This window comes from Artemia sp. Qi Xiang Cuo, chromosome 21 (genome assembly GCF_049724085.1).
Source record: "Artemia sp. Qi Xiang Cuo chromosome 21, ASM4972408v1, whole genome shotgun sequence".
Classification (NCBI taxonomy): Eukaryota; Metazoa; Arthropoda; class Branchiopoda; order Anostraca; family Artemiidae; genus Artemia; species Artemia sp. Qi Xiang Cuo.
The window spans coordinates 16,225,425-16,369,603 of NC_142814.1; the positions used below are offsets into that span (position 1 = coordinate 16,225,425).

At 36.0% G+C, this 144,179-nt stretch overlaps 1 protein-coding gene across 1 annotated transcript; it reads left to right on the forward strand.

Annotated features, from left to right (window-relative positions):
* Positions 1-22,070: 22,070 nt before the first annotated feature.
* LOC148939279 (ubiquitin carboxyl-terminal hydrolase 51-like) lies at positions 22,071-107,047 on the forward strand. The gene is made up of 9 exons (XM_089106971.1): positions 22,071-22,274; positions 47,939-48,379; positions 52,106-52,294; positions 69,835-69,965; positions 73,544-73,676; positions 87,801-88,040; positions 97,705-97,869; positions 100,208-100,353; positions 105,064-107,047. The coding sequence occupies exons 1-9, from the start codon at positions 22,159-22,161 to the stop codon at positions 105,237-105,239; spliced, it is 1,737 nt and encodes a 578-aa protein (XP_088963097.1). The 5' UTR covers positions 22,071-22,158; the 3' UTR covers positions 105,240-107,047.
* Positions 107,048-144,179: the final 37,132 nt, after the last annotated feature.

Here is a 144,179-nt window from a genome sequence, read left to right on the forward strand (position 1 = left end):
TTTACAATGCAGTTATCAAGCCTCACATTCAATATTGTTCTATGGTTTGGCAATCTAATTTCAAGACACATCTACAGAGACTAAACTTAGTTCACAATAAAGCACTTCAAATTTTAGGCCCAGCACCGAACAAACTATCAATGGCATCACTTTACAGACTATCTTGCACCGTTTTTTGTTTTAAATATTTTTAAGGAACACTCCCATCACCATTTAGAGGCTTATTCACATTAGCATCACAAATCCATAGTTTAAATACACGATCTTCATCAGACATTTACATACCCCCGACACCGACAGCTAGGTCGAAATTTTCTCCTAGAAGTGCGTGTGCTAGAGAGTGGAATGCACTTCCGCAAGAGCTGAGGTCATATAGGTCTCTCGGCTCCTTTAAAAGGAATGTGAAAAAATATCTAAAAGATTAAATATTTTTTTACTAGATTTATTTTATTATTATTATGTTTAGAATTTTTCGATATTATTATTAATTATCATATTTTAGTTTGATACTTCAAGGGGTGTGAGCGGAGGAGAAGTTATTTTAAATTTATTGTTATTTGATGGCGGTTCGGGGTGGAAATTGAAGAGGACAGGAGGCCACGCTGTATTTAGAGTGTGCAATTATTACGGGCCCAAACGTGCATCAATGCACAAGGAACTAAGTTAAGTGTATTTTTATATATATTTTTTTGAATTAAAACCCATATTGAACTGAACTGAACTGAACTGAAACTAAGTGGTATTGATTTGTTCTATTTTATTTAGAGTGTAAGCATTTTTTCCCCTATAAGGCGTTAGATTTCAAGGTTATTATATTCTTCTATTTTTCAGGTCTATTAACTGCCACATCGGGATTTGAGTTATAGATGATACTTATTAAACACAATCACTGGTATGGCAGTATAGACTGCTTGGAATTTCAATCTGCAGCTTTTCAATTAAACAGGAATTACCAAAAAACATCAAGCCTAATGTTCGCTTCATAAGACCACAATCAGTACCGTCTACTGTTTTAGAGATTTTATAAATTAAATCTGTTGTGTGTGAGTCTATGAAACTTTAATAACTATACAGAAGTTATTTTTTTAAGCATGAATATTCGGCAAGTCCACCTAATTTGAATGAGGTCGACTAAAGAATGCCAAGCAATACAATGATAAATTTGCCAACATTATTATCGTACAATGAATGGCTTCACCCCTCCGAGTGGCTTCCACTTTATAAACTTTGAATCAACAGCTTTTTCACATTAACTACGAAATTCTTATTTTACAACACGAATTTACATTTACACGGTTGAGAATTCTCATTGTTTTTGAATAGGGTACAGGCCTGAATTTATTGCATAGTCTGATAAAAGTACTCTGAGACAGAATATATTTGGATGTTCAATATTCTTGTGGTGCGACACAGCCCCACCAAAAGGAGTTTCAGAGGAAGTTTTGGTCTCCCAGCCTGGTCTCCAAGTTCTGGTGCCTCCTTACTAGGCCATTTGCTTTTCAAAAATAGGCTTGCCGTGAGAAAAGCAGATTGGTCTTAGAAAAATTGTAAGACCCATGAATTAAATGACCTTAGGGGGGCCTCTGTACGACAAATTTGGGGGTGGGGTTAAGGGTGGATCCAGGATTTTTTTTTCGGGGGGGGGGGGGGTACTAATTTTTGACTTTTTCGGGGGGTTTTACTAATTTTTGACTCAATTTTCGACTTGGTCAAAAATTTCGGGGGAGGGGGTTCAAACCGGGTACCCCCCCCCCCCCGGATACGGCCTTGGGTGGGGTACATTTTTCTAATGAAGATGCTAAACAGTCATTTTTCAAATATAGTGTAGGGGCATTTTTGTATTTCTTTCAATAAAAATACCAAAAGTTAGGAGCTTAATTGCCCTCTCCTTTAATCAGAACCCCTGAATGTACTAAAGGCATATTTTCACCGTATTTTTTTTTTTTTTTTTTTTTTTTACAAAGAATTGTCTATTAGCTCATAGAAGCGAAACTGTAAACTAACTAAAATTTGCTACAGTTTTTTGTGGAAACGTATTCCACGTGGAAACATGGAAACTTTTTTTCGTGGAAACGTGGAATTGGGTGGAAATTCTAAGAATCAGATCTTCAAATGTAATCAACGATTTAAAACAGTTTTTCAAACTTGAAATAAGCATATAAACGCAATATTAAACTTTAATTTGTAAATATCATCTACGTCGATTTCTTAAATAAAGGAAGTTGCCAGTTTTGTCGGGATTCTTTTTTCTTTTTTTCTTTTTTTTTACCGTGCTGAAGTTCTCTGCATAATTTCCCCCAAAAACGTAACAAACTGTTGGAGACTTTTACTAGTAGTAATTATTAGATGGTGGAAACAATTGCCAACTAACCAATCTGTTGCTATTTATTCATGAAAATAACATCTTTGGGTGGATATTTTAAAATAGGACCTTACAACGTAATCAACCATTTAAAAAAAAAAACGTTTCAAACTTAACAATAAGCACACAAATGCAACTGGACTCTTTAACATGAAAGCGCCATATACGTATATTTCCTAAAAAAAAGTCTACTAGTTTATTATTTGCATTTTTTTTATTTTGCGCATAAATTTGCCGACATTGTTCTCCAAAAAAGTTTTGCATTCTTTTGGAATTTCACTCATAATTGCTAGTAACAACTGTATGTTAACCCGAGGGACTACTATTATCACTATTTTCATTCTAACTTTTTTTGTTGGAACCACGGAAGCAGGCTTTATTTAAAGAATCTTTTATAATATTTTTGGATAAAGAATAATAATAGTTGGTAAATCCATCTTTGTTGTTCGGTGACTGTCTTGTTTCAAATTTTGATGTATTTCTTATTTGACGATGGTCTGGTCAAGGCCGGTGGCATCAATTCATAAAAAGATAGGGGAAGGGGGCTAGGATTTGTGTTTGTAAAGAGAGCCATCTAAGAAATAGTATTTTTCAAAACTTATGGGCAATTGTTTTTTTTCTGATTAAATAAAAATAAAATATCAAAGAAGGTATCCTTTCTCATATTTTACCTGAAGACATAGAGACAGACTTTCGCTAGCCACCCATAATGATGTAATTCACTTAAAGTTTGAGAAAATTTCGATACAACATTAAGAATGCTTTATTTGGAAGAAAAATTGACAGGGTTCTGACGGAGGTGAAGTAATATTATGCATATATGGTTTCTAAATAACGATTGAAGACTTTAATCTGACAATCAAAATGGATATTACCTTCGTAAACAACAATAAGGAAATCAATCATCGTTATTTAAGGTTCAAGGTAATTTTTTGTCTCATCGGAACAATATGGTCAGTACGCTCTTTGGTTGCCAAGATTCATTTGTAACGGAACTCCTTACTTTCATTTATCTTCTGTTTTACTCATTGGATTCTTATGAAAGTTGTTGCAAAAATATCAATCGCATGGCACTGCAATCTAAAAAAGAAAATTTAAGGAACATTTTTCCCTGGACAAAAACTCCCCCTCCTCGAATAGTTTTCTCATGGATCATTCTCTCCTGTGAAAAATCCCCCCCCCCCGCTGCGTATTAATAGCGAGGACATTTTCAAATTTAAAGTATTTGAAAATTTCCTTTCGTGTCCCCCCCCCCCTAAAAAATATTTGTAGCAGAAAACCTTATCCGTGCCTGAAACGTGCAAGGTCACGCAGGGTAATTAAAAGAGCAGATGTAGGCTTGCTACGGTCATCTAGTCCCTTTAACGCTTTTGTTTCCTCTGCCTCTTCAGTAGCCTTTTCAACTCTTAATTTTAGTTGCAAGTAATTCATTTATACATCTTTTTGTATTTTAAGGTTTTCATTCTTTTCTGTTTTCTTTTCAGACATTATGAGCCGTTGGTCTGTTGACTGTTTATGTGATTTGAGTTATAGATAGCGCTGTTAAACACAATCACAGGACATATCTGTATAGACTGCTTAGAACGTAAATCATGATATTTTTCACAGATGTGTAAATTCAATCACACAATCACAGTTAAACACAATCACAGGACATATCTGTATAGACTGCTTGGAACGTAAATCATGATATTTTTCACAGATGTGTAAATTCAATCACACAATCACAGTTAAACACAATCACAGGACATATCTGTATAGACTGCTTTGAACGTAAATCTTGATATTTTTCACAGATGTGTAAACTCAATCACACAATCACAGTTAAACACAATCACAGGACATATCTGTATAGACTGCTTCGAACTTAAATCATGATATTTTTAAAAGATGTGTAAACTCAATCACACAATCACAGGAGATATCTGTAGAGACTGCTTAGAACGTAAATCTTGATATATTTAACAGATGTATAAATTCAATCACACAATCACAGTTAAACACAATCACAGGAGATATCTGTAGAGACTGCTTAGAACGTAAATCATGATATTTTTCACAGATGTGTAAATTCAATCACACAATCACAGTTCAACACAATCACAGGACATATCTGTATAGACTGCTTTGAACGTAAATCATGATATTTTTCACAGATGTGTAAATTCAATCACACAATCACAGTTAAACTCAATAACAGGACATATCTGTATAGACTGCTTTGAACGTAAATCTTGATATTTTTCACAGATGTTTAAATTCAATCACACAATCACAGTTAAACACAATCACAGGACATATCTTTATAGACTGCTTTGAACGTAAATCATGATATTTTTCACAGATGTTTAAATTCAATCACAAAATCACAGTTAAACACAATCACAGGACATATCTGTATAGACTGCTTTGAACTTAAATCTTTATATTTTTCAAAGATTTTTAAACTAAATCACACTTTCTCTGTTAAACACAATCACAGGAGATATCTGTAGAGACTGCAAGTAAAGTTAATCTTGATATAATTAAAACATTTGTCAATAAAAAATCACACAAACTGGAGATCTATTTATAGACTGATTTGATCTTAAATAATTATATTTTTCACAGATGTGTAAATTCAATCACACAATCACAGTTAAACACAATCACAGGACATATCTGTATAGACTGCTTAGAACGTAAATCTTGATATTTTTCACAGATGTGTAAATTCAATCACACACTCACATTTAAACACAATCACAGGACATATCTGTATAGACTGCTTAGAACGTAAATCATGATATTTTTCACAGATGTTTAAATTCAATCACACAATCACAGTTCAACACAATCACAGGACATATTTGTATAGACTGCTTGGAACGTAAATCATGATATTTTTCACAGATGTGTAAATTCAATCACACAATCACAGTTAAACACAATCACAGGAGATATCTGTATAGACTGCTTTGAACGTAAATCTTGATATTTTTCACAGATGTGTAAATTCAATCACACAATCACAGTTAAACACAATCACAGGAGATAACTGTATAGACTGCTTTGAACGTAAATCATGATATTTTTCACAGATGTATAAATTCAATCACACAATCACAGTTAAACACAATCACAGGACATATCTGTATAGACTGCTTGGAACGTAAATCATGATATTTTTCACAGATGTGTAAATTCAATCACACAATCACAGTTAAACACAATCACAGGACATATCTGTATAGACTGCTTTGAACGTAAATCATGATATTTTTCACAGATGTGTAAATTCAATCACACAATCACAGTTAAACACAATCACAGGACATATCTGTATAGACTGCTTGGAACGTAAATCATGATATTTTATCATGATGTGTAAATTTAATCACACAATCACAGTTAAACACACTCACATGACATATCTGTATAGACTGCTTCGAACGTAAATCATGATATTTTTCACAGATGTGTAAATTCAATCACACAATCACAGTTAAACACAATCACAGGACATAGCTGTATAGACTGCTTGTAACGTAAATCATGATATTTTTCACAGATGTGTAAATCCCGAATTAATGCTTGCTTCACAAGAACAAACATCCGTATCTATTTTTTTTTTTTTTGACAACTTTATAATCAAATATTTTATTAATCTTGTTTTAAATCTTCTGATTTAAAACAAGAGTCATTAGCTGCGTTTTTGATCACCGTTCAGTGAAGCAGAAATATTCTCAGAAATCGATATTGATTAAATATCCATTGGATATTTTTGATGCGTTTTTAAAGTTTTGGTTATGCCCCCTCTCCCTTCCGCAAAAAAAATCCCCAAGAAAATGTCCTGAATATGGCCCTATTTAATCTCTTTCTTTATGGGAATATTTCTGGTCTACGCTGTTATTATGAAAGTGAAGAGTAGCATTAATTTCCAAAATTATTAGAATTTATTCTACTATAGCAGGGAGACTACCCCTTCCACATCTTCACCTTATGGTCTCAGAAACTTCAGAGGGTGCTCACTACACAAGAAAATGAGATGTGGTTCTTTTTCTTATAAGTCGATAGTGATCAAATGCCTACCAGTCACTGAGGGGGAGGGGGTATTTTCTGAGGGTAACGGCAAGTTCATGATTAATTGTGATAGAAATATCAATAAAGTTCCATCAGGCTTTGTATTACCTAAAAGAAACATACAAAGCACATACAAATAAATAAAGTAATCAATAACAAAACTAAGAATAATTCTTACATCATGCAGAGAATGTATATGTTGGAAAACAACTGGCAAATCCCTACTCTGAGGAAATTAAAAACTGCTAACTTAAACTTTGGGAGTTAAATTCTAGCTATAATTTAAACTAAGAGTAGCATAACCATGGCTCTTAAATTCTGGTATAACTGAAACAGGTATAATTCAATTAAAACAGTGGAACAAAACCAAAGAAAACAACCACATGCTTTAAATAATTTTAAAAATAAAAATTAATTATCTCAACGTACGTCCGAGAGCCTTTATCAACGAGAAAAAAAATATAAACCTTAATCAAATAAAATTAAAGACAACATCTAAAAAAAAAACAAAAAAAAGATCCAAAATTCAAATCTTAATAACCTCCAAAATACTGCAATTACTATAAAAGCCTAAAAGAGCACACTGACTTGTCTCTGGAAAATTGTCTCTTGATAACAAAGTCTCTGGAAAACAAAGAATTTTCTCTGGAACACAAAATTGTATCTAGTATAATTTTAAAATAAGACTTGAAAAAACTACAAGTTTTATCAACTGAAAGTAACAAATGACACTAAGGCTCAAAACAAACAGGAATTATTACGTATACGAAGGAGGTCTTCCCTCTCTGAACCCCTGGCTGTCTATGCTAAAGTTTTATAGCGGTTAGAAGTTATTCTCATTGTAATTCAACAGCCTTTGTGTTAGGTCCCTTTACAGTTCAGATTGAATGGGTATTACAACATTTTGGTACAAAATTTTGGTACTTTCAGATTCTTCATTTAGTTTTGATAGAAAACAATAATACATCAGCAGCGTCCCAGCCTTTGAACGTTGGATTAAAGAGTTCAGTTCATAGTAATACGGTTAAAGATTGAAAATACAATTTTGCGACTAGCAAATGATTAATCGCAAAAACGCCACCTAAGGCAGTTATGCTAATTTTATGTTTCAACTTTGACATTTAATTTCATCGTAAACAAGTTTTGTTTATTGGACTGATATCTTAGTCTCGTACTACATTATCTAAATACTGCATTAAGATCTGAACTTAATGCAAATACATTTGGGAAAACAAGTGAAAATTGTCAGGAGGCATGGGTTAGAAATGCCCCATTCCCTCCCAAAAAAGAAGTTTTAAGCTTAAATTTCTTAAGAATTTTTTGCTGATCTTAAAAATTGGTTTAGGGAGGTGTTGTAAAGCCTCTCTTTTGGACAAAAAATTTTTCCTTAAAATTGTATAGCTTAAATGCGTACTTTTATTCTAATTAATTAAAAAAACTTTTTCCACAAAATAAGTTTTGCAAAGAATAGTAAAGAACTCCATTAAACAAAAATGAGTAAAAATACAATCAAATAATCTACCAAGCGTGAAACTACCAAACATCGGCATCGATAAATAACTAAAACCCAAAACGAACAGAAATTATTACAAATAACCGAGTCAAACTCAAATTGAGCAGAAATTAACATAATTTGGGCTCAAAACCCCTATACCTTCCCAAGGACAGAACATAATTTGTACTTTACTGAAAAAAATATAAATGTTTTTACTTTATAACTTTAAAGTGGCCTCTGGGAAAAAAACAATAATAAAACATTGGAGCCGTATGGCCTTTACTATAGGCAACGCTATAGCGTTGCCTCTGATTTATTATATTTTTTTTCCCAGAGGCACTTCGTATGGAAGGGGCCGTCGTAAAAACTTCAAAAGGGGCTCATTCGAATGGAAATCGAGAGTTCTACTGCCCTTTTTCATGGTTCATAAGTGATTGGAAGACAACGAACATCCCTTCCACGCCCACCATTTCGCCAAACACATTCAATCTAAATTTTGAGATAGCCATTTTGTTCTACGTAGTTGATTTCCAGAAGGCAATCATGTTTTTGAAAAATGAACTCCCCCCACAGACGTCAAGGAATTAACAGTAAGTTGTATTCTGAGGGTATATAAGCTTTTTATTAACGGTGTCGTCGAAAAGACTAGAAAGCGGACTTGTTTGTCCGAGCATTTTATGAGCGCGTGTCCTTTTTAACAGTCGGAATGGAGTGGAGGTCCACTAACCCACTTTTCACGATCATCTTTTCCCCAAACACATCCAATCAAAAATTTTGAGATTGCCATTTTGTATGGAGACCAAGATAAACTGTATGGGAGACCAAGATAAACTGAATTTTCCCTTTGATTTGTGTTTTCTGTGGAACTATCTGATAATCTTTTAATGCGTTTTGCAATTCAGAATTTATTAAACTAATTGGATACCCATTCCCAAAAATTAAATCTCTAAGGTGGTTGAGCTCTAAATCCAAGAAGTGTGTTGAACAAACTTTCAATGCTCTATCAACTAGAGAAGTGACAACTCCTCTTTTCACATCAGGAGAATGATTAGAGGAATAATTTAAGTAACGGTCATTATGTGTGGGTTTTTTATTGACACAAAACTCGAAACATGCATCATTTCGGTGCACCAGAACATCTAGAAAGGAAGACGCCTCTCTATCTCTGATTTCTGAGTAAATTTAAGTTTTGGATCCAAGGAGTTGAGCAAGTGAAGAAAAGAACCCACAGACTCGTCACCGTGCTCCCACAAATCAAAAAATATCATCTTTAAAACGAACCCAAAATTCAGGTTTACAAAAACTTTGCAAAATAGCCCTTTCTTCAAGGTCTTCCATGACGATATCAGCCTGTATTGGAGAAAGGGGGGCACCCATTGAAAGCCCATATTTCTGTCTATAAAATATGCCTCTATAATGGAAGTAAAAAGAAGTTCTGTTACAAAATGCTGTCAGTGAAAGAAGTGTCTGATTCGAAAGAGTAGATTTTTCTGATATAGATGGGTTAGAATTAACTTTATGCTCCAAAATCATTTCGGCCTTTTGAGGATCACAATTGGTATACATTGAATCTGCATCAAAACTGCCAATTCTTATATTTGGTTTAACCGAAACTTGCTTTACCTTGGAAACAAAATCAGCGGAATTTTTAATATAGCATTTTGAGCCTGAATTAGTGGGAGAAATACAACCGATAAGAATTTCCCTATTTTTGCTGTAGGAGAATTAAAAGAAGAAACAATGGGTCGAAGTGGATTACTGGGCTTATGAACTTTAGGAAGACCATAAAAGCGAGGGGACGTGCATCCGCGTAGGTAAAACCTTTTGCACAATTGATCTGTAATTTCACCTTTTCCTTTTAGATAAGAAAGCTCTTTTCGGATTTCCTGTACAAATTTTTCTGTGTGATCGGTAGCTAATTGTTCATATGTGTTAGAATCATGTAAAATTTCACTGACTTTTTTGTCGTAATCATCTGAATCTAATAAAACAACAGTGTTGCCTTTATCGGCTTTCATAATAATCCTTGAATGATCTTTATGTAGTGCGTGTAAGACCAATTGTTCATTTTTGCTAAAAATTGTTAAATTTGGATTATTAACAAAAGGCGAATCCAACAAAGTTTCAACAAATTGTGATCTAACCTCAGCAATTTCTCCAATATCAGCACGAGAGTCATGAAATGCCCTCTCTGTGTTCGCGATAATTTCACTATAAGGTATTTTTGAAGGGGCTATCGAAAATTTCAATCCTTTCGACACAACCTGATTTTGCTCTGTTGTAAGGGGCGTGGAGCTGAGTGCAAATTATGTTCTGGCCTTGGGAAGGCATAGGGGTTATGAGCCCAATATATGTTAATTTCGGCTCGTTTTGAGTTTGATTCGGTTATTTATTGTAATTTCTGTTCGTTTTGGGTTTTATTTATTTATCAATGCTGATTTTTGGTAGTTTCACGCTTGGTAGATTATTTGATCTTTGCTCATTTTTTGTTTATTTGAGTTCTTTACTTTTTTTTGAAAAACTTATTTTGTGGAAAAGATTTTTTTTAATTAATTTCTGTTCGTTTTATATTGACATAGTCTTTTCAGGGGAAAATAAAAAAAAATACTTTAAATCTTTTCGTTTTCTTTTAAGACTTTATAGTTTGGCCTGCTACTTGTTTTCTGGAGATACATTTTCAGCAATTTTCAACAACATACAATTTTTCAAAAATTTAGACACAAATAGTAATATTTAATTTAGTTTCATACCTCTTCTAGTTGACCTGAAATGGAAAACTTGACACCATTCGCAAAATAAATCTGTTTACTTTCTTTGATAGCTTGGATACACATACGCTATTTTGATTTGGTTAAATTTTAAAAGAAGAAGTAGCCCCGAAAGTTTGAGCCTAATACCCTCAGTCGTTCTTGGGATACTGCTAAGATGCCCTATTGGGAATTAACATTAACACAGTGCATTTTGATTTAATCTTAAGGCAATTCTTTGTTTTTAAACATAATGGGCAAATGGAAGGGTGAGCGTGGGAGGGGGATTAGTTGCCCTCCAATCACTTTCGACTATTAAAAAGGAAATCAGCCCTTTCTATCTTCAATTGAATGAGCCCTTTTCGAAGTTTCTACGATAACTCCTTCGATACCAAGGGCCCTGGTCTAAACAACAACAACAACAAAAAATAATATATTATACCCACATCGATCTTTACTATAAAAATGTCAAGCCTTCCAATCACTTTCGACTATTGAAAAGGGCACTAGGCCTTTCGATTTTGAATTGAATGAACCCTTTTTGAGTTTCTGCGACAACGCTTTCTATAAACACCTTATATGCCCCCAGGGCATATATTACAACCCTTGCCCTAAGGGATGTTTGGGTGCTTGCTTTCCTATAAGTTCCAATTTCTAATAGTTTTGAGTACGTTGAATAATATGATCATACTAAAATTTTGATGCGATGTGTTTGGGGAAGAGATGGGGGCGAGATTAATGTTAGTCATTCTCCTACTATTTTCTGCTATTAAAAAAGATCCTAATTCTTATGTTTGCTAACCGTGTGAACTCTTTCCAGATTTCTACGGCAATACTTTCAACAAGAACATTTTATGCTGCCAGAGCATGATTTATCGCCCTTGTCCCGAGTGCTGGGGGGGGGCTGTCTTCCTAAAAGACCTAATTTCCGGAACTTTTACTACGTTGAACAAATGGCTATCTGAGAATTTTGATTGGATGTGTTTGGGGGAATGGTGGGCGTGAGAGGAGGGTTAGTTACCCTTCAATCACTTTCGACTATTGAAAATGGGACTATCCCTCTCAATTTCCAATTGCATGAGCCCCTTTTGGATTTTTTATGACAACTCTATCTATAAAAACCTTGTATGCCCCCAGGGTATAACTTACAACCTTTGCCCTGAGGGATCTGGTGGGTTTGTTATCCTTAAATACATAATTTCCAGATATTTCAACTACGTTGAACAAAATGGCTATCTGTAAACTTTAATTGAATGTTTTTGGGGAAATGGTGGGCTGTGAGAGGGGGGTTAATTACTCTCCACTCACTTTTGACTATTAAAATGAGCAATTTCAATTTCCAATCAAATGAGTTCTTTTTGAAATTTCTACAACAACTTTCTATATAAACCTTATATGCCCCCAGGGCATAACTTACCACTCTTGCACTGAGGGCTCTGAGGGGGTTATCGTCCTAAAAGACTTAATTTCCAGAACTTTCAACTACGTTGAACAAAATGGCTATCTGTAAACTTTGATTGAATGTTTTTGGGGAAATGGTGGGTGTGAGAGGGGGGTTAATTACTCTCCACTCACTTTTGACTATTAAAATGAGCAATTTCAATTTTCAATCAAATGAGTTCTTTTTTAAATTTCTACAACAACTTTCTATATGAACCTTATATGCCCCCAGGGCATAATTTACCACTCTTGCAATGAGGGCTCTGAGGGGTAATTTCCAGAACTTTTAACTACGTTGAACAAAATAGATATCTCAAAATTTTTATTGGATGTGTTTGGAAAAATGATGGGCGTGAAAAGGGGTTAGTTGCCCTTCAATCACTTTTGACTATTGAAAGGGCATTAGCTTTTTCAATTTCCAATTGAATGAGCCCTTTTTGAAGTTTCTACAACATCGCTTTCTGTAAAAACCTTATATGCCCCAGGGCATAACTTAGAACCCTTTCCCTGAGGGCTGTGGGGGGGGGGGCTTTCATCCAATTGAAAATGGCTATCTCAAAATTTAGATTGGATGTGTTTGGGGAAATGGTAGGCGTGGAAGGGGTGTTAATTGCCTTCCAATCACTTTCGACCATTAAAAAGTACACTAGCCCTTTCAATTTCCAATCGAATGAGCCCTTTTTCAAGTTTTTAAGACAAGGCTTTCAATAAAAACCTTAAGTGCCCCAGGGCATAATTTACAACCCTTGCCCTGAGGGCTAGGGGGGGTTGTCATCCTCAAAGACCTAATTTCCAAAACTTTCAACTACGTTGAACAAAATGGCTATCTAAAAATTTTTATTGGATGTGTTTGGGGAAATGGTGGGTATGAGAGGGGTGTTAGTTGCCCTCCAATCACTTTCTACTATTAAAAAGGGCACTAACCGTTTCAATTTCCAATCCAATTACCTATTTTTGAAGTTTCTATAACAACCCTTTCTATAAAAACCTTATTTGCCCCCAGGGCATAACTTACAACCCTTGCCCTGAGGGCTGTGGGGGAGTGTTCTCCTCAAAAACAGAATTTCTATCCGGAATTGAACTACGCTGAACAAAATGGCTATCTAAAAATTTTTATTGGATGTGCTTCGGGAAATGGTGGGCGTGGAAGGGGTGTTAGTTGTCTTCCAATCACTGTCGACTATTAAAATGGGCACAAGCCACTCCAATTTGCAATTGAATGAGCCCTTTTCGAAGTTTCTACGACAACTTCTTCGATCCGAAGTGCCCTGGTCTAAAGGGAAAAAAAAAAAAAAAATAATAGATTGTGCCAGCATCGTTCTTATACTCCCCCAGGGCATAGCTTAAAATCCTTGCCCTGGGGGTTGTGGGGGAGTGTTCTATTCAAAATCATATATTCTATTTAGAAATCAACTACGCTGAACAAAATGGCTATCTCAAAATTTTGATTGGATGTGTTTGGGGAATCGGTGGGCGTGGAAAGGGTGTTAGTTGCCTTCCGATCACTCTCGACTATTAAAAAGGGTACAAGCCACTCCAATTACCAATCGAATGAGCCCTTTTCGAAGTTTCTACGACAACTCCTTCGATACGAAGTGCATGCACGTTTATTTGTTTTGTTGTTGTTTTTTTCCCAGGAGTGATCGTATCGATCCAGTGGGCTTAGAACCTCAAGATAGGGCTCATTCCAATAAAAATGAAATGTTCTTGTGCCCTTTTTAAGTGACCAAAAAAATTGAAGGCCAACTAAGTCTCCTCCAACGCCACTTTTTTCCCAAAATCGTCCGATCAAAATTTTGAGATAGCTTGTCTCTGCAGCATAATTGAAAAGCGGAATAACTATGTCTTTGGAGATAAAATGACCCCCTACAGCTCCTGGGGAAAGGTTTTTAAGTTATAAAAATCGCCCTTTGTTTTATTTGTTATTGGGGAGTATGAGTACATGTTTTGGATGGGGAAGGGAGGACGAATTTTCTGTTGGGAGAATTTCCAATGGAGAGGACAGTTTCCAGGGGGTGAAACTTTCAGAAGAAATGTTATGCTGGATGAATTTGAACGAATTCATATACAAAATTTCTGTATATGTCTTGCTTTCTCTTTACCGATTTAATTTTACGTTTGGAGATGTTAAGGGTAACTATCTGGGGTAATTTTTTGCCAGGATTGAATTGTCCAGAGGGTATTTCTATTGGTAGGGGGATTTTTCCATGGAGGGTAGAGCCAGGTATCCTGGCGTTATTTAAAAAATGATCTGAAATAAAAAAAAACAAGTTTTTTCAGCTGAAAGTAAGGAGCAACATTAAAACTTAAAATGAACAGAAATTACTACGCATAAGAGGGAGGTTGCCCCCTTTTCAACATCTTGCTCTTTGCACTCAAGCTTAGATTTTGTCCTAATTCTTTAAAAGACGATTCCTAAAGCACAAGGGCTTCTTAATTAGAACATTAAGTAAATTTTTTTAAAGTGCCTAAAAACCGCAGCTTGAAGAGCGAGGTGTTGAGGAGGGGGACAACCGCCCTTATATATGCAATAATTTCTGTTCGTTTTAAGTTTCAATGTTGCTAACAACAAAAGCACGAAGAACAATAGGGAAATCTTTTTGCAAGACAGTGGAGACAATTTGAATGAATATTTCGGCCCTATGTCCAAGGGCCGTCCTCAGCAAGACAAAAATATATAAAAGAAAAAAGACTCATAACAACGCGCGACCAATAAAACCGAAAATTAAAAAATTTTCAAAGCAGTCCTAGCATCCTTACTTAAGCGAAGTTCAACCAGGACTTATAAAAAGTAAGGTAAAACAAGGCGATTCAATGAGATGAAAGATAAAATAATTTAAGAACACGTTTTTATTACTAATCCAGCTTTTTGGCAGCTAACCTCAAAGGTCTTTTTGTGACCGGTTCTGTGTTAATGTCAATTGGTTTTTTTAAATATTTTGTAAGATCATTTTTAATTAAATTTGTGTATAGAGCATTTAGTGTATATTCCCCCAAGTTCCTATTTAAGGAAATATTATTATTAGTCTTAAGTCTGATTTCAATTGATTCTGGGACTACCTGCTTTATGCCAAAGTCATTGTTAATAAGGGCGGATTCATCAAAAAGTATATTGTGGCTAGGATTTTCAAAAATATGGCTGCCTAATGCGGAATCAAATGAAACAGTAGAAATATTAGAATTTAGAGCTTTGACTATATCATCTTTATGCTGTTGTATACGGTTTTCTAAATTCTGGTGTTTTCTACCTACATAGTATTTGCCACAATCGCATGGTATTTGATAGACCCCTCTTTGGCGAGTAACTTTCTAAATTCTGGTAAAGATAAAACCCCAGTTACTCACCAAAGAGGGGTCTATCAAATATCATGCGATATTTCTGTTGAGCAATGCCAAAGCGTTGGAGGGTATTTTTTAACAATATCGACAGTTTTGAACTTGGTTATCAAACACCAAAATATTTAATGCCTTTAGACTCAGTGTTTATAAGAAGTAACGCACTATCAAAGTAGTTTATTCAAAGTAAAATATTAAAACTAAAATTAAGAAAATCAAATAAAAATTTTTAAGTCAATATTTTTAATTTAATTATGAATGCCAAAAGCCAGTTTATTAGACACCTTTATACTTCATATTTGTAAAAAAAAAAAAAAAAAAAAAAACTTTTTCAAAGTTACTAATAGATAGATACAATCACTCCTAGAAAAAAAAATGATATTTAAACACACAAAACGTATCCGTTCCGACGGAAAATACAGAAATTCTTAGCATTCCGTTCAGGGGAAACATTTCTGATTATAGTGGCTTCCTATATCAGCTCATTGGTACTCTTGCAAGGCAAGCAAAACGTTGACGGCATATTCTTACTGTTGTCCCTTATTATGTTGTTTTCCTTATGTTTTGTATAATTATACGAACTTTCTTGTGTTCTAATAACTGCACTAATTACTAATAAACAATTCAAATTTAAGATCACCATGAAAGTAATACTTTCGTTATTGACAAAGATCATTATTTAGCCTACTTACCATTCATTATTACGAAGATTTTTTTTTTTTTTTTTTTTTTTTTTTTTTTTTTTTTGCTCCAACCAAATCATATGGAAAAAATGTTTGTGGAAACCTGGTTAGGGTTTACTCAGTCCCAAATTAGAACTTATATTTTCCTTATTGTGGGTCAAAATCTATTGGCAGGCAGCCAACAATAGAGCAACAGACATTTTTTCCATGGTTTTTCCCTATTCTGCTCTCTTTCCTTTGGTTTCCTAATAATTACATTATAGTCCCAAATTTCCCAGGGGGCCAAGCCCCCTTGCTCCCCCCCCCTTGCCGGTGCTCATTATGGGAACAGTAGCTTCCCAGAGGTGGGGAGGGGTCTGTAACCCCTAACTTTTTGACCATTTAGTTAAATTTTCGTCAGATTGTTATGTATTTGTTATTTATTTTCGTCTGATTCCAAATTTGGTGATTTAGCATGTTGATTTGGTTCATGTTAATAGCCAAATTTGGTAGTTATCTTGTAGTTCCATCAAATTTGGTTGTGATTTAACATGTTTATTTGGCTATTCATTTTGTAATGCCACGTTAATTTAAGCTTTTTTAATCACAAGGAAAGTATGAAAATGAAAAATCCAAGGGAAAAAGATACTTCACAGTGCTAAATTAAAAAGTTCTGCTGCTTCGTGGCATACCATGAGTGGTGAATCCAGAGGGGAAAGGGTGTGCCTCCCCCTAGCGTAGTCTAAAGTAGTGTAATTTACTTAATTAACGCAAGTTTGCGTTAAATAAACTTGTGGTGTGATGTGTTATTCTATGGTATTTGGGTGTTTTAGTTGTAGATGCCTTTATTCTCCCTTAATAGGGGAGATAAACTCTGGCCCTAAGGTAATTAAACTTTGGTAGCGTGCCTTAGGCTATGACCGAACTAATGAGGCGTACCGACTGGGTATGTTCAAGGGGCTAAAAGTAGATCGTAGAGAGTTTGTCGAAAATATAATAATTTTATTCATTTAACATATGATATAATCGGATACATTCTGTCTACTGGGACTGGCTGTCCCAAGTAGACCACAAGTCTCAAAAAAACAATAATTAGATATAAATAGATACTTAGACACTTACAATGATAAGACAAAGTCCCAAAGTATTTCTAAAGCAACGCACCAGAGGTCAGTCCAGCATTAAGTTAGTATAAGATTTTGCCTTCCGATAAAATGTATCTTTTATACATTTTTATCAACCACACCTTCCCACGTAATTGCTAGGAAGTGGTAATTTCTCAATTTCCCGTTAAACAGAACTTAGCAGGATACGTTCCTTATCTTAATAAAAAGTAGTATTACAAAACTTCATATTTGCGTCATATATATTTTTACTAAATTAATAATTAACTAAATTAGAAAGCTTTACCACACTTGCTCCTAACGCAAGTTTATCGGATTAACTTAGTTTGCACCCCCCCCCTAAAAAAATTCCTGGATCTTCCCCTGCATACCTTGCCATCCTTAATATTTTGGTTCGTTTGCGGGACAATGTCATTTCAATCACTGAACTTGCAAATAGACTCCCACCGTCTCTAGTGAATACAATTGCGTTTTTGCACTGTTTCACCGGTTGTGATACTGTGAGCTTCATTTTCTCCAAAGGAAAGAAGACGATCCTTAGATCAGTTGTGCCGTGGTTACCTCGAATATCTGCTCTTACTGAACAGATTTTGGAGCAAATCGACCGAGCAATTGAATTTGAGGAAGATGTTATGAAGCTGTGTAGCGAGATTTTGATCGCCTCATATAGAAAATCAGAGGAATCTTCGTGTTTGAGTGACCTCCGCGTTCACTTGTTCCCTCACTGGAAAACGCTGAAGAGCCTGCAACCAACAGAAAAATCCTTTGCCTTACATGTGAAAAGGGGCATTTACCTGTGGTCCATTATGCTGCAGGCCCTTATGCCTCGCCCCTCATACCTTTCTCCGCTTGCTTTTGGATAAGAGATGAAGGACAGATTGCATAGTACCCATTAAATCAACCCTTCCTGCTTGGCCATCCACTATTAAGAAAACTTCACCATATTGCAAGTATAAACCTAGTGGACAAAAATGTCCATGTGCAGATAGGGGTTGCGATATTTTGTGCTCTTGTTGTGGAAAGTGCTGCGAGGCCGAGGCTGATTCAGACGAGGAATAATTGTGCGTGACTTGAAATGGAATAATACTAGGAACAAAACCGTAATGAATTTGGGAATGTGAGCATTAAATAAATAGTGTTAATTCTGACTTTGTTTAGTTTTTTTACCTGCGTCAATGCTACCATTTTTTCTAACTAATCGTGTCAGTTTGTTACGAAAACATTCTATGGCCTCTAGGCATTTCTGTCTCGTATTTGTGCGGAAAACTGTACCTCAAACTTTTTGGAAGATGCATTTTCTTGCATGTAACACCAAATTATAATAAAAGGTCAAGATTCGGAGCGTTCCACCCCTCGCAGGCAAGTGCCATTGGTATTTTACGAATCAGCATGGTCGATTTAGGGGGAGGGGTAGGCTAATTCTCGTTCCTGCTCCATTTCGTTGTGGTATGTTTCACATTTTCAACACCTGGCGCCCGGACTATAACCGTTGGCATAGTTTTTTGTGTCTTGCAAAATTTTTCCGAACAGATTCACTAGGTTAAGAGAGATCCGATAATTTAAAAAATGTGCGAAACATTCTTCAACAGCCTCATTGGGGTCTAAAAGGTATTTTTGTCCATATGAATATGATTCAAAATCACTTTCAGTGGTTTGTCGTGGATGTGCCGTTAAATTGATTTTTTGACAAAATTGTTCAGCTACTATAAAGCTAAAAAACATTACGACTATTGATGGTTCGATCATCGCTTACGTTGAATGAAGCTAAGGCAAAACATGAGTTCAAGTCTTGGATTCGTTTGTGGAAATCCCTAGAGAGCAAATGATGTCCTAAAAAAGGCAAGCCAATTTATTTTTTATACTTCTATATTTCATAGGTATATATTTCAAACATATATTTGACATGTTTAAAAATATACTCGTTTAAATTACAAAATATTCGATTCTCTGCCAAATTTGTTTTTATGCCTCAAACTTTTGGTTTTCTTTTTAAGGTTTTTGAATTTTTGTAACACATTATTAAAATATATATAAATACTTTGGCATTTACCGTTTTTTGCTCTATGAGCCTTTTAAAGAGTTGTAAACAATTGTAAATTTTAGTTATTTTATGCGTTTCCAAATACTATTTTCTCCTAAGGAAAATATAGGGCTCCAGTGTGAATACATACAACGTTCAATAGTCTCAATGACTTTTAACTAACATTTGCGTAATTTATTGCATCTTTGTAGGTTTGTACTGGGTTTTATATCGCAGTTTGCAGGCGTCAAAAACCTGACCCGTGCTGAAGAGTCCCAATAAGGCGTAACAAACACTTGCATAGTTTACGGCAGCTTTTGTAAAATTATACTGTGTTTTGTTCTACAGTTTGTTGGCGTCAAAAACTATAACGGCATTATTTTTCTAACGCATTATTTTTTCTCCTTCACTTTCATTTTTGATTCGTTCTGATTCTCGCTTTTCTTTGTCTTCCAGCTGCGCACATTTTTGGTTTTTCGCGCTAATTATTGACACGTTCTATCTAATCTCAAAATTAATTGTTCTTTAATTTCGTTTTTGATTCGTTCTGATCCGTTTTGCCGCACGCAGTATTGTCATGGGTGGTGCAGTTGCACCAAATTCAGTACATTTTCCTCCGAGCTGTACATCCTTACAACATATTCTTTAAGTCGAAAACTCAGTACAATTATGTCAAACTGGTACAAGGTCAGTACATTTTTGACAAAATTCAGCAATTTTTTTCGATAAAAATTTAAGGATTCAAGAAATTAAGAATACAAGAACACAAAGTCGGTATCTGCGGAAAAGGTTCTGAAAATGATGGAAAATGTATATACGAAACTTTACTTTCAGTTTCTGGGCTATATTTTGCCACAAGTCAAGAAGTTGACTGTTTTATTTTAAGCGGAGTGGGTTAGACTTCACTGCCATTGCAAAAATGTCTCCGCATTATTTTAGACCATCCTCAGGAATTCCCTGCGTCCAGAAAGAGTCGAAAAAAAACCGATAGGTGCGTATGACTCATCCAAGCCTAAATACCTTTTACCTCTCGAAAGAATATATGCTGAAGCGAATGTGGAAGCTGATGTCATGAAAAGAAAGTATTCCTCTCCAAACGGTGCGTGCCTTTAAAACCGTTTATCTCAACTTGTACGTGAGTTTAGCAAAAGAGTTTTGTGATTGCTGCTACTGCAATTCAACCTTTAAGATTTGCAGAAAATGAAAGTCATTGACCCAATTGTGGCTGCCTCTGGCATTGAAGACTTGGTACTAATACTATTCATGTACCTTAACCTAGTCGGTCGACAATCTTTAGAAGAATTAAACTCGCAGTGACGATCAATCCCTCCTGAGTCTAAGCGTTTGCCCCTCAGTACTTTAAGAGTCCTGAAATTATTTGGGGAAACTCAATGAGCATCAAAATGGTCTTGAATTGGCAAGAAGTTCAAAGTTTGCCCATTGATGTTCTCTATCATGTCCCTTCCAAACTCATCCACTTGTGTCGAGCGTGTTTTTAGTGCAATGCCAATTGTCAAAACGATGTCTCAGAACCGCCTTGCAGTTGAAACCGTTTTCTCCTTGATTCGTACTAGGGAGCAGATCTGCGTCGATACTTGTGTCTCCTGGAATCCTCAGTAAAAAAAAAGGGAAGAAGAATGAAGACTTCACAAAATACAAGATGAACCAGAAGATGATGATGAAGAAAAAGAAAATGGGTCTTTGCTAAGAGACCTTGATAATGCGGTGCTCTGGAATCTTTTCTTGCAATTTAAGCTTCTTAAGAACTAATTTATTTTTGTCTCTAAGAAAATACTTATCTTTTATCCAGTAACACCAAGCTTATTAGCTCAGATTTTTAAGCTCCAGGTTATGTAGGGTCTCGTTCTAGGTTGGCCAAAAAATATAAAAAGAGCCTATGGCTGCCTTTTTGCTGTAGGAATCGAAAGCAACTGCTATACTAATTTGACGTTAGCTTTTTTTAAGCCTTTGATTGATAAATTATAATATTCATGATATAAAAACATTTTTTTAGATGTTTTCAAAAACTTAAGGTCTATTCTAATCAATAGTTACTTCTAGTCGGTTCAACTAAAACGCAGCAGTAGTTACTTTTTATATGCTTTTTGCTAACCTAGAACAAAGTGTGAGGCTTGTGAAAAATATATTAGCCTAATTAATGTGTTTTTTGGGCCGTAACGGAGTCGCACGAGCCAATAAAGAAGGAGTTAAGCTAGGGTCTGACTTCCCAGAATTTCCAGAATCTCGGATTCCAGATTCTGGGCTTAAGTTTTCTTTGCATGCGATGTGGAATGTTAAGCCAGACTAAAGTACCCCAAACCTATTTAAAAAAAGGGTTATTTGAGCTTCCAGATTTCTGGATTCTGGGTGCTTTGGTACTGAAAAAACATTTTTAATGGTGGAAGGAAACAGAATAAAAAATTAAAAATGGACTTTGATTAAACATGAAAACAAAATGATTGTTGAAGCTCTGAAAACTACTGGAAAGTGGGAGTGAAAAAACCGTCTGGGGGCTCTTTTATTCAATTTTTTTCCGACAGCAATAAGGTTTACAAAGTTATCTAAGGAAAAAGGGTTTTAGCTTTGTAGAAAGCTTTATTAACTTTATTGACAGCCTTGGGAGCCCCGCATAAGAACGATGGATGGTGAAAACATGCGCAGCTAGATTTTGAAGCTCAAATCGGCGGTGTTTTCTTTGCAAATCGGCGCCGATTTAGTAAATCGGCGCCAAAAAAGCTATGATCGTTCTTGGCCTCACTAACTCACTTGATGATTTCATTTAAAGTGAACAATCCAGCAATAAATTTGAAAAAGCCGCCACAAAATATTTCGGATTTAAAGTTCACGTGTTTAAAACAACGTAATCTTATGTGATTCTAGCTGAAACACATTGTATTAGTACAAATTCTCATGTCTTCACATAGAAAAACCTCTTCAAGGTCATCTATACTTGTTGAAAATGCATTAAAAGAAGCTGCTAAGAGAGAGGGCAAACTCCCAAATGAAAATGTTACAGTATCTCCACAGTAAGTACAGTTAAAGGAAATAATAACAGTCTAGAGTTACAAGTATTGAAAACATATTCTTAATACAACAAAATTAATACCACTAGATTCCTTACTTTATGCCCTTTTTAATAGGCTAGGGTCTATCCTGGTCACTTTTCTGATAATGTGCCCAGCTTTCCTGATGGTCACAGATATTAGCCTAGCCATAGAGTATATAAAACAATATAAGAAACACCAGAACAATGTTTTTCCTAATTTATAATAGGCTATACAGCTTGTCAGCTGATTAGGCTAGCCTAATCAGAGCATTTGCTAGTGAAGTGATTGTTATATTAAGAAAGAGCCTTAAAAAGGCAGTAAATTTTTTGTTATTCATTATTATTCACCTACAAATAAAGTAAACATGAAACAAACCACTTGATGCCTTTTTCCAAATATAGGCTAGCCTAATAATCAGTTTTGTTGGAAATGAATTTTAGGCCTACCCCCACCCCTATATATACCACTTCAGGGTATATATTTGCAGATTAGGGAGGGGGGGGGAAAGTTTAAACTTACCTCTCATTTACATCAGAAATAAAATTTACCCCCCACCCTCCTAATGTGCAAATATGTACCCTGAATTGTTATGTATAGGGGTAGGGGTGAAATTCATTTGCAGCAAAAATGATTATTATTATATTTAAAAAGAGCATAAAAATGGCATCAAGTGGTATATTTACTTGATTAGTAAGTCAATAGTATGAATAACAAAACATTTACCAAAAAGGCATTGAGTAGGCTTAGTGTACTCACCATGTCCCTGTAGGCTATATTTATGATAACATGAAATAAGGAATCTAGTAGGGATCTACAGGGATGTACTCACCATGTCCCTGTTGGCTATATTTATGATAACATGAAATAAGGAATCTAGTAGGGCACTTTTATTTTATTAAGTTGCTTCCTTCAGATGAACTTTGACTCCAGGACATTAGCCCACCAAGGAAATCATATTAGGCTAGGTTAAATGGTAAATTTGCAGTGGGTCATGTAATTTAGCTAAGCAAAAAGTGAAAATGTAATTTGATGCCTATTTTTAAGTTATTTTGTAATGCAATAATTGCTTCTGGGGCTAATTGCATCTTGAGCCCATAAAGGAGCCCTGAAGACATTTCATTTTTGTAACCACACAAAGAAGCTATCAACACAAGTTATGTTATTGAAAAGTGGTTAAAACATATCACTAGTTTATAAATAAGTTGTTCAACAGTAATATATTCCAAAAATGCTTATTTATGAACATTCAAACCTCATTTATTAGGCAACTCAAATATAAACTGTTTTCTTACCATTTCAATGACTTAACAACTTATTTATAAACTAGTGATATGTTTTTAATCACTTTTCAATAACTTAACTAGTGTTGATAACTTCCTTGTGTGGTTACAAAAATGACCTTTAATGTTCAATCTTTGGGGCCCCTTTAAGGGCTCAAGATGCAATTAGCCCCAGAAGTAATTATTGAATTATGAAGTAGCATAAAAAGGCATCAAATGATGTTTTCACTTTCATCTTAGCCAAATTATATGACCCACGACAAATTTACCAGTTAAGTATATGTAGCCTAGCCCACCAAAAAAGTCAGAAGGTTCATAGTCCCGTTGTAAGGGTAGTGTTAGGATAACCTAGGGTAAAAAGCCTTTTTGAGAAATACTGCTTTTCTTTGCCATTTGAGCTGCCCCTATTTTACTACAGCATGATACAATGTGAGTGTAGTGCCAAGATCCCTACCTTCTTGGTGAAAGTTTCACCAATAGTTTGCCATCATAAATTCAAAATGTTCTGTTTTCAAAATTTTTCAAAATTTTCTGTTCAAATGACAAGCAATTGAAAAGAAAAAAAAATGTTTAATAGAATGTGATTTATAGAATAAATATCAAGCAATAGAAGTTACATTTTTAGAATGATAAGACAATCAGCTTCCTGTTAACATGTGAATAAAACTAAAACACAGAAAGAATATATACATAAAAATAGGATAATTGGTAATTCCAAAAACAAGTCAAGTGTAAAAATTTCAAGTGTTTGAAGTTTCAAGTTTTAATAATAACCATGTTGATGCATAGCATAGATCTTTAGCTATTCATTGGTATATACAATTCTTCTCAATTTGTATTTGGTAAAAAGATGTGCAGGCTTGAGCTTTACATAATTTTGTTTAATTGCATACTGTTTTTTTTTACCTTAGGTTAGGTTACTAAGTAAATCTTTTTCAGATGTGAAATCATGAGCCTAGCTCTCTTATAGAATAATATACTAAAGCCATTCTATAATCTTGTTAGCCTGGTTGGACTAAACAAGCTTGTCATATCCCTATAGTTATTTTGCAGGCCTATTAGATGCTAAATCTTTGATACAAGCTTAAAAAATCTGAAATCTTTGTTTAAAGCCTGCAGTTCTAAACAGAAGCCCAATGAAACAGTCTAATAGCAAAGGCAAATTTTACTGAGATCCCTTCTCAGTAGGGGCTTTCACCAGGCCACTCAGCACATCCCCTGGTGCCCAATAGAGGATTATCCTATGGGTATGTAGGGGACTTCCATGTGGAAGGGAGGTGTAGATCAAGGGGGATCCTGTCCCTGGGGGCCCATAGTAATAACCATGGTATCCTTGCCCAGGGGCCATAAATACAGGTAAAGGAAGGTGAAGGCCCCTTTGATGCACACTGTTTAGTGCCCACTGGTCTCTAAATATGTCCATCAGTGGCAAAACACAAAGAAGCTGCAAGTTCCCTGTTGCCATCAATGTGAACACTAGTATTTCTTCTCTTTACATGCCAGCCCTCACTGGAACAGTCTCTCCAAAGCCACCACCCAATCCCAAACCATAGATGCATTCAAGAATGGAGTTGATCATGACTGGGCCAATGCTGAATACAAGCTAACCTGGGACATCAAACCATAGTTATGTCACAACAGTAGTGAGATGCTCTACAGGAGGCTTATCACCATCTTATCTCTCTGGACATGTAATTTAAGGTAAAACCTTCCCCCCAGCAATGGGTTAAATTGTGTGGTACTGAAGGGTACCATTGTGGAAGTATCCTCTATTGGAGAACAACTAGAAAAGGGTGGAAGATTGAGCTCTGGACACCAACCTCTGCAAGTTGATGGAGAGGAGTGGCTCATTACCTTAAAAAAAATCAGCCAAGAAACCTACTCCTTTCAAATATGAGTATAACCCCAAAATCAAAAGATCAAAGTGCTACTGTGTCTGGGGTAACCAACAACCCTTGTTGGAATGATACTGAATCTGTTGCTGCATACAAGAAAGCCATTAACCATCATAGAGCTAAGGCACCCATCAGATGGAATGATACTTTAATATCAAGGATTCTTTTTAAGCATTGGTACACTTAGCAGCTGAATTCTAGCAAAATCTGGGAAAATTAATCCTCTATTGAAAGAAATAAATAGATACAGAAGGGATGTAGTTTGCCTGGCTGAGAGACACCTCCCCTAACCCCAAGAAGAAAATATCCTTGGAACTACTTTTCTACTGTCAGAACATACTGACAGTGTTCACTGGCTGGGTGTTGTTTTCATTCTATCTTCAGCAACCAAAAGGTCACTGATCAACTTCACTCTTGTTCAGAAAGAATTGTGACTGTTCATCTGAAAGGACCCATAAAAAATCTCAGTCATCCATGTATATGTTCTGGAATTTGCCTAAAGTGAAGGTCAATTCTACTTTCAATTGTAGTGTAATGACCTGATGTCCAAAAACAATATACTGATTGTCATTCAATACAAGTGAATTCAATACAGTGGTGGGAAATAGCCATGTCAATCAGAAAGATGTAATAAACCCGCATGGATATGGTTATCTTAAGGGGAGAATGGCTAATTGACTTCTGCAGAGAGAATGAGCCATATATCATCAACACAGCTTTCAAGCATATACATCAACAAAAGGTTACATAGAGACAACCCAATGGAGTGACTAAAAACATGATCAACTAAATTCTGATATCCAGATGCTGGAAGTCACCATTAACAGACATGTACCATATACTGCTAATGTCTAAACTCAATCTGAGGTTAAAAACACTCCCCAGGACAAGGAATATTCCCAGATTCCTAACAGATTTTTGCTAAAACCCTATAAAAAGATGTTTATAACACTAGCCTGTCTACAAAACTATGGGGCATACTGAGTATCAGCAAGAGAAGTATCCACCAGGAGAGATCCTACAACATGTTAATAACCCATTTGTTGAATATTTGGGTAGCAATAGCTTATATCAGGTAATAGACCAACCAACCTGGTATAAAAATAACCAAATGCCATCCCTTCTAGATTTGACAATCACTAACAATCTGGGATTGTAGTGAACACTGAGTTCCTCCCCCCTATTGGTGCCAGCAACCACGTCTGTATATGCCATGACTTGCTGTTTAGTCAACAGAAAAATAATTGCACTAAACAAACTTACACTGACTACAACAATATCAGGGAGATAATATGGGCAGCAAAATGGGACCTAGTGATTGTCAAGGGAGACATTGAGCTAGCCTGGCAAAATTTAAAAAATACTCTGCTCCAAGCTGAGAGGTACTTCATTTTCATTTGTGAAGGCACCAAAAACACTGCCACACTGACTATTAAAAGGGCTGTGAACCATAAGAAGAAGGCTTTTTCAAAATATAAGAAATGCAAGTGTACACACCACTGGGATTGTTTTGCAGGAACAAGGAATAAACTGAGGCAACTGACTAGACACTTCATAGCTGACTATGAAGATAACTTGGCATTAAATATCAAAGACAACCAAAAGAGGTTCTGGAGATACGTATCTGCTAAAGATAAGAGTAGACAAACTATGCCATTCCTGCTCAACCTTGAAGGAAAAAAGCTGGAAGATCCAGAGGACATTGCAAATTTGCTGAACAACACATTTGCATCCAATTTCTCAGTGGGCCCCAATGACAAGCCACTGTCCCCTGCCCCCAGGATGGTCAAGTGCCTTATGCCTAAAATTATGTCACAATGGACGAGATTAAGAAAAGGCCGAGTAAACTAGACCCCAACAACGCTAAAGGTCCAGATGGTATACATCCCAGGCTCCTTTAAGACCTTGCAGGTATAGTAGCAGAGCCACTCTGTTTGCTTGTCTCTTCTGACTAGTAGCCTACCTGCAGATTTGTGGACAGCCATAATTACTCCCATATTCAAGAATGGATCTACAACCCAGTCTGAAAAATATTGACCTATTAGCCTGACCTCAGTTGTGGCCAAACTTAATGAAGGGAAAGTCAATGATGCAATTATAGTGCATATGACCAAGAATGGCTTTCTTTTGGGTGTTCAGCACAGTTTTAGGAAAGGGATGTCTATCAAAGCAAATCTTACGCTAGCTTACAAATCTGTAACTGATCTGCTGGAGGAGGGTTTCCCAGTCGATATGTTACTACTAGATCCAGCTAAGGCCTTTGGTAAATTGTCTCACTGCTACCTGATGATCAAGCTGTCAGTATATCAGATAGATAATGATGTTGCCCAGTGGATTCAAAGCTTCTTATCCAAGATAACCCAGATTTTTGCTGTATATGATGAAAGAGGTAACCTCCTCTATTCCACACCAGTTCACATTAAGAGTTGTGTCCCCCAAGGGACCAAACTAGGCCCAACATTGTTTAGCCTTTACATAAATGACGTTCCTGAGGTGGTCAAGAATGGCTTGGTACTTTATGCAGACAATTCCAAACTTTTTAGTCCAGCAGCCTCTATAGAAAATTGCTTTTCTTTGCAAGAAGATTTTAACAACCTCTGTATGTGGGCAACACCCTGGATGCTTGAGTTCAACTCACACAAATGCTAAGTCCTTCATCTTGGTCCAAACAATCCCTGCCATAGTTATCACATGATTGACTCTGTAGGTCACAATATGCCCATTCAGAGTGCCAAGGAAGAGCATGATCTTGGGGTATTAATTGACAATAAGGTCCAAGCAGCTATGGCAAACAAGGTCCTTGGTTTGATCAAGCAATCAGTAACAAGTTGCCAACCAAGAGTTATCAAAAAGCTTTACACAGCTCTTTTTTGTCCCCATCTTGAGTTTGGTATGTTGGTTGCCAAACTCCCTTTTGCAAAAAAACAAATCTCCTACAAGCAACAACTAGAAAAGCTTGACCTACCTACCCTAATGTACTTTTTAGAGAGAGGAGATGTCATCCTTGCATTTAAGATGATGACCAGTGGCACCATCAAGCCCATTTTTGATCACAATTAATATACCAGAACACAAGGAAATCCCATAAAACTGTGTCAAACATTTAGCAGAAAGCACAAAAATTTCAACTTCTTCACTAATTGCATTGTCCCACTGAGAAAACCACTTAGCTAATCTACTGTGTTGGCAAGATCAGTTGATAGCTTCAAGGTTGGTGTTGACCATGATTGGAGTGGCAATTCATTGAAGACACAGTGGGACAAACCAGGATCGTGGAGTAGGATCTATTAGATACCACCTGCCCCCTTTAACCCCCACATATGCCGAGCCAGTAATACATGTAGAGAACCCAACAACAAAACCAAACTGTCCTATAAATATGAAAATTGTGTTAATTGTCCTGTCATTATGAATTGTGTTATGAACTGTAGCCCTGTAGCCATGTAAATAGTGATAATCCAACTGTGACATGAAGATTGTCAAGTCAATGTTACCTGGCAACATGTACAGGTTCTTCAACCTTAATTGCTAGAAGATGAAATTTAAGGTAACATGTGATCCAGGACAAACAAGGGAACAGCAATGATGTAAAAATAAAACTTGCCCAAAGGAAGGATTATTTTGAAGAGAAATTAAACAAATGTAATGACATAACTAAACATCCTAAGCTACATTTTAATTACAGAATGTGACATCCCACCACCTCCAAAAAGATCCAAGACCAAAGCAGCCAGGGAATCCCTGAAGCAACACAAAGCTCCAGGGTCATATGGTGTCACTGCAGAACTAATGAATATCAACTCAGAAGCTGTTGTTGACCTATACCATAGTATTATAGTAGTACCTGGTTAAGTGGGTACATCCCTTGACAGTGGTAAGGCAGGAATAGTCACAATCCGCGAAAAAGGCTAAAAAAGAGTGTTGAAACTATTGGTCTATCAGCCTGACAAGCCACCAAACCAGTATTCTGACTAAGATCCTCCTGCATAGAATACAAGCAATCCCCACTCATTTTATTGACAAGTATCAAGCTGGGTTTTGACCAGGACAATCAACTATAGACCAAATCTTTACTGTGCATTAAAAAAGAAGTTTTTTCAACTGAAAGTAAGGAGCAACATTAAGACTTAAAATGAACAGAAACTATTCCATATATGAAGGGGGTTGTCTCCTCCTCAGCACCTCGCTTTTTACGCTAAAGTGTTCTATAGCACTTTTGAAAAAAGCTTCTTATTGTTCCAATTAAACAAACATAGTGCTTCAGAAGTTGTTCTTAAAGAATTGGGAGACAATTTAAACTTAAGTGTTAAAAGCAAGGTGTTGAGGAGGAGGCACCCCCTACATATATGGAATAATTTCTGTTTGTTGTAAGTTTTAATGTTGCTCCTTACTTTCAGTTGAAAAAACTTGTTTTTTATTTATTTTCTGATTTTTTTCTAAATAATGCCAAGAAATCTGGCCCCTCCTCCTCAGAAAAATCCCCCCTCCCCACGAAAATATCCTCTAGACAATTCAATCCCTGTGAAAATTTACCCCAGAGAATTACTCTTAACCATTCTGCACTTTAAATTGAGATGGAAAAGAGAAAGCAAGACATATGAAAATAGTTCTGTATAAAAATTCTGGCAAATTCCCCCAGTGTATAATTTTCCCTGGCAAGTTCACTCCCTGGAAACTTCCCTCCCCATGGAAAAACCCCAGCAGAAAATTTGCCCCCCCCTACCCAAAAATGCATGCCTGCATCCCAATAACAAATACTATGTGCAAACAATGGTCACTTAAAAAGGGTGCTATAAGTTTTAATTTCTGTTCAAATGAGCCCTCTCCCAATATTCTAGGGTCACTTGGTCAATATGATCACCCCTGGGGACAAAAACAAACAAATAAACACGCATCCATGATCTTTCTTCTGGCAAAAACTACAAAATTCCACATTTTTGCACACAGGAGTTAGAAACCTATACAGTAGGGTTCTCTGATATGCTGAATCTGATGGTATGATTTTCATTGAGATCACTAGACTTTTAGGGGCCGTTTTCCACTTTTTTCGAAAATCAGGAAAATTTTCTGAGGTTCATAATCTTTGAAGGGTAAGATTAAACTTAATGAAGTTTTCATATTGGAAATCAGCATAAAAAGTCAATTCTTTTGATATATCTATTGGTATCAAAATTCTGTTTTTTAGAGTTCGGGTTACTATTGAGCTGGGTTTTTCCTTACTTACAGTTTGTTACCATGAACTGTTTGATCAACTGATAAAACAACACATTGAGTTTAATAGAGAGCGCTATCAACTAATAATTGGTTTTTGACAGGCCTTTGGGCTCATATAGAGGAAAGGTCTGTGGCATATTCTAAAACATCATAGTGCCCCAAATGAAATTGTCAAAATTGCCAAGGACATGTACAATCAGTTTTGTAAAAATAGACAGATCCTTCCTTGGTATATTGTACAAATGCTAAAAGAAAAAGGTAATAGGTGGTGTGAAAACATAAAAATTAAAACTTCTGATTCATGGTGAAAATATAAAAGAGCTAAAAATAGAGTAACTAAGTTGCTTTGTCTAAATCGTCAGGAGGTTGAGTCAAATGTTACTGCATCAGTTCAAAAGCACCATTTTAAAAATTGCAGACTGGTTTCAAATCCACCTATCTTTTCCTGTATAATGGAGAAAGTTCTGGTGAGCAGAATCCAGGCACGTTTGACAAAAATAACTCATGCCATTCAGCTCAGCATGGGTTCTGTAAGCAGTGATTTTCAATTGATGGCAAATAATGGTATTTATTTTGATTACATTTATATTGACTTTTCCAAAGCATTTGACAAAATTTCTGTCCCACTTTTGATAAAGAAATGTCAACTATATGGTATCAGCCCATGAACTGCAGAGCATGGATAACAGATTATCTTACAAATAGAACCCAAGAGGTTACAGTAGGAGATGCTTTGTCATCTCCTATGTCTGTTATAAGTGGAGTTCTGGAAGGCAGTTGTCTTGTGTTGGTACTCTTCTGCCTTTTTATCAATGATTTGCTGCATGTTGTTAAGACTTTGACCTTAAAAATGTTTGCAGGTGATGTGAAAGTTTACAGGTCAGACATGAATGAACATGAGATTTCTTTACTTCAAGAGGATATGGATGCTCTGTGCCAATGGTTAATGGAAAACTCTATGTTCATTAATGAAACCAAGTGCAATGCTGTGCACTATTTGCAGAGACTCCCTCAACATTACCATTACTTTGTTGATTGTAAATCAATTTCAAGCATGGAGTATGTTCAAGACCTTGGGGTTTGCTTTGATTCGAGTCTCAAATTTGATAACTCACTTCCCACTTTTACAGAATACAGTAGCATCCATCAACACCAACACAAAATATACCCACCATGTTTCTGCCTGGGGAATTTCGGGTTTAAAGCTGTTAACTTGCACCTTATAAGTTTTCCGATTGCGCCACTTGTAACGCCATTGGTTGTGCCGCTTGTAACACTAACGATTACGCCACTTCTACCAGGGGAATTTTTATTTGCGCCACTTATACCATTAAGTTTGATTGCGCCGTTAATATTTTAAGCGTGTGCCATTTATGATACTTGTGCCGTTAAGATTATTAACTTGTCGCTGAATTGAAATAAACTTGTACCGCTACGATTACCTTGTGCTACTAAGATTACCTTGTGCTGCTAAAGATTGCACCATATATAACGGAGGGTAAGGTAAATGGGTGACAGCGCCACTCTCTATGAAAGAGACTTAAACATGTGACTAAAGTAGTTTACAAGTTCTCCAGCCATCAATCCAGATGTCTAACCTCATTTCCTCGAGTTATCTCCTTGTCAATTACCTCTAATGTTATATAGAAATCAGATTCCTTAGGCAACGCTACCAATGGAGTACAACCAAACTAGTTATCTACTTTGCATAAGATACAGGCATACAAGTAAAATAAACACAAATAGAAAAGTAATAGATTTATTGGACTTGCATATTTAGGTGTACAGCAACATGCGCATATAAGACAAACTTCAGTAAAAATTATAATTACTCGCAGAATGATAGAAGCATAATGTCTGTAATCATAATGCCTGGGTTCTGAATACTTAATGCATAATAATCCGAAAAACACTTTTACAACACTATATAACATTAGTCTTGATTCTGCGCGCTAAGAACTATTTCACGATTGGCTCAATTCCTGTTGAGGGGCCCGCCACCTTTTCATAATGTTGAAAAACTAAGTTTTTTGTACTAATTATACGTCCAATTATTTTACTTTTAATAATTTAGTCATTAAACTTTTGACAATCCTGTATTAACTTGAAACTTTCTATGTTACTTGAATCTACTTTGTATAAAACCTTGTCTCGTGATTTTTTGTCAAGTATTTTTGCGAGATTCAAACTATCTTCTTTAATTAATACCGTCATCTGGTCGGTAGCTTTTCCATATTTCACATCTGTTGGTCTGTAAGACAAAAAGTGTGGAATGCACGCAAAGCATTAAAAAGTACTCTAGAATTCATCAAGTATCAAGTTCTTTACGAATATAATCATCCATTTTTTATACTTTAAAGAGATGTTTTGGCTGAGCATAAAATTTAGTTTCTCTTTTGTGGATTGAGAATTTGGACTCAGGTTTGAAGCGGGATTTAAACTTAATTAGGGGGGAGTTTAATTTACATCGGAAGTATATTTAAAACGAAATAATTTTATTTTATTTTGAAGGATTTGGAAACAATTTTGTATTTTAAATATATCACATATTACTTCCAGTACATGTTCACAGAAAAGATTAGGCCAAAACTCTTTTATCTAGCCAAGTGTAGAAGACTTGAAATGCACTTCCATCAGAAACAGCTGCAACTATCATCGTCCAGTTTTTCAAAAGTAGTTTAGCCTCTACAGGTTTCTACACTAGGTCTTATTGCAATCCGTTTTGAGAATATTTTATATATATATATATTTTTTTGTATTAGTTTTTTTTGTGACCTGTATGTTTTCATAGTGTGTTAGTTTCATAGATTTGTATGTGTGTATTATGTTGTCAGCACTGTCATAAATTTTTATAATGTTTAGTACAACAAGCTGGGTAAAGCTTACTGCATTTTGGAATTAATAAATGAATAAAAATATGATTTTGTTTTGGGTATAGCTGTGTTCCCCAGTTTAAAAGGCCGTCTGTCTGACTTTGGTCTCTTGTTGTCAGAACAATAAAGTGTATTATAGTAGCCTACAAGTAATTATAATTTTAAAATGGTAAAATTTTAGTTGAAATAAAATTAAATTAGCTATGTGAACTATTAAAGACAGAAAGAGCTACAATCAGAATTGAAATAGAACAAATAAAAAAAAAATAATAAAATTATTTAGCCCAGAAAAATAAGGGTAATGTCAGCCAGCAGACAAAAAAGAAGCAAAAATGACCGAGGCAGAAATTTCGTCAGGGACTTCCGCCCAGCCATCTTCAATGTTCAAAAAAAGAAGAAGAAAAAAATAAACTACCCTTTTGAATTAACTTTAACAGAGCAGAAGAAAGCCTGCATCAAGCAAACTAAAAAACCAAGACAGAATAAATGAGAGACTATTCACCAATTAGATTGTGCCAGATTCTCTGCTTAGTGATTGACTTAGCTTGTCTACTGACCTAATTTTCATTAAAAGTTTGGTCAGATGATATTAGTTTAAACTGAAGAAAAATGTTATTTGAATCCTTTGATTTGAAGTTATTGTAAATTGGATTTGTAAGAATATCTCCAGTATCTCTATTTAAAACAAGGTTTCTGAAATACAAGGGCAATTAAGCTAGAATAAGGATTTCTTTTAGATACTGTATTATCTTAGAAAGGGCACTAGAACTTTCGATTTCCAATTGATGCATTTGATGGATTGATGAATTATTTAAAATTTCAATTACCTTCCTAAAAGAATGGGGGAAGCCATTTGCTTCAGATAGTAAAGTTGCCTCATCAAAAAGAACCACATTATCTGGATTTTCAACAATGTGGAGAGTCAAAGTAGAATCATTATCTTCACTTTTATCTTAAATTTCATATCTCAGAAAAATCTTGTATTCTTGCTGGCTTCTCCCTGGGAGCCAGCGTTTAGACCCCCCTATTTTCCCCTTGGATAATTCCAGATCTTCATTAGAAGGGAAATGAAGTTTCTACTCTCCTGTTTAAGTCAGGGGTAATCCTTTTGCATTGCCTATAGTAAAGACCCATAAGGGTTCAATTAATTAATGTTTGTTCATTTATTTATTTTTATTCTAGTTTAATGGCCCATATATTTCAGCAGTTGCTAAATTGCTTATATAACAGCAGATAATTGCCATGATGCCAATGTTAAATGGTACACAGTCCTTATCAGCTCTAGTTTCAGAAGACTCAAATTTATAGAAGTCTAGCCACCTTTCATACCATCTGAAAGCTCACCTTCTTAAGAGCCTGATTATACCCATTGCACTTGATGGGTGTGAAACATTGACAATAAAAGCCAAAAATGAGGACACCCTTCTTGCATTCAAAATGAGATGCCTATGCTGTATAGCACAGATTAAGTACAGTGACCATGTCACAAATGAAGAACTCTGAAGAAGACTAAAATCACCCAACACAATCCTCAACAAAGGTAGAAGATACACTGATTCAGGCATCTCAAGTGAATTGACCCTATTTGACTAACCAAGATCTCACTCAAAAGTGCTGTTGAAAGGCATCAACCATGGGGAAGACCTCATAAGAGGTGGATTGACAACTTTGATTGGTAGTGTATCACCCAACTATCCAGAACTGCACCTGACAGAACAGTATATTAAGCACTAGTGCATAAAATTTTGAAAGGAGCAGCCCCAAAACATCCCATGAGGATGGGTGGGACTTGAGTAAGTAAGGGTGGCAATAAAAATTTGACCCCCCTGTTGGTATTTTTGCAATTCAAACCCTGTAAAAATTGCAATTTTTGAGCTTGTGAAGGGGGGGGGGGGCACATGCTCCTAGAACCAATCCCTGGATCCAACCTATAATTAAATGTATAGTGGATGGCCACTCCTGAAGGAAACGTGCTAAACAAATTAAAATAGTTCCATTAGGTAATATAATATTTAATATTTAATATACATTTAATTTTCTTGTGCTTGGGAGTATTGAATCAAATAATAGCCTTTGACAGGTGCTCAATAGACTATAAAAAAGTGTTTGCTCCCTTTGTGACTCCCTGTGAGGTAACTGACTCTCCTAATGCTGGTTCTAAGAAGTTTGCCCACAAAAATTTTTTATAGTTGAAATGCCAGTTAGTAATAATAGGGCTACAGAACATGTGCTGTATCCCATATTGTGAGCTATGGTTTGGTCACCCAATTGGCGTTAAAGCTGTCAACTGCTGATGAACTCACAGTTGTCTTGCTTAGAATGTTCCACAGGCTTATGATACAATTGTTGGAAAAATGGTTTGTTTTTCTTGTGTTGGCATTCTTGTGGAACAGCTTTGCTGGATGACCTCCGGTTCATGATGACTGCTGGCTGGAACAGGTTTTGCCATCAGACTTTAGCAGCTTCTAGGCAGTGACTTCCATTGGGGAGGGGCATGTGTCCCCCTCCTAGATGTTTCCCCACCCTGGATTTCTGAAAGTACCTTTTTGTGGTATTTTCATTGGTGGTTTTTGGTATTTTTATTGAAAAAAAAATGAAAAAAGGAACAAATTTGCCCCCCCCCCTAGATTTTGAGAAATATATTTTGTCCCCTTCCCCATAAATCATCATGAATTGACACCGCTGCTTGTAGGTCATTATCATGTCACCTCTTTATTGATGAGATGTTAAAGTTAGTAGCTGGAGGCTCTATAATTAGCATGCATGCTCAGTATCTTTGAACCCTTTTACACATTTTGTTGTCCACATTCAAAAGCTAACTTGTATGTTATTTTAAGTGGTGTCTTGTCATACTTTTCAAATTCTAATCTAGGTCTATAGAGGCTCTTGTAAAGTTTACTTCTAATTGCAGGAGATTGGCTTAAAATCATGTATTTGATAATACCAAGAGTTTGGTTGGCCTTTGCTGCTGCAGCTTGGGTGTTGTGGTTGAATTTAAGGTTTTATTTGATTTTGAAAGAAAATATTTTGGCAATGGAGCAAGATAACCATTATAGATTTTAGTTTAAATCAAGTTTGAAACTGGTCCTTACATGCTTGTCAGATTGAGCCTTCCAGTTCAATGCAAAATTATGGTTTGAAGAAATCAAAGCTTGGCAGAAAACATCTGTAAAATCATCATCTCTGTAATATTGTTTGTAATACTCTGCTGCAGATCCTACAATGTATGGTTTGATTCAAGGTCAAGGAAAAAACCTTTTGTTTGGCCTGAGGCAAACATCAAATGCAACTTTCCAATGTAATGTTATATTCATCAATCTAGTCTAAGGTCCATACTTTTCAGAAAATCTTCAGATAATCCTCACTGAAATCAACTATAAAACTCTGCTTCAGCTCCAACACTATATTCTGAACCAAGGTCAAGCAAAATAACTGTTTTTGGCCTTAGGGAATCATCAAATGCAACTTTCCAATGTAATGATATAATCATCAATCTAGTCTAAGGTCCATACTTTTCAGAAAATCTTCAGATAATCCTCTCTGAAATCAACTATAAAACTCTGCTTCAGCTCCAACATTATATTCTTAACCAAGGTCAAGCAAAATAACTGTTTTTTGGCCTTAGGGAATCATCAAATGCAGCTTTCCAGTGTAATGTTATATTCATCAATCTAGTCTAAGGTCCATACATTCTATCATAACAACAGAGGCCAGACCCTTATAATTCTCTCACAATAAACTTAAGTTTGTGGCATCAGAGAGAAAAAAAAAACGAAAGAAAAAAAGTATTGCTCCGGTAATGCAACTAACCCATTGTTTCCAAAAATAATGCATTATCTCAAATGCAATTCTCCTTCATATAATAGCTCAAGAGCTTGAAATTACTGAGTAGTTCATTTTACTGATTGTGTTCCATATTTTCAACAAACTCCACCATACTTCAGTTTAAGGGTTCAGAAACTCTTTGATAAGGACTTAAAAAAATTTGTTTCTGTAGGCTGCAGCAGATTGGTCCCAACAGTCTTGCAATACAACTGTCAACTTTGAAAAGTATCAAAATTATGGAACTTGAGCAGGAACTGTGGACTTAAAACTGAACACTTTAAGCCTATAGTTATTTTGCAGGCCTATTAGATGCTAAATCTTTGATACAAACTTGTTTAAAGCCTGCAGTTCTTAACAGAAGCCCAATGAAACAGTCTAATAGCAAAGGCAAATTTTACTGAGATCCCTTCTCAGTAGGGGCTTTCACCAGGCCACTCAGCACATCCCCTGGTGCCCAATAGAGGATTATCCTATGGGTATGTAGGGGACTTCCATGTGGAAGGGAGGTGTAGATCAAGGGGGATCCTGTCCCTGGGGGCCCATAGTAATAACCATGGTATCCTTGCCCAGGGGCCATAAATACAGGCAAAGGAAGAGGAAGGCCCCTTTGATGCACACTGTTTAGTGCCCACTGGTGTCTGAACATGTCCATCAGTGGCAAAACACAAAGAAGCTGCAAGTTCCCTGTTGCCATCAATGTGAACACCAGTATTTCTTCTCTTTACATGCCAGCCCTCACTGGAACAGTCTCTCCAAAGCCACCACCCAATCCCAAACCATAGATGCATTCAAGAATGGAGTTGATCATGACTGGGCCAATGCTGAATACAAGCTAACCTGGGACACCAAACCATAGTCATGTCACAACAGTAATGAGATGCTCTACAGGAGGCTTATCACCATCTTATCTCTCTGGACATGTAATTTAAGGTAAAACCTTCCCCCCAGCAATGGGTTAAATTGTGTGGTACTGAAGGGTACCATTGTGGAAGTATCCTCTATTGGAGAACAACTAGAAAAGGGTGGAAGATTGAGCTCTGGACACCAACCTGAATCTGTTGCTGCATACAAGAAAGCCATTAACCATCATAGACCTAAGGCACCCATCAGATGGGATGATACTTTAATATCAAGGATTTTTTTAAGCATTGGTACACTTAGCAGCTGAATTCTAGCAAAATCTGGGAAAATTAATCCTCTATTGAAAGAAATAAATAGATACAGAAGGGATGTAGTTTGCCTGGCTGAGAGACACCTCCCCTAACCCCAAGAAGAAAATATCCTTGGAACTACTTTTCTACTGTCAGAACATACTGACAGTGTTCACTGGCTGGGTGTTGTTTTCATTCTATCTTCAGCTACCAAAAGGTCACTGATCAACTTCACTCTTGTACAGAAAGAATTGTGACTGTTCATCTGAAAGGACCCATAAAAAATCTCAGTCATCCATGTATATGTTCTGGAATTTGCCTAAAGTGAAGGTCAATTCTACTTTCAATTGTAGAGTGTAATGACCTGATATCCAAAAACAATATACTGATTGTCATGAGTGAATTCAATACAGTGGTGGGAAATAGCCATGTCAACCAGAAAGATGTAATAAACCCACATGGATATGGTTATCTTAAGGGGAGAATGGCTAATTGACTTCTGCAGAGAGAATGAGCCATATATCATCAACACAGCTTTCAAGCATATACATCAACAAAAGGTTACATAGAGACAACCCAATGGAGTGACTAAAAACATGATCAACTAAATTCTGATATCCAGATGCTGGAAGTCACCATTAACAGACATGTACCATATACTGCTAATGTCTAAACTCAATCTGAGGTTAAAAACACTCCCCAGGACAAGGAATATTCCCAGATTCCTAACAGATTTTTGCTAAAACCCTATAAAAAGATGTTTATAACACTTGACTTACTTTGACTTATGTCTCCTGCCGGGCGCTGCTCGGCGTAGAGAGTGACGTCTGCCTCCTCCATCCACTTCGGTCCATGGCACGCGTTTGCACATCGCTCAACCTGATATTTGCCATCACCAGGAACTCGGACAGGCTGTCAGACCATCGTTTCTTCGGTCGGCCGCGAGGTTGCTCCCAACCGGCTTTGACAGGGTCGAAGTCATGGATTGTTTTTGCAGGTATGTGTGGAGGCACTCGAAGTAGGTGTGTGACCCATCGTAGTGTTCGCTCTGCTGCTTGGGTCGAAAACCGAGACTACTTGGTGAGCTACAGCAGCTTCTCATTGCTGACGAAGTCAAACCATCGTAGACCTTCTATCCTCCTCAGGCTCTTCGACTGAAACACATCAATTGTCTTGAGGGTTGCGGCTGAAGCTTGCCACGTCTCAGCTCCATAGAGCATCACAGAACTGACGAGGACGTTGAAAAACCGCAGCTTCGTTGTGCGACTGATGTTCGGTTTTCGCCAGAGGTGACGGTTCAGTCTGCCCATGGCAAAAGACGCTTTTGATATTCTCGCTTGTAGTTCAGAAAGATGCGAGCCATCTGAAGAAATTATGGAGCCCAGGTGGGTGAGCCTTTGGACAACTTCGATTCTAGTGGGGCTATCCAGGCTAACTGAAAGATTGGCAGCAGGAGAGGAGGGGTCTATGGCCATAATTTTCGTTTTAGTCCAGTTTATCTGCAGTCCTACTTTTGCAGCCTCTTCTCGTAGGATTCGAAGCGCTTCCAGCAACTGCTCCATGGAGTCCGCCAGAATGGCCAAGCCATCGGCAAAATCAGCATCTGTAATGACACGATCTCCAAACTTGAGTCCAAAGCTGAGACGTGAAGTAGTCCTTGTCATAACGTAGTCTATGATGACATTGAAGAGCTCTGGGGCAGCTGCACATCCTTGGCACACTCCTGTCGTGATTTGGAAGAACGGGCTGCGGCGGCCGTTCACTTGAACACAGCTCTCTGTCCCATGGTGTAGAGCTTTGAAGGGCCTGAAGTATTTCTTAGGGAAGCCTGTCGATTCTAGAATCCGCCAAAGAGCTTCTCGGTCCACTGAGTCGAACGCAGCACGGACGTCGACGAAGGTAAAAAAATATTTTTGTCGGAACTCCGTTGCTTTTTCGATGATTTGTCGGATCGTAAAACTCTGCTCAAGGGTGGAACGGTTCGACATGAAACCAGCATGCTCCGGTCGCTGGATTTTACGAATGATATTTCGACATCAATCTAACAGGACCATTGAGAAAAGTTCTCCCGGGACAGACAGTAGGGTTATTCCACGGTAGTTCAAGCAGTCGCTTCTAGAGCCTTTACTCTTCCATAAAGGGATAATGACACCCTTCCGCCAATCTTCGGGAATTATCTCGGTTTGCCAGATTGTAGAGAACAGGGTGTGGAGAAACAGGAGCATAACAGGACCTGCATATTTTAGCAGCTCCGCACTCAGGCCACAGATACTGGCAGCTTTATTGTTCTTGAGCCTTTTTACTGCATTTCCAATTTCTGAGGGGCTGTTATAACACTAGCCTGTCTACAAAACTATGGGGCATACTGAGTATCAGCAAGAGAAGTATCCACCAGGAGAGATCCTACAACATGTTAATAACCCATTTGTTGAATATTTGGGTAGCAATAGCTTATATCAGGTAATAGACCAACCAACCTGGTATAAAAATAACCAAATGCCATCCCTTCTAGATTTGACAATCACTAACAATCTGGGATTGTTAGTGAACACTGAGTTCCTCCCCCCTATTTGTGTCAGCAAACACGTTTGTATATGCCATGACTTGCTGTTTAGTCAACAGAAAAATAATTGCGCTAAACAAACTTACACTGACTACAACAATATGAGAGAGATAATACGGGCAGTAAAATGGGACCTAGTGATTGTCAAGGGAGACATTGAGCTAGCCTGGTAAAATTTTAAGAATACTCTGCTACAAGCTGAGAGGACATGTACTTCGTTTTCATTCGTGAAGGCCCCAAAAACACTGCCACACTGCCTATTAAAAGGGCTGTGAACCATAAGAAGGCTTTTTCAAAATATAAGAAATGCAAATGTACACACCACTGGGATTGTTTTGCAGGAACAAGGAATAAACTGAGGCAACTGACTAGACACTTCATAGCTGACTATGAAGATAACTTGGCATTAAACATAAAAGACAACCAAAAGAGGTTCTGGAGATACGTATCTGCTAAAGATAAGAGTAGACAAACTATGCCATTCATGCTCAACCTTGAAGGAAAAAACCTGGAAGATCCAGAGGACATTGCAAATTTGCTGAACAACAAATTTGCATGCAATTTCTCAGTGGGCCCCAATGACAAGCCACTGTCCCCTGCCCCCAGGATGGTCAAGTGCCCTATGCCTAAAATTTTGTCACAGTGGACGAGATTAAGAAAAGGTTGAGTAAACTAGACCCCAACAAAGCTAAAGGTCCAGATGGTATACATCCCAGGCTCCTTAAAGACCTTGCAGGTATAGTAGCAGAGCCACTCTGTTTGCTTGTCTCTTCAGACTAGTAGCCTACCTGCAGATTTGTGGACAGCCATAATTACTCCCACATTCAAGAATGGATCTAGAACCCAGCCTGAAAAATATTGACCTATTAGCCTCACCTCAGTTGTGGCCAAACTTAATGAAGGGAAAGTAAATGATGCAATTATCGTGCATATGACCAAGAATGGCTTTCTTTTGGGTGGTCAGCATGGTTTCAGGAAAGGCATGTCTATCAAAACAAATCTTACACTAGCTTACAAATCTGTAACTGATCTGCCGGAGGAGGGTTTCCCAGTCGATATGTTCCTACTAGATCAAGCTAAGGCCTTTGGTAAATTGTCTCACTGCTACCTGATGATCAAGCTGTCAGTATATCAGATAGACAATGATGTTGCCCAGTGGATTCAAAGCTTCTTATCCAACATAACCCAGATTTTTGCTGTATATGATGAAAGAGGTAACCTCCTCTATTCCACACCAGTTCACGTTGAGAGTGGTGTCCCCCAAGGGACCAAACTAGGCCCAACATTGTTTAGCCTTTACTTAAATGACGCTCCTAAGGTGGTCAAGAATGGCGTGGAACTGTATGCAGGCAATTTCAAACTTTTTGGCCCAGCAACCTCTATAGAAAATTTTTCTTCTCTGCAAGAAGATTTTAACAACCTCTGTATGTGGGCAACACCCTGGATGCTTGAGTTCAACTCACACAAATGCTAAGTCCTTCATCTTGGTCCAAACAATCCCTGCCATAGTTATCAGATGATTGACTCTGTAGGTCACAATATGCCCATTCAGAGTGCCAAGGAAGAGCATGATCTTGGGGTTTTAATTGACAATAAGCTTAAGTTTCATAGTAACTATCAGAACCAAGCAGCTAAGGCAAACAAGGTCCTTGGTTTGATCAAGCAATCAGTAACAAGTCGCCAACCAAGAGTTATCAAGAAGCTTTACACAACTCTTGTTTATCCCCATCTTGAGTTTGGTATGTTGGTTGCCAAACTCCCTTTTGCAAAAAAAACAAATCTCCTACAAGCAACAACTAGAAAAGCTTGACCTACCTACCCTAATCTACTTTTTAGAGTGAGGAGATGTCATCCTTGCATTTAAGATGATGACCAGTGACACCATCAAGCCCATTTTTGATCATAATGAATATACCAGAACACAAGGAAATCCCATAAAACTGTGTCAAAAATTTAGCAGAAAGCACAAGAAGTTCAACTTCTTCACTAATTGCATTGTCCCATTGAGGAATTCACTTAGCTAATCTACTGTGTTGGCCAGATCAGTTGATAGCTTCAAGGTTGGTGTTGACCGTGATTGGAGTGGCAATTCATTGAAGACGCAGTGGGACAAACCAGGATCGTGGAGTTGGATCTATTAGATACCACCTGCCCCCTTTAACCCCCAAATATGCCGAGCCAGTGATACATATAGTGAACCCAACAACAAAACCAAACTGTCCTGTAAATATGAAAATTGTGTTAATTGTCCTGTCATTATGAATTGTGTTATGAACTGTAGCCCTGTATATATGTAAATAGTGATAATCCAACTGTGACATGAAGATTATCAAGTCACTTTTACCTGGCAACATCTACAGGTTCTTCAACCTTAATTGCTAGAAGATGAAATTTAAGGTAACATGTGATCCAGGACAAACAAGGGAACAGCAATGATGTAAAAATAAAACTTGCCCAAAGGAAGGATTATTTTGAAGAGAAATTAAACAAATATAATGACAGAACTAAACATCCTAAGCTACATTTTAATTACAGAATGTGACATCCCACCACCTCCAAAAAGATCCAAGACCAAAGCAGCCAGGGAATCCCTGAAGCAACACAAAGCTCCAGGGTCATATGGTGTCTTTGGTCAGTATCTCTATTTAAAACAAGGTTTCTGAAATACAAGGGCAATTAAGCTAGAATAAGGATTTCTTTTAGATACTGTATTATCTTAGAACGGGCACTAGAACTTTCGATTTCCAATTGATGCATTATTTAAAATTTCAATTGCCTTCCTAAAAGAATGTGGGAAGCCATTTGCTTCAAATATTAAAGTTGCCTCATCAGAAAGAACTACATTATCTGGATTTTCAACAATGTGGAGGGTCAAAGTAGAATCAATATCCTCACTTTTATTTCAAATTTCACATCTCAGAGAATGAAGTTTCAAATGAAGTTTCTACTCTCCTGCTTAAGTCAGGAGTAATCCTTTTGCATTGCCTATAGTAAAGACCCATCAGGGTTCAATTAATTAATGTTTGTTCATTTATTTATTTTTATTCTAGTTTAATGGCCCTTATATTTCAGCAGTTGCTAAATTGCTTATATAACAGTAGATAATTGTCATGATGCCAATGTTAAATGGTACAGCACAGTCCTTACCAGCTCTAGTTTCAGAAGACTCAAATTTATAGAAGTCTAGCCACCTTTCATACCATCTGAAAGCTCACCTTCTTAACAGCCTGATTATACCCATTGCACTTGATGGGTGTGAAACATTGACAATAAAAGCCAAAAATGAGCACACCCTTCTTGCATTCAAAATGAGATGCCTATGCTGTATAGCACAGACTAAGTACAGTGACCGTGTCACAAATGAAGAAATCTGAAGAAGACTAAAATCACCCAACACAATCCTCAACAAAGTTCGAAGATACACTGATTCAGGCATCTCAAGAGAATGGGCCCTATTTGACTAACCAAGATCTCACTCAAAAGTGCTGTTGAAAGGCATCAACCATGGGGAAGACCTCATAAGAGGTGGATTGACAACTTTGATTGGTAGTGTATCACCCAACTATCCAGAACTGCACCTGACAGAACAGTATATTAAGCACTAGTGCATAAAATTTTGAAAGGAGCAGCCCCAAAACATCCCATGAGGATGGGTGGGACTTGAGTAAGTAAGGGTGGCAATAAAAATTTGACCCCCCTTTTGGTATTTTTGCAATTCAAACCGTGTAATAATTGCAATTTTTGATCTTGTGAAGGGGGGGGGGGCACATGCTCCTAGAACCAATCCCTGGATCCAACCTATAATTAAATGTATAGTGGATGGCCACTCCTGAAGGAAACGTGCTAAACAAATTAAAATAGTTCCATTAGGTAATATAATATTTAATAGTTAATATACATTTAATTTTCTTGTGCTTGGAAGTATTGAATCAAATAATAGCCTTTGACAGGTGCTCAATAGACTATAAAAAAGTGTTTGCTCCCTTTGTGACTCCCTGTGAGGTAACTGACTCTCCTAATGCTGGTTCTAAGAAGTTTGCCCACAAAAATTTTTTATAGTTGAAATGCCAGTTAGTAATAATAGGGCTACAGAACATGTGCTGTATCCCATATTGTGAGCTATGGTTTGGTCACCCAATTGGCGTTAAAGCTGTCAACTGCTGATGAACTCACAGTTGTCTTGCTTAGAATGTTCCACAGGCTTATGATACAATTGTTGGAAAAATGGTTTGTTTTTCTTGTGTTGGCATTCTTGTGGAACAGCTTTGCTGGATGACCTCCGGTTCATGATGACTGCAGACTGGAACAGGTTTTGCCATCAGATTTTAGCAGCTTCTAGGCAGTGGCTTCCATTGGGGAGGGGCATGTGTCCCCCTCCTAGATTTTTCCCCACCCTGGATTTCTGAAAGTACCTTTTTGTGGTATTTTCATTGGTGGTTTTTGGTTTTTGGAATTTTTATTGAAAAAAAAATGAAAAAAGGAACAAATTTGCCCCCCCCCTAGATTTTGAGAAATATATTTTGTCCCCTTCCCCATAAACCATCATGAATTGACACCGCTGCTTGTAGGTCATTATCATGTCACCTCTTTATTGATGAGATGTTAAAGTTAGTAGCTGGAGGCTCTATAATTAGCATGCATACTCAGTATCTTTGAACCCTTTTACACATTTTGTTGTCCACATCTGGACACATTCAAAAGCTAACTTGTATGTTATTTTAAGTGGTGTCTTGTCATACTTTTCAAATTCTAATCTAGGTCTATAGAGGCTCTTGTAAAGTTTACTTCTAATTGCAGGAGATTGGCTTAAAATCATGTATTTGATAATACCAAGAGTTTGGTTGGCCTTTGCTGCTGCAGCTTGGGTGTTGTGGTTGAATTTAAGGTTTTATTTGATTTTGAAAGAAAATATTTTGTCAATGGAGCAAGATAACCATTATAGATTTTAGTTTAAATCAAGTTTGAAACTGGTCCTTACATGCTTGTCAGATTGAGCTTTCCAATTCAATGCCAAATTATGGTTTGAAGAAATCAAAGCTTGGCAGAAAACATCTGTAAAATCATCATCTCTGTAATATTGTTTGTAATACTCTGCTGCAGATCCTACAATGTATGGTTTGATTCAAGGTCAAGGAAAAAACCTTTTGTTTGGCCTGAGGCAAACATCAAATGCAACTTTCCAATGTAATGTTATATTCATCAATCTAGTCTAAGGTCCATACTTTTCAGAAAATCTTCAGATAATCATCACTGAAATCAACTATAAAACTCTGCTTCAGCTCCAACACTATATTCTGAACCAAGGTCAAACAAAATAACTGTTTTTTGGCCTTAGGGAATCATCAAATGCAACTTTCCAATGTAATGATATAATCATCAATCTAGTCTAAGGTCCATACTTTTCAGAAAATCTTCAGATAATCCTCACTGAAATCAACTATAAAACTCTGCTTCAGCTCCAACACTATATTCTGAACCAAGGTCAAGCAAAATAACTGTTTTTTGGCCTTAGGGAATCATCAAATGCAGCTTTCCAGTGTAATGTTATATTCATCAATCTAGTCTAAGGTCCATACATTCTATCATAACAAGAGAGGCCAGACCCTTATAATTCTCTCTCAATAAACTCAAGTTTGTGGCATCAGAGAGAAAAAAAAAACGAAAGAAAAAAAAGTATTGCTCCTGTAATGCAACTAACCCATTGTTTCCAAAAATAATGCATTATCTCAAATGCAATTCTCCTTCATATAATAGCTCAAGAGCTTGAAATTACTGAGTAGTTCATTTTACTGATTGTGTTCCATATTTTCAACAAACTCCACCATACTTCAGTTTAAGGGTTCAGAAACTCTTTGATAAGGACTTAAAAAAATTTGTTTCTGTAGGCTGCAGCAGATTGGTCCCAACAGTCTTGCAATACAACTGTCAACTTTGAAAAGTATCAAAATTATGGAACTTGAGCAGGAACTGTGGACTTAAAACTGAACACTTTAAGCAACAACAAACTGAAAAAAACAGAAAAATCAGAGATGACTCATATTTCATTGGTTGAGCTGTAAAAATGGTTATAATCAATAGCCATAAAAATTATTGATCCATCAATAATTGGTACTGTTGAAATTTTAGGCATAATAGCAAATTCACTGATTATTTAATCTGCCAATAGAATGACTATAGCTGAAAAGAAAGGATAGAGACTACAAGATCAACCTAAAAACTCTTTGAGGAACTTAGTAAAATTTGTGCTATTAAAAAAATGCCTTTTTTGTTTGCCCATCCCCAAGGTTTGAATCTGTACAAATATAAGATTAATATTTCCCAAGACGTTTTTTTTGTTTTTTCAAAACATTCTTCAAAACATAGAAAAAAGTTCCTATGAAAATCTGAACATGAATCAAAATTGGTTCATGTATAGCCTACTACTAACAACTTTCCACAGCACCAAGCCGCCTGAGGTCAACGCGGCTTTGCACGCTTCTCCTCCACCCCGACCTATTCAAAGTCTCCCTCCTCACACCCTCCCAGAAAATTCTCATTCCACTTAAATCTTTCTTTACAACATCCTTCCACCCCAACCAAGGACAATCTACTTTCCGTTTAGGCCTAGACAATTGGCCAGAAAGGATAATCTGTCATCCTTCATCCAAAGAAAATGCCCTAGCCATCTCAACCTTTCTATCATTATAGCCCTAAAAACATGATACGTAATTAATATTGAGATACTTTAAAATGGATTAAAGCTGTTTTTGCAACTGAGGAATTATTTTTTTTTATCTGGCTTACTGAAATATATATCAGAAAATAGTCACTCCATTTATTTTATCTATATTTTGATTTTTCAGGAATGTGTTTCAAGCATTTTCAAATGCATATGGCAGATCAAGTCAAAGTACTTCACCTTGTCGAAATAAAGGAAAACTCACCCCACGCTCATTATTTTCATCCCCATCAGATAAGGAAAATTCACCTAATTCCCAGGCTAAAAACATGCGAGTTGAAGCAAGAAGCCCTAGTCCACAGTATAATGATTGGTTTAGCAACAGCTCCCCAAAATTACCACCTGTAAGAACATACAAATCAAAGCTTAGTTCAGTTAAAAGGGCATATCCTTCACTTGATATAAGCAAGTCAAAAATATTATCAGATAAAACTCAGAACAGCCCAGTTACCTTGAAATTTGGTTCTCCAGTCAGATTTAACCTTGATACAAATTCACTATTTCTTAGAAATCATGATGAAGATGGATATTCAAAAAGGACCAAAGTTGATCCTAGAGAAATTGGGTAAGAAAATGTTTTGGTTTGTTTTTGATTTTCAAAGTTGCTTTTAACTGGACCTTTTTTGGTATTTCAGTGTCAAAATGCTGGATTGATTAAACGTTGTGCCTTTGTAAAGAAGTACCCTAAAAATAAGCGCAACTGCCCTCGACTTGGATTAAAAAAAAAAATAAATAAAATAATAATTGGTTTGACTTTATTAAAATTTGCCAAAAAAAACAGAGAAACAAACGAGGACTGTAGAAAATAGAATATATTTTTCAACAGATAATTGGTTCATTGTGACCACATATAGCAATATACCCTTTCTTTAATTTTTTGGGTTATTTATGTAACAGACTTACTAGCTTTGGCAACTCTGCACTGAACTGTGGGATGATTGAATATCAGAAGGCTTATAGGGCTGCTGATTAAGGGCTAAAAATTATTGATTTCTTTTTATACCAAAAATTTGCAGGAAAAAAAAGTTAAAATGGAATCTTGTTTACTCAGATCATCTGGGACCTGATGTAGTCTGGACCAGAATTCTTTTTTTTTACACATTTCGTTGTGCCATGGTGGGTGTCTGATAAGCTGTTCTTCCTTTCCCATTTTGATCATTGTAATGTCTGGTTTTGTTGAACCTTTGATTGAAAGAATAAACACGGTACTTTAAAAAAATAGTGTCCTTATGGGCCTATGGTTCAAGATAATTGTGAAGCATATAGCCGTGTTTCTAATACTTCTGGCATTTCCTCCTTCAGATAATTAGAGCAAGCTGTGTCCCTACAGCTTTGTCTTGTCGCCTTTGCTAATGGCGGAACATGAGAAAAGCTTCCCAGAAAAATGTGAATGGATGTACTATTAGAAGACAGTTACTGATGCTGTACTCTTTGGTTACTCTTCGTGGCGTCGGGATAGTAAAACTTAGAGCCTCATATGCCACTAGTCAGCTGTTTTTAATTTTTCTAGGTTACTTTTTCTTGGGCTGTATCCGTTTTCTATTGTTTTTATTTTGACAATTTTTAGGGCACAGGCTGCTAAAAACTTAGGGTCTGTTGTGCTAATAGTCTACCATTTACTTAGCTTTTCCATAGAATTATGTCTATTGAACTTCCTTTTTTTAAAGGAATTAACAGAAGGGTGTTCAGAAATAAAATATAATTGTAAGCACCTTCGCAGCAATCGGGATATTTCTTGGTAGTTTTTAAATTTCTTTGGTCTCCTTTTTTGAAGATCAAGACAATTATCAATGCCCTCTATCCATCAGGAATGTATTCATTGTCCCAGACATCTATAACTAGTTAATAGAGCTCATCTGCAGGTGACTCAGACAGAACTTTATGCAGCTCAGCAGGATCGCCATCTATTCCAGAACTTTTTGTTTTAAACTGTTTGATTGCCTGGACTACTTCCTCTTTAGTTGGTGGATCCATACATAAATTTTCATAAGAAAGATTTTCTGGTGGGCTGAGTAAGGCTAAGGAATATTTTGTCTCCAATATTAGTAACTCATGGTCTCAGCAATTCTTGGAACTGTGCCTGCAAACCTTTTGATACGTTCCTCTCTACATTTGAAAAGTTTCCTGTCCTTTGCTTTGAGCAAAAGGAGGGTAGATTGCTTCTTCTTCCTGGTAAATCATCCAAGAGTGTAGTAAGGTTCCTTGTATCATTTCTGGAGGCACCCATCTCCATCTTATTGGTCATATTTTACCATTAGGCCTTTCTGTCGGCTCTAGGAGATTTATGGCATTCCTGACTCAGTGATTTATATGCAGTGAAGTTTTTTTCTGATTGAGAGTTTCAGTGTTTGCTCAGAATTTTATTATTTGGCTGTAAGTCTTGGTCTCAGGACATCCTGAGGAGTTGGAATCCTGATCAGTACCTTCGTCATCAACTTGTATGGGGGGCAGTGGTTATAATGTTCAAGAACAAAATATTCTTGGTTTTTATCTATTTTCAGCTTAGATATATCTATTTTTTGACTTGGCATAAACGCTCCTTTGTACTGAGTCCTTATCTAAACCATATCTTTAGCAGAAAGTGGTCAGATACAATTTTTTAAACCTGTATCAGCACCTCTGTGCACCTTCGAGTCTGGCATCATGGTCTTCCATCTTTGGGATATAGGGGATTCCCAGGCATATGTGTTGTGGGGCTTATGTCTTAACCAGGTGTCAGCCACAGTAAGATTGTTCTGCATTGCAAAAAGGTGCAGTATTTTTCTTTTGGGGCACATTTCACCAAGGTCATGATTGCTGATCACCTGCTCAGATTCATTCAACCTGTTAATGATCTTACATTAAAATCGCCTCCAATCATAATTGCGTCTTTGACTTTTAGGTGGATCATGTCAATGACCATCTAAATCTCACACTAAAACTAGTCCTTTAGCTGCTCAGGTACATCTCTAGTTTGAGCATATATTCTTAGGGCGGTAATTTTGGCATTTAAATATCGCCCATACAATTCTACTAGATACTGCTTCATATTTGAGGAGCCAGGGGTAGTCTTAGGGGACAACAGAAGACCTACCCCTGCTAAACCTGAGCTATCAGATGGCCCCGAGTTGTAAAATATGACCTTTTTCTCAGGGGGCGCTTCGAAGGTAATGATGTCACCTCCATTCAGCCTCGTCTCAGGAACGTACATGATGTTAATATTGTAAATATGAAATATACTCAGACTGGAGTATCTCCTTTCGTAGGTAATCTGACTAACCGTGTTTCTGCGTGTTTTCAGCAATGGCTCTGCAAAGGACGAAAGAGGTAGATATACCTTGTCAAAGTTATAGTGGTAGATATACTTTTAGAAACTATCTTTGCCGACACAAGATCTCTTACTTAGAGGATGTGAATTACATCTGTTTAGTTTCATTTTGAAGGAATGAATAGACGAGTTTTGAGGAATGAAGTCTATCATCAGACTGTTCCAAGTTGAAATGCAGTGTTCATGCGCCCTTCTTCTTCTTTGATAAAGCTCTTCTTCAATTGCTAAGTCGATGACGTTTTATTGAGTCTTTAGTCCAAAGGTTCCAAATTCCTGCATATTAATTCGAAAATACCAGAACTATGTGACTCAAAATACTGTGTCAAAGGAAAGATTTTGTAGCAAATAAGTCCCTTGTTTCACATAATTTGCTTAAAATTTCCTTCACACAACACAAAATCTTTTGCTTAGATCTACTAATAGTATTTATTAACTGCAGCTCACTCACAAAGACCTATTTTAGATCCTCTAGAATAGGCTTTTAGGAGCTTCTAGAGTTAATACAAGCCCTATGATGGAGATGAGACGCGAGCTGTGGAGAAAAATGAGGTCACTTGGCAGCAAGAGGGTTAGTAACTGGTGGGATATTTAGATCCAGACGATGTCTCTTGAAAGAATGAATTGTCTATTGGTTTTGCCAGAATTAGTGGTAGCTTAAAGAATTTGGTCAGGAAGTATAATCAAATGAGATTTGAATATTTTTGAGAAGTCAATTTACAAGATAAAGGGTGTCTAAAATATATGCAACACACCTTGGTGGAGGATCTAAAGCAATAATAGAGTTTGTGTTGCTAATTTTTCTTCTTGTTTTCCCCTTTTCTTCTTTTAATTCTTTCAAACAAACTTGATGGTGCCATTAATGAAGTCCTTTTACTGTTGAGTAACTGAAGATATTTGTGAAACCACTTAATATCACACTTTTTGCTTTTTTCTAAGGAAAAGGAATTTTAGCTATTGTTTTGTGCCCATTTTGCTCTTTTTTAGGTTTGACAACCTTGGCAACACGTGTTATATCAATGCAACAATGCAGTGTTTACTATCTTTAAGTCCCTTGATTTCTGATCTGAGCAAATCGTGTGATACTCGACCGCGTAATAAACTGATAGACAGCTTCTTTGAGCTGTTGCAAGCAAGGGAGTCTGGATATATGGAAATGACTAAAGAATCCCTTAGGTAAGATTCTGTGAAGGTTTTGACTATTCTTATAATAATAAAGCTTCTATTATTTTATGTGTATATAACAAGTGATTTTATTTTATAAAAACTGCTTTATATAAAGAAATTTTATGTCTTTAAATAAACATGAAATTTACTTATTTTTTTCAGAAGGATATAAATGCTACAGCAACCTTGCACAAAATTGAAAACGCTTCACTGTCTGCTCTAAATTACCAATTCAGGTTTTATTGTAATGAATGTAACATCAATTTTATTACTCAGTTTGTTAAATAAATGAATTCATTTCTACCAAGTATTGGGAAAAAAGTCCTTTCAAAACTTTGCCGAAAGGGCAAAAATTTTAACAAAAAAAGAAAAAAGCAATATAAAAAGTCTATGATTTTACAGTTTGCAAAGTTGATGGTTTGAACATCAACGTGTGACCATCATATTTCCGTGACCTTTGCCATTTAGGGGACGTGTCACCTAAACCCCACCCTAACAAAGTTTTATATCGCATGGAGAGACATTGAAGATATTATGCAAAACAATTATAATTTAAATCAAATTGAAATCACGAAGAAAATGATCTTAGAAATACACTGGACTTATCAAGAACGTCTAGGAACACTCTTAAATTTCAAAGACACAGAAAAAAAGTTTTATAAAAAAGAAATCTATTCTTTTATGCTTTGAAAATTTAGGTTTCGAAATGTCTATGCTGTTAGTCAACTCTGCAGACTATCTTCGAAAAAGTTCATTCGACTGGAGGGAGGCGCTGTTAACTGAAATTAATCAACTGAAAAAAGGGCAGTATTAAAAAAATATAAGAAAAAATACACTCATAATAATCTTCTCAGTTTTTTTTTTCAACAACTTTCTCTTCTAATGGGAGCATTACCTTTCCACCTGCAATTCATTTTTCGTTTATCGATCCTTGTGAGCCCAGAACAAGCATGGGCAACCAGGATCCAGAACAAATATGGGCAACCAGGATCCAGAACAAACATGGGCAACAAGTATGGGCAACCACGACCCAGAACAAGCATGGACCACATGTATGGGCAGCCAGAGCCCAGAACGAGCACGGTCAACCAGGACCCAAAACAAGCATGGACAACAAGTATGGGTAACCAGGACCTAGTACAGATACGGGCAATATGTATGGTGGTTCTACAAAATGTTCAATGGGTTTATTAACAAATGGAAAGAATAAATCACACGTAATCAAAATACCCAGTCCATTCCTGGACGCCGAGAACCAAAATCATTACAATTTAACATAATACGCAGAATGGTCACCGCTCCTAATCTCAGACACAACCATACCCCTCATTTACCAAATAACTAAAACTATTACCTTCCCGTTCCTTATCCTCAGGGAAAACCACCCTGTCATATTTAAAAATCATACATTTGTAATTTAAATTTACTACTTACATTTAATTCTAATTTTTTTTTTTTTTTTTTTTTAACTATTCATTTGTGATGCTATTAAATGATTTTTTACTATTTTTTTAAATGATGCGAAGGAGCTCCTACCTCTTAGCTCTTCTGGGATCAGGTTCCATATCTTTGCACAAGCTACGTTAGGAGCGAAATCTGATCGCACGGTCGGGGTGAGGGGTATTTGCAGGTTTGATGATGATCGAGTATGCAAATTATGCTGGTCTGAAATAGGTCAACATAATATTTTAAACTCAGATGGCAGCTTTCCAGCTAAAAACTTGAACACAAAGGTCAAGCATGATAATTGATGCAGGGACCCTAATAACAAATACCCTTCATTTATTCTAATTAGTATCAGGCATGGTTGATGAATTGAATTCAGTTTTCGCAGGTGGGATTTAAAAGTTGATTGCCAGATCATTGCACAATACTGTAAATGGGGTTTTATTAGAGCGTTGTACAGGAGGACCAGCGTTTTCTGCGGCAAAGCGCTTTTCAGTTTTTTTATTATTCCAAAATTCCGGGATAGCTTCAACTCTACTGCTTGAATATGATGCACGAATGATAGGTTCTCATCGAGGAGGATTCCTAGGTATTTTGCAAAATGCTTTTCTGGCCGACTAATCACACCTCTGGATGTCCGGATACCACATATCTCCGGATGGACACTTCCGACTCGGGAAAAAAATAGAACGCAGGATTTCTCAACATTAATTACAATTCGGTTAGCATCCATCCAGAGATATGTCCCCTACAGAACCTCCCTCAGTTTAGATATGAGAGTTGTCCTATCCTTTTCACAGCAACCAAGCGTGGAGTCATCGGCAAAGGCCACGAGCTCATCATCTTCACCTTCGGACCGGAGGGAGTTTTCATCCTGGCACAAGTTACAGCAGCGAAGATTCGTTTGTGCCGGGTTCAGCACTCGACTCAGATCGTTAACATGGATCAGGAAAAGTAATGGTCTTAATATTAAGCCCTGGGGGACACCGCAGTTAACGAGCACATCGTTTCCAGGATCTTCTCCCAAATAAATCCTGCGGTCCCTCAGATATGATCTGAACCAATCCAGAGCTTCACCTCTTATTCTTATATGTTCCAGTTTCCCTTGGAGAATTGAATGGTACATGCTATCAAATGCTTTCCTGATATGAAGCAGAGCCACTGCAGGTAGTAGACCAGAATCCAAAGCTTTGTTTATTCATAAACTTAACGCCGTTAGTGCATCCTGTGTGGAGTGCCCTGGTCTGAACCCAAACTGGCGATTATTAAGAAACCCTTTCTTCTCTAGAAACTGGAGTAGCTGCTGTTGCATAGGTCTTTCAAAAACTTTTGAAAAAACTGAGAGGATAGAAATAGGTCTGTAATTAGCCGGGTCAACTCGAGAATCCCCTTTGTGCAGTGGAATTATTCTAGCTTTCTTTAGTTCTGGGAAAGTGCCCTTATGCAGAGACAAATTTATGAGGTAAGTAGTGGCTCCATGATTGAAGGGGCAACTATTTTAACACTTTTGTATGTACTCGGTTGAACACAGAAGCCGAATTGCTTCTTAGATTTAGTACGATTAGCAGAATTTCAGATGGAGAGACAGGTGCTATTGCCATGGCCTTAGTGCATGCCGGGCCAAGGTAATCTTTAAAACTCTTCGCGGAATTCCCAACAGAATCTGCTGTTTTTCTGCCCACTTCTGCAAAAAATGTTCCCAATGCATTTGCAAGGTTATCTGGTCCTGTTACTGTCTCCCCATTGAAAGATAATTTAGATGGAAGCTCAGGTGGGGGGCTGCAGTGACGCAGTATAGAGTTAACAACCTTTCATGTTTTCCGAGAATTTTTGCCACTTTCAGCTATTTTCTCACTAAAACAATCTCGTTTAGCTTTACGTAAAACTGATCGACGACATTTTTTATATTTTTCATATTTCTCCAGCGGTGCAATGCATGGGTCATTTTTGTAATCCATTCACAGTTTATTTTTCCTGTTAATACACTGGAGCAGTCCATGACTAATCCATGGGCTTATGGGTTGATTTTTCCGTCCCGTCTTCCTTAACGCTTTTCACAATAGCAATCCGTATATATTCTCATGAAAATGTTATGAAATTCCTCGAATCCTGAATTAACATCATCTGTATTCATAACACTTTCCCAGTATATGCTCTCCAGATTTTGATTAAGAGTTTTCAAGTTCTCGTCATTCAGTTTCCAGGTAGTGAACCCCTGCTTAATCGAAGCATTAGGCTTTGGATATTTATGCTGTATGTTGAAATTTGTAAGCAGAGGGAAGTGATCTGAAGTGTCGGATAGCAGAACTGAGGCTGATGTTGGAGGCAAAGTCGAAAAAATGTTGTCAATAAACATTTAAAAAAAAACAACTAAACTATAGGAATCGTTAGGCATCCTTGAGATACAACTGTATGGTTCTTCTATTTCTTATCGAAATGCCTTCTAAAGTTGTCTACATCCTCAGAAGAGATAACTTGATTTGAAAGAGTTCTATGGTTTTGCTCTTCTATTCCTAAACAAATTTGGTAGAATCTACTTTAACGAAAGTTGGCAAAAAAGGACGATCTGTGGCAATCTTTCATTCTTCATCCGCAGAACGTGTCCTAACCATCTCAACTTTTCTCTAATTATAGCTTTAAAAAGTAGGATAAAGCCATATTTAGTTCAGCTTACTGTTTGAAATGTGGTCAATCAGACGGGTACCTAAAAGAATCTATTTGCAGTTGCTCTAGAAAACAGTTAATCTAAGTTTTTTTTAGTCTATACTTTTCCCAAAATCTAATAGATCTCAGATCTGAATTTTCAGGGGTGGATTCTATGTTTGGTGAGCAATAAATTTTTTTTTTTTTTTTATGAACTTATTGTCAAATTTGTCAAAGTTCTTATATTGTCAATATTCTCCCATTGTCAAATATAATGACACTATGGCCTCAGTGACAGTATGAAAACAGTCAAAGTGTCAAATGTAAGCTTATCATAGAAGTTTCGGCTTAGTATACTAGTTATTGACCTTTCTAGAAATTTGAATTTGTAGTTGAAAGTCACAGTGCTTTCCATGAAAAGCTGATAACAATGAAATTCTTCAAATTTCATTATAAGAATTTGTGGTTGGATTTTTTCCCTATTAGCCATGGCTCTCTTTTTTTTATTATAGTCCATCAACTTGATTTGAATTCAAATTGAGTTCAAATTCCGTTGATTTTTTAATTAAAATAAATTTGATGGACTGTGATGAAAAAGTTGAGAGGTATGTCTAATTGAAAAAAAAAATTAAGATCGATAGTCTGAGTGAGAGGCAGGTTAATTTTTGAACTCGAATCAAGTTGGTGGACTGTGATGAAAAAGTTTAGAGCTATGGCTAATTGAAAAAAAAAAATTAATAAAGATAGTCTGAGTGAGAGGCAGGTTGAATTTTGAACTCGAATCAAGTTGGTGGACTTTGATGAAAAAGTTAAGAGCCATGGCTAATTGAAAAAAAAAATTAAGAAAGATAGTATTAGTGAGAGGCAGGTTGATTTTTGAACTTGAATCAAGTTGGTGGACTGTGATGAAAAAGTTGAGAGCTATGGCTAATTGAAAAAAAAAAAATTAAGAAATATAGTCTGAGTGAGAGGCAGGTTGATTTTTGAATTAGAATCAAGTTTGTGGACTGTGATGAAAAAGTTGAGAGCTACGGCTAATTGAAAAAAAAAATTAATAAAGATAGTCTGAGTGAGAGGCAGGTTAAATTTTGAACTCGAATCAAGTTGGTGGACTGTGATGAAAAAGTTGAGAGCTATGGCTAATTAAAAAAAAATTAATAAAGATAGTCTGAGTGAGAGGCAGGTTGATTTTTGAACTCGAATCAAGTTGGTGGACTGTGATGAAAAATTTGAGAGCTATGGCTAATTGAAAAAAAAAAATTAAGGAAGATAGTCTGAGTGAGAGGCAGGTTGATTTTTGAACTCGAATCAAGTTGGTGGACTGTGATGAAAAAGTTGAGAGCTATGGCTTAATTGAAAAAAAAAATTAAGAAAGATAGTCTGAGTGAGAGGCAGGTTGATTTTTGAACTCGAATCAAGTTGGTTGACTGTGATTAAAAAGTTTAGAGCTATGGGTAATTTAAAAAAAAAATGAAGAAAGATAGTCTGAGTGAGAGGCAGGTTGATTTTTGAAATCGAATCAAGTTGGTGGACTGTGATGAAAAAGTTGAGAGCTATGGCTAATTGAAAAAAAAATTAAGAAAGATAGTCTGAGTGAGAGGCAGGTTGAATTTTGAACTCGAATCAAGTTGGTGGACTGTGATGAAAAAGTTGAGAGCTATGGCTAATTGAAAAAAAAATTACGAAAGATAGTCTGAGTGAGAGGCAGATTGATTTTTGAACTAGAATCAAGTTGGTGGACTTTTATTAAAAAGTTGAGAGCTATGGATAATTTAAAAAAAAATAAGAAAGATAGTCTGAGTGAGAGGCAGGTTGATTTTTGAACTAGAATCAAGTTGGTGGACTGTGATGAAAAAGTTGAGAGCAATGGCTAATTGAAAAAAAAAATTAAGAAAGATAGTCTGAGTGAGAGGCAAGTTGATTTTTTAACTTGAATCAAGTTGGTGGCCTGTGATGAAAAAGTTGATAGCCATGGCTAATTGAAAAAAAAAAATTAATAAAGATATTATGAGTGAGAGGCAGGTTGAATTTTGAACTCGAATCAAGTTGGTGGACTGTGATGAAAAAGTTGAGAGCTATGGCTAATTTAAAAAAAAATAAGAAAGATAGTCTGAGTGAGAGGCAGGTTGATTTTTGAACTTGAATCAAGTTGGTGGACTGTGATTAAAAAGTTGAGAGCTATGGCTAATTGAAAAAAAAAAATTAAGAAATATAGTATGAGTGAGAGGCAGGTTGAATTTTGAACTCGAATAAAGTTGGTGGACTGTGATGAAAAAGTTGAGAGCTACGGCTAATTAAAAAAAAAAATTAAGAAAGATAGTCTGAGTGAGAGGCAGGTTGAATTTTGAACTCGAATCAAGTTGGTGGACTGTGATGAAAAAGTTGAGAGCTATGGCTAATTGAAAAAAACATTAAGAAAGATAGTCTGAGTGAGAGGCAGGTTGATTTTTGAACTCGAATCATGTTGGTGGACTGTGATGAAAAAGTTGAGAGATATGGCTAATTCAAAAAAAATTTAAGAAAGATAGTCTGAGTGAGATGCAGTTTGATTTTTGAACTTGAATCAAGTTTGTGGACTGTGATGAAAAAGTTGAGAGCTATGGCTAATTGAAAAAAAAAAATTAAGAAAGATAGTCTGAGTGAGGGAGCAGCGAGGATTTGATTTTTGAACTCGAATCAAGTTGGTGGACTGTGATGAAAAAGTTGAGAGCTATGGCTAATTGAAAAAAAAATTAAGAAAGATAGTCTGAGTGAGAGGCAGATTGATTTTTGAACTCGAATCAAGTTGGTGGACTGTGATGAAAAAGTTGAGAGCTATTGCTAATTAAAAAAAAGAATTAAGAAAGATAGTCTGAGTGAGAGGCAGTTTGATTTTTGAACTCGAATCAAGTTGGTGGACTGTGATGAAAAAGTTGAGAGCTATGGCTAATTAAAAAAAAAAAATTAAGAAAGATAGTCTGAGTGAGAGGCAGGTTGATTTTTGAACTCGAATCAAGTTGGTGGACTGTGATGAAAAAGTTGAGAGCTATGGCTAATTAAAAAAAAAAATTAAGAAAGATAGTCTGAGTGAGAGGCAGGTTGAATTTTGAACTCGAATCAAGTTGGTGGACTGTGATGAAAAAGTTGAGAGCTATGGCTAATTGAAAAAAAAATTAAGAAAGATAGTCTGAGTGAGAGGCAGGTTGATTTTTGAACTCGAATCAAGTTGGTGGACTGTGATGAAAAAGTTGAGAGCTATGGCTAATTGAAAAAAAAAAATTAAGAAAGATAGTCTGAGTGAGCGGCATGTTGATTTTTTAACTCGAATAAAGTTGGTGGACTGTGATGAAAAAGTTGAGTGCCATGGCTAATTAAAAAAAAAATTAATAAATATATTCTGAGTGAGAGGCAGGTTGATTTTTTAACTCGAATCAAGTTGGTGGACTGTGATTAAAAAGTTTAGAGCTATGGCTAATTGAAAAAAAAAAAAATTAAGAACGATAGTCTGAGTGAGAGGCAGGTTGATTTTTGAACTCGAATCAAGTAGGTGGACTGTGATTAAAAAGTTGAGAGCTGTGGCTAATTGAAAAAAAAAAATTAAGAAAGATAGTCTGAGTGAGAGGCAGGTTGATTTTTGAACTCGAATCAAGTTGGTGGACTGTGATGAAAAAGTTGAGAGCCATGGCTAATTGAAAAAAAAACTTAATATAGATAGTCTTAGTGAGAGGCAGGTTGATTTTTGAACTTGAATCAAGTTGGTGGACTGTGATGAAAAAATTGAGAGCCGTGGCTAATTAAAAAAAAAAATTAATAAAGATAGTCTGAGTGAGAGGCAGGTTGAATTTTGAACTAGAATCAAGTTGGTGGACAGTGATGAAAAAGTTGAGATCTATGGCTAATTGAAAAAAAAATTAATAAAGATAGTCTGTGTGAGAGGCAGGTTGATGTTTTAACTCGAATCAAGTTGGTGGACTGTGATGAAAAAGTTGAGAGCTATGGCTAATTGAAAAAAAAAAATTAAGAAAGATAGTCTGAGTGAGAGGCAGGTTGATTTTTGAACTTGAATCAAGTTGGTGGACTGTGATGAAAAAGTTGAGAGCTATGGCTAATTGAAAAAAAAAAAAATTAAGAACGATAGTCTGAGTGAGAGGCAGGTTGATTTTTGAACTCGAATCAAGTAGGTGGACTGTGATGAAAAAGTTGAGAGCTATGGCTTAATTTAAAAAAAAAAATTAAGAAAGATAGTCTGAGTGAGAGGCAGGTTGATTTTTTAACTCGAATCAAGTTTGTGGACTGTGTTTAAAAATTTTAGAGCCATGGCTAATTGAACAAAAAAAATTTAAGGAAGATAGTCTGAGTGAGAGGCAGGTTGATTTTTGAACTCGAATCAAGTTGGTGGACTGTGATGAAAAAGTTGAGAGCCATGGCTAATTGAAAAAAAAATTAAGAAAGATAGTCTGAGTGAGAGGCAGGTTAATTTTTGAACTCGAATCAAGTTGGTGGACTGTGATGAAAAAATTGAGAGCTATGGCTAATTGAAAAAAAAAATTAAGAAAGATAGTCTGAGTGAGAGGCAGGTTGATTTTTGAACTCGAATCAAGTTGGTGGACTGTGATGAAAAAGTTGAGAGCTATGGCTAATTGAAAAAAAAATAAGAAAGATAGTCTGAGTGAGAGGCTGGTTGAATTTTGAACTCGAATCATGTTGGTGGACAGTTATGAAAAATTTGAGAGCTACGTCTATTTGAAAAAAAAAATTAATAAAGATATTCTGAGTGAGAGGCAGGTTGAAGTTTGAACTAGAATAAAGTTTGTGGACTCTGATGAAAAAGTTGAGAGCCATGGCTAATTGAAAAAAAAAAATAAGGAAGATATTATGATTGAGAGGCAGGTTGATTTTTGAACTTGAATCAAGTTGGTGGACTGTGATGAAAAAGTTGAGAGCTATGGCTAATTGAAAAAAAAAAAATTAAGAAAGATAGTCTGAGTGAGAGGCAGGTTGATTTTTGAACTCGAATCAAGTTGGTGGACTGTGATTAAAAAGTTGAGAGCGATGGCTAAGTCAAAAAAAAAAAAATTAAGAAAGATATTCTGAGTGAGAGGCAGGTTGATTTTTGAACTCGAATAAAGTTGGTGGACTGTGATGAAAAAGTTGAGAGCCACGGCCAATTGAAAACAAAATTAAGAAAGATAGTCTGAGTGAGAGGCAGGTTGATTTTTGAACTCGAATCAAGTTGGTGGACTGTGATGAAAAAGTTGAGAGCTATGGCTAATTGAAAAAAAAAATTTAAGAAAGATAGTCTGAGTGAGAGGCAGGTTGATTTTTGAACTCGAATCAAGTTGATGAACTGTGACGAAAAAGTTGAGAGGTATGTCTAATTGAAAAAAAAAAATAAGAAAGATAGTCTGAGTGAGAGGCAGGTTGATTTTTGAACTCGAATCAAGTTGGTGGACTGTGATTAAAAAATTGAGAGCAATGGATAATTGAAAAAAAAATTAAGAAAGATAGTCTGAGTGAGAGGCAGGTTGATTTTTGAACTCGAATCAAGTTTGTGGACTCTGATGAAAAAGTTAAGAGCTATGGCTAATTGAAAAAAAAAATGAAGAAAGATAGTCTGAGTGAGAGGCAGGTTGATTTTTGAACTCGAATCAATTTGGTGGACTGTGATGAAAAAGTTGAGAGATATGGCTAATTGAAAAAAAAATTAAGAAAGATAGTCTGAGTGAGAGGCAGGTTGATTTTTGAACTCGAATCAAGTTGGTGGACTGTGATGAAAAAGTTGAGAGCCATGGCTAATTGGAAAAAAAATTAAGAAAGGTAGTCTGAGTGAGAGGCAGGTTGATTTTTGAACTCGAATCAAGTTGGTGGACTGTGATGAAAAAGTTGAGAGCCATGGCTAATTGAAAAAAAAAATTAAGAAAGATAGTCTGAGTGAGAGGCAGGTTGATTTTTGAACTCGAATCAAGTTGGTGGACTGTGATGAAAAAGTTGAGAGCTATGGCTAATTGAAAAAAAAAAATTAATAAAGATAGTATTAGTGAGAGGCATGTTGATTTTTGAACTAGAATCAAGTTGGTGAACTGTGATGAAAAAGTTGAGAGCTATGGCTAATTGAAAAAAAAAAATAAGAAAGATAGTCTGAGTGAGAGGCAGGTTGAATTTTGAACTAGAATCAAGTTGGTGGACACTGATTAAAATTTTGAGAGCTATGGCTAATTGAAAAAAAAATTAAGAAAGATAGTCTGAGTGAGAGGCAGGTTGATTTTTGAACTTGAATAAAGTTTGTGGACTCTGATGAAAAAGTTGAGAGCCACGGCAAATTGAAAACAAAATTAAGAAAGATAGTCTGAGTGAGAGGCAGGTTGATTTTTGAACTCGAATCAAGTTGGTGGACTGTGATGAAAAAGTTGAGAGCTATGGCTAATTAAAAAAAAAATTAAGAAAGATAGTCTGAGTGAGAGGCAGGTTGATTTTTTAACTCGAATCATGTTGGTGGACTGTTATTAAAAAGTTGAGAGCCATGGCTAATTGAAAAAAAAAAATTAAGAAAGATAGTCTGAGTGAGAGGCAGGTTGATTTTTGAACTCGAATCAAGTTGGTGGACTGTGATGAAAAAGTTGAGAGCTATGGCTAATTGAAAAAAAAAAATTAAGAAAGATAGTCTGAGTGAGAGGCAGGTTGATTTTTGAACTCGAATCAAGTTGGTGGACTGTGATGAAAAAGTTGAGCGCTAGGGCTAATTGAAAAAAAAAATTAAGAAATATAGTCTGAGTGAGAGGCAGGTTGATTTTTTAACTCGAATCAAGTTGTTGTACTGTGATTAAAAAGTTTAGAGCCATGGCTAATTTAAAAAAAAAATTAAGAAAGATAGTCTGAGTGAGAGGCAGGTTGATTTTTTAACTCGAATCAAGTTGGTGGACTGTGATGAAAAAGTTGAGAGCTATGGCTAATTGAAAAAAAAAATAAAGAAAGATAGTCTGAGTGAGAGGCAGGTTGATTTTTGAACTCGAATCAAGTTGGTGGACTGTGATGAAAAAGTTGAGAGCCATGGCTAATTGAAAAAAAAAAAAATAAGAAAGATAGTCTGAGTGAGAGGCAGGTTGATTTTTGAACTCGAATCAAGTTGGTGGACTGTGATGAAAAAGTTGAGAGCTATGGCTAATTGGAGAAAAAGACAGATCAGATAGTTTGAGTGAGAGGCAAAGCTGGCATAAGCCTTTTTCAGAATTGTATAAAAATGATGTCATTTCATTTGTTGATAGATAGTCTATCATCCATTTCTAAGGCTACAATGAAAGAAAGGACAAGATGGCTTGGCTACGTTTTACAGATCAGTTACGACACATTTTCAAAAACTTTACCTTTCAGCCATCCATCTGGGCCAAATATCCCCTAGAGTTTCCACTCCCTATGACTTTTTCATGCTCTTTGTCAAAGCTCATAAATATCACAGAATAACCTTTGACCAGTTTTTAGTTTTTGTTTATTTATTTTATCAATTATTATAACAATTTTTAAAAAATCGAAGACTAGGCCATGGAATAAACACAATTACATCACTATTCTTATTTTGATTATCATTTTTATTTCAGTCTGAAAAATTGGACAGAACTGACACAGCTTTCCGCCGTGCTGACCTTAGGCGGCTGTGTGCTGCATTGAGTTGTTTGTAGCGGGAGTGTATTTACTCTAACCTTATCTAGTTATGGGCAAAAAATATCCAGGCACCGAGTCTGATTGTCTCAAGGGAAAACACTTCTAATAAACCTTAAATTCTGCCAAATTAGGAAAGTTGTTTAATTAATTAATCCAAAGGTGCTAACCACATTAATCCTATTCTAATTAATCCTAAAGGTCTCATCTGTTCGAAAATCATTATTTGGTCTGTTATCTTAAACAAGTTGTTCACTATTAAGATAAGATAAGATTTATTGCTGAAAAATGGCTATCACAAGCCCAAAAGGGCCAAATTCGCACTTTAGCGTCAAATACAGCGAAAAAAGAACAACAAAAATAAACAATCAAACAACAACAGAAATTTATAAAAGGGTCAATGTCAAATACATAAAAATGTTAAAAACAAAAACAAAGAACAAAGTAAACTCATAAAATTTGAAGGCAAACGTCAAATCAGCAAAACTGACCCCCCCCCAAAAAAAAAACTCGCAAAAATAAAAAGGGGATAAATTGAAATTAAAACAAAAACAAAATATATTTGGTGACGAAAAAACATAAATATAAAACCTCCAAACTTGAAAAACGGGAATTAACATTAATAACTTTGTGGTAACGAGTGAGTGAGGGGGGGGGGGGAGCCCCAAACGATTAAGGGGTTAAAAAAGAAAACACTTCAAAGGAAAAAAGTTATTAAAAAAAATTAATTGCAAAATATAAATGGGGTAAGACGAGGTGTTTTTTTTGGCAAAGAATGTGGGTGGCGGGGTCGAAGGGGTGAATATTGATCAGGGAAAAGGGGAGTTGTTCGAGGGTTATGAAGAGCATTGTTAGCAAAACGCAAGGTAATTTTTGCTCTCCTTTCCTTAAGGGAGACAAGGTTAGCTCTCCTGAGAAGGGAAATATAAGGTACTTTACTCTCATTGAAGATAATTCTTACGCACCTTTTTTGTACTGCTTCTATTCTGTCCAACAATTCAATGGATATGCCAGGATGCCAAACAGGATAAGCTTACTCAAGAGTTGGGCGTAAAATTACAGTAAAATCCTCAAATAGTACAAGTTAGAGCATTTAAATGTTTTAAGGAGTTTAAGGAGTGAAAATGTGGCATTTGCACGTTTTAAGATGTCATTAATATGACAATCCAATTTTAAGTCGCTAGAGATGGTAACGCCCAGTAATTTCATAGTGGTAACGGACATTTCAGGGGGATTGGACAGGAGAAAGAAGGAGGAGTTTTAAGGAAATTAATAGTAAAAACAGTCGACTTTAAAGGGTTGAATTTCATATCATCAGTGAGAGCTTCGGCTGATTTCGATTCCAAGATGTACATTGGGCTGCTTTTGGAATTTTTGGAACATGTCTCTAAGACAGTTAGATCATCAACGAATTTCCATCTATCCGGGAAATAAACACCAAGGTTATTTATAATTGTAAGAAATAAAATTGGACCTAAGAGAGTTCCTTGGGGCACACGATTATAAATTGGGAGGGGATCAGAATACACATTCAAGTATTTCACGACTTGCGTTCTGTTAGAGAGGAAAGATGCAATTATTCTAATTAAATAAGGGTCAACTTGAAAGTCGTTAGATAGCTTTCTAATAGTATATTATGGTTGATTAAATCAAAAGCTTTTTACAAGTCAACAGCAATAACATTAAGGCAGGTATTGGGTTTTTGGAGTGTTTTACATATTTTGTCTATAAGGAGAATAATACAATGGGTAGTAGATGTAGAGCGTAGGTTTTCGAATTGTCTTTGGTCAACATTTGGGATTATTTTTACTTTCAACCACTAAGCTAAAAAGCTTTCGTATAACTTAGAAAAAACTGTAGTAAGAGTAATGGGACAGACACCATTAAAATATTGATTATTATCTTTCTTTTTTACGGGAGTAATAAAACTTAATATCCAACAATTTGGAAATTTACCAGCAGATGTAATTTCATTAAAAAGTAAGGAAAAAGGCTCTGAGAGATTGTTGGCAAAGGCTTTAATTAGTGCAATCTGAATGTCTAATGGACATGTACTACACTTTTAATGTTCTTAATTTTTGCCTCCACATCCGAGGGCGAAATAATGGAAAAATTGAGATAGCACAAATCATAAGGAGTGTCAAAAGAAAGGGGAGGGAGGTTCTGAACTGTAGAAGAAAAAAGCCTGTTCAGATTATTGGCTGTAACTGAAGAGTTTTCTTGGAAATGGAAGTCTATGTTCTTATGTGTTTTCCCACAAATTTTCTTTCTTCTATTATACCATTATTTTGGCTTTGTATAAAATTAATCATGGACTTTGGATTTGTAATATGAAGAAGCTGAATTACGTATTTCTTTTTTTATAGGCTTATGCAGTGAGTTCGCTTTGGATGTTTTGCAGATCTTCATTAGATTCATTTTAATTTTAATTAGGTTTTTCAATTGGTAAGTAATGTACGGTTTGTCATTATAACATGTTTTTACTCTTTTCACAGGGAAGGAATTTATGTATTTCGTTTTAATCAGATTTTTAAATTTAGAGACTTAAAAATTAATGTCATTTGTTCCTTTGAAGGCCAGCCAGTTTTCATTGGTAATCCAAGATCCAAATGTGTAAAGGCCATCATTGGAAATTGGGCAATAAGAGAACTCAGTAACAGAAGAAGTATGATTAAAGCTATAGAGAGGCTTCGTTAATAAAAAAAAATGGTAACTTCCTCCTAACGGGGGCAAGGGGACAGGAGGGGTGTAGAAAGCCTGCATATTGGTGCAAATCAAATCAAGGGTTGAAATTCCTTTTGTTGTTGGTATTTTTACTATTTGTTTTAAGCTTAGGGAACTACAAAGGGGATTTAAATTGAGATCATTAGCATCACCTACTAATAAAATACCGGCATTCGGGGATTTGCATAGGACGAAGTCGGCACTGCTATGCTGTTGTTGGTAGAATCGCTGTCTTTGTACAAAGTTTTTGTTTGGGGAGAAATATAAGCAGCGAAACACAATCAAATAAAAGGGGCGTGGTAACACTTTGGGTCTTACTCTTGCTCAAAGGATGTCATTGTAATCTGAAAGGTTGGGGGTATGAATTAATTTAGGAAAGAGATAATTATTTATATATGAAAGTATTCAACCTCCCTTTTTATATAAGGAGTGATCATGAGGACAATGTATTATGAATTGAGAGCAGCTGTTAATTTCTAATAAATCGGGGCTTTGTGCTTGGATCCCAGTTACGGCAATTACATCAATTTTGTGTTCGTAACAGAGGGCTTCCCTTTCGATCAATTTGTTAAAATTCCGGCTTTCGGCGTTCATAACAAGCTACCTCGGGAAAGTGAAACGGTTACTAAAGAGGGCAGTTTTTGTTTGTTAATTGTGGGAGGCAATTGGGGATGGGAGGACCGTGGATCTGGGAGAGGAGAGGCATCTGTTTCGGGATGAAGGCTGGGATTCGTTTGAGAAGCAAGATTAAAAGGCAGGGCTGGACCCGGCTTGAGAGAAAAGGAGGACAGCGGACAAATTACGGGGATATTATTAAGTAGGGATTTGTGGGGACTTAACTTAGAACTAAAACACTGGTTTACACTAAAGTCACGTAATTCGATGCTTCTATAACCCGAATAGATGGAAGTAGGGTCTTCTTTGCGATGATAGAATACGGTGGGGGTCTTAAATTCCTCGGAATAAGCGGGTGGCGGTGCTTCAATGGATAGTGGTGTGTTACATGACAGACTCGGTGACTCTCGTTTTTTGACAGAGTTTTCTTGGCACTGTTGGAGGGGGAGAATTTGTTTTCGTTGAGCTGAACTGCTTGTAGTATCTCACTGACCTTTGATGTAAAGGTGGGAAGGCTTAATGTAAATCGTTTTTTGACAGATCCAAACTGATGAGAGAAGGAATTGGAAGGGATGCTGACCTTAAGTTTAAATTTTTTCGCAACTGCATAATAGATACTAAAAAGATTTGTACTCATATTTTAAGTGGACCTGAAAGCAATCGCCAGACCCATACACACTTCTGAAACGAACATACACGTTATACTGCAATCATTTGCACCCAGGAACGTTGGATTAATTTGTCCAGTTATATTACTTGAAAAAATGATGGTATATACACGACTTTTCCTTCTTGCAAATCTCTCTCCAGGCATATTTGCATACACGTTTATTAGCATTAACTTGTTACCTGGATAGTTCGTCACTAGTATTGAACTCACACCTAGTTTCACATGAATAAATAACTTTAATTTCAGAATGAAATTGAGATTGAACACTTGTGCCTGGGAGGGAATTGAAAGCAAGACATTTTAATTATTTAAAACCATTAGCTTGTCTTTTTATCTAAGTTGAACCAGAAATCACTGGATTAGTATCAAGAATTTCGTCGTTGACCTTGTCTTTTTTTAAATCTTTAATTTTGATGATGTTATTAGGAGCCACAATGGAATCAAGAAGCCCTGATATAATATTGATTTAAAAAGAAATTGGGGATTTCTCCTATTCTTGGTTGTGGAAAGACGGAGGGCTACCATCTCTAATTCTTTCTGAACAGGTTAGGGCGGACATTTTTATACTAATTTTTTCAAGTTCACTCATCAATGATAATGACCGCTCCAGTAAAGGGAGGAGGCTTCTTGCTTTAGGAGCAGCAGGGGCATGGTTTAACAAGTTGGACTGGCAGGAAGCACAGGTCTTGAATACTGTAGCCTGGTCAGGGGTTTAGCAACTGAAATCAGTTGATTTTGAAACAAAATTGGTTTGGCAGGACACTTCTGACGTGGTTGAGGGGGACTGTCCTGGGGCATGAAACTGGTTTGGCAAGGAATCGATTTGAGAGACAAGAAGGGTGATGACCTCACTTCCTTCAAAACGTTGACTAGGTCATTTCCCGATGGGTGGCGTGGGAGTGTCATAAAGGTAGACAGGGTCTGGGTGGAACAACACAAAGAGTCATCAGAGGGTACTACCTTTTCATTAGTATCTTTCTTTTGCAGTACAACATAGGCAAACCCAATGATTTGACCACTTAGAACGTTTTATACCGGAGCTATGTTCATGGAAGTAAAACTCACAGCTACTGCAATAAATAGAGTTAACAACAACTCTTAATCTGCGTTCCCGGCATACTCTCTGCCATTTTTTGAACCGGAATAGGTTTCGATATATTATCGCTGATTAAAGATGAGTTAGCTAGGGTCACTGAATTAATTCATGTTCAAAGCTCTTAATTAATTCTGTCCAAAGTGAGTGAATCCAAAAAGGTGTTTCCACTCTGAAGACTAAACTCTGAAGAACTTTTGAAAAGTAGACGGTGTTTAAAACAATAGAAGAGATGTTTCAGATCTGCAGGTTGAACTATTTTTGGTTAAAGATAAACATGCCTACAAGAATCGGTAAAGGATACATTAATTAATGAATTAATTGTGTTATTTTGATGGTCCTGATTTGATTGAAATTGAACATAGTTCGCTGAGGTATACATTTTTTAGTGAATTAAGGGGTAGGGTTAGAAATCTCCTGGGGGGGGGGGTAGAGAATGGGAAACATATAGGCCACAGTTGTACAATTGTTTCGAAGAACTTTTCGAAGAAGATTTTTTCGAGCCATTACCTGGATAGGGGGTAATTTTCGTAATCTTCTCTCCTACTGTGTTATGGTGGGGTTAAAAATGGTATCTTTCAACGCCATAAAGCTCATTGAACTCAAGTAGTAGCTCATCCTACAAAAAGGCTAAAAAGCTGAATTTAAAAAGTTGTGCTGGTGTCCAAATTTCTAATATTTTTGTTTGCTTCTAACTTTACTCTAATATGTTGTATCGTTAATTAGGAAGTTGCATCTGGCATTAGGCGTTTTGGATGAAGAATTTGCTGGTTATCGTATGCAAGATGCAAATGAACTCATCATCCGACTTTTTGATTATTTCAAGACACATTATGATGCCTACAACAAAGGATTACGTAAGCCTTTTGCTTTATTTACTTTTATTCATGTATATTTCTTCAGTTATTTGTGCTTTTGCGCAAAAAAATAAGCTTTTGGTGTTTTTTTTTGTCAGTATATGCTGGACCTATACTGGACCAGGCGATGATGCTGAAACTCTTTCAAAATTTATTTTATAATTTTAGTTTGAAAATTTCTTTCATCAATGAGTTTTTTTGGTAAGTTTTTTTCTTCATTTGTTTTATATTGGGCTTCGCCGATGACGGCTGTTGTATATATAGCCGTAATATATTAAGTTGTATTCACTGTGTTATTCACTGTGTTCTCATATTTCCTCGTTATCTTCTCTTATTTTGTATCATTCGCTTTTTTTGTCGCAAGGCATTGTGGTAGTTCATCCTGCTGAGTTATAATATTACTCTTAACTGATGAGTCATTGATAGTATCCGAAAAAGTAGTTCCGTATTTTGAGAAGTTACCTGGTTTTCTATTGTCAGAAAGTCATACAAAAAGACGTGAATCATATTAAGGTGTTACTAGGGTCAGAGCCGTTCCTAGGGTTGGTGGTGCTCGGGGAAAATTAGTTACTGCGCCCACTTTTCAACTCAAATATAAGCAAATGAAGCCGAATCAAAGTGGACAATCTCCCAGCCGCCTCCCCTCAGTTGCAGCTGCCCGGTGCAGCTAACCCGGTCGCCCTCCCCCTAGGAACGGCTCTAACTATGATTGTTTCAAACAAAGTTGTTTGATCATCAATCAAACAAACACAATTGCTTCCAATTTTGACGTTTCTGTCTTGTATGGATTTTGAAACATTTGATACGAACATCGTTGCGATTATTTTAACCTTTAAAACTAATTTCTGTAAAAATGATCAGGAATTAGTATGTCAGATTTTTTTTTATAGAGGTTACCTGGTTTCTTTTAATGTTATACTCATGCGTAGTTCTATTGGATAAAAATAATTTAAGCCTTTTTGCTTTCTTCCATGCTTTGGGCATTTATTTTAGCAGTATAGCCAATTCTCATGCTGAATAAACATGAAGGTTTCTTTGCTTTCGAACTAGTCTCTTGTTTCAATTTTGCCGTTTGAATCTTATTGGATTTTTAAGACATATTTGATACCAACATTGTAGCAATTATTTTAACAGATCTCTCAAAAGTTTCCGATAGAATGATCGACAATTAGCATAGCAGAAAATAATTCCATTTTGAAAAGCTATCTGGTTTTCTAATGCCAGAGACCATAGTTTTCTTGTAGTATAACCGTGAAGCCTTGTATTTGCTTTCTCCTTCATTTCTCGTTTTGAGTTTTGCCTTTTGTAGTTATAACCAATTCTCGAGACGGATCTAATGTAGTTCTAACTTTTTGTTATATCTATTATCTTTCAGTGTTTGCGTGTCAGAAGAAAAACAGAGCTGTTTGGTTCCAGGGTTTGTTTTACTCCCCTGTTTACTCTTACATTTTCTGACACTCATGAAGACAGCACAAGTAAATACGACTTCTATTAAGATGAATCAAATTTCAAATAAGTAAAAAATATATTACTAATTATGGGACGGCTCTGTTAGTTTCGTGACCAAGTCAAAATGTCAACCCTTTTGTTTTGTGACCTAGCCGATACAGCAGCAGCCGATGATCGTTTTTTTTTCATAACCAAATCACGCCATCCTGTGACATGCGTCTGCTTGTGACCCCTCTTTGTTTTGTGACCAAGCTATTTTGGCGTCAATCGATGGGCTCCGTTTATTTCGTGATCAATAAAAATCAAATCCGGCGATGAAACTTCTTGTTTTTTTACCAAGCCGATATAGCAACGGCCGATTAGCTCTTTGTTTCATGGCTGGTCAAAATCGAAGTCGTGTGTGACTTCCTTTAATCCCAAACAGGCCAAAATACAATCGGCCGCTGAACTCCGTTTGCCCCTGACCAAACCAAAATTCCCACACGGTGCTGATTAGTTTCCTGATGAATCTGATGCATGTTGTCTGTTGGTTTTGTTGTTTTGCTAGAAGTTTTTTGATGAAGGGGAGTCCCTCCGATATTTCTTAGCCTTGTCTTCTTTATCCAAATGAGTCACTTTGACGAGTCCATGTTAAGATGAGTGTTACAGTGTAACATATTGGAAGGTTCAATGGCAAAATGATCGCCGACTGGCTTACTTCATGTTGCTATTTATCCTTTTTAGGTGAAGTTGTCGACATGACGTAAAAGAAAACACTAATCAGTGTACGAAATGTAGGCTTTGATAGGGTGTGGCCAGAACTACTTGATTTTGGGCACCCTGATTAGTTACCCTTTCTTGATTAGGCTCCTACGTCACATGGTCAACTTCGCCCGATAAGGGCAAATTTGAAGACATGACTTTACTGAAAAGTTTTTTAGTTTCCGTCTAGGACATATCTAGCGCTCTTAGGTCTGTGATGGACCTGTAAGCGTAATTTAGGGAATATTTTTCTGCTAAGTGAATGATAGCCTGTTGTTCTATTCTATTGTTGTTTGTACTATTGTAGTGTTCCATTGTTGTTTTGTGCTTTATTTATCCTTACTGTTTCTTCTTTATTCCTTTTATGTTTCAACTGAATTATTTTTGTTTTTATAATATATCCTTTACTGGAAATCTATTTGCTTTATCCAGTTATCTTGTCTTTTATTCTTAGAAGAATCCTAGCTCTTTTCTGAATGAGGAGTCAATATTATGGTTTGGAATTAAAAACTTAAATATTGGATCAAAGAGTAGAAATTAAAAATTTCAGAACGAAAGAATCAAAATATTAAACTTGCCATAATCGCATGAAATACTGAATATGAAATTTTCTTTGTGAGAATTTTTCACCAAACAAAACATTTGTATTTTTCAACAACATATTTTTCTATACATATTTTTTGTAAGATGTCACCTAAATCTATAATTTAGTTCCTATTTTGTGAAGGTTCGTGTGAACCTCTAACTCCTTATGAGATATAATTGTTCTTTGCGATGGCTTTAGTATGCCAAATTTCCAAAAAAAAATCCTAGATATGATGTAAAGCTTTTAAATGAGCCATTAGACATCTTTTTGGGTTTTTGCGTTAGCCTTGGTGAAAAAAAGAAGAAATATAGCTGCTACCCATCCAAAAAAGCGATTTTCCTGGTTTTTCAAGATTGATTTTGATCCTGGTTATGATCTACGTTTTTGATCATGGTGATTCTAAAGCTTTATGTTTTATGGGTTAATATTTTGTTTTCTAAACGGCTTAAATGGAGTAGCTCGCTAACTTTGACAGTGGTAAATACAAGAAGTGCGTGACATCTGTTGCTTGTACTCACCGCCTACGTATGCCTACGACAACCCCAGCTCAAATAGTCTACGGTTTTGACCCAAAGTTCACGGCTGGTCCCGCCCAAGGGGCAGATCCCGGACAAGGTGGAAGGATAGCCTCAATAAAGCCATGGAGATGGATAACATTGCTGTCGACGAGACCTCACTCTTATCAGCTGAACGATCTGCCAGGAGGAGCAGAGTTGCAGCCCTCTACGCCACCCCTAATTCGGAAGGAGTCGTGATCTTTGTATTAGTTCTTCATTTTAATTGTATACTTTTTCTATTACAGCTGAACCTGTATCTGTACTGATGACCCCCGAATCTTCAGAAAGCGATTCAGATGATGAGGGATCTTATTGGTCAAACAATCCAATTCGGTCAAATTTTGAGTTTAAGCTGGTTGAAGAGTTCTCATGTGCTGAGTAAGAGCCTTAGTTATTGAGCTTTAGGTTTAGAATTATACTAGTAGCAAAAAATAAATAATGGCTTTCCGGAAATGACTGTATTCTGGGCAAAAGGGTGACTTCTTCGTACTAGGGCTAAAATTGTAAATGAGGGCTAAAATTGTAAGAGTAAACAATATTTTTTCCGCTTGCGATTGTATTCTGGCAGGGAAGCGACTACTTAGTACTAGGGCTAAACTTGTAAATGAGGGCTAAAATTGTAAGAGTAAACAATCTTTTCCGCGTGCGATTGTATTCTGGGTAGGGAAGCGACTGCTTAGTACTAGGACCAAAATTATAAACGAGTAAATAATCGCTTTTCGGGCGCGACTGTTTTCCGGGCACGAGAGTGACTGCTTTGTGCCAGGGCTAAAATTGTAAATGATTGTAAATAAAGGCTAAAATCATAAATGATTAAATAATCTTTCTCAGGGCGCGATTGTATTCCGGGAGGGAAAGTGACTACTTCGTACTAAAATTTTAAATGAGGGGTACAATTGTAAATAAGTAAATAATCACTTTCTGGGTAGCGTTCTTGACTGGCAATCCCGTGTCCATAAGGGCAGGATTTCAAGTCCTGATGTCACTGACTACTTGATTCAGAACGGGGGGGGGGGTTACTTTATAAGCCCATCTAGGTTTGGCCCTGCTCCAAATGGGTACCTCGAGTGATTTGGGGCGAAACACAGGAGGTTTCGGATGATTTGCCCCCAACCACGCATAGCATTCCCGGCCGAAGACTGAGTTTCAGGAGATCGGTACCTGCGCTACACGGATCATTGTGTGCATGCAAAAAGTTGTTTCGTTTTAAGTTTTTATTTTGGACAAAAAAAGAACCAGGTTTTAGACAAAGGATGATAAGATCTCGACAAGAGGTAAAAAGAAAATCTAAAACTAAAAATATACCAAATTACCGAATGTGAAAGCTTATAATATATTTATTAATTATTATATTCAATAACAAGAAGGTAAAAATTAGGAAATGTATTAAACAGTTTGAAGGATAGGCATTGTCTTCCTCGCAGGCTACATCTGTTGTCATTTCTTTCCTTGATCGCATTAGTTAGCATAAATTTTAAAAATTTAACCAGTTGCATTTTTTACATATTATGTATATTTTATGTACCTACATGTGAATTTTATTTGATTCAGATTTTTTTTTGCACTGGGGATGGGATTTCTTTGCAGAAATATTTTTATTTCTTTCTAGTTTCCATTGGCTGATCATTTTTCTTTGTTTTCAATTTGTTTAGTCCATGCTTTATCCTTTGGTCCATGCTGAGGTATCCTGGATGTAACTTCTTCCCTCCTCCTTGTCATTTTCTCTATAATATAAAGAAATATACAAAATCCGTTTCTAATACATATTTTAAGTTTTCTTCTTTTCTCTCTTATACTGTGGTATTTGGTCCATGCTGATGTATCCTGGATGTAACTCCTTTCCTCCTCCTTGTCATTTTCTCTATAATATAAATAAATATACAAAATCCGTTTCTAATACATATTTTAAGTTTTCTTCTTTTCTCTCTCTTATCCTGTGGTATTTGGTCCATGCTGATGTATTCTGGATGTAACTTCTTCCCTCCTCCTTGTCATTTTCTCTATAATATAAAGAAATATACAAAATCCGTTTCTAATACATATTTTAAGCTTTCTTCTTTTCTCTCTCTTATCCTGTGGTATTTGGTCCATGCTGAGATATCCTGGATGTAACTCCTTACCTCCTCCTTGTCATTTTCTCTATAAAATAAATAAATATACAATATCCTTTTCTGATACATATTTTTAAGTTTTCTTCTTTTCTCTCTCTTATCCTGTGGTATTTGGTCCATGCTGATGTATTCTGGATGTAACTTCTTCCCTCCTCCTTGTCATTTTTTCTATAAAATAAATAAATATACAATATCCTTTTCTGATACATATTTTTAAGTTTTCTTCTTTTCTCTCTCTTATCCTGTGGTATTTGGTCCATGTTGAGGTCTCCTGGATGTAACTCCTTTCATCCTCCTTGTCATTTTCCCTATAAAATAAATAAATATACAAAATCCGTTTCTAATACATTTTTTAAGTTTTCTTCTTTTCTCTCTTATCCTGTTGTATTTGGTCCATGCTGATGTATCCTGGATGTAACTCCTTTCCTCCTCCTTGTCATTTTCCCTATAATATAAAGAAATATACAATATACTTTTCTAATACATATTTTAAGTTTTCTTCTTTTCTCTCTCTTATCCTGTGGTATTTGGTCCATGCTGATGTATTCTGGATGTAACTTCTTCCCTCCTCCTTGTCATTTTCTCTATAATATAAAGAAATATACAAAATCCGTTTCTAATACATATTTTAAGTTTTCTTCTTTTCTCTCTCTTATCCTGTGGTATTTGGTCCATGCTGATGTATTCTGGATGTAACTCCTTTCCCCCTCCTTGTCATTTTTTCTATAAAATAAATAAATATACAATATCCTTTTCTGATACATATTTTTAAGTTTTCTTCTTTTCTCTCTTATCCTGTGGTATTTGGTCCATGCTGATGTATCCTGGATTTAACTCCTTTCCTCCTCCTGGTCATTTTCTCTATAATATAAATAAATAAACAATATACTTTTCTCATAAATATTTTTATTTGTTCTTGTTTTCTCTCTTATACGGTGGTATTTTGTCCAGGCTGAGATCTCCTGGATGTCCCTCCTTTCCCCCTCCTTGTCATTTTTTCTATAAAATAAATAAATATAAAATATACTTTTCTAATACATATTTTTAATTTTTATTCTTTTCTCTATTATCCTGTGGTATTTGGTCCATGCTGAGATCTCCTGGATGTACCTCCTTTCCCCCTCCTTGTCATTTTTTCTATAATATAAAGAAATATAAAAAATACGTTTCTAATACATATTTTTAATTTTTATTCTTTTCTCTCTCTTATCCTGTGGTATTTGGTCCATGCTGATGTATTCTGGATGTAACTTCTTCCCTCCTCCTTGTCATTTTCTCTATAATATAAAGAAATATACAAAATCCGTTTCTAATACATATTTTAAGTTTTCTTCTTTTGTCTCTCTTATCCTGTGGTATTTGGTCCATGCTGATGTATTCTGGATGTAACTCCTTCCCTCCTCCTTGTCATTTTCTCTATAATATAAAGAAATATACAAAATCCGTTTCTAATACATATTTTAAGTTTTCTTCTTTTCTCTCTCTTATCCTGTGGTATTTGGTCCATGCTGATGTATCCTGGATGTAACTCCTTTCCTCCTCCTTGTCATTTTCTCTATAATATAAAGAAATATACAAAATCCGTTTCTAATACATATTTTTAAGTTTTCTTCTTTTCTCTCTTATCCTGTGGTATTTGGTCCATGCTGAGATATCCTGGATGTAACTCCTTTCCACCTCCTTGTCATTTTTTCTATAAAATAAATAAATATACAATATCCTTTTCTGATACATATTTTTAAGTTTTCTTCTTTTCTCTCTCTTATCCTGTGGTATTTGGTCCATGCTGATGTATTCTGGATGTAACTTCTTCCCTCCTCCTTGTCATTTTCTCTATAATATAAAGAAATATACAAAATCCGTTTCTAATACATATTTTAAGTTTTCTTCTTTTCTCTCTCTTATCCTGTGGTATTTGGTCCATGCTGAGATATCCTGGATGTAACTCCTTTCCCCCTCCTTGTCATTTTTTCTATAAAATAAATAAATATACAATATCCTTTTCTGATACATATTTTTAAGTTTTCTTCTTTTCTCTCTCTTATCCTGTGGTATTTGGTCCATGCTGATGTATCCTGGATGTAACTTCTTCCCTCCTCCTTGTCATTTTCTCTATAATATAAAGAAATATACAAAATCCGTTTCTAATACATATTTTAAGTTTTCTTCTTTTCTCTCTCTTATCCTGTGGTATTTGGTCCATGCTGATGTATCCTGGATGTAACTCCTTCCCTCCTCCTTGTCATTTTCCCTATAATATAAAGAAATATACAATATACTTTTCTAATAAATATTTTAAGTTTTCTTCTTTTCTCTCTTATCCTGTGGTATTTGGTCCATGCTGAGATATCCTGGATGTAACTCCTTTCCACCTCCTTGTCATATTATCTATAAAATAAATAAATATACAATATCCTTTTCTGATACATATTTTTAATTTTTCTTCTTTTCTCTCTTATCCTGTGGTATTTGGTCCATGCTGAGGTCTCCTGGATGTAACTCCTTTCCTCCTCCTTGTCATTTTCTCTATAATATAAAGAAATATACAAAATCCGTTTCTAATACATATTTTAAGTTTTCTTCTTTTCTCTCTTATCCTGTGGTATTTGGTCCATGCTGAGATATCCTGGATGTAACTCCTTTCCTCCTCCTTGTCATTTTCCCTATAATATAAATAAATATACAATATCCTTTTCTGATACATATTTTTAAGTTTTCTTCTTTTCTCTCTCTTATCCTGTGGTATTTGGTCCATGCTGATGTATTCTGGATGTAACTTCTTCCCTCCTCCTTGTCATTTTCTCTATAATATAAAGAAATATACAAAATCCGTTTCTAATACATATTTTAAGTTTTCTTCTTTTCTCTCTCTTATCCTGTGGTATTTGGTCCATGCTGAGTTATCCTGGATGTAACTCCTTTCCTCCTCCTTGTCATTTTCCCTATAATATAAAGAAATATACAATATACTTTTCTAATACATATTTTTAAGTTTTCTTCTTTTCTCTCTTATCCTGTGGTATTTGGTCCATGCTGATGTATCCTGGATGTAACTCCTTTCCTCCTCCTTGTCATTTTTTCTATAAAATAAATAAATATACAATATCCTTTTCTGATACATATTTTTAAGTTTTCTTCTTTTCTCTCTTATCCTGTGGTATTTGGTCCATGTTGAGGTCTCCTGGATGTAACTCCTTTCCTCCTCCTTGTCATTTTCTCTATAAAATAAATAAATATACAAAATCAGTTTCTAATACATATTTTAAGTTTTCTTCTTTTCTCTCTTATCCTGTGGTATTTGGTCCATGCTGAGATATCCTGGATGTAACTCCTTTCCCCCTCCTTGTCATTTTTCCTATAATATAAAGAAATAAACAATATACTTTTCTAATACATATTTTTAATTTTTATTCTTTTCTCTATTATCATGTGGTATTTGGTCCATGCTGAGGTCTCCTGGATGTAACTCCTTTCCCCCTCCTTGTCATTTTTCCTATAATATAAAGAAATATACAATATCCTTTTCTAATACATATTTTTAATTTTTCTTCTTTTCTCTCTCTTATCCTGTGGTATTTGGTCCATGCTGATGTATTCTGGATGTAACTTCTTCCCTCCTCCTTGTCATTTTCTCTATAATATAAATAAATATACAATATACTTTTCTGATACATATTTTTAATTTTTATTATTGTCTCTCTTATCCTGTGGTATTTGGTCCATGCTGAGGTCTCCTGGATGTAACTCCTTTCCTCCTCCTTGTCATTTTCTCTATAATATAAAGAAATATACAATATACTTTTCTAATACATATTTTTAGTTTTCTTCTTTTCTCTCTCTTATCCTGTGGTATTTGGTCCATGCTGATGTATTCTGGATGTAACTTCTTCCCTCCTCCTTGTCATTTTCTCTATAATATAAAGAAATATACAAAATCAGTTTCTGATACATATTTTTAAGTTTTCTTCTTTTCTCTCTTATCCTGTGGTATTTGGTCCATGTTGAGTTATCCTGGATGTAACTCCTTTCCTCCTCCTTGTCATTTTCTCTATAAAATAAATAAATATAAAAAATACTTTTCTCATACATATTTTTAATTTTTCTTCTTTTCTCTCTCTTATCCTGTGGTATTTGGTCCATGCTGATGTATTCTGGATGTAACTTCTTCCCTCCTCCTTGTCATTTTCTCTATAATATAAAGAAATATACAAAATCACGTTTCTAATACATATTTTAAGTTTTCTTCTTTTCTCTCTCTTATCCTGTGGTATTTGGTCCATGCTGAGGTCTCCTGGATGTAACTCCTTTCCTCCTCCTTGTCATTTTCCCTATAATATAAAGAAATATACAATATACTTTTATATTACATATTTTAAGTTTTCTTCTTTTCTCTCTCTTATCCTGTGGTATTTGGTCCATGCTGATGTATTCTGGATGTAACTTCTTCCCTCCTCCTTGTCATTTTCTCTATAAAATAAATAAATATACAATATCCTTTTCTGATACATATTTTTAAGTTTTCTTCTTTTCTCTCTCTTATCCTGTGGTATTTGGTCCATGCTGATGTATTCTGGATGTAACTTCTTCCCTCCTCCTTGTCATTTTCTCTATAATATAAAGAAATATAAAAAATCCGTTTCTAATACATATTTTAAGTTTTCTTCTTTTCTCTCTCTTATCCTGTGGTATTTGGTCCATGCTGATGTATTCTGGATGTAAATTCTTCCCTCCTCCATGTCATTTTCTCTATAAAATAAATAAATATACAATATCCTTTTCTGATACATATTTTTAAGTTTTCTTCTTTTCTCTCTCTTATCCTGTGGTATTTGGTCCATGCTGATGTATTCTGGATGTAACTTCTTCCCTCCTCCTTGTCTTTTTCTCTATAATATAAATAAATATACAAAATCAGTATCTAATACATATTTTAAGTTTTCTTCTTTTCTCTCTCTTATCCTGTGGTATTTGGTCCATGCTGAGATATCCTGGATGTAACTCCTTTCCTCCTCCTTGTCATTTTCTCTATAAAATAAATAAATATACAATATCCTTTTCTGATACATATTTTTAAGTTTTCTTCTTTTCTCTCTCTTATCCTGTGGTATTTGGTCCATGCTGATGTATTCTGGATGTAACTTCTTCCCTCCTCCTTGTCATTTTCTCTATAATATAAAGAAATATACAAAATCAGTTTCTAATACATATTTTAAGTTTTCTTCTTTTCTCTCTCTTATCCTGTGGTATTTGGTCCATGCTGATGTATCCTGGATGTAACTACTTCCCTCCTCCTTGTCATTTTCCCTATAATATAAATAAATATACAATATCCTTTTCTGATACATATTTTTAAGTTTTCTTCTTTTCTCTCTTATCCTGTGGTATTTGGTCCATGCTGATATATCCTGGATGTAACTCCTTTCCTCCTCCTTGTCATTTTCTCTATAATATAAATAAATATAAAAAATACTTTTCTAATACATATTTTAAGTTTTCTTCTTTTCTCTCTCTTATCCTGTGGTATTTGGTCCATGCTGATGTATTCTGGATGTAACTTCTTCCCTCCTACTTGTCATTTTCTCTATAATATAAATAAATATAAAAAATCAGTTTCTAATACATATTTTAATTTTTCTTCTTTTCTCTCTCTTATCCTGTGGTATTTGGTCCATGTTGAGATATCCTGGATGTAACTCCGTTCCTCCTCCTTGTCATTTTCTCTATAAAATAAATAAATATACAATATCCTTTTCTGATTCATATTTTTAAGTTTTCTTCTTTTCTCTCTTATCATGTGGTATTTGGTCCATGTTGAGGTATTCTGGATGTAACTTCTTCCCTCCTCCTTGTCATTTTCTCTATAAAATAAATAAATATACAATATCCTTTTCTGATACATATTTTTAAGTTTTCTTCTTTTCTCTCTTATCCTGTGGTATTTGGTCCATGCTGATGTATTCTGGATGTAACTTCTTCCCTCCTCCTTGTCATTTTCTCTATAATATAAAGAAATATACAAAATCCGTTTCTAATACATATTTCAAGTTTTCTTCTTTTCTCTCTCTTATCCTGTGGTATTTGGTCCATGCTGATGTATTCTGGATGTAACTTCTTCCCTCCTCCTTGTCATTTTCTCTATAATATAAAGAAATATACAAAATCCGTTTCTAATAAATATTTTAAGTTTTCTTCTTTTCTCTCTCTTATCCTGTGGTATTTGGTCCATGCTGATGTATTCTGGATGTAACTTCTTACCTCCTCCTTGTCATTTTCTCTATAATATAAATAAATATACAAAATCCGTTTCTAATACATATTTTAAGTTTTCTTCTTTTCTCTCTCTTATCCTGTGGTATTTGGTCCATGCTGATGTATCCTGGATGTAACTCCTTTCCTCCTCCTTGTCATTTTCTCTATAATATAAAGAAATATACAAAATCCGTTTCTAATACATATTTTAAGTTTTCTTCTTTTCTCTCTCTTATCCTGTGGTATTTGGTCCATGCTGAGATATCCTGGATGTAACTCCTTTCCCCCTCCTTGTCATTTTTCCTATAATATAAAGAAATAAACAATATACTTTTCTAATACATATTTTTAATTTTTCTTCTTTTCTCTATTATGATGTGGTATTTGGTCCATGCTGAGTTCTCCTGGATGTCACTCCTTTCCCCCTCCTTGTCATTTTTCCTATAATATAAAGAAATATACAATATACTTTTCTAATACATATTTTTAATTTTTCTTCTTTTCTCTCTCTTATCCTGTGGTATTTGGTCCATGCTGATGTATTCTGGATGTAACTTCTTCCCTCCTCCTTGTCATTTTCTCTATAATATAAAGAAATATACAAAATCCGTTTCTAATACATATTTTTAAGTTTTCTTCTTTTCTCTCTCTTATCCTGTGGTATTTGGTCCATGCTGAGGTCTCCTGGATGTAACTCCTTTCCTCCTCCTTGTCATTTTCTCTATAATATAAATAAATATACAAAATCCGTTTCTAATACATATTTTAAGTTTTCTTCTTTTCTCTCTTATCCTGTGGTATTTGGTCCATGCTGATGTATCCTGGATGTAACTCCTTTCCTCCTCCTTGTCATTTTCTCTATAATATAAAGAAATATACAAAATCCGTTTCTAATACATATTTTAAGTTTTCTTCTTTTCTCTCTCTTATCCTGTGGTATTTGGTCCATGCTGATGTATCCTGGATGTAACTCCTTTCCTCCTCCTTGTCATTTTCTCTATAATATAAAGAAATATACAAAATCCGTTTCTAATACATATTTTAAGTTTTCTTCTTTTCTCTCTCTTATCCTGTGGTATTTGGTCCATGCTGATGTATCCTGGATGTAACTCCTTTCCTCCTCCTTGTCATTTTCACTATAAAATAAAGAAATAAACAATATACTTTTATAATACATATTTTTAAGTTTTCTTCTTTTCTCTCTTATCCTGTGGTATTTGGTCCATGCTGAGATATCCTGGATGTAACTCCTGTCCCCCTCCTTGTCATTTTCCCTATAATATAAAGAAATATACAATATACTTTTCTAATACATATTTTTAAGTTTTCTTCTTTTCTCTCTTATCCTGTGGTATTTGGTCCATGTTGAGGTCTCCTGGATAAAACTCCTTTCATCCTCCTTGTCATTTTCTCTTGCCTTTTCTCCTTCTCTCTTCTTTTTCTAGAAAATAAATTCTAACCTTCATATATTTCTCACATAGTTTTTCTACATTTCCTTTCACTATTCTAATTTGTACAACCTTTAACTACTCATGTAAAATCTCAATTTCGTGTCACTCAACCAGTGTTTGTCCGAACATCAGTCACTTTTTCGAACTCCTGTAACTAGGTTAGGGTAATTTTTGTGGTGGGAACCCGAGTCTTCTTTTGACTATTGACTATCTTCCATGCGGTAAGAGAAATAAGCAAAAAATTACCCGCGGAAATCAGAGGAAAATGGATGTAAATAAAGTGGAAATAAACATTATAAAATAAAGAAATGTGTAATAAAATAAATGTAATTATAAACAACATGTTTTAGGTAATGCAAATCTATTGGAAACATCAAAGACCTTTGAATACTACAAATACCAAATATTGCTATTTTAGGCGATCTCTATGCGTATTTACTGTGTGGGTAGAAGAAAAAATTCTTCTTCTTGTCTAGATGTACCTAAGATGAACAAAGAAGAATTAAAATATCAACGTTGCCTATGGTTTACGTTCAGTTCATGCGAAACACAAATCACCCCTGGTTCCTTTATTTAATATTATATCCACTCGGAATCTAATAAGGGACTTCGCCTAAGACTGATGGATATCATTGCACATTGGTTCCTCAAATGTTAAATCCTTACCTTAGACCTTAGCTCCTCCTGTACCTCCAGAGGCACACAGGGCGTCTGTTAACAGCCTACAATCATCCCGGAAATGAGCTGCGGCGTAGATGTCCTCCCGCTCTGGGATTAAGGATGCATGAAGGGCTCTCTTGTCCCGCTCATATGTCCTGCGAAGCGTGGTTTTGGGCCTTCCTCGTCGACGCGTGTCGTCTGGTTGCCACTGTAGAAGCATATTCGGTAGTCTCGATCCTGGCATACGGATAACATGGCCAAGATATCGCCATCTTCGTTGCCTGACTACATCACAAATGTTAAAATGTTAAATGAAGTGAAGAAATATCCTTATTTCTTCAGAGGACTGGTTTTCACTCAAAAATAGCTCAGACGGAATAACAAACTTGGGCACAGAATACCTTCTAGATTTAGAGATAAAATATTTATTTCAAAACAATCTCTATCACAAGCCCACAAAGGGCCGAATTCGGACTTCGTAGTCGACAATATTGATGGTTGCACTAAAACTGGCAAAAATGCGAAAAACAACAACAAAAAAGAAAAATCATAATGAACAACAATTTAAAAATCGATAATTACACCGTAAAAAGTCAATTAAAAAAGTTAAAAATATAAAAACTGGTCAAACCAAACTTACACAAATACAAATCAGAAAAAGAATTAAAAGGGACATAAGAACAGGGGGGACTAAATAAGCAAATAAATACAAACAAGAACGAGACATAAATACATATAATTTAAAGGGGGCACTAAAAAGTGTCAATAACAAAGTCAAGAAAAGAGTTGAAAAGATAAAAAATGGTCAAGAAAGAGGGGGGGAGGGGACAAAAATGATAAATAAACAACAAAAAAAGAGAAAGAAATATAAAATATATAAGAATTACAAGGGGAACTATAACAAAAAAAAAAGAGAAGGGGAAAGTAAATGAGTACAAGAACCTGGGCGGCACCATCAGCTAATAAAAAAAAAAAAAAAAAAAAAAAAAAAAATTACAGGGATGGGCTCAGAAACAGCTCGAGGCGGCCGTAATCTAGATGGAGAGTGACGTTTGGGGAAAATACTTGCCGTCTGAGGGTTTGTTATTACATTTTTTTGTAAAACGGAGGCACAACCTAGCCCTCCTACCCTCAAGGGTTCCCAGACTAGCTTTTTTTTAGGAGCAGAGAGTATGGCACCTTGCCTTCTTTGAAAATTATTTGCAAAGCCCTTTTTTGAATTGATTCGATTGTTTCTGATTCTTCGCGAGAGATACCAGGGTGCCAAACTGGACTAGCATATTCGACATGCGGGGGGACAAAAGAAGAGTAAATCCTTAAGAAATGGTCAGGAAGGATACTAAGTTTATTTACGAGATTAAGGAGGCAGATACACATATTACCTCTATGGATGATGTCTTTAACGTGGATATCACACTTTAAATTTGAAGAAATAGTGACGCCAAGTAGTTTAAATGAGGACACAGAAATTTCAGGAGGGATGGGATTAAGAAAATAGGGCGAGGATTTGAGGAAACAAATGGGCATTATCATGGACTTAAGAGGGTTTACTATCACGTCTCAGTCCGAGACCTCATCTCCAATATCACTTAGAATACTCATATGATCGCGTATTAAATTTACGTAGCAAGTTTAAAAAACCGTTGGATCATCAAAAGAATTCCAATGGTCAGGAAAATCCTTTTCAAGGCTGTTGATGACTGAAAGAAAGAGAGGAGCTAGGAGAATACATTTGGGCATGATATGTTGTAAAGGGAGAGGATTTGAGGAATGATTCCAGTTTTGACAACCAACAATATATATTATAAGAAGAGGGCAGCAAATTTCACCAGTAAGGAAATAATATTGAATTTTGTGACAAGTTTCCGAGCCAATATATTGTAGTTAATCAGGTAAAATGCATTTTGAAGGGTTAATTAAAATTAAACCCAGTGAGAAACCGGGTTTTTCGAGAATCTTCTGGATGTCGTCGACAATAGAAACGAGATAGTGGGAAGTAGAAGTGGATTTTAGATTCCCAGATTACTTCAGGTTAGTAAGAGGTAGGATTTTTTCCTTTAGCCTGTCTGCAAGGAATCCTTCATAAAGTTTCGAGAAAATAGGATGAACGCCTTCAAAATCAGGCATTCCGTTTTTATTTTTCAAAGGGACTATAAAACCATGTTTCCATATTGTTGGAATTCGCCCAAACTCAGTAATATCGTTAAACAGGAAAGACAAGGGCTTAGAAAGGAGATCACTGAAGACACTAATAAGAAGAAAGGGGAAATCCAAAGCACAAACACTTGTCTTTCTTAGTTTTTTAATTCTGTATATAGATATAGATATTTCTATTTAGATTATAATTAATAAAATTAATAGATCAATAAAATGATTAGAATGAAAATAACCCATGATTAGCTGACAAGAGCCTGATTAAAATAAATTGAAATATAATTAATAAAATAACAAATAAAATTAATGAATTGATAGATAAAGTAAAATAATTGAAATGGTAATAACAAATGAGTAGCTGTCAAAGAAACCACATTAAATTATTAAAATAGAATTAATAATACAAAATTATTAAAATGAAAATAACCACTGAGTAGCTGACAATGATACCACATTAAATTAAATAATTAACATGAATTAAATAATTAAGACGGAAATAACTAATAATTAGCTGATAAAGAAGCCTGATTAATAATAATTAAACTTGTTTGGGGAAGCAATTTATCTATGCTTATAAACGGGTGTCCTGATAATGTAGTTATAGACTTATTAACTCATGATAAACTACAGAAATCCCATTAAATTAAATAAATAGTTAAGATGGAAATAGCTAATGACTAGCTGATAAAGAAGCCAGATTAATAATAATTAAACTTATTTGGGGAAGCAATTTACCTATGCTTATAAACAGACGTACTGATAATGTAGTTGTAGACTTGTTAATTCATGTTTAACTACAGAGGGTATGTATTTTGGCGAGCTCCTTGTATTTTCTCTTTTATGTCACAAGCAAAGCTCTCCTTTCCTGGTGGCTTTGTTATGCCTTTTTCTTTTATACCACTTGCAAAGCTTTCCTCTGCTGGTGGTACTTTAATCGCTGTTCTTTTATGCCACCAGCAGAGCTTTCCTTTGCTGGTGGCACTTTTATGTATTTTCTTTACTTTTTCTTTTATGCCACCAGAAAAGCTTTCCTTTGATGATGGCACTTTTTATGCCTTTTTCTTTACTTTTCTTTTATGTCACCTTTTTTTTTACGCCACCAGTAAAGCCCTAAGGTGCTTGTAAAACTTGATGATATTCCTTCTGTTGGTGCTGCACGCGGGTGTTGGTGCTGCATATAATTTAATATTAGCCGAACCCCTATTTCTGAAGTATTTGATGAAACCCTTTGCTTAACGGGTGTCTCGTATACGGTGCTCCCCAAGGGTCTCGTCACTAAGCAACCTGCTTGTGCGTATCAGACACCAAACAGTAGGACAAGTGTATAAATGTAAGTGTGTCAGCTCCAAGTGCCGTTTCGTCCACGCCATTTGCGAAGTAGTTCTGCTGTGCATGCCTGTCTCTGAGGTTTGAACAGCACGAATTATCAGTTTAAAATTTAAATCTTTCTACATCCGAAACTGCATCCGCAGAAAATAACAGAAATATTCAGTAGTCAGGCTCAAAACTAATTGTAATGTAACTGAGTGGTCGATCAATTGCTGTAGCAAAAGACCCCCCTATTCAAATCTTTCAAGAAGCTTAACGGTAATAAAGACATTTTTAGTTTGATATGTTGCCAACGCAATTGACTTGATGAAATGTGTAGTGACCAAGAACATTGGTGACCAAGTAGAAAGATTTAAATTTGACTTAATATTATTAAGTCGAATGTTTATAAATTTTTACAGTTTTCGTGGACTTAAGTTTGGTTTTAGTCATCATTTTTGTTTTGTCATTTTGTCTTATCATTGTTGTTATCATTTTCATTGTTGTTTTATCATATCATTATCATTTTATTAGTTTATCATTTTAAATTTATCATTTTTAATTTTTAGATGTGGTAAAAAAGGAGATGTGAAGAAGCAGATTTCGGACTCCCTTTGGCTCCCTGTGACGAAAGAAGAGGAAGATATAGCATCTGTTCAGGATGACTCAGAACCTGAAACTTTTGTCGATAATTTTACATTAGAAGAAGCTTTGGGCGTAGCTATGAAGGAGGAGAGAGAGAATGGGTGTGAAAACTGTGGGAAAGCTACGAAATATGTAGCCGAGTCGAAGTTCCTCTCACTTCCAAGGTTGGCTGTTTTTCTGTTTTTTAGTTTTAGAACAGTCCTGTTCCAAACACACGCTAAACAAACGTCACAGTCGGGACCTAGCCCGAGATCCGTGTATGACTTCAAATCTTTTTTGTGTGCCCTTGACATTTTATTATTAACGCTATTTTCTTGTGTAAAATAAGAGATCGTGAGAACCTAGTAGCTATGCTTGAATACTGCTACTACTACTAACAACTCATTTAGCATCAAGTCGCCTGAGGCCAAAATAGCTACACACACTCCTCTTCGATTCCGATTGATACAAAATCTCCCTCTTTACACCCTCCCGAGAAGTTCCTATTTCCCTTAAATCCTTCCTTGTGACATCCCCCCACTCCATTCAGGGACAAACTGCTCTTCGTTTGGTCCTAGACGGCTGGTCGACAAGGACTGTTTGGGCAGTCTGTCATTCTTTTATCCACAGAACTTGTCAACCTAGCCATCTCAACCTTTCTCTCATTGTAGCCCTAGAAAACTGAGCTGAACCACGCTTTACGTACAGCCTACTGTTTGAGGGACGGTCAGTCATTCGGGATGCCCAAAACGGTCCGTAGGCAACTCTCTGGGAAACATCTAGCAAATCCTCCTCCGTCTTTCGGAGGGTCCCCGCTTCAGAACTATACTTGACCAGAACAAATATAAAAATACAGATTCAAACGAAGTTGAACAATATTTATCGTCATTATGACCATAGGTAGCCTAATATGTGTGTCTTTTGCGGTCTACCAACTAATCATATATGGGACAGAAAAAGGCAAAAATGAGACAAAATAAGCAAAAACATAAAAACTAACTCACAAAAGCAGCAAACTTTTCCTGTTTAGCCCTGGGCTAAATCTGATCCTATTAGGAGGGAGGGGTTGAGACACTATTGAAACAGTATCAATTGTTATATTTGTAAAAAAGACCTGGAATGGAGCATCCAATGGTACATATCTTTTTTCCTGTTTGATTTCTGGTTTATCCTTTACCCTTATTTTCAAGCAAAAAAAAAATATAGCTTCTTTATGTAGCTAAATAAGGCTCCTTCTTATAAACTGATATATGTTTTCTTTGATAATAAGAATATTAATACTAGCAATTTGTTTGCATCAAAGTCAACAAGGGCCGTGACAAACCGAAAAAAAACAGCAAAAAAACTTTCTTCTTTACTAATTTCCTTTCTTTAGAATTTTAACTTTCCCACCCTTATTTCACGGATTTGACCGTTATTAGCTTGTTTTTTTTTAGTCAGCTGATTGTCGGAGACCGGACGGGTCTCGGTATAACTTTTTGTTGCTGAAATACGTTTGGTGAATTTTGGATATTGAAAATTGGCATATAATATCCTCGGAATAAAGTTTAGTCGGAAAAATATTAGTCGCCAAGCCGATCTAAGCCCATTGATTAACCACGAGCTGGCACCAAGGGACCCGACGCTTCCCCTGAAGTCTCATGAATGTTCATTCGGTTTTTCTCCCCCTCACATAACTGTTGTATAATTTGCATACATTTACTATTTTGACGAACCTGCACCAGCCCTTTTCTAAAAAAATCTACGTATGTAGATTAGATTTTTACGTTCGGCTACTTTTTGTCTGTATGCGTAATTTTTACTATAGATAAATGCATAGGGCTATATACTATACTTGTCTCTTATTACTAGTATTCACTTCTTATGCTTCTTCTATTCTACTTCTTCTCCATGTCTACTATTCACTTCTTCTTTTCTATTATATTACTGCTATTACTATTATTTCACTTCTTTAAATTTTTTTTCCGTGAAATTTAAATTCAGTGTTCCTGCTTACGAAAATAATGTTTAAAAGGACAAACTTGTCAGTAATAATGTGGGTCTATCAACTGCTAATAGAAACAAAGCCTGTTTTTCTTTTGCTGAAAATGAGTGAAATAATTTCTGCAAAAATTTTAAATTAGAAAAAACGTGCATTACAAAAGTTAGAAGAAAGTGTAATATTTTGCTTCTTGGCCTCGATTAGCGTTTTCCCCGGACAAATGTTCAGTCAAAGCTTAACTTCAACACTGTTTATGGTCTTTGCTGAAAATTTTCGTGTTCAAATAATTGTAAAAAAAAACATTTTTTACTATCTTATCAAAATTCTGGGTGGTTATATATTTTCTTTTATTATATTTTGCAAATTTTTACTTAATGGCGCCGTAGACTGTTATATAAATCAGGCACGCTTTATGAATAGCGACACCGACAAATTTGATACACGCTTTCCACCTTGAAATTTTGTCAAAAGCTAAACAAAGCTTTTTACAAATATTTTATGTTATTATTTGTTGCAGTTTTTGTTTTCAGTGACCTAATGGTACCAAAGGCTGTTATATATTTAATTGTATTCTTGGCTTGAGGACTGACCAGAAGTGGCGTTTTTAAGTTAAAATTAGGCACGCTTTATGAATAATCCGCCGACAAATTTGATACCACCTTTAGACCTTGAAATTTTGTCTAAAGCTAAAAAACAGGCATATTTTTGGATAGGCCATGTAGATATTTTATGGCAGCTTTCGATCTTGAATTTTTTTTTCAAAAGCTAAAAAAACATACTTTATGATTAGGCCACGGAGAACTTTTTACCTTGAAATTTTGTCAAAGCCCAAACAAGTCAGCGTAGTTTATGAATATGCCACTGACATATTTTATTCTAGCTTTCGACATAGAAATTTTGTCAAGTGTTTCTAATGCCAAATTTTTCAATTTGGAGGCTCAACTCATCTGGACTAAATATATTCAAGGTTGACTCAGTGGAAAGACTTATTGCAGAGGCGAAGGCTCAGTAAATCTCACTTGGTATACTTAAAGCTGGATTAAACTGGTCCATTCTTTACAAATGCTCTCGCTTTACGAATTTAAATATATTTGCGACAAAAATATACATATCATTTTAGTCTTCATCAAATCTTACAATCACAAAGAAATAAATTAAAGAAACGACCTGTGAACCACAGAATATATATATAACAGTAGCGAAAAGTTTCTTCAGAAATGGCACATATCAAAGCGCACGAAAACAGAAAATTCGTCTGCGTCAGAGCAATAGATCTCCCATAATCCCATTGTAATGCGCTAAAAATTTATCATTGCGCGTGCGTGAAAGACAGAGTAATGAAAAGAGGTGTGCGAAGATCAACTTACCTGATAACTATGGTTTAGCCAATTAAGTTTCGCTGCACAAATCAACAACATACACGAACAAAAAAAGCAATAAAAACCAAGGCTCGCCAGCAGGGTTTCCACCATTGTCAGTTCCTAAAGGGCTACAATTGCCCAAATTTGCGTGCTACACAACAATTTTCGGTGCTATAGTCAACAAATTGATCGTAATAGTGCTAAAATAGTATTTTCGTCCTATTTTAGCAAGCTATGAGCACGTGCCACAGTGCTACACATAATAAAATAGTGCTAAAATAGCAATTTCGTGCTACGGGCTGCAACCCTGCTCACCAGCAACTGGCTTTTATCATGCGTCGTGATTGAGATACAAATTTAAAGCTTGATTTAATTTAAGAAACTGTCCCCTTAATGCTTTATGGGAGGCTATTCCAGAGGTTATACTATTATTGCTAAAAAATCGAAAAGTTTAAAGTGTGGTATAAAATTATAAACTTGTGTTTTATCGATTTACACGATAAAAATCGCCATAAAAATTACAGAAAAGGATTAATTAAAGAAAATGACTTGAAAGGAAAAACAAATTATTGGTTAAAATTATATTGTTAAAGAAACATTGTTTTATATTTTTAATGCGGCAAATTCCTTGCGACACGCGGGATAGAACCCGGGAACCAGTAATCTAGAGGCAGGGTATCATCCACTGCGCTGTCACAAGGTAGCTATTAATTTGAATTTTCTTATAAATCGTTCACATGCTTTTGATTAAAGAAAAATAATTAATGATGTATAAACTACCTCTGAGTTTACGCCGCCATTGACGATTTTTTCATTTCATTGACAGTTAAGAACATAAAAAGGTAACGTTTCGTGGTACTTGTGTCTTATATCCACCACGCTCAAGTTCTGTCCAGAAGTGAAGTTTGGTTAAGAACCAGTTTTTCAGACGATAGGGAAATGCATTCAGTTTGCGATCTGTGTTGATAGGAAATAGTGTCTGACCATGGATGTTGAATGAAAATTTGGGATTTGCCAAGGACTGAAGAAGAGGCAATTAGAATAACATGCTGAACAATTGTAGCTAAAATATTTTGCATACAGACCCGCTATACTCCCCCCCCCCCAATGTGCAAATATATAGCCAAAATTATACATTTTCAATGCATTTTCCCACCCGTAACTGGTTTTTCCAGTTTTTGTTTCGTCACATTTGATTCAATTTACAGGTACTCGCATTGAAACGAGAGACGCATTGCGAGAATAGCTGGAAAATATATAATTTGGGCTATATATTTTCACATTGATGGGGGGGGGGGTAAAGTATAGCGGGTCTGCATGCAAAATGTGTTAGCTACAATTATTCTGATTACTCTGCATATTATGAATCAAGAATAGTTTCATTTGGATTAACCTAACTTTACTTCTTGGGTGTGGTGGCTCTAAGACCAAAGTTCCATTTCGTAATAACTTTTGAAATAAATATGGCAGAAGATCACTGTATTTTTTCAAAATTTTACTGGTTTATCCCCAAAGAAAACACTGTTTTTCTTTAAAGGCCAGCTTATGTTTTACACACAAATACCCATTTAAAACTGAACAGAACACGCCTTTCGAGCTCCTTATTTATGCTATGCAAAATATGGAACATTTAAACTAAACATATTTTTGTGTATTTCATCATTATTGTATTGAGTATAAAGCTGATTCACAAGAGATCGCTAAATAATTGTAGCCTATATAATTTTATGTTTTTTTAATAAAGTGCTATGATTCAGCTAAAGCGATATGTATATTGATATATTATTGCTTTAAAATAGGGCTCTTATGATTCCGCCAAAGTAATATGTTTAATGTATTGTCTCTTTCCGAATATAGGGTTCTTATGATTCAGCTAAACGGCATGTTAATTGTCGTATTTTTTCTTTGAAATGGTTCAGCTAAAATAATATGTTTAATTTAAGTTTTTTTCTGAATATAGGGCTTTTATGATTCAGCTAAACAGATGTGTTTACTTCAATGTATATATTTTTTAATATAGGGTTCTTATGATTCATCTTAAGCGATATGTTTATTGTGATGATTATCTAAACAAATTATCAAATCCAATTACCATAGCCATGGGCGCCTGCAGGGCGGTGGGGCGTGGCCCCCTGGAAATTTGTGGAAACAATTTTCGCATATCCGATCTTCAACTTTTCTTTCACATCTCTCAGAACATGAAGTCGCTAAAAAGTGAGTGTAAGAAATACTAATTCCTAACCACCGTAAACTCGCAACATTGCGAATTACTGAGGCTCCACAGGACAAATCATGAGCTGATGATTTGGGATTGAAAACTAAATATTTGTATTTATCAAAATTCAAAAACAGACCAACGTCCCGAAACATCATAGAAGTACGTTGCACCGATAATGCCAAAATAGACTTCGTTCGGCTTAAAACTAGCAGGTCGTCCGCATACGCAATATAAGACACATCAGATAAATTATAAAAATACGAAGGCCTGATTCCTAATAACACATTTTGAGTGCAAGCATTAAATAGATAAGGTGATAACACCCCACCCTGTCGTACTCCAGATTGAACTGGTATATTACCGCAGTACCCTGTACCAAATTTTAAACGAAGAAACGAATTACTATACCAAAATTTAAGTACATGTATGACAGAAGGGTTCACTCCAAACTCTGACAAAGAGTGCCACATTTGTGCATGGCAAATACTATCGAAGGCTTTAGATAAATTCAATGCACAAATATGTAATTTATAACCTTTAGACTGGGCATCATAAAGAGTTGAAGCTAAAACCTTATGCGCATGTTGACACCCAATAGGAGGTTGAAATCCAAATTGGTTAGAGTCTTTCACAGTTTGTTCAATAATATATGGGAGCAGAACATATTCAAAAACCTTACTAATATTGCAAGCAAATGAACCGCAATCAAAAGGGTTTTGTAGTTAGACCCTGGCACGCGCCGGAGGATTGACCGAAAGCCGCCGACGAGAGGCCCGGTCGACCGCCGCCGGCAAAGGCGGCAGCGTTCGGTCGACTTTAAATTAATTTGCGGCAATTCTTTATTGCGTCAACCGCAAAGTCGGAGCTTTTCCTTCTCGTGTGGTTTAGTATTTCCATTTTTCTGATTAGAAATCAAGCAGGGCTTGCACTATCCCCGAATTTTCGGGTATTTCCCCGAAAATCTAAGCGTCACCCCGAAATAAAATTGGTTCCCCGAATTCCCGAAAATCACGGTGCTTAGATAAAATTTTCTTAATGTTTAATACTCAATTGTTTAACGCCTGATAGAAAATACAATCTTCTTTCTTAAATTTGTTTACCCCCCCCCCCCACAAAAAAAAAACCTTCTATTGTGACTAAATTTAGCTATAGACTAAGCTATGTACAAGGTTGGGGAATTCAAGATTGAAAGGGAAGTTACTTCAAAAACATGATTCATAGATATATTGTAAATTATTGCCTATAGGGGGGGGGGGATAGGAGGCTATCATTTTTAATTGATAATACCTCATTTTTTTATTGAAAGCGGGGTTGTCAAAAAGATAATTATTTTTTTTTCATTTCAAGTAGAGACAGAAGAAAATGATATCAAATTCCCTGGGAAACCATTGAAATATTTTGATAGACCCATGGCCCCCCATTGGGACTTGTTCATGGTCTTGGGTATTTTGCGATTTCTCATAGGCTACTTGCCTAATTTGGCTTTTGTGTGTGCTCTCTTTTCATTAGATTCTTTGGATCTTATTAAATAACATGGCAAATATATGACTTAGTATTCGAATAATTTGAGGTATATCTGAATAATTTAGACATTTTTGTTGTTGCCTTTGTACCCCTTTACTCATACCCTCAATTTTTTTTTTCAAGTAACACTAAGCTGTTTAAAGTTAGTTTGCGTGTTTGTTTGAACCATATAGTGACCTAGTTAATTATTAAGGTAATTATTTTTCTAATGTAAATCTGAGACGGTATCCTATCAAGGTGGCATCCAGAGGGGGGTGGGGGTGGTAAGGAGGTATTAGATTTAAATGATAATATCTCGAAATCTTTTTATTGAAAGCAGGGATGCCAAAAAGTTTTTTTTTTTAATTTAAAGCAGAGACGGCATCCTATCAAGGTGGTATCCAGAGGGAGGGGGGGGGGGAGTAGTGACCTATCATATTTAAATGATAATACCTCGATTTTTTTTTTTTGAAAGCAGGGATGTCAATAAGTTTATTATTTTTTTTTTTTTAAAGCAGAGACGGTATCCTATCAAGATGGTATCCAGAGGGGGGGGGGAATAGGGAGCTATTATATTTAAGTGATAGTGCCTTGATTTTTTTTTATTGAAAGCGGGGATGCCAAAAAGTTGAAAAGTTGACAAAAACTAACAAGATTTTCTTGAGTTATACTTGATGCAGCACTTGTATAGTTTTATCGTCCAAAGGGAAAGGGACATTTGTGTCCAACCCGTTTTTTTGTCTCTATGATTAAACGGGTTTTCTTTGAAAACATCCATTCATAAGTACAAGGCAGATTCACACTAAAACGAATTGGTGTGACCAAAGCAATATCGACATCCCCACCTAGCGTTGTGCTCGAGTGACAATGGCGCCCTGGGTCCAGTGCCCAAGTTACATTAAAAGCCAGGTCATAATAAAAGCTTTCAATTTGGGAGGTTCAAGGAGGAGTCTTTGACAGTTTTATAACATCAGGGTACTGGATGTTGCAACTTTCTTACGTATCTACAATGGTTTTAAAAAATTGATCACTCCACAAAGAATTGCCAAAAATATGCAAAAATATAATAAATGTAACATTTGGAATATTATAACACTTTTTTCAAAGCTTTGAAGAAAAGCAAAAAAGGCTAAATACCCCTAATTACGCTTGAAAGCTATTTTAAAAAGAAACTCTTTGGAGATTTCCATGGATATGACCGTAGCAGAAGCTTTGAGCCTGGGTGGGGATAAAAGAGGAGTCTTTGAGCATTTTGACAGCAGGTGACTTATTGTTGCGACTTTCTTAAATTTGGTAATTTTTGTGAGCATTTCGAAATCAAAGCTTAAACTGAATAACTGATACTAAGTGTCCCAACATTTGGCTTGGATTAAAAGTGGCGAACTAGGAAGAAAATCTCAACATCTTCCTGAGCTACTTCAGTCTGCATATTATTTCATTTAATTACATTTAAAACGGATGAGCTTTTCATTTTTTACCTAAGCAAATAGCTGACACTTCATTTTTCTTCATACCGAATAAACCATTAAGTGTTTTTTGTTTCATTGTAATTGAAGTCTTCTCGTGTGAAGTGTTCATCATGTATTTTCAGTTTGATAAATTTACTCCTTTTAGATGTAGTTTATAATTTGACTGATATTTGGTATTTATGAGTTTATAATTTGGAATGAATCCCAAAAGAAAAAATGAATAATATCCAAAAGAGCAGCTAAAAGCAATCAAAAAGCAGCAGTTCAGCCTTAGCCTACATGACATATATTTTATAAAGAAGCCAAAAAAATCTTTAAAATGTATTTTTTTAAATTGTTATTAAAAACCAGTTTTTAATACAAGAAGGCTTTTTAGGAATCCAAAAAAGCAAAAAAAAAAACAAACAATCAATATCAAAGTCGGCCATTTCAACTGTTTTAAAGTTGACAAAACAGATATAGGCAAAGGACATTATGAAAAAATTAAGCTTCTAAGTTCAAAGTTATATTCAAAGTTTTTACCCAGATAACTGACGAATTTTGTGATACGGTATTTGAAGTTTTGTATGCAGTAATGCTCGATGAAAAAATTCTAATTTTGATAATTATTTATGTTAAGAATACATAGCTAATAGATACTTCAACTACTCGTATTATGCAAGGGTTCTGAAACGCCACAGCCATTTCGTTTCTACCAGATTTCTACTTCTCTTGGTGAATAACGAAGAAGACCAGTTTCCAGTCAGCGACTTGTCAATTTTTGAACTCATCAATAGGCTCAAATCTGTTGTAAATTTAAGCTGTGATTTGAGAAAGACTGATGAAAACATTAATATTTGCGCGCCGACGACATCTTACCGGCGGCGCGGTGGCGGTGCGCTGTTTTGGCCCCGCCGCCGCCGGTCTTTCCTCATCGGTGCGGCGCCGGGGTCTATTTGTACTTTATGTTTAATGTTGTAGTTTATGTGTTTTTGTAGTTTATGTTTAATCAAAAGGGTATGTTTAATGTAGTGTTTCTTTCCGAATACAGGGCTCGTATGATTCAGCTAAAGCGGTATGTTTACTGTCATATTTTTTCTTTTAAATGGGATTCTTATGATTCAGCTAAAATAATATGTTTAATATAAGGTTTTTTTCTGAATGTAGGGCTTTTATGATTCAGCTAAAGCGGTATGTTTATTGTCATACTTTATCTTTGAAATTGGATTCTTATGATTCAGCTAAAATAATGTTTAATTTTTTTTCTGAATATAGGGTTTTTATGATTCAGCTAAAGAGATTGGTTTACTGTAATGTATATATTTTTTTTTAATATAGGGTTCTTATGATTCAGCTTAAGCGATATGTTTATTGTGATGGCTATCTAAACAAATTATCAAATCCAATTAGCATAGCCCCTTCGCTAGATATCAGCTCATGGGTGGCCTCGACGACAAAATTTCCGCCTCAGTGGCAAAACGATACGAAGTTGCATGCCTCCAGGTAAACAAACTTTCTTTTTTCTCTGAAAGCTTTCGAATTATGAAAGCCCAGTGCTCTCTTAAGTAGATTTGCAGCCAACTGTGATGGGTCCAGTTTTATTCTATTTGAAGGCTCTTTAACTATCAGTTCTTTTAAGTACAGAACTCTGATTATATAGCGGTCTATTTTGCTTGTTTCCCATTTTATTAAGGATCACAATATGGACAGCAACTAGGCTGACGGGGAGAGGGGCTCGGGCCTGTGCTTAATTTCTACAAAATATGGCACTAAATATTTCTGATGTTGCTGATTACAAATCTGAGGTTGACACTCCAATGTGAAATTCCAAACTAAAAAAGTGGTGAAGCAGTAGTTAGTAGTAGTTATAGTATAAGGTTCTGTTTGTAGTTCCCGTAAAGTCCTAGTTAAATTTACTGGTAACTAGGTGTTTTTTCGTTTGGTTTCAATCTAGGGGAAACTACTTTTATAATAGATAACCTAAGGTAAAGGGATATTATGCTTTATAGCGATCCATCAGGGGGGAAAAGAAAAGTAGGTCGTCGTCGAATGGGATGAAAAGAAGTTATAATCCTTCAACAGCGATGGTCATCATGGAGTCTGTTTGGCCCTGGCCGGGTACTCACAAGTACCTCGTTTTTGAAGCATTCATAATTCATTCTTGAAAACTGTGTTTCATGTAATCGATTGAGTGTAGAAAATTTGACAACCTTGTCACTATAGAACTCTGACAGGTGACAGCTGATAGGTGACAGGTTAAACCGGAGATATTCCTGATTATAGCCTTTCAGCTGATCTTTAGTAAATTCTGCGGTCATATCTAACTACTACTACTACTAACAACTCATCGCAGCACCAAGCCGCCTGAGGCCAACACAGCTACGCACGCTCCTCCTCCACCCCAATCTATTCAAAGCCTCCCTTTTTAACGCCGCCCACGAAGTTCCCATTTCCTTTAAATCTTTCTTTATGACGTCCTCCCACCCCAGACGGGGACGACCTGCTTTCCGTTTAGCCCTAGATGGTTGGCCGAAAAGAACAATCTTTGGCAATCTGTCATCCTTCATCCGCACATTGCCCTAACCACCTCAACCTTTCTTTCATTATAGACCTAGAAAGCGGTATTGAACCACATTTGTCGTATAGCCTATTGTTTGAAATACAGTTAGTCAGCCGGGTACCCAGAACAATCCTTAAGCAATTTCGCTGGAAAACATCTAGCAAATCTTCATCCGCTTTTTGGACAGTCCATGCTTCAGAGCCATATTTGACCACTTTCATCATTGCAGCTTCTATTATTCTAATTTTGGTTTGCAGATTTATCTTCCTATTCTTCCCGACTTTTTTTAACTGTGAAAAAACACCCTGAGCTTTGGCTATTCTATTTTTAACATCTTCACTGCTCCCACCATCTTTACTAATAATACTACCAAGGTAAGTGAAGCTGCCCACCTGATCAATCTTTTCATTACCCAACGTCACCTTTTCATCTTCTCTTATTCCTAGCCTTAGTGACTTAGTCTTCCTAACATTAATTTTCAAACCAATACTAGCACCTTGAACTCGCAAAACCTCTAAAACTTCATTCATTTTGCTCACACTTTCATCTAGCATGCTTAAATCATCAGCATAATTCTAGTCCAGGAGACTTTTTCCTCCCCATTTAATTCCGTGGTCTCCCATTGCCTTTCCTGTGCTCCTTAAAACAAAGTCCATCAAAATAATCCATATAAAGGGGGGTAGAACACAGCCCTCCTTAACTCCTGATTTAATACAAAACCAGCTGCTAACCTCACTTCCTACCTTAACCGCAGCAGTGTTATTCTCGTACATAGCACTAATCACTTTAATGTATTTGTCTGGTATACCATTCAAGGATAAAACCTTTACTAAAGTTCTTCTATAAACTGAATCAAACGCTTGCATATAATCTATAAAACTCAGGACCAAAGGTGTTTGACAACTAAGGCACTTCTCAATTATTAGCCTAAGAGTGAAAATTTGATCAACACATCCTCTACCTTTTCTAAAACCGCATTTTTTTATTTATGTTGTTTTTAAAAGAAGGTACAAAGAATTTTTTTTTTCAAAATACATGAGGAAAAGGAATTTTACTTTTTTTTTTTTTTTAAGAAAATACCAAAAAAGGGTTTTTTCAAGATAAGTTTGCGTTCATAGATAAGGGAAAGTATATAGGAATTAGAGAAGAAACCACGATGTATCCGGGCGGGACTGAGCCTGAAGGCTGCCTCTATCTCAGTGATGTATGCTAATTTATGTTCTGTCATTTTATACCAAAATATGTTAAGTACAGTGTTGTAAGAAGGTTCTTTTTTTGTAGTTCTTCAGATCCAGGGTTGCCGTCACCTTTTGGACTATCGAAAGTGAGGGATACGGATTCTGGAAAAGTAGCGTCTTGTACAGCCAATGGTTACCAGTACAAATTAGTTGGGGTAATTCAGCATATTGGCACCTCCGCCCATTCAGGTAGGCGTTTCAATCATGGTAGAAATAGACTCGCTGGTAAAATGACGCTGCGGCCTGTTAAGATGCTCATGTGAAAGCTGGAGTGTTTAATCTGTATTATCGTCAAACGCGTAGATAATTTGAAAGCAAAAACGTAAAGTCTAACAATGAAAATGTTAAAATAGAACAAGGCTGTAGAGACGGATAATTTAAAGACACTTAGAAGGTTCAACTGGGGTGTAACTTTGAGATTCAACTTGGGAGGTTCAACTTCAACTGTTCTATGCTAATTTGGCACCTCACATCCAGGAAGAAAACAACATTAGCCAAGTGACTGATAAACAGCCAAGTAAACTTTCTTTTATGCTGCAAAATACTGGAACTATGTCCAGATCTAGTACTTGTCAAGGAGGCGCCAAAAAATTGACACCAAAAAAAGTGACATGGAAATGTTGAACGGTTTTTCATGAGTCAATGATCAAACAAATTTTGAACTAAATTAAATTGATAAATTATTTTATTAAGTTAATTAATTAAGTGAAATTATTTAGTTGATGAAAATCGGAAAACTAAACCACAATTTTGAACCTAACAACCTCAGTTCTATTGTTCAATTGATGTAAAATTCACATTTTGAGATTTTCGGGGGTTTACAAGCTTAGTATTGAAACTTCAGCTGGTTTTGATGTCTCGTCCGGTGTCTTCTAATAGCTGGAATTGTCTTTTCCATCTTTCTTTTGCTTGCGTCAAGAATTTTTCTTTGATGTGGGAGTAAGAAGGGTCATTTGATGTGTAAAAAAGATGCAAAAATTCAGTGATATCTTTAGCGGTTCCTTTTTTTTTTTAAATCGTCTTTTCGATCTTTTTTCGCTCGCGTCAACTGGACAGAGGTTCTTGCCGACATGAGAGACAGACAGAGGTAGTTTTAGGGGGGATGGGGTAGAGGCACTTGCTCCGGGCGCAGAAAGTGAATCATATAAATAGGGATAATACGCGACCCTGCTTAATTGCTGATATAATACGAAACCAGCTGCTAGCTTCATTCCCTACCTTAACCGCAGCAAAGTTATTCTTACACATAGCACTATAATGTATTTATCTGATATACCACACAAGGATAGGACCTTCACTAAAGCTCTTTTATAGTGGCTGAATCAAACGCTTACTCATAACCTACGAAATTGAGGATTAAAGGGGTTTGATTAAATTGCTCGATTGAATTATTCTTGAGACTGTTTACTGGTAATTACATAGGGTCCGATTTTTCTTTCCAATATTAGATAATTTTTTCTAGGAACGATCAAACGATGAATTACCGATAAGTGCCTCGTGGTAGAATGGTACTAATTTAGAATACTTCGGGATTTTTCAAAATGGACTAAAACTTTTCTTGCTTTTTTGCTAACAATTTCAGTTCGGGTTGCTATTTATGGAATCGATTGTATATTGTTACAATTAATTTCTGATTTTCCAATATCAATAATTATTTTCTATAATCAAAAAAACAATAATAATAAAGTTGGCAAGTTTAACAAGATGAAAGACGAAGCTTTTTCAGCTTTGGCGAACTTTCATTTTTGTGTTTTCTTGTATTTTTTCTGTATTTCTTTACTTTTTTTACCTTATTGTGTTTATATTATTGTTTATATTATATGTTTGTGTATTTATACTATATTATTTGAAGGGTTTCTATTTGCAATCGTCTGAACTAACTTCTAAAAAATGGTTCTTATTGAACAAACTTGGACGAAGACAAATACAAGTGTTAAAGGTACAATTAAGCCCTAACTTGAGCACTTACGAAGCTTTCAGAAAAGCCCTTTCAGTAGCGTTCTCCCTTTACATTTAACTTTCTAAGCCAAGTAGTTAAGTTACGTTACGCTGAGTATGAACTTTCAGACTTAAACAGGTCGTTTCACACTAAGCTTATTAAGAAACCTATACAACCATCATAATCATCATCTAAAATCACCATAATCATCATAAACCAACTATTCATAAATTAAAAATGGGGAAATTCAAAGTAAAGTTTGAGTCTACTTAGCACTGCCTATATTACGGCCAAAATTTGCTGCATAAAATGGTAACCTAAAGTCCTAAGTTATGCTAGTGTGATAGGGTCACTAGCTTGTAGTATACGATGTAGTCTTGACTTACTGACTTACCTGACTTAACGCTCTTGCTCAGCAGGGTCACCAGCATAGAAGGAACTAGTTGACAACGCCGTCAGTCATCACCAAATAGTCTTGTCCCGAGCTAGTGATATCATTTGGGTTGATGTTGCGGCAGATGAGTCGTTGGTTTATTTCATCAGCCCACCTGGTGCGCGGTCTCCCTCTAGGACTTTGCCAGTCATTTTCCGAGGGGTTGAAGTCCGTGATGATCCTTGCAGGGGTGCTTGGTGGGAAGCGAAATAGGTGGCCGTACCACCTCAGGGAACGGAATTCTGTTTGAGTAGAGAGATTTGCCAGTTTGAAGGTCGTCAGGATCTCAGATACGATGTAGTGCACAGCATAAATATTATACACTGTGGACAATTCTTATGCTCTCCATTAAAGATTTTTGTGACACATCAGTCGTAAACCTTTCGTCATAATTCCGCCTTCGTACGTGCGCAATGACAAATTTTGAGTGCATTGCGATGGGAATATAGGATACCTGTTGAAACTGTTGCTGCCGAGCTTTGGGAAATTTCCCAAACTGCCCGCTGTGATGTGTCCCATTTCGGAATGAAATTTTTCATAGTGTGTAATATTTATGTTGTAGTGTAGTGTGAAAGAACCATTGAAGTCGTCGAATAAGTAAACGGTCCTAGAGTATATGGTGCTGATATGCACGGTTCTTTTGTATACGGTGTAGTGTGAAAGAACCATTGATATCGTCGAATAAGTAAACGCTGTTAGAGTATATGGTGCTGATATACACAGTTCTTGTGTATATGTAGTGTGAAAGAACCATTGACATCGTTTAATAAGTAAACGGTACCAGAGTATATGGTGCTGATATACACGGTTCGTGTGTATACGGTGTAGTGTGATAGAACCATTGATATCGTCGAATAAGTAAACAATACTAGAGTATATGGTGCTGATATACACGGTTCTAGTGTATACGGTGTAGTGTGAAAGGACCCTTAATATTTTTGAATAAGTAAACGGTGCTGATATACACGGTGCTAGCGTATACGGTGTAGTGTGAAAGGACCTTTAATATCACTAAATAGGTAAACACTGAGAATGCATCTTCAAATAAGATTTTCCTCCATGTTAACTTTAGTTAACTTTTGAAAAATAGGAAAACTTTTTTCATTATCATGGCTGTAGCGATGACTTCAACGTAATAAAGAACGAACCACGCCAAAAAATTTAAAAATACAAAAATTTAAGAGTTAATAGAAACTGTCATGTGACAAAAAATTGTCATTTATAACTAATTCAGGAATTGTAACTATTATTTTGATTAATTTTGATAGTAAAAGTTGACTGCGTTAACAAATATTAAATTTATGGGAATTTTGAAGGATAGCGCAAAACCCTCAAAAATGGTGCCGGCTCGAAATAAAAATTTTACCACTGGCATTGCCATTGTCGAAAATCCTATACAGGAACGTTACTGTCACACTACCTTGAACAACATGGTCCTTGAACATATCCCACTATCTTGAACAACATGGTTCTTGAACAGGTCCCACTACTTTGAACAAGGTGGTCCTTGAACATGTCCCACTACCTTGAACAACATGGGTAGCAATGATTTGTCCTCATTTTTTATTTTATTTTATAGCTAGCAGGGAACTGGAACATCATAGAGAACTATTTCAAGGTTTCATTTGAAAGGAATTTGCAATATCCAGTACCTTCTGTAATTAACAAAAGATAATGCTGTAATAAAATTCGATTTTTGAAAAAAAAGTTGCATTTTCATATAAGAGATGACATAACGCACGCATCTTGACAATGACAAAGGTGCTGGGGTAAAGTACTGACAACGTGCTTTGTTCTTTACTGGTTTTATTAAGGAATGATTCCATCCCTCTCCAGTCGAGTTAAGGAGTGATAAGAACTTTCTATTGTAGGAAGGGATCATTAGCAAGCAACAGTGGATACGGAAGGAATCATCCCTTAATAAAACAAGAAGAGTTTGTCTTCTCCCTTTTAATAAATTCCTTAATAAAATTAAAGAATTTTATAAATATTCTTTAATAGAAAAACTACATCTCCATATAAAAAAATGATATAACACACATATCTTTTGACAATGACTTTAAACCACAACTGGGGAGAAAGTGCTGACAACATGGTTCATTCTTTACTGGTTTTGTTAAGGAAGAATTCCCTCTCTCTGAAGTTGAGTTAGGGAGTGATAAGAACTTACTACTGTAGCAAGGAATCATTAGCAGGCAATAGTGGACAGGGAAGGAATCATTTCTTAATAAAACAAGAAAAGTATTTCTATTTCTTTTTAATCCCCTATTAAAATGTAGAAAGTGAGGAATGACCTGGCATTCTTAAGGTCCAGTCACAGTGAGATTTTACTAATACCGAGATTTGACTATCGCCTACGTCAAGTTTTCTGATTGACTGGAAAATTATGTGAAAAAATCTGATTGGCTCAAATAAGTGCTAGCTAAATCTCATTGTAAATAGGCCTTTAATAAAAAAATCGTAGCCATACCTAATTACATCCAATTGGATTTTCAGTGGGTTGATTTTATGACTACTTTGTTTTTAGGTCATTATATTGCCTACATATCAAGCCCCTCCGAAGATAGATGGCGTTGTTATGATGACACAAACGTAACAGAAGTGAGCCTAGACCATGTGATTGGGGATGAATCTTCGAAAAATGCATATATATTGTTTTACGTTCATGATTTTGTTCATCAAGCAATGGAACAAGTTAGTTAAAAGTGTTAAGTGTTGCCTTTCGAGGAAACTAGTTGTATTTCTGGGTAATGTATTTACAGTTGTCTTTTTGTAAATGTTTTCTCTTTTATTTTTTTGACGCCTTCGTGACAAAGTTCTTCCGTACATCCAGTTCTGCGAGGTCCAAAATTATAGCAAAACAGGCGAACTTTAAACACTTTTGTATTTGAAACATTATATATTGCTATTAAACTTGTTGTAAATACTTACGAACTATGAGAACCCCCAGATGTGTCCGTTTAGTGTTTAGTTCGATTCACCTTGAAAACCACCTCTTTACCTGCACACAAGGGGAAGGGGTCTATCTGAAGACCCACCTAATAAGAAAATTAAAAAATAGTGACCTAAGAGTGCATTTTTTCAGTTTTAACCCCTCCCTCGTCACATAAATTATCTAATCTACCTGAGGAGTAGGACTTGACTGTACCTACCTACTTTTCATATTATCAACTGAAGACCCCTCATCCCTCCAATAGATGTATCCTAATAATGCGCTTTTCTGTGTTTTGAATCTCTTTCCAGAAAAAATTATTGGACCCCCTTTTCTCTCCTGCCGTTTTTTGTAGAGTTTTGCAACCGTCAACTGCATTTGATCTAAACTGGTTATTTTGCAGGGAATGAATTCGACTTTTCCTCATTATTTTGCTGAATATTTTAGAGTTATTTTTCTTTTATAAAATTTGGCTCCCGCCCTCACCTACATCTTGAGAAATACCTTTTTCTATCTTCACTATAAACAAATTAGTAATTTACTTACAATTAGGGCTCATGACTTCACCTACATTTACGTGAATTGAAACCCCCTGATGGTTGTAGGCTTTCTTTTTACACCCATTTTGTAGTTTCTAAAAAAAATGGATCAGAAGGACCCCTTTCTGCATAAATTAAAATAAAATTTAAGTTGAATTAAACATTAGCATTCTAAGCAAAAGATGGAATAAAACTCCGCTTTCGGGAAGTTTTCGAACTAATTTAGGCTTCAGGGAGACGCCATTAGCATGAACTTAATATAGAGAATACTATTATTACTACTACTGACAATTCACTGCAGCGCCAAGCCGCCTAAGGTCAACACAGCTACGAACGCTCCCCCTCCATCCTTATCTGCTCAAAGCTTCCCTCTTTACACCCTCCCAAGAAACTCAAATTTTTCTTAAATCTATTTTCAGACGCAAAAGAAAAACTGAATTTGCCTCAAACTTGCCCCTAAGAAAAACAGAATTTGTCACAAATTATGGCCAAACCGTTAGAATAGATTGCGAGCTGAAATTTTTGCTTTCCACACTATACGTCTATTATCCATATACTATATCTATACCTAGGCTATACTATACCATAATGTAGTGTATGTACTATACCCTTCTATATCGATACTATAAGCTTTGCTCACTGTTAAGCGGATTCTAGTGGCAGATATCTGGGTTCGGAGAAATATATTTTCGAACCCTCCCCCCTCTAACTATTACATTTTTACCAAGGTTTGGATTTAGTTCAAGCGGTTTCCCATATGGAGAACGGAGTTTTTCCCTTTGAATCTGAACAGAATAAGTCAAAGATTCGAAGAAATTATGTATGCAGACAAGTTGGCCTCAATAAGTGTTCCTTTTTGTCAAATTTGTGGCGCCCTCTCTTAAAAGTAAAGTTTGATGACACAGAAATGAGGTATTTAGACAACAATTTTTAATTTACAGAAAAAGGCAACTACTCACCGTCTCAGTTCTACTTTTAACAATCAAATGCGAAAAAAAAAATTACGAAAAAAAAGAAGAAAGAAAAAAAGGAGGAAAAGAAAGGGCAATCTCAACCATAGAGCACCTCAACCATAGAAAGAAGAAAGAAAAAAAAGAAGAAAGAAAAAAAGGAGGAAAAGAAAGGGCCATAGAGCATCTCAACCATAGAGCACCTCAACCATAGAAAGAAGAAAGAAAAAAGAAGAAAGAAAAAAAGGAGGAAAAGAAAGCGCCATAGATCATCTCAACCATAGAGCACCTAAACCATAGAAAGAAGAAAGAAAAAAAAGAAGAAATAAAAAAAGGAGGAAAAGAAAGGGCAATCTCAACCATAGAGCACCTCAACCATAGAAAGAAGAAAGAAAAAAAAGAAGAAAGAAAAAAAGGAGGACAAGGAAGGGCCATAGAGCATCTCAACCATAGAGTACCGCTATATGTACCTTCTGAGGCACCTTCTGTCGTGAGGTACCTTCTGATAAGTAGCTTCTGTCAACAACCGCTCTGAGAAAAATTTTGTAGATTTTCCCACTTTCTCAAGCCGCTTATTAACGAAGCCATTATATTCTTTTCCATCTCCAAGTCTGAATTTGTATGGTACATTTCTTCGAATAAATCTGGCTGCTTTGTAAAGGGACATGTCCTCCAATTTGTTAAACGCAGAAGACCGACCAGAACACTGGTTAACATTCTAGCAAAAAAGTGGTCCCCACACTGGTTAACTTGTGAGATCTAAAACCTTGAAGATTCTTTTTTTTCTTCTTTATTTCGTATCAAAGAATAAATATTACAACGCCTCTGCCTGTTTCCAGATACCAATGTTGCTATGTGAAAACTTCATCGGTAAAAATGCTTGGAGCTTTTACTTATTTTCTTATGCTTATTTGACCCTTTTTGCTCTTTTGGCGTTGTTTCTGTTATTACTTTCAAAATTGTTATTGCATCTGCTGCCATCTGTGTACACCACAGACTATAGAAAACAAACCTTCTTGTGAATGACCTCTCACAAAATACTGAATTTTTCTACCTATCACCATTATTTAGAAAAATCTGAAATAATCTGTGAATTATGTAGAACAAACTCATAGATATAGATATTTTTGTTTTGGCAAATTTTATGCATATTTTGGATATATATTTGGATTTATATTTTGTATAGATATTTGGCTATTAGCATGTTTTGATTATACTTGATCTTTTCTTAAGTTACTGGATAAACTAGATGAAGTTCTTTAAGGTCACCTACAGTTCTAGATTTTCAATTTTTTCTAAATTTTCTACAGTTCTAGATTTTCTGGCATCAATTTTTTTTAAGCGATATTTCTGGCAGTTCTTTTCCAAATTTAAAAAGATTTAAAGGAAAATTTAAAGAAAAGTCTCTACGACCCAACTTTCCGGCAAACAATGTTCTAAAATGTGACAAAAGATAAGAAAAACAAATTACAATAACGGTTTAGTTAGAATCGCCTCGTTACAATTTGAGGCTGCTAGGTTCACACAGCTACGTTTTCGCGCAGAAATGGATGTTTTTGCGAGGGTTTTCTTGAGGGTTTCATCTGGTTTGCTGCTAGCTCATGCGTGATGACGGTCCTACAGTTGCCTTGAAATACTTCAACTGAACTCTTGAAAAGCACAAATGTCATTAAGACATATTGTTTTGTGACCAATTTTATGTTTCCACTGTTGGCGTTTTCGTTTAAACGAATGGAAAGATCTGATTCAGTGAGCAATTTGGCTGTTTTTGCTGGGGGAACTTTGCGCCAGAGAAAACAGCGGCTGTATAGCTAATATATTTGTATAGCTAATATATTTATATAGCTAATATATTTATTAGCTAATATTATTTATATTACATATAAATATTATTAGCTACATATAAAATCTACTTCTTTGAGTTTCTTATCATGCAAAAAATCTATTTATAGATAGTTTTCTTTTAAACGTTTCACAGTTTTCTCAAAATTCTTCTATTCGCGTACTAAAATACGTAATTATTTTTCTTTCCTAACTATAAATTTTATTCACAGTGAAATGCGTATAAAAGCATATAAAGCGTATAAAAGCGTATAAAATGCGTATAAAGCCAACTTACAAGGTTTTGTAGCCTTTGATGTATGAAAAGCATGAGCGTACCTAGCATAAAAATACGAACTTACACGCTCATTAATCATTTCTTACCGTCAGCGAAAGCTAATTACAAAGTAAAGCTAATCTTTTCGGGACACCAGGCATTTTTCTTAATATCAGAAACTTTTTTCTTTTAAAATCCCATCTCCACTCCTTTCTGTGACGTCACATTAAAAATTACTTTAAGCCTTTGATATCGCCTACACTTTTTGGATATAGCCGGACAGAACATACATCAAACCACCACATGCTACAAAAAAACTACAACGCTGTTTCGTTTGATATTTTATATCGCATTTCTCCCGAGGGTTTAATTGATGAGTTTGAGTGAGCATAATAATGTAATAATATTTATTTTTAAAAAAAAAAAAAAAACAGCGGCTGTACGAACTCAGGGTAACATGCACTGATTTTGCCTTTTTCTTATAGATAAAAGGGTCATTAGTACAAAATATACCATTAAAAATTATCAAAATATCCAGAAGTAAAAAAAAAAAAAAAAAAAAAAATTAGAAAAAAAGAATCCAGCAAGATCTGTAATATACCTGACCGTATTGTGTCTAGGGTCCTTTTTTATTATCAATTATCTTTTATTATTATCTTTTTTTATTTTCTATTATTATTATCTTTTCTAATTATCTTTTTTATATTACCTTTTTTATTATCTTTTTTTATTATCAAAAAAAGATTAGAAAGCTCATGAATCAGTTAAAGTGCTGTGAATGCCATCACTCAACTCGAAAGCCTTTGTCAGTTTTATTGTGAGCACGTGATGTCAATTGAACTGGTAGTTAGTCCCCTCTAAGACTGTTCCTTATATTGACTGATTGAAGGCATACTATTATGTTACCATAGACCACAATTCTTGGTATATATGGAAATGAAAATCACTTCTATAAATCCGTCAACATCTCTTTTTACATTAAAGTTAGTTTTAAAAGCCGCCCCGTTTGTATTATTACTGAATTTAACCTCTTAAAACTAAGATCTGTTCAGTTTCTGTGGACTTGAATGAAATAAGGTGTTTTAATTAACTAAATTAATGTTAATTAACTGAAATTTAAGAATGTAGAGGCGAAGAAGCGAAAATATGTGGGCTCTGCAACCAACCAATCCCTTTCAAAGAAATCATGATCTGTTCATAAGTTCCTCCTATATTCATGTGATTGGTCCATTGTTACTATTTTGACGAATTTTTACCCTTTGATAGTATGTTCCTGTGTAAGTTTGTTTCAGCTATCCTCTGCTAGAACCTAGTATTTACATGAAAAACTGATAATGAGTTCAGAGTAGACTCCCCCCACTCCCTACCCTCGACACGGTGAGTCTAATGGCAGTGCAGAGTAGTGCAATCTCCTAACGTTTCTGAGATATGACTTAGTATCTACAGGGGTGACAACAGATTCGATCGATTTTTACAACAAAACCTGGTATGGATATACCAGAATGAACAAGCAATATCTAAAATTTACATCTATCTATTTCCAACAGAAAACAAAGTGGTTAAAGACGAGAGAAAATGAACTTCGCAACCTCTATTGACGATATTCTGTATCAATATCTCTGATTCCCGCTCCTGCCCACTGACGTATGATTTCCTTGAAAACTTTTAAAATGCAAACAGAAGGGTTTGGAAGAGGACAACAGAAAATGAGTATATGAGCTTTCTAATTTTAAGCCTTTTGTTTGTACTTTGCTAATCAGCAATTTAAATTCGAGTCTTTACAAATAGGCTGTGGTGTTTGTTCCTTTAGTTTAAATCTACTTATTATAAAATTCACATATAGTAATTATATATTTATTTATATTTAGTTTTAATATTTTGCAGTGGAAGCTATTAGACGAGATATTATATGTTTAATTGAGAGTTGATAACTCTTTTAAACCTAAATCTGAAAGAAAATTTTAGAACATGTCTTCGTACCTCGTATCAGAGGATACACACATACTACTACTACTAACAACTCACAGCAGCGTAGCTACGCACGCTCCTCCTCGATCCCAATCTATTTATAGCCTCTCTTTTTACACCTTCCCAAGAAGTTTTCATTTCTATTAAGTCCTTCGTTACGTCCTCATCCCACCCCATTCACGGACGACCTGCTTTTCCTTTGACCCTAGATGGTTGGCAGAAAGCCTTCATGCGCAGAATATATCCTAGTCATCTCAACCTTCCTCTCATTATAGTCCTAGAAAGCCAGTTAGGTACCTAAAACGATTCGTAATAAATTTTTCAGGTAAACATCTAGCAGATCTTCCTCCGTCTTTCGGAGGGCCCACGCTTCGGAACCATACTTGATCACTGTCATCATTGTAGGTTCCAACTTTCCAATCTTGGTTTGCATACTTATCTTCCTATTCTTCCAAACTTTTTTTAACTTAAAAAAAAACCTAGTCCTTGGATATTTTACTTTTAACATCTTCACCGCACCCACTGTCTTTTTTCGTAATTCTATATTACTGCATAAAAGGAGGATTTACTGCAGGCGCAAAATTTGCAGAAACAGCAATGTTTTTGCTGCTCAGTGTGAGAGTCTTATTACAAGTAGGTGTTTTGGGCTCTATAAAACATCTCTTGTTCGTCACAGTAAAAGAGCATTTCCTCCAAAAATTCGTTTTGTTTATTGGTAACTGTTCTTGCTGCGTCGATTGGTGAAATGCCGAATCAGTAGATACCTTCTTTTTTATTTAAACTTGCTCAACACACCCTAAATGCTATCACTAGCCATACAAACTTGAAATCTGAATATGTAATTGCTCAGATTATTGCCGGAAAATTTTTTGAACCTGTACCACCATCTCTTTTATAATTTATAGGGGAATCTGGAAAAGTCCTCCATCCAAAGAAGCCCATTCCTCCAAAATGAATCGCTATGCACATAATTCGCTACTTCTCAGCGTCCCCATCTGTAAAGGAAGAAATCTTCTTACACAACTCAGCGTTACCCTCTATAAAAGAAAGATATACTGGGGGCCGACATCGATGAAGGGAGGAAATTTTCTTAAAGAAGACGGGACAGTTTTCCATCCGCTGGAAGTCTGAAATTTGTAAAATTATCCGTATCTTCCGTCAGATGGGATCTTCAAATCTTTAGAATATTTCTTTTCATCGCTAATTTTTTCATGTAACAACGATTTAAGAATGTAACATGTAATGTTTTCGGAAATTTGAGTTTGGTTAACCCAATCCACTGCTATTTATTCTATATACACTTTTTTCATCTCCATCATCACTAGTGACATAATTTTGATGTAACGAGGTGTCATGTAATAATGTAACACGTACCGTTTTCTGAAATTTGGTTAACCCAATCCACTGTTGATTACTCTATATACTCTTTTCTCATCAACATCATCACTAGTGACGTAATTTTTATGTAACAACGTTTCATATAAAAATGATTCAAGTAACAAAGTTAGGTCATTTTACCATCTGAACTTACCGCACGTGCACTAGTAATGTATTTATTTTGCTTTTTTTTATAATAGGGTGCGTTCCAAAAAGCACTTATCTTTAATAATAATTAATTAGAATAGCTAATTAATTACCTTCATCGTCAAAGGGTCGTAAAGGGCCTCATATACTCATAACAAGAAAAGTGGCAAATGTTTTAGTTCTTTCTTTGTTACTGTTTTTGTTCCCAAAAACAACAAACTATATTGGGCGTACTTACTATTATAAGGGCAGAAAGAGATAAAATAGTTAGCTGGAAATGATTAATTATTATAATTAATCCAATTATAATCCATTATTTTTACTATTTTTATTCTAGACTACCGGACAGCAAAAAAAGTGGCCATTTTTTAGTTTTACAACGGCAGAAAGAAATAAAATATTAGCTGCTTTTCTCTGAGCGTTTAAGGACTGAAGAATTGATTGTTAATGATCACTTAAAATCTTTGGAACGCATCCAAAGTATTTTAGTGTAAAGGATATATTTAGTACCTTTTGATTAGCTGCCTTTTAACTATCGTTCTCTCCAAGTGTATCATTTATGAATTTTGTTCAATTACGTGTTTTCGTACTGGATTTATGATTTATTTTGTGAAAGAAACCAATGAAAGTTATCTGAGGAATATTATAATAAAATTTTAGCACTTTCATTGTTTATGTATTTATAAATTTAAAAACACTTGATAGCGCTGTCTAGGTGATTTGAACATGGGCAGAGGAGGGTAGAAAACGAAATTGTCATTAAATGGAAGTATATTATGTATATTTTACACCCTTGTGCACTGTCCAGGGTTGCAGTCACTTAGTAAAGGTCTTTTTTTCGGGGGGGGGGGGTAAGCTTATAACTTACAACATTCGCTGCTAGGTTCTGGGGAGCTGTATTTTCCCTGGAGTTTTTGTTACGTGATCTTTGGTCTATTTTGAACAAAATGTCTGTATACAAAAGTTCGATCGGATGCATTTGGGGACACGAGGACACGGGGGAAGTGCTTGTTGCCCTCTGATCACTTTTGAATCTTAAAAAGGGAGCTATAACTTTCGATTTCCAATCAAATGAGCCCCTTCTGAAGTTTATACGACCTCCCCTTCCATAAGAACCAAATATGCTCCCAGGGCATAACGTACAACGCCATAGGCTCTAGGGGGCTGTGTCAACCCCGGAGTTTTTATTATCCGATGCTTCAACTAATTTTAACGAAATAGCTATCTTAAAATTTTGATCGGATGGGTTTGGGGAAAAAGTGTGTGGGAGGCTAGTTGCCTTTTGATCTGTTTTGATTCTTAAAAAGTGAACTAAAAGCCCTGGGGGCTAGTGCCCCCAGGGCATAGCTTATCGTGCCTGCCCCAGGCTTTGGGGGGTTGTGTCGACCTCAGAGTTTTGTTATTGGATCTTTTGAACTAGTTTTGACAAAATGACCATTTCAAAATTTATGTCGAATACGTTTGAGAAAAAAGGGCGGGGAAAGGGGACTAGTGGCCAAGGCCATGTCCATAGAGGGGGGAGGGGGAGGGGGAGGGTCAAACCCGGAGTTATTGTTGTCTGATTTTTGAACTAATTTTAACACAACGGCTGTTTCAAAATCTTTATCGGCTGGGTTTTGGAAAAAAAGGCATCGGAGAGGGGAGGGGTTTGTTGCCCTCTGATATTTTTTACTTCTGGAACTTTCAATTTCCTTTCAAACTAGCCCCCCTCTCAAGTTTATACGAGTATCCCTTCCATAAGAACCATCTATGCCCCCAGGACATAACTTACAACGCCTACCCCCAGACTCTGGGGGGGGGGGGGTGTCAACCCCCTTAGTTTTTGTTATCTGAATTATGAACTGTTTTTAACAAAATGACCATCTCAAAATTTTTATCGGATGGGTTTGGGGAAAAATAGTGTAGGGAGGGGGTGTTGTTGCCCTCCGATATCTTTTGGATATTAAAAAGTGAACAAGATATTTTAATTTCCAATAAAATGAGCCCCCTATTAAGTTTATGCGAGCATTCCCTCCATATGAACCATATATACCCCTAGGGTATAACTTACAACGCCTGCCATTGGACTCTGGGGGATTGTGTCGACCTCAGATTTTTTGTTATCTGATCTTTGAGCTATTTTTAACAAAATGGCTATCTCAAAATTTTTTATCGGATACATTTTAGGCAATAGGGTGTAGGGGGGGGGGCTCGTTGCCCTCTTATCACTGTGATTCTGAAAAAGAGCAATAGAACTCCCAATTTTCAGTCAAATGAGCCCCCTGCGAATTTTATGTGACCACTCCTTCCATATGAAATGCCCATGGGAAAAAATAATAAATAATAAAACATTGAAGCCTTATAGCCCTTACTATAGGTAACGCTATAGCGTTACCTCTGAAAAAAGGGAACTAGAACTTGCAATTTCTAATTATTTGAGTCCCCTCCGAAGTTTATACGACCGCTTCTTTCATAAGAACATTATATGCCCACCAAGGCGTAAGTTACCACCCTTCACCCAATCTGGGGGGGGGGGTAGATTGAACCCGAGTAGTTGGACTATTTTAAAATTAATGGCTATCTCAAAATTCTGATCGGATGTATTTTGGGAAAAGAGGGTGAATGGGGGTATATGCCCTCCAATCACTTTTTATGACTTTTTAAAAGGTAATTAGAACTTTCAATTTCCAATGAAATATAAATTCCAATTTAAAGTCGAATGAGCCCCCTCCGAAGTTTGTACGACCATTCCTTCCATAAAAACCTCATATGCCCCTGGAACATGATTTATAATAGCCCCGGGTTTTGGTGGGCTGTGTTTCCCCTGGAGTTGTGTCATACGATCTTTGGTCTATTTTGAACAAAATGACTATATAAAAAATCGATCAGCTGTATTTGGCGAAAAAAGGTTGGGGTGAGGGCTAGTTGCCATCGGATCATTTAAATCTGAAAAAGGGAATTAGAACTTTCAATTTCTAATCATTTGAGTCCCTTCCGAAGTTTATATGGTCACCTCTTCAACCAAAACTCTATATGCCCCCGGGGAATAAGTTACAACCCTTACCCTGGGCTCTGGGGGGTATATTGACCCCGAAGTTTTGTTGTCTGATCGTTGGAATATTTCAAAGAAACTGGCTATCTCAAAATTTTTATCAGATGCATTTGGGGAAAAGAAGGTGTGTGTGTGTGTGTGGGGGGGGGGGGTGGATGCCATCCAATCACCTTTGATTGATAAAAAGATAACTAGAACTTTCCATTTTCAATCAAATGAGCCACCTCTGAAGTTTAAACGACCATCACTTACATAAAAACGTATATACCGCTCGGGTATAATTTAAAACACTTGCCCCAAAGCTCTGGGGTTTCTATCGCCAGAGGAGCTTTTGATATCTGACTTTTGAATTATTTTCAACAAAATGGCTATCTCAAAATTTTTATCGGATGGTTTGGGGAAAAAAGGGCGTCGAGGGGAGCTAGTTGCCCTCTGATCTCTCTGACTCTTAAAAAGTGAACTAGAATTTTCAATTTATAATTAAATGAGCCCCCTCTGAAGCTTATACAAGCAGCCCTTCCATAAGAACCATATATGCCCCCAGGGCATGACTTAAAACGCCTGCCCTAGGGGGTTATGTCGAACTCGGAGTTTTTGTTATCTAATCTTTGAACTATTTTTAACAAAATGTAACAAAATTAATCTCAAAATTTTTATTGGATACATTTGGAGAAAAAAGACGGAGGGGGGGGGGGGTAGTTGCCCTCCAATCCCTTTTGACTCTTAAAAAGGGTACTAAAACTTTCAATTTCCAATTGAATGGACCCCTCAGAAGTTTATCTGACCACCCTTTCAATATGAAGTGCTTTTGGGGAAACAATATAATAATAAATTATTGGAGCCTTATAGACTTTACTATAGACAACGCTATAACGTTGCCTCTGATTAGGCACACTATATGAATAATCCCCCGACAAATTTTATACCAGCTTTAGGCCTTGAAATTTCGTCTAAAGTAAAAAAATAGGCATATCATAGGCAGCGCGATCGTGCTGCCTACGTAAAGAACCATGCTGGCACAATGTATTACTTTTTTTTCCATACCTGGGCACTTCGTATCGAAATAGTTGTCGTAGAAACTTCGAAAGGGCTCATTCGATTGGAAATTGGAGTGGCTAATGCCCTTTTTAATAGTCGAAAGGGATTGGGAGGCAACTAGCCCCCCCCCCTCCCACGCCCATCATTCCCCAAACACATCCAATCCAAATTTCGAGATAGCCATTTTGTTCAGCGTAGTTGATTTCCAGGTAGAAAATATGTTTTTGAGGAGGACAATCCCCCAAAACCCTCGGGGCAAGGGTTTTAAGTTAATCCCTGGGGGCATATTAGAACGATGTTGGCACAATGTACTATTTATTATTTTTTTCCTTTAGAGCAGGGCACTTCGTATTGAAGAAGTTGTCGTGTAAACTTCGAAAAGGGCTCATTCAATTGGAAATTACAGTGGCTTGTGCCCTTTTTAATTGTCGAAAGTGATTGGAAGGCGACTAACACCCCTTTCACGCCCACCATTTCCCAAAACACATCCAATCAAAATTTTGAGATAGCCATTTTGTTCAGCGTAGTTGATTTCCAGATAAAAATTCTGTTTTTGAGGAGGACAGTCCCCCACAGCGCTTAGGGCAAGGGTTGTAAGTTATGCCCTGGGGACATATAAGGTTTTTTTATACAAGGCGTTGTCGTAGAAACTTCAAAAAAGGCTCATTCGATTGGAAATTGAAAGGGCTAGTGCCCTTTTTAATAGTTGAAAGTGATTAGAGTGCAACTAACACGCCTCTCACGCTCACCTTTTCCCCAAACACATCTAATCAAACTTTGAGATAGCCATTTTGTTCAACGTAGTTTTAAGTTCTTGAAATTAGGTCTTCGAGGATGACAACCCTTCCACAGCCCTCAGGGCAAGGATTTTAAAGGTTTTATAGAACGCGTTGTCGTAGAAACTTCAAAAAGGGCTCATTCGATTGGAAATTGAAATGTCTAGTGCCCTTTTTAATAGTCGAAAGTGATTGGAAAGCAACTAACACCCCTTCCACGCCCACCATTTCCCCAAACACATCCAATAAAGATTTTGAGATAGCCATTTTGTTTCACGCAGTTCAAAGTTCAGGAAATTATACTTTTGAGCTGGACACTCTCCCCACAGTCTTTAGGGCAAGGGTTACAAGTTATCCCCTGGGGGCATGTAAGGTTTTCATTGGGAATCTTTGTCGTAGGAACTTGAAAAAGGGCTCATTCGATTGGAAATTCAAAGGGCTAGTGCACTTTTTAATAGTCGAAAGTGATTTAAGGGCAACTAGCCCCCCCCTCTCACGCCCATATTTTCCCCAAACACATCCAATCAATATTTTAGATAGCCATTTTATTCAACGTAGTTGAAAGTTTTAGAAATGAGGTCTTAAAGGATGACAACCCCAACCCCTCCCGTAGTTGTAAGTTCTGCCCTGGGGGCATATAAGGTTTTTATTGAAAGTGTAGAAACTTCAAAAGGGCTCATACAATTGGAAATTGAAAGGGCTAGTGCCTTTTTTAATAGTTGAAAGTGATTTGAGAGTGACTAACGCCCCTCTCACGCCCACTATTTTCCCAAACACATCCAATCAAAATTTTGAGTTATCTATTTTGTTTAACGTAGTTGAAAGTTCTTGAATTTAGGTCTTTTAGGATGATAACCCCCTTAGAGCCCTCAGTGCAAGGGTTGTACCTTATGCCCTGGGGGTATATAAAGTCTATATAGAAAGTTGTTAAAGAAATTTCAAAAAGGGCTCATTTGATTGGAAATTGAAATTGCCTTTTTGATAGTCGAAAGTGAGTGGAGAGTAATTAACCCACTTCTTACGCCCACCATTTACCCAAAACCTTCAATCAAAGTTTAGAGATAGCCATTTTGTTCTACGTAGCTGAAAGTTCTGAAAATTATGTATTTAAGGATTAGAAACCCCCCAGAGCCCCAAGGGCAAAGGTTGTAAGTTCTGCCCTGGGGGCATATAAGGTTCTTATAGATAGAGTGGTCGTAAAACTTCAAAAGGGGCTCATTCAATTAGAAATTGAGAGGCCTAGAGCCCTTTGTAATAGTCGAAAGTGATTGGAGGATAACTAACCCCCCTCTCACGCCCACCATTCCTCCAAACACATCCAATCAAAATTTTCAGATAGCCATTTTGTTCAACGCGGTAGAAAGTTCTGGAAATTAGTTTTTTGAGAACGAAAGCCCCCCCCCCCAGCACTCAGAGCAAGGGTTGTAAGTTATGCCCTGGGGGCATATAAGATTTTTATTGAAAATTTTGTCATAGAAACTTCAAAAACGCTCATTTTAATGGAAATGGAAAGGGCGAGTGCCGTTTTTAATAGTTAAAAGTGATTGGAAATTGACTACCGCCCTTGTCATGTTCACCATTTCCCCAAACACATCCAATCTAAATTTTGAAATAGCCATGTTGTTTAACGTATTTGAAAGTTCTGGAAATTCGGTCTTAGAGGATGACAACCACCCTAACAGACCTTAGGATAAGTGTTGCAATTTATGCCCTTGGGGCATATAAGATGTTTATAGAAAGCGTTGTCGTTTCAAAAAGGGCTCATTCAATTGGAAATCGAAAGGCCTAGTGCCCTTTTTAATAGTCGAAAGTGATTGGAAGGCTTGACATTTTTATAGTAAAGATCGATGTGGGTATAATGTATTATTTTTTGTTGTTGTTGTTGTTTAAAGCAGGGCACTTCGTATCGAAGGAGTTGTCGTGGGAACTTTGAAAAGGGCTCATTTGATTGAAAATTGGAAGGGCTGATGCCCTTTTTAATAGTCGAAAGTGAATGGAGGGCAACTAATCCCCCTCCCACTCCCACCCTCTCACGCCCACCCTCCCATTTTCCCATTATGTTTAGAACTAAATGTCGCCTTAAGATTAAATCAAAATGCACTGTGTTAATGCTAATTCCTAATATAGGCATCTCAGCAGTATCCCAAGAACGACTGAGGGTATCGTGTTCAAACTTTCAGGGCTATTTCTGCTCTTAAAATTTAACCAAATCAAAATAGCGTAAGTGTATCCAAGCTATAACAGAAGGTAAACAGATTTTTTTGCGAATGGTATCAAGTTTTTCATTTCATACCAATTAGAGAAGGTATGAAACTAAATCAAACAGTACTATTAGTAGAAAGGCCTCAAGAGGTCCAAACGGGGCACCATATATGGGCATGTTTTATGGTTTTTGTCAATGAGAATGAAAAAACAGGATTTTTCTCACTTGAAAAAACATGGTTTTTCTCACTTTTATGGATGTTTCTTGAATGGTTAAGAGTGTTTGTCAATTTATTTGTTGTTTTTCAAAGATGTCAACATCAATTTATGCATGTTTTTATGGTTTTTGTCACTGAGAATGAAAAAACAGGATTTTTCTCACTTTGATGGATGTTTCCTGGATGTCAACTACAATTGAACCTTATTGAATACGAGGGGGGGACCCCATATATGGGCATAGAATACTGACAGGGCACCACTGCTGTCATTTACAATTAAGTTTAACTCTGACAGGCTATAATTTATGCATGTTTTTATGGTTTTTGTCACTGAGAATAAAAAAACGGAATTTTTCTCACTTTGATGGATGTTTCCTGGATGTCAACAACAATTGAACCTTATTGAATACGAAGGGACTCCATATATGGGCATAGAATACTGACGGGGCACCACTGCTGCCATCTATAATTAAGTCTAACGCTGACAGGCTATAATTTATGCATGTTTTTATGGTTTTTGTCACTGAGAATAAAAAAAACAGGATTTTTCTCACTTTGATGGATGTTTCCTTGATGTCAACAACAATTGAACCTTATTGAATACGGGGGGGACTCCATATATGGACATAGAATACTGACGGGGCACCACTGCTGCCATCTACAATTCAGTCTAACGCTGCAAGGCTATAATTTATGCATGTTCTTATGGTTTTTGTCACTGAGAATAAAAAAACAGGATTTTTCTCACTTTGATGGATGTTTCCTGGATGTCAACAACAATTGAACCTTATTGAATACTGGAGGGACTCCATATATGGGCATAGAATACTGACATGACACCACTGCTGCCATCTACAATTTGGTCTAAAGCTGAAGGTACATAATTTATTGAAGGATTATCCATCCACAAAGGGGAGAGAATTTCCGAGAAATTGATTGCGTAATCGAGGGGAGAGAATTTCCGAGAAATTGATTTGCATAATCGAGGGAATTATTGATTTACGAAAGGGGAATAAAGAAACAAATATGGTTTCTTTGATCTTAGGTCTGAGGGATGAACGCTCTTTAGGTCAGAGAGATAAATTAATATTCTATTTTAAATATTGTTTCATTGATCTTTAGTGTCAGGAATTACAAATGATATCACTTGTTATCTTGGAATTATGCGGAAGTCTAAAGAGATAGAAATTCTATTTTTAAATACGGCTTCACTGATTTTTAAGTCAGAGAGATAAATTGATATTCTAACGAAACCTTAATAGTGTAGCTACTAACATTTATGAGATGAAGAGATTAACGCGGGAAAGTGTTTCCTAGGAATTTCAAATGTGACAGCGCAGGGATGCCAAAACAAAAGGAACACGCAGAAATTAAGTTTACCGTTAACGATAACCGTTTTGAGACATTTTAGGGAATTATTTGGGCGAAACCGTTAGAGGCATTTTAGAAGATGATTTTAGAAGATGATTTAGAAGATGATTTGAGGGTGAAACTCTGTGGTCGTTATAAAACACAAGTTCTATTTGAACAGTGTTGTGAGGTCCCCCGACCACAACAATCCCCGTACCCCAACCCCAAAGGGCCCCCTACCTTAACCCAAAGGGTCCCCGGGCCCAAAACGCCCCCTGGGCCCCAAAAGGTCCCCCAGGGCCCTTAAAGACCCCCGGGCCACCAAAATCCCCCGAGCCCCAAAAGGCCCCTTGAGCCCCCAAAGGGCCCCCACCCCCCCAAATTCGCCCCGACGCCCAAGTGCCCCCCGGGTCCTCACATTTTTTAAACCTTTTGATTCTATTTGTTTGCATGTCTGGGTTGTTCTTTGCAAGCTCAAAAATTTGTCTTTGTTGGTTTGAATGTCTAAAGTGTCTGTCATTTTCGGTTTGTGTGTCTGATTCTATTTGTTGGCATGTCTGGGCTGGTGTTTGCTAGTCCAAGAATGTGTCTTTGTTGGTTTGAATGTCTAAAGTGTCTGTCTTTCTCTGTTTGGGTGTTTGATTCTATTTGTTTGCATGTCTGGGTTGGTGTTTGCAAGTCCAAGAATTTGTCTTTGTTGGTTTGAATGTCTAAAGTGTCGGTCTTTCTCTGTTTGAGTGTTTGATTCTATTTGTTTGAATGTCCGGGTTGATGTTTGCAAGTCCAAGAATTTGTCTTTGTTGGTTTGAATGTCTAAAGTGTCCGTCTTTAAATCCTTTTACAGAAGTTATTTAGTGAAATCACAAGACATAATGCAAGTAAAAAAGTACATAAAAAGTTGTCAGGTGTGAGGTTCGAATCCACGACTCCGTATGGGGACCAGATCTTAAGTCTGGCGCCTTAACCACTCGGCCAACCTAACTTGTAAACAATTGTGTCTGGGTTGGTGTTTGCAAGTCCAAGAATTTGTCTTTGTTGGTTTGAATGTCTAAAGTGTCTGTCTTTCTCTGTTTGTGCGTCTGATTCAATTTTTTTGCATGTCTGGGCTGGTGTTTCCATGTTCAAGAATTTGTCATTGTTGGTTTGAATGTCTAAAGTGTCTGTCTTTCTCTGTTTGTGTGTCTGATTCAATTTGTTGGCATGTCTGGGATTGGTGTTTGCAAGTACAAGAATGTGTTTTTGCTGGTTTGAATGTCTAAAGTGTCTGTCTTTCTCTGTTTGTGGGTCTGATTCTATTTGTTTGCATGTCTGGGTTGGTGTTTGCAAGTCCAAGTATCTGTCTTTGTTGATTGGAATGCCTAAAGTGTCTGTCCTTCTCTGTTTGTGTATCTAATTCTATTTTTTTGCATGTGTGGGTTGGTGTTTGCAAGTCCAAGAATTTGTCTTTGTTAGTTTGAATGTCTAAAGTGTCTGTCTTTCTCTGTTTGTGTGTCTAGTGTCAGTCTTTCTCTGTTTACGTGTTTGATTCTATTTGGTTACATGTCTGGGTTGGTGTTTGCAAACCCAAGAATTTGTCTTTGCTGGTTTGAATGTCTAAAGTTTCTGTCCTTCTCTGTTTGTGTTTCTAATTCTATTCGTTTACATGTCTAGGTTGGTGTTTGCAAGTCCAAGAATTTGTCTTTGTTGGTTCGAATGCCTAAAGTGTCTGTCTTTCCCTGTTTGTGTGTCTGATTCTATTTATTTGAATGTCTGGGTTGGTGTTTGCAAGTCCAAGTATTTGTCTTTGTTGGTTTGAATGTCTAAAGTGTCTGTCTTTCTCTGTTTGTGTGTCTGATTCTATTTGTTTGCATGTCTGGGTTGGTGTTTGCAAGTCCAAGAATTTGTCTTTGTTGGCTTGAATGTTTAAAGTGGCTGTTTTTCTCTGTTTATGTATCTGATTCTAGTGTTTATATGTCTGGGTTGGTGTTTGCAAGTCCAAAAATTTGTCTTTATTCGTTTGAATGCCTAAAGTGTCTGTCTTTTTCTGTTTGTGTGTCTGATTCTAGTTGTTTGCATATCTGGGTTGGTGTTTGCACGTCCAACTATTTGTCTTGGTTGGTTTGAATGTCTAAAGTGTCTGTCTTTCACTTTTTGTGTGTTTGATTCTATTTGTTTGCATGTCTGGGTTGGTGTTTGCAAGTCCAAGAATTTGTCTTTATTGGTTTGAATGCATAAAGTGTCTGTCTTTCTCTGTTTGTGTGTCTGATTCTATTTGTTTGCATGTCTGGGTCGGTGTTTGCACGTCCAACTGTTTGTCTTTGTTGGTTTCATTTTCTATATTGTATGTTTTTCACTGTTAATGCATTTGATTCTATTTGTTTGCATGTCTTGGTTGGTGTTTCCAAGTCCAAGAGTTTGTCTTTGTCGGTGTGAATGTCTAAAGTGTCTGTCTTTCTCTGTTTGTGTGTCTGATTCTATTTGTTTGCATGTCTGGGCTGGTGTTTCCAAGTCCAAGAATTTGTCATTGTTGGTTTGAATGTCTAAAGTGTCTGTCTTTCTCTGTTTGTGTGTTTGATTTTATTTTTTTGAATGTCTGGGTTGGTGTTTTCAAGTCCAAGAATTTGTCTTTGTTGGTTTGAATGTCTAATGTGTCTGTCTTTCTCTGTTTGTGTGTCTGATTCTATTTGTTTGCATGTCTGGGTTGGTGTTTACAAGTCCAAGTATTTGGCTTTGTTGATTTAAATGCTTAAACTGTCTGTCCTTCTCTTTGTGTGTATCTAATTTTATTTATTTGCATGTGTGGGTTGGTGTTTGCAAGTCCAAGAATTTGACTTTGTTCGTTTGAATGTCTAAACTGTTTGTCTTTCTCTGTTTGTGTGTCTGATTCTATTAGTTGACAAGTCTGGGTTGGTGTTTGCAAGTCCGAGAATTTGTCTTTGTTGGTTTGAATGTCTAAAGTGTCTATCTTTCTCTGTTTGGATGTTTGATTCTATTTGTTTGCATGTCTGGGTTGATGTTTGCCAGTCCAAGAATTTGTCTTTGTTGGTTTGAATGTCTAAAGTGTCTATCTTTCTCTGTTTGGATGTTTGATTCTATTTGTTTGCATGTCTGGGTTGGTGTTTGCAAGTCCAAGAATTTGTCTTTGTTGGTTTGAATGTCTAAAGTGTCTGTCTTTCTCTGTTTGTGTGTCTGATTCTATTTGTTTGCATGTCTGGGCTGGTGTTTCCATGTCCAAGAATTTGTCATTGTTGGTTTGAATGTCTAAAGTGTCTGTCTTTCTCTGTTTGTGTGTTTGATTCTATTTTTTTGCATGTTTGGGTTGGTGTTTGCAAGTCCAAGAATTTGTCTTTGTTGGTTTGAATGTCTAAAGTGTCTGTCTTTCTCTGTTTGTGTGTGTGATTCTATTTGTTTGCATGTCTGGGTTGGTGTTTACAAGTCCAAGTATTTGTCTTTGTTGATTTAAATGCTTAAAGTGTCTGTTCTTCTCTGTTTGTGTATCTAATTCTGTTTGTTTGCATGTCTCGGTTGGTGTTTGCAAGTCCAAGAATTTCTATTTGTTAGTTTGAATGTCTAAAGTGTCTGCGTTTCTCTGTTTGTGCGTCTGATTCTATTTGTTTGCATGTCTGGGTTGGTGTTTGCAAGTCCAACTATTTGTCTTTGTTGGTTTGAATGTCTAAAGTTTCTGTCTTTCTCTGTTTGTATGTCCGATTCTATTTGTTTGCATGTCTGGGTTGGTGTTTGCAAACCGAAGAATTTGTCTTTGTTTGTTTGAATGTCTAAAGTGTCTGTCTTTCTCTGTTTGGGTGTTTGATTTTATTTGTTTACATGTCTGTGTTGGTGTTTGCAAGTCCAAGAATTTGTCTTTGTTGCTTGGAATGTATAAAGTGTTTGTCTTTCTTTGTTTGTGGGTCTGATTCTATCTTTTTGCATGTCTGGGTTAGTGTTTGCAAGTCCAATAATATGACTATTTTGTTTTGAATGTCTTAAAAAAAATTTGGTTTGAATGTCATAAAAATTGTCAGGTGTGAGGTCTTTCCTCACACCTGACACCCTCGACCCCGTATGGGGACCAGATCTTAAGTCTGGCGCCTTAACCACTCGGCCAACCTAACTTGTAAACAATTGTGTCTGGGTTGGTGTTTGCATGTCCAATAATTTGTCTTTGTTGGTGTGAATGTCTAAAGTTTCTATCCTTCTCTGTTTGTGTGTCTAATTCTATTTGTTTACATGTCTAGGTTGGTGTTTGCAAGTCCAAGAATTTCTCTTTGTTGGTTTGAATGCCTAAAGTGTCTGTCTTTCACTGTTTGTGTGTTTGTTTTTATTTGTTTGTATGTCTGGGTTGGTGTTTGCACGTCCAAGTATTTGTCTTCGTTGGTTTGAATATCTAAAGTGTCTGTCTTTCTCTGTTTGTGTGTATGATTTTATTTGTTTCCATTTCTGGATATATGTTTGCAAGTCCAAGTATTTTTCTTTATTGGTTTGAATGTCTAAAGTTGATTTCTTTCTCTGTTTATGTATCTGATTCTAGTGTTTATATGTCTGGGTTGGTGTTTGCAAGTCCAAAAATTTGTCTTTATTCGTTTGAATGCCTAAAGTGTCTTTCTTTTTCTGTTTGTGTGTATGATTCTATTTGTTTGCATGTATGGGTTGGTGTTTGCACGTCCAACTATTTGTCTTTGTTGGTATGAATGTCTAAAGTGTCTGTCTTTCACTGTTTGTGTGTTTGATTCTATTTGTTTGCATGTCTGGGTTGGTGTTTGCAAGTCCAAGAATTTGTCTTTAATGGTTTGAATGTTTAAAGTGGCTGTTTTTCTCTGTTTATGTATCTGATTCTAGTGTTTATATGTCTGGGTTGGTGTTTGCAAGTCCAAGAATTTGTCTTTATTGGTTTGAATGCATAAAGTGTCTGTCTTTTTCTGTTTGTGTGTCTGATTCTAGTTGTTTGCATATCTGGGTTGGTGTTTCCACGTCCAACTATTTGTCTTTGTTGGTTTGAATGTCTAAAGTGTCTGTCTTTCACTGTTTGTGTATTTGATTCTATTTGTTTTCATGTCTGGGTTGGTGTTTACAAGTCCAAGAATTTGTCTTTGTTGGTTTGAATGTCTAAACTGTGTGTCTTTCTCTGTTTGTGTGTCTGATTCTATTAGTTGACAAGTCTGGGTTGGTGTTTGCAAGTACGAGAATTTGTCTTTGTTGGTTTGAATGTCTAAAGTGTCTATCTTTCTCTGTTTGGATGTTTGATTATATTTGTTTGCATGTCTGGGTTGGTGTTTGCAAGTCCAAGAATTTGTCTTTGTTGGTTTGAATGTCTAAAGTGTCTGTCTTTCTCTGTTTGTCTGTTTGATTCTATTTTTTTGCATGTCTGGGTTGGTGTTTACAAGTCCAAGAATTTGTCTTTGTTGGTTTGAATGTCTAGAGTGTCTGTCTTTCTCTGTTTGTGTGTCTGATTATATTTTTTTGCATGTCTGGGTTGGTGTTTGCAAGTCCAAGAATTTGTCTTTGTTGGTTTGAATGTCTAAAGTGTCTGTCTTTCTCTGTTTGTGGGTCTGATTCTATTTTTTTGCATGTCTGGGTTGGTGTTTACAAGTCCAAGTATTTGTCTTTGTTGATTTGAATGCTTAAAGTGTCTGTCCTTCTCTGTTTGTGTATCTAATTCTATTTATTTGCATATCTGGGCTGGTGTTTGCAAGTCCAAGAATTTGTCTTTGTTTGTTTGAATGTCTAAAGTGTCTGTCTTTCTCTGTTTGTGTGTCTGATTCTATTTGTTTGCATGTCTGGGTTGGTGTTTGCAAGTCCAACTATTTGTCTTTGTTGGTTTGAATGTCTAAAGTTTCTGTCTTTCAGGGTTTGTATGTCCAATTCTATTTGTTTGCATGTCTGGGTTGGTGTTTGCAAACCCAAGAATTTGTCTTTGTTGGTTTGAATGTCTAAAGTGTCTGTCTTTCTCTGTTTGTGGGTCTGATTCTATTTTTTTGCATGTCTGGGTTGGTGTTTACAAGTCCAAGTATTTGTCTTTGTTGATTTGAATGCTTAAACTGTCTGTCCTTCTCTGTTTGTGTATCTAATTCTATTTGTTTGCATGTCTGGGTTGGTGTTTGCAAGTCCAAGAATTTCTCTTTGTTGGTTTGAATGTCTAAAGTCTCTGTCTTTCTCTGTTTGTGTTTCTGATTCTATTTGTTTGCATGTCTGGGTTGGTGTTTGCAAGTCCAACTATTTGTCTTTGTTGGTTTGAATGTCTAAAATTTCTGTCTTTCTCTGTTTGTATGTCCGATTCTATTTGTTTGCATGTCTGGGTTGGTGTTTGCAAGTCCAACTATTTGTCTTTGTTGGTTTGAATGTCTAAAGTTTCTGTCTTTTTCTGTTTTTATGTCCGATTCTATTTGTTTGCATGTCTGGGTTGGTGTTTGCAAACCCAAGAATTTGTCTTTGTTGGTTTGAATGTTTAAAATGTCTGTCTTTCTCTGTTTGGGTGTTTGATTTTATTTGTTTACATGTCTATGTTAGTGTTTGCAAGTCCTATTTGCTTCAAAAATTCTATTTTTGACTATAGTTTTGACTATAATTCTATAGTCAAAATTCTATTTGTTTGCATGTCTGGGTTGGTGTTTGCAAGTCCAACTATTTGTCTTTGTTGGTTTGAATGTCTAAAGTGTCTGTCTTTCTCTGTTTGTGTGTCTAATTTTATTTTTTTGCATGTCTGGGTTGATGTTTGCAAGTCCAAGAATTTGTCTTTGTTGGTTTTAATGTCTCAAGTGTCTGTCTTTCTCTGTTTGTGGGTCTGATTCTATTTGTTTGCATGTCTGGGTTGGTGTTTACAAGTCCAAGTATTTGTTTTTGTTGATTTGAATGCTTAAAGTGTCTGTTCTTCTCTGTTTGTGTATCTAATTCTGTTTGTTTGCATGTCTGGGTTGGTGTTTGCAAGTCCAAGAATTTCTCTTTGTTAGTTTGAATGTCTAAAGTGTCTGTCTTTCTCTGTTTGTGTGTCTGATTCTATTTGTGTGCATGTCTGGGTTGGTGTTTGCAAGTCCAACTATTTGTCTTTGTTGGTTTGAATGTCTAAAGTTTCTTTCTTTTTCTGTTTGTATGTCCGATTCTATTTGTTTGCATGTCTGGGTTGGTGTTTGCAAGTCCAAGAATATGTCTTGGTTTGAATGTCTAAATTGTTTGTCTTTCTCTGTTTGTATGTCTGATTCTATTTTTTTGCATGTCTGGGTTGGTGTTTGCAAGTCGAAGAATATGTCTTTATTGGTTTGAATGTCTAAAGTGGCTGTCTTTCTCTGTTCATGTATCTGATTCTAGTGTTTATATGTCTGGGTTGGTGTTTGCAAGTCCAAAAATTTGTCTTTATTCGTTTGAATGCCTAAAGTGTCTGTCTTTATCTGTTTGTGTGTCTGATTCTATTTGTTTGCATGTCTGGGTTGGTGTATGAACGTCCAACTAGTTGTCTTTGTTGGTTTGAATGTCTAAAGTGTCTGTCTTTCACTGTTTGTGTGTTTGATTCTATTTGTTTGCATGTCTGGGTTGGTGTTTGCAAGTCCAAGAATTTGTCTTTGTTGGCTTGAATGTTTAAAGTGGCTGTTTTTCTCTGTTTATGTATCTGATTCTAGTGTTTATATGTCTGGGTTGGTGTTTGCAAGTCCAAAAATTTGTCTTTATTCGTTTGAATGCCTAAAGTGTCTGTCTTTCTCTGTTTGTGTGTCTGATTCTAGTTGTTTGCATATCGGGGTTGGTGTTTGCACGTCCAACTATTTGTCTTTGTTGGTTTGAATGTCTAAAGTGTCTGTCTTTCACTGTTTGTGTGTTTGATTCTATTTGTTTGCATGTCTGGGTTGGTGTTTGCAAGTCCAAGAATTTGACTTTGTTGGTTTGAATGTCTAAACTGTTTGTCTTTCTCTGTTTGTGTGTCTGATTCTATTAGTTGACAAGTCTGGGTTGGTGTTTGCAAGCCCGAGAATTTGTCTTTGTTGGTTCGAATTTCTAAAATGTCTATCTTTCTCTGTTTGGGTGTTTGATTCTATTTGTTTGCATGTCTGGGTTGGTATTTTGCAAGTCCAAGAATTTGTCTTTGTTGGTTTGAATGTCTAAAGTGTCTGTCTTTCTCTGTTTGGAAGTTTGATTCTATTTGTTTGCATGTCTGGGTTGGTGTTTACAAGTCCAAGAATTTGTCTTTGTTGGTTTGAATGTCTAAAGTGTGTGTCTTTCTCTGTTTGTGTGTCTGATTCTATTTGTTTGCATGTCTGGGTTGGTGTTTCCATGTCCAAGAATTTGTCATTGTTGGTTTGAATGTCTAAAGTGTCTGTCTTTCTCTGTTTGTGTGTTTGATTTTATTTTTTTGCATGTCTGGGTTGGTGTTTTCAAGTCCAAGAATTGGTCTTTGTTGGTTTGAATGTCTAAAGTATCTGTCTTTCTCTGTTTGTGTGTCTGATTCTATTTTTTTGCATGTCTGGGTTGGTGTTTACAAGTCCAAGTATTTGTCTTTGTTGATTTGAATGCTTAAAGTGTCTGTCCTTCTCTGTTTGTGTATCTAATTTTATTTGTTTGCATGTGTGGGTTGGTGTTTGCAAGTCCAAGAATTTCTCTTTGTTAGTTTGAATGTCTAAAGTGTCTGTCTTTCTTTGTTTGTGTGTCTGATTCTATTTGTTTTCATGTCTGGGTTGGTGTTTGCAAGTCCAACTATTTGTCTATGTTGTTTTGAATGTCTAAAGTTTCTGTCTTTCTCTGTTTGTATGTCCGATTCTATTTGTTTGGATGTCCGGGTTGGTGTTTGCAAACCCAAGAATTTGTCTTTGTTGGTTTTGAATGTTTAAAGTGTCTGTCTTTCTCTGTTTGGGTGTTTGATTTTATTTGTTTACATGTCTATGTTAGTGTTTGCAAGTCCTGTTTGTTTCAAAAATTCTATTTTTGACTATAATTTTGACTATAATTCTATAGTCAAAATTCTATTTGTTTGCATGTCTGGGTTGGTGTTTGCAAGTCCAACTATTTGTCTTTGTTGATTTGAATGTCTAAAGTGTCTGTCTTTCTCTGTTTGTGTGTCTGATTCTATTTGTTTGCATGTTTGGGTTGGTGTTTGCAAGTCCAAGAATTTGTCTTTGTTCGTTTGAATGTCTAAAGTGCCTGTCTTTCTCTGTTTGTGTGTCTGATTCTATTTGTTTGCATGTCTGGGTTGGTGTTTGCAAGTCCAACTATTTGTCTTTGTTGATTTGAATGTCTAAAGTGTCTGTCTTTCTCTGTTTGTATGTCCGATTCTATTTGTTTGCATGTCTGGGTTGGTGTTTGCAAACCCAAGAATTTGTCTTTGTTGGTTTGAATGTCTAAAGTGTCTGTCTTTCTCTGTTTGGGTGTTTGATTTTATTTGTTTACATGTCTATGTTAGTGTTTGCAAGTCCTGTTTGTTTAAAAAATTCTATTTTTGACTATAATTTTGACTATAATTCTATAGTCAAAATTCTATTTGTTTGCATGTCTGGGTTGGTGTTTGCAAGTCCAACTATTTGTCATCCCTGATTTGAATATCTAAAAGGTTTGTCTTTTTCTGTTTGTTTGTTTGTTTTCATTTATTTACCAGTCTTGATCGGTGCTTATACGTCCAAGTATTTGTATTTGTTTGTTTGAATGTCTATAGTATCTGTCTTTCATTGTTTGTGTGTCTGATTCTATTTGTTTGCATGTCTGGGTTGGTGTTTGCAAGTCCAAGAATTTGTCTTTGTTGGTTTGAATGTCTAAAAAAAATTTGGTTTGAATGTCATAAAAATTGTCAGGTGTGAGGTTCGAACCAACGACCTCGTATGGGGACCAGATCTTAAGTCTGGCACCTTAACCACTCGGCCAACCTAACTTGTAAACAATTGTGTCTGGGTTGGTGTTTGCAAGTCCAAGAATTTGTCTTTGTTGGTTTAAATGTCTAAAGTTTCTGTCCTTCTCTGTTTGTGTGTCTAATTCTATTTGTTTACATGTCTAGGTTGGTGTTTGCAAGTCCAAGAATTTGTCTTTGTTGGTTTGAATGCCTAAAGTGTCTGTCTTTCCCTGTTTGTGTGTCTGATTCTATTTGTTTGCATGTTTGGGCTGGTGTTTGCAAGTCCAAGTATTTGTCTTTGTTGGTTTGAATGTCTAAAGTGTCTGTCTTTCTCTGTTTGTGTCTCTGATTCTATTTTTTTGCATTTGTGAGTTGTTGTTTGCAAGTCCAAGTATTTCTCTTTGTTGGTTTGAATGCCTAAAGTGTCTGTCTTTCCCTGTTTGTGTGTCTGATTCTATTTGTTTGCATGTCTGGGTTGGTGTTTGCAAGTCCAAGTATTTGTCTTTGTTGGTTTGAATGTCTAAAGTGTCTGTCTTTCTCTGTTTGTGTATCTGATTCTAGTGTTTATATGTCTGGGTTGGTTTTTGCAAGTCCAAGAATTTGTCTTTGTTGGATTGAATGCCTAAAGTGTCTGTCTTTCTCTGTTTGTGTGTCTGATTCTATTTGTTTGCATATCTGGGTTGGTTTTTGCAAGTCCAAATATTTGTCTTTGTTGGTTTGAATGTCTAAATTGTCTTTCTTTCTCTGTTTACGCGTGTGATTCTATTTTTTTGCATGTCTGGGTTGGTGTTTGCAAGTCCAAGAATTTGTCTTTGTTGGTTTGAATGTATAAACTATATGTGTTTCTCTGATTGTGTGTATGATTCTATTTGTTGACATGTCTGGGTCAGTGTTTGCAAGTCCAACAATTCGTCTTTGTTGGTTTGAATGTCTAAAGCGTCTATCTTTTCTCTGTTTGGGTGTTTGATACTATTTGTTTGCATCTCTGGGTTGGTGTTTGCCAGTCCAAGAATTTGTCTTTGTTGGTTTGAATGTCTAAAGTGTCTGTCTTTCTCTGTTTGGATGTTTGATTCTATTTGTTTGCATGTCTGGGTTGGTGTTCGCAAGTCCAAGAATTTGTCTTTGTTGGTTTGAATGTCTAAAGTGGCTGTCTTTCTCTGTTTATGTATCTGATTCTAGTGTTTATATGTCTGGGTTGGTGTTTGCAAGTCCAAGAATTTGCCTTTATTGGTTTGAATGCCTAAAGTGTCTGTCTTTTTCTGTTTGTGTGTCTGATTCTATTTGTTTGCTTGTCTTGGTTGGTGTTTGCACGTCCAACTATTTGTCTTTGTTTGTTTGAATGTCTAAAGTGTCTTTTTTTCACTGTTTGTGTGTTTGATTCTATTTGTTTTTGATGTTTGGGTTGGTGTTTGCAAGTCCAAGAATTTGTCTTTGTTGGTTTGAATGTCTAAACTGTCTGTCTTTCTCTGTTTGTGTGTCTGATTCTATTTGTTTGCATGTCTGGGTTGGTGTTTGCAAGTCCAAGAATTTGTCTTTGCGGGTTTGAATGTCTAAAGTGTCTGTCTTTTTCTGTTTGGATGTTTGATTTTATTTGTTTGTATGTCTGGGTTGGTGTTTGCAAACCCAAGAATTTGTCTTTGTTGGTTTGAATGTCTAAAGTGTCTTTTTCTGTTTTGGTGTTTGATTTTATTTGTTTACATGTCTAGGTTGGTGTTTGCAAGTTCAAGTATTTGTCTGTTTGAGTTTTTAAGTCTTAAATTTCAGTCTTGATCGGTTTATGCGATTGATTTTATTTGCTTGTATGTCTGTGTTGGTATTTGGTAGTAAAAATATTTATTTTCGTTGGTTGTAATTTCAAAGGTTTATGTCTGACTATATTTGTGTGTCTCTGTTCACGTGTTATATTCTATTCGGTTACATATCTGGGTTGGTGTTTGCAAACCCAAGAATTTGTCTTTGTTGGTTTGAATGTCTAAAGTTTCTGTCCTTCTCCTATTTTATGTCTAATTCTATTTGTTTACATGTCTAGGTTGGTGTTTGCAAGTCCAAGAATTTGTCTTTGTTGGTTTGAATACCTAAAGTGTCTGTCTTTCCCTGTTTGTGTGTCTGATTCTATTTGTTTGCATGTCTGGGCTGGTGATTGCAAGTCCAAGTATTTGTGTTTGTTGGTTTGAATGTCTAAAGTGTCTGTCTTTGTTTGTTTCTGTGTCTGATTCTATTTGTTTGCATGTCTGGGTTGGTGTTTGCAAGTCCAAGAATTTGTCTTTGTTGGTTTGAATGTCTAAAGTGACTGTCTTTCTCTGTTTATGTATCTTATTCTAGTGTTTATATATCTGGGTTGGTGTTTGCAAGTCCAAGAATTTGTCTTTATTGGTTTGAATGCCTAAAGTGTCTGTCTTTCTCTGTTTGTGTGTCTGATTCTATTTGTTTGTATGTCTGAGTTGGTGTTTGCACGTCCAACTATTTGTTTTTGTTGGTTTCAATGTCTAAAGTCTCTGTCTTTCACTGTTTGTGTGTTTGATTCTGTTTGTTTGCATGTCTGGGATGGTGTTTGCAAGTCCAAGTATTTGTCTTTGTTGGTTTGAATGTCTAAAGTGTCTGTCTTTCTCTGTTTGTGTGACTGATTCTATTTGTTTGCATGTCTGGGTTGGTGTTTGCAAGTCCAAGAATTTGTCTTTGTTGGTTTGAATGTCTAAAGTGTCTGTCTTTCTCTGTTTATGTATCTGATTCTAGTGTTTTTATGTTTGGGTTGGTGTTTGCAAGTCCAAGGATTTGTCTTTTTTGGTTTGAATGCCTAAAGTGTCTGTCTTTCTCTGTTTGTGTGATTGATTCTATTTGTTTGCATGTCTGGGTTGGTGTTTGCAAGTCGAAGAATTTGTCTTTGTTGGTTTGAATGTCTAAGGTGGCTGTCTTTCTCTGTTTATGTATCTGATTCTAGTGTTTATATGTCTGGGTTTGTGTTTGCAAGTCCAAGGATTTGTTTTTATTCGTTTGAATGCCTAAAGTGTCTGTCTCTCTCTGTTTGTGTGTCTGATTCTATTTGTTTGCATGTCTGGGTTGGTGTTTGCACGTCCAACTATTTGTGTTTGTTGGTTTGAATGTCTAAAGTGTCTTTCTTTCACTGTTTGTGTGTTTGATTCTATTTGTTTTTGATGTCTGGGTTGGTGTTGGCAAGTCCAAGAATTTGTCTTTGTTGGTTTGAATGTCTAAACTGTCTGTCTTTCTCTGTTTTTGTGTCTGATTCTATTTGTTTGCATGTCTGGGTTGGTGTTTGCAAGTCCAAGAATTTGTCTTTGTTGGTTTGAATGTCTAAAGTGTCTGTCTTTTTCTGTTTGGATGTTTGATTCTATTTGTTTGCATGTCTGGGTTGGTGTCTGCAAACCCAAGAATTTGTCTTTGTTGGTTTGAATGTCTAAAGTGTCTTTTTCTGTTTAGGTGTTTGATTTTATTTGTTTACATGTGTTTACATGTCTAGGTTAGTGTTTGCAAGTCCAAGAATTTGTTTTTGTTGGTCTGAATGTCTAAAGTGTCTGTCTTTCTCTGTTTGTCTGTCTGATTCTATTTGTTTGCATGCCTGGGTTGGTGTTTGCAAGTCCAAGAATTTGTCTTTGTTGGTTTGAATGTCTAAAGTGTCTGTCTTTCTCTGTTTGTGTGTCTCTGTTCACGTGTTATATTCTATTTGGTTACATGTCTGGGTTGGTGTTTGCAAACCCAAGAATTTGTCTTTGTTGGTTTGAATGTCTAAAGTTTCTGTCCTTCTCTGTTTGTATGTCTAATTCTATTTGTTTACATGTCTAGGCTGGTGTTTGCAAGTCCAAGAATTTGTCTTTGTTGGTTTGAATACCTAAAGTGTCTGTCTTTCCCTGTTTGTGTGTCTGATTCTATTTGTTTGCTTGTCTGGGTTGGTGATTGCAAGTCCAACAATTTGTATTTGTTGGTTGGAATGTCTAATGCGTCTGTCTTTCTTTGTTTGTGGGTCTGATTCTATTTGTTTGGATGTCTGGGTTGGTGTTTGCAAGTCCAAGAATTTGTCTGTTTTGGTTTGAATATATAAAGCGACTGTCATTCTCTGTTTATGTTTCTGATTCTAGTGTTTATATGTCAGGGTTGGTGTTTGCAAGTCCAAGAATTTGTCTTTATGGGTTTGAATGCCTAATGTGTCTGTATTTCTCTGTTTGTGTGTCTGATTCTATTTGTTTGCATGTCTGGGTTGGTGTTTGCACGTCCAACCATTTGTTTTTGTTGGTTTGAATGTCTAAAGTCTCTGTCTTTTACTGTTTGTGTTTCTGATTCTATTTGTTTGAATGTCTGGGTTGGTGTTTGCAAGTCCAAGTATTTGTCTTTGTTGGTTTGAATGTCTAAAGTGTCTGTCTTTCTCTGTTTGTGTGACTGATTCTAATTGTTTGCATGTCTGGGTTGGTGTTTGCAAGTCCAAGAATATGTCTTTGTTGGTTTGAATGTCTAAAGTGGCTGTCGTTCTCTGTTTATGTATCTGATTCTAGTGTTTTTATGTTTGGGTTGGTGTTTGCAAGTCCAAGGATTTGTCTTTATTCGTTTGAATGCCTAAAGTGTCTGTCTTTCTCTGTTTGTGTGACTGATTCTAATTTTTTGCATGTCTGGGTTGGTGTTTGCAAGTCCAAGAATTTGTCTTTGTTGGTTTGAATGTCTAAAGTGGCTGTCGTTCTCTGTTTATGTATCTGATTCTAGTGTTTATATGTCTGGGTTGGTGTTTGCAAGTCCAAGGATTTGTCTTTATTCGTTTGAATGCCTAAAGTGTCTGTCTTTTTCTATTTGTGTGTCTGAATCTATTTGTTTGCATGTCTGGGTTGGTGTTTGCACGTCCAACTATTTGTCTTTGTTGGTTTGAATGTCTAAAGTGTCTTTCTTTCACTGTTTGTGTGTTTGATTCTATTTGTTTTTGATGTTTGGGTTGGTGTTTGCAAGTCCAAGAATTTGTCTTTGTTGGTTTGAATGTCTAAACTGTCTGTCTTTCTCTGTTTGTGTGTCTGATTCTATTTGTTTGCATGTCTGGGTTGGTGTTTGCAAGTCCAAGAATTTGTCTTTGTTGTTTTGAATTTCTAAAGTGTCTGTCTTTCTGTTTAGATGTTTGATTCTATTTGTTTGTATGTCTGGGTTGGTGTTTGCAAACCCAAGAATTTGTCTTTGTTGGTTTGAATGTCTAAAGTGTCTTTTTCTGTTTGGGTGTTTGATTTTATTTGTTTACATGTCTAGGTTAGTGTTTGCAAGTCCAAGAATTTGTTTTTGTTGGTTTGAATGTCCTAAAGTTTCAGTCTTTCTCTGTTTGTGTGTCTGATTCTATTTGTTTGCATGTCTGGGTTGGTGTTTGCAAGTCCAAGAATTTGTCTTTGTTGGTTTGAATGTCTAAAGTGTCTGTCTTTCTCTGTTTGTGTGTCTCTGTTCACGTGTTATATTCTATTTGGCTACATGTCTGGGTTGGTGTTTGCAAACCCAAGAATTTGTCTGTGTTAGTTTGAATGTCTAAAGTTTCTGTCCTTCTCTGTTTGTATGTCTAATTCTATTTGTTTACATGTCTAGGTTGGTGTTTGCAAGTCCAAGAATTTGTCCTTGTTGGTTTGAATACCTAAAGTGTCTGTCTTTCCCTGTTTGTGTTTCTGATTCTATTTGTTTGCCTGTCTGAGTTGGTGATTGCAAGTCCAAGTATTTGTCTTTGTTGGTTTGAATATCTAAAGTGTCTGTCTTTCTTGGTTTGTGTGTCTGATTCTATTTGTTTGCATGTCTGGGTTGGTGTTTGCAAGTCCAAGAATTTGTCTTTGTTGGTTTGAATGTCTAAAGTGACTGTCTTTCTCTGTTTATGTATCTGATTCTAGTGTTTATATGTCTGGGTTGGTGTTTGCAAGTCCAAGAATTCGTCTTTATTGGTTTGAATGCCTAAAGTGTCTGTCTTTCTCTGTTTGTGTGTCTGATTCTATTTGTTTGCATGTCTGGGTTGGTGTTTGCACGTCCAACTATTTGTCTTTGTTGGTTCGAATATCGAAAGTGGCTGTCTCTCTGTTTGTGTGTCTGATTCTATTTGTTTGCATGTCTGGGTTGGTGTTTGCAAGTCCAAGAATATGTCTTTATTGGTTTGAATGTCTAAAGTGGCTGTCTTTCTCTGTTTATGTATCTGATTCTAGTGTTTTTATGTTTGGGTTGGTGTTTGCAAGTCCAAGGATTTGTCTTTATTCGTTTGAATGCCTAAAGTGTCTGTCTTTCTCTGTTTGTGTGTCTGATTCTATTTGTTTGCATGTCTGGGTTGGTGTTTGCACGTCCAACTATTTGTCTTTGTTGGTTTGAATGTCTAAAGTGTCTGTCTTTCATTGTTTGTGTGTTTGAGTCTATTTGTTTGCATGTATGGATTGGTGTTTGCAAGTCCAAGAATTTGTCTTTGTTGGTTTGAATGTCTAAACTGTCTGTCTTTCTCTGTTTGTGTGTCTGATTCTATTTTTTGACATGTCTGGGTTGGTGTTTGCAAGTCCAAGAATTCGTCTTTGTTGGTTTGAATGTCTAAAGTGTCTATCTTTCTCTGTTTGGGTGTTTGCTACTATTTGTTTGTTTGTCTGGGTTGGTGTTTGCCAACCCAAAGTCTATCTTTAGACTTTGGGTTGTATTCGTCCAAGTATTTGTCTTTGTTGGTTTGAATGTCTAAAGTGTGTCTTTCTCTGTTTATGTATCTGATTCTAGTGTTTATATGTCTGGGTTGGTTTTTGCAAGTCCAAGTATTTGTCTTTTTTCGTTTGAATGCCTAAAGTGTCTTTCTTTCTCTGTTTGTGTGTCTGATTCTATTTGTTTTCATGTCTGGGTTGGTTTTTCCACGTCCAATTATTTGTCTTTGTTGGTTTGAATGTCTAAAGTGTCTGTCTTTCACTGTTTGTGTGTTTGATTCTATTTGTTTGCATGTCTGGGTTGGTGTTTGCAAGTCCAAGAATTTGTCTTTGTTGGTTTGAATGTCTAAACTGTCTGTCTTTCTCTGATTGTGTGTCTGATTCTATTTTTTGACATGTCTGGGTTGGTGTTTGCAAGTCCAAGAATTCGTCTTTGTTTGTTTGAATGTATAAAGTGTCTATCTTTCTCTGTTTGTGTGTTTGCTACTATTTGTTTGTTTGTCTGGGTTGGTGTTTGCCAGTCCAAGAATTTGTCTTTGTTGGTTTGAATGTCTAAAGTGTCTCTCTTTCTCTGTTTGGATGTTTGATTCTATTTGTTTGCATGTCTTGGTTGGTGTTTGCAAGTCCAAAAATTTGTCTTTGTTGGTTTGAATGTCTAAAGTGGCTGTCTTTCTCTGTTTATGTATCTGATTCTAGTGTTTATATGTCTGGGTTGGTGTTTGCAAGTCCAAGAATTTGCCTTTATTGGTTTGAATGCCTAAAGTGTCTGTCTTTTTCTGTTTGTGTGTCTGATTCTATTTGTTTGCTTGTCTTGGTTGGTGTTTGCACGTCCAACTATTTGTCTTTGTTGGTTTGAATGTCTAAAGTGTCTGTCTTTCTCTATTTGTGTGTCTGATTCTATTTGTTTGCATGTCTGGGTTGGTGTTTGCAAGTCCAAGAATTTGTCTTTGTTAGTTTGAATGTCTAAAGTGTCTGACTTTCTCAGCTTGTGTGTTTGATTCTATTTGTTTGCATGTCTGGGTTGGTGTTTGCAAGTCCAACTATTTGTCTTGGTTGGTTTGAATGTCTAAAGTTTCTGTCTTTATCTGTTTTATATCTGATTCTATTTGTTTGCATGTCTGGGTTGGTGTTTTCAAACCAAAGACTTTGTCTTTGTTGGTTTGAATGTCTAAAGTGTCTGTCTTTCTCTGTTTGGGTGTTTGATTTTATTTATTTACATGTCTAGGTTAGTGTTTGCAAGTTCAAGAATTTGTCGTTGTTGGTTTGAATGTCTAAAGTGTCTGTCTTTCTCTGTTTGTGTGTCTGATTCTATTTGTTTGATTGACTCAATGCCTTGGGGAAAAAAGTAAAAGAATCTAAAAACCTGATTTCATTCCAACACGTATGCCCCTTATTCACTACCTGCCATTTCAACTCGAGAAGCACCAACTTCTCGGCTGATTTGGGGATAATATTATAGGTAAATGAATTGTTTACCCATTGACTATCTCCTCCCCCTCCCTCCCTGTGCATACGTGACAAAGCCGGTAAAATAAATTTTAAATCATAATTTGCGTTATGAATGAAAACCGGTATAAAAAACTGCTGGCTTACATTCACATTGCATGATCGATGTGCAACCATTCTAAAATTACTACCCCCTGATGATATTTCCCGCCACAAGTGATCATGATCTCTGACTTTCCCCTGACCCCCTCTGTTCCCCCTAGTTCCTTTCCCCTTAACCCCCTTTTCAAACTCGTCCTTACAAACCCAACATATTTTTTGATTTTTAATCTCGAGACGATCCTCTGCAGACAACAACATTGGGCAATGGGTATTTCTCAAACGAGAAATAGCTCCATTTGCAGTGCCAATTAATTTAGTCAGTGCCTTGATCATGCACTCGCTCTCATCCAACGTCTCGACTATTTCTAATAACTGCACAGTGTTAAAGTTGTCTCTTTGTGCGTGGGCATAGGAAACCACTATGGCCAGATGTTATTTGATTCGATTCGGAAATCAAGGATCGTTCATATCCACTAGCCTTGCTTCAGAATCGAAAGAGATTTTATTGCTTTGGAGGAGGGTATTTTGGAAATTTTTAAATCTTAAAATGGCCCTATCCGCTGGAATTCAGGAATTCAGGACCGCTATCAATGACCGCTGGAATTCAGGTAGTCTCGTAACTTGGGTATTGTTAACTCTTGTATATTATCACCACCCCGTCCCCCACTTTGTTCAAAAATAGGGCTATGGGAAGCCATTTCATTTGTTTGAACTGTGTTCGTGTAATCAGTGGGGGAAGGGTTCCCCGTTAATTCCCGTGTAAAATACTACTCTTAAATTTGTAGTGTATTCGGACTTAACAAAGGCAAGTCCCTCTGCTCAACTTTACTACTATCTACATTGAAATAATTAGTTAGAAAATCATCATCAATATTAAACGGTATTTCTCGAGAATTACCGTGCCATTCACTGATAGCGGATGTTTCATAGTTACGAAACTCCATAGATGTGTCTTCTTCTTCCTCAACTAACGAGGTGGAGGGAAATGAAGAATATGGAACCAATAAAATCTATAAAAGAAAATAACTTATTTTCAAAGTGTCTAAATCACCCTATTTTAAAAATTGGTTCATTATTTACATATGTTCTTAAAAACACGCTTAGTAGCATTCGATTAATTCACTATTCCCTACTCTATATATTCTGAAAGTTCCACTTTAATATAAGATATTTAAAATCTGAAACATGACATAGTAGGTTTTGATTTTGTTTAAATAAATATCTCAAAAAAAATTTCATATTAATACTCTTTATCTGCTTTGGAAAAAAAGCATGATTTGAAATGGATAGCCATCTACTGTCGTGATACACAACTCTTTCCGATAGAAAGTTGTTTTTTAAGAAGTTTGAAGAGGCAAGATTAACCTTTCGTTTATATCACAATAGAAATTACCTAACCTTACTATGACCAGAATATAGTGCCTTTTTTGGCTTCACTAACCTAATTTAGCAGGGTGAGTGCATGCACTTGACATGATTCAAAGGGGGAAAATTACATTTGTTTTGGGAGAAAAATGCCTTTTAATATCCCTGACACACTTTTACAGTGTTGAAAAATGGCGAAAAGAAAGGCCTAAAAAAGTTTGAAGAAATAGATAGATATTTCTATAACCAGGTAGAAACTAGAAGCGAAAATGCTTACATTTCCAAATTCTGGTTGCACCTGGGTGGCGGATGGTCCTGCTAGCGCGCGTTGGAGGGCAGCCTCATGATCTTTTGTAGGGGGGCAGCTCCTGAGACCCTCGACAAAGTATTATAAGGGGGTAAAGGGCCGGCTACCTCATGATCTTGCGTAGGTGGGGCTGCGACATTGAAAGCAGCCATCCACTCTCTTTTTGGTTTTCGGCCTGGCTGTATTTTTGCCTGCGCAGATGAAACTTGGGCAGGCAGTGCAGAGCTGGAGGGCCTCGGCCAGCGGCCATATTGGACAACTGTCGCCTTCGTAGGGGTTTTATCGTTAGCCCTAGCCCTCTTTGAAGGAGGGGGCCATTTGTCGGAATCATCCTAAAAAAAAGAAGAAAAATTTAGTATGGAATAACAACTCTCTTTTACTGAAAATAAACAGAACTTATTGTCATGCATAATTTCGTCTAGAAAGTATTTGTCTCAAAGAAGCCCCTCTCCCCCTTTTCAGTAAAGCATAAAGTAAAAATTTTGCGACAGTTTGAAATGCTCCTATTTTTACCATTTAGAGAAAAAATAAATACACAATTTGTGTGAAATAAACCCAAAAAGCATAAAAATCCTACTTTTACCATTTAGAGAAAAAATTAAATACACAACTTGTGAGAAATAAATCCGAAAAGCATAGAAATCCTATTTTTACCATTTAGAGACAAAATTAAATACACAACTTGTGAGAAATAAACCCAAAAAGCATAGAAATCCTATTTTTACCATTTAGAAAAAAATATAAAAAAACCATCATTATTTTTTATGGCAAACAGCTGCATCAAATCCAATACAATGATTTAAAATCTAGATCTCATAATAGCCAGCCATAAATATGGTATAATTAAAAGCTAACCAAACACTAAACTTCAGGGCTATATATATGAAATGCTACATTAGTTTTCTTGTCAAAAGGGGGTACATGTTTGCACAATAAATCCATATCTTAGCAGTTCACGGGGGGGGGGGGAAGTTTTTTTTCACCTTACAACGAAGCTGTTAGAAGCGCTGCACTGCCCCTTCCCCCTCCCCTATATAAACACTGAGTACTCAAAATGGAAAACAAACATCCATATTAAAATATTTATCATAACTGTCACCTCTCCCCCTTGCAATTTATAAGATTTACTGTATCGCTAATTTGACTGGAAAAAGAATCTTTCTGTGAAACCACCGTAATGCTTAATTCCCTGGTCTCGTAGATACCGGATGACCGTTGACATTTTCTTCTTTTTTTATATTTCTTAACATTGGACGTGATCGTCTCTTACTAGGTTGCTAGCTACCGCTGAAACCCGGATGGAATTACTAACCTACACTATAATTCAGTGGTGTATTATTTCTGTCCCTTGGCTTGAACAGCAAGGGAAATATATTGTCTTGAAAATAAAGAAAATGGACTTTAACCACGTTATTCTCCACAAACGGCATATTTTTTTCTTTCTTCTTTCTTTTCCACAGATAGCTTGGCACTGAAACATCGTAGAGAGTTGTTCACTGCCTCATTTTAAAGGAAATCTCTAGATCTAGTGCCATTTGTTAATTTTTTTTTTAAATTAATTATTTTTTACGAAAAACAATTTTTTATATACAAAACTGATCAATGGCGTCATAGTCGTTGGATGTAGTTAGAACATAATAACTACCCGACGTGAGATTTAATATGTATATTTTACAGTAAATTGTTTACAGTAAAGACTGATATCTCACCCATAGTAACTAATATATGGTGGTTCCAGAGGTAGTTACATAAAGGACCGATATAGCTCATCATTAATGGTGTTTGTCAATTATTAGATTAAAGAAGGATAATTGGAATAAAATTATAATATTCGGGTTGCAGCGGTAGCTAGCAACCTAGTAAGAGACGATCACGCCCCTTAGTAAATGCTAAAGTAACCCATAACTCCTGAAAAAAGATTCAGATCAAAACAAAAAGTACAATATTAGAATCGCCTTGTCCAAAACTTATTTATAGCAAACTTATCGTTCTTCGGCTTGAATAACAAAAAAAATATATTGGCTTGAAAATCAAGAAAATTGACTTTAACCACGTTATTCTCCACAAACAGGATATTTTTTTCTTTCCGGTTTTTCTTTCTCCTCTGCTCGTTGGGCTATGGAAAATCATAGAGAGCTGTATAATAGCTCATTTTAAATGAAATTGCCACATCCAGCGCCTTGTTTAATTAAAAATAAAATACTTTTTAAAGTAGAATCAATTTTATCAAAAAAATTACATTTTTGATGTATTTTCATACTGCAGTCTTTTCAAAGATATTTGAATTTTGAAGCAATCAATCAATTCATGGTAATGAACTCTATAGTAATAATAGCTTCTTGTCTAAATAGTAACCGAAACTCTAAAGAACGAAACTTTGATACCAATAGATACATCAAAGCAAACAGTTCGTTATATTATAATAAAGAACGACCTCTTGCCAATACTAAATTTTATAGGCCACTTAACTATATAGTATAGGCTAGTAAAGTTACATAAAAAACCGATTGAGTTCATCATAAATGTGATTTGTCCACACGGTTTCATTCTAGATTTATAATATAGAATCTTTGCCTATACTAAATTTTATACGCCACTTATATTAAGTGTAGGTTAGTAATTCCACAGATAGCTTTGCACTGGAACATCGTAAAGAGTTGTTTAATGGCTCATTTTAAAGGAAATTAACGGGGTTAAAAACATTTTATAATTATAAAACAAATCATTTTTAATCTGGGTTGCAGCGGTAGCTAGGAACCTAGTAAGAGACGATCACGTCCAATGTTAAGAAATATAAAAACCCATAACTCCTAAAAGAAGTCAGATCAAAACAAAAAGTACGCCATTAGAACCGCCATGTCTGAAGCCCCTGTATAGGAAACTTTCTGTCATTTGGCTTGTACAGCAGGGGAAAAATATTGGCTTGAAAATCAAGAATAGTGGCAGCTACTGCAGCATTCTGCCTAAGCGGCATTTTTTTCTTTCTTCTTTCTCTTCCACAGATAGCTTGTCACTGGAACATCGTAGAGAGTTGTTCAATGGCTCATTTTAAAGGAAATCTCTAGATCTAGTGCCATTTGTACTTAATTTTTTTTTAAATAGATTTGATTTTCTACGAAAAACTTAATTTTTTATATACAATATTGAGCAATGACGTCATAGTTGTTGGATGTAGTTAGTACATAAAGGCTCGATCATCGAATATTATAACAAGGAACAAACCCTAGCTTATAGTAACTATTCCGGGTTGCATCGGTAGCTAGCGACCTAGTAAGTGACTATCATGCCCCATAGTAAAAACTAAAGTAACCCATATTTCCTGAAAAAAGATTTAGATCAAATTGTGCCAACATCGTTCTTTACTTAGGCAGCGCTATTGCGCTGCCTGTAAAACTGCAT

Bases quoted from the DNA above. Each gene is read 5' to 3' on its own strand.
- LOC148939279 (XM_089106971.1), top strand. From the start codon at position 22,159: ATGTCTTCACATAGAAAAACCTCTTCAAGGTCATCTATACTTGTTGAA. The intron at 22,275-47,938 runs GTAAGTACAGTT...TTGATTTTTCAG, and splicing joins AATGTTACAGTATCTCCACA to GAATGTGTTTCAAGCATTTT. The intron at 69,966-73,543 runs GTAAGCCTTTTG...TTTCTATTACAG, and splicing joins TGCCTACAACAAAGGATTAC to CTGAACCTGTATCTGTACTG.